General features: G+C 43.7%; 1 protein-coding gene and 2 long non-coding RNA genes across 4 annotated transcripts; 2 read left to right on the top strand and 1 right to left on the bottom strand.

Annotated features, from left to right (window-relative positions):
• Positions 1-3284: 3284 nt before the first annotated feature.
• Rab30 (RAB30, member RAS oncogene family) lies at positions 3285-77967 on the bottom strand. Of its 2 annotated transcripts, XM_075952325.1 has the most exons (6): positions 77709-77909; positions 27589-27677; positions 14286-14386; positions 12721-12804; positions 6752-6935; positions 3285-4209 (listed from the first exon to the last, which is right to left on the bottom strand). In XM_075952325.1, exons 3-6 carry the CDS (start codon positions 14376-14378, stop codon positions 3959-3961), a joined length of 612 nt encoding a protein of 203 aa, XP_075808440.1. In that variant the 5' UTR covers positions 14379-14386; positions 27589-27677; positions 77709-77909; the 3' UTR covers positions 3285-3958. The 2 variants fall into 2 exon arrangements, with proteins under 2 accessions (XP_075808440.1, XP_075808439.1); XM_075952324.1 differs by lacking the exon at positions 27589-27677 and having other exon boundaries at positions 77709-77967.
• Positions 77968-78125: 158 nt separating this feature from the next.
• On the top strand, positions 78126-79343 carry LOC142837609 (uncharacterized). The gene is made up of 2 exons (XR_012908298.1): positions 78126-78212; positions 79164-79343. It is a non-coding gene; the product is annotated as an uncharacterized LOC142837609 (long non-coding RNA).
• Positions 79344-79381: 38 nt separating this feature from the next.
• Positions 79382-89294, top strand: LOC142837611 (uncharacterized). The gene is made up of 3 exons (XR_012908299.1): positions 79382-79548; positions 85795-86643; positions 86742-89294. It is a non-coding gene; the product is annotated as an uncharacterized LOC142837611 (long non-coding RNA).
• The last annotated feature ends 39654 nt before the right edge of the window (positions 89295-128948 follow it).

Raw genomic sequence — 128948 nt, forward strand, 5'->3', positions numbered from 1 at the left:
GGCTCACATCTATACTCCCGTAAGACTGAGGCAAGAGAGTGAGTGCTAAGCCAGCCTTGAACTACATTGTGATTTCTATGCCAGCCTGATTTCTGGAGCTGTAGACTGAGATCTGGTCATAAAAAAAAAATAGACAAAAGGTAAAAAGCAGTGCCTCCCAGGAGTAATTATAGCACGAACATCCTGAGATTTAGGAAGGAGATGAAATGCCAGCTCCATTATCCAATATTAATGACTGATTGCCTTGTGTACAGTAAGGAAAGGCAACTGTTTCTTCCAAATAGAGATAGACTCATTCCACAGGAACAGAAAGTCCAGAGAAGAAAATATATCTTCGTTTACTGTTAACAATAATTGCTGTGTGGAATGCATTTGTTGGAAGGATGAGATGTGAAACGTACCTATCAAGACCATGGTTTAGGGAAGAAAGTAAAACACGGCATTTAAAACTTCTTAAAAACATGAAACATCCAAACCTACTTCTTCCAGAAGCTAACAGGAAAGTGATCCTTCTGTATGTATGGCCACATGATGCACAACACTCTGTAGGACTAAGACTTAGAAACTTTCCCCATCTTTAAGGCCACTGGTACGATACATGGTGGGGGTAGGGTTCGTGGACAATATCAACCTGACTTACAAACTGGTTTTTTTTTTTTTTTTCAGAATTAGTCTAACTGAAAGTGGATGCTGTGGATAGCTCCAAGAGTAGACTGGCAAATCCTTGATCTAACACTGGAAGTCACTAGGGTCCTGCCAAGGTCTATTTCATGAAAAGATCAAGATTCTGCTTCCTCCCTCCATCAAGTCTCACTGCTTTGAATCATACTAGTCTCAGCATCCTGTCTTGGTCAGTGGTTTCTTAATAATTTCACAACCAGAACTTGACATACTGTCATGCTAATACATTTATTTCATTTTTAGTTATTGTCTTATCACCTAGGGAAAGATGCTGACATCAAAAATGACAAGAATATGGGGGAGAAATGAAAGCCAGAAAAAAAGCCAATGATGTAAACGTAGAAGTCTACACAAAAGATAATTGGCTCTACATAATTAAATATTAATGCCATCTAACAGATCTAATAAAAGAATACAAAGAAACACAGCTTTGAGTACGGGAGAGAGAAATCACTAAGTTCTTTGAGAATACGGCATATGCAAAGCTGAGCCAGAAAACTGGATGACGCCGTAGATCTTTTCTAAGCTTGGCTCTAGATCCTGAACATATGTTTTCATTGAAAGCTACGAAATATTGCTGTGTATTTAATAATTCTATTAAAAGAAGAAAAAAGATCATATCACAAACGGAAATAAGAGACGGTCTTGTCAGGATAAGACAAACTACATTACAATAAGACAAATCTTGTTTTTTTTCCACTATTAAATAATTTTGTGTACAAGGGGCTTATCAGAGCAGATATTTCCCTGCCAATAAGAATTATTAGGCAAAATTATATTCATCTCCTGCCCTAGATTAAGATGATTTTTTTTCAGTTACCACTTTAAAGACCTTCATTTAAACAAACAAACAAAAAACATCTTGGCAATGAATCATTTATTCAACTGGTATTTATTGCACCTATAATATTTTCAAGGATTGTTCTCAAATTTGAGATACATCGCTAGACGAATATCCAAAAGGCCTGATCTGAAATTCACAGAACTGTGGAACATAAGGGCCCAGCTTTTTAGGTGTCTCCACTAACGGGCCAAGGATTGATGACTGTGATCTGCTGAAAGCCTGCTTAACCGGGAGGGTCAGAAGGGGGCGCTATAAGTCTAAGGAATAAAGGAATGAGAATACCATAACATAAGCGTGACCAGTTCCAGAAGCTGTTCCTCCGGAACTAAATTAGTCCGCTCTGACAAAGCCTTAAAGTTCACCAAGCATCGTTATTTTTAACGCTGCTGTGAACCAAGGCTGAGCCATCACATGCTGAAGAGATCAGTGGTAAAGAGAAGTAATAAGTCTAAATTTAGGGACATTCTCTCACAGTAGAAAGATAAATTCTTCTGTAATCTTGATTAGTTTATCTTTTGATGCCTTTGGTTGCTGGCTTCATAGAGAAGTCATGGTAATTAAAAATTATTTTGATTTTTCAATTAAAAGTGATTTTTCTCTCTTTCTTGAACCCAGGACAGGCAGTTAGAACTTTTTAGGAAGCCTCTCTCTTTCTTATAGAATCAGGAACACATAGTGAGCCAATCGCAATCCCAAGGACGGGTGGTAACACCCACAGTTCCAGGTGAAGGAGACTGGACATGATGGAGTCGCTAGAGGGACGCCAGAAACGTGTTAACAATATCCTCCTGCGCTGAGTCACCGCTTTATAAGTCAGCTTCTCGAGGGCGACGCCTCAGGTCCAAGACCATCAACACCAACAGCGGAACTACACGTCACATCCTCCCTCAGTGATTCATCCCTCAGCTATGCTATACTGCAAGCCACAGAAACACCTGCCGGCACCCACGGCATACAGATTTAATTACGGTCGCAATCCACATTCATGAGCATGAACAACTTGGAAGGTAAGGAACCATGGCACTGGAGATCAGGACCTCATTCAGCAGCACTTCCAACGTGAGACCTGTGAAGTTGGCTAAGTAAAGGCATTAGACCTCCATCTGAACTGGAGATCTGCAGTGACACGTGCATACCAGGATGGGAAGGAAGGAGAGGGAGAGGGAGTGAGAAAAGGAGAGCAATAAGGTGAGACCAAGGAAAGACAAGACAAAGGGAAAAGAATGAATGGCCATGAATCTGAGATCAGATACATTTATATGGTAAATGACACCTCAGCCTGCTTCCTAAGCAGGCCTTTCCTAAGCTCACTGAAGATACAAAAACGGTTTGCAAAACTTTTCATCTGTTGCTATCCTCACTTGTCATACTACAAAGGGCTATAAAATCCCAGGCCTTGGTCTCTCCAAGGATAGTTCCAGAAAGGATAAGGTGGGACTTGATATCCAGGACTGTGCTCTGTCTGGAAGCCTGCTCTGCAGTCAGTCCATATTCCACAGTATTTTGGTCATGTCTGCTCTGTTTCCTCATCTGCTCAGAATGTCTCATAACTCATCTTTTTTTTTTATTACAATGTCATCATCTATTGTGGTTTTCCCCATTTTTTTTCAGACTCTGATTACCTTCAAGGGCAGGAAAGGTGTGACAGAATAGAACAAAGTTAAGAAATTCCCAGGAGAATACGGAAATTAAAAAGAGAGTCTCATGTCCAAACCCATCCTAGCAAACATGGTAACGAGGCTTTGAGAAAGACTGCTGATTCGTGGGTTTTCCCCGTTTTCTTTTTATTTGTAGGTAATACATTTAAGGGTATCAATATAGTAAAACGTTTGGTCTGTGAAATACCATAATGATTAGCACCAAAAGGAGTCATGGAGCTTGTATATGTTATTATAAACAATAATTTTTACTGTTGGTCATGAGATGAGTTTTCGTTTTTACATCCCAAAGGTTTTGAAAGTGCTTGTGGACCGAAGAAACAACACTTTTCAAAATCTCCATGGGGTTATCAGTAAGGACCACAGAGACAGTACTTGGCCTTTCCAGTTTTGGTTTACCTGGTAGACAAGAAAATCATGGGCACCAGATTACCACTGAAGTCTAAAGAACAGCCCCACATGTACCCGCTGACACACAGGAGGGATTCCCACAGTATGTGATCCCCTGCACTGTGTTCAGGAATAAAAGCAACATGCTCTGCAGATCATGGAGCGCTTAGTGCAATTTTCTCTTTGCTCCAATGCCAGACTGCAAAAGGCTGGAACCGTTATGTGTTCTGCTGATGCTGGCCTGCAGTCGAGGCCCTTGGCCTGCATGCTTTGTAAGCTCTGGAGCCTACAGGAGTCAGAAGGTCCAAGAGCGGGAGCCACTGTCATTGCCAGACGGCCCACCAAGGCAACTACTGATTCCCTTTGATTCTCTTTGCCTCAGCCTTTAGTTGAAATTACAACAAGTCAAATAGCTGATGCTTTTTCCCTCTCCGGGTAAGGGTGAAGAAACATTGTTCACCAGTGTGTTCTGTCTTGCTTCACTGATGAGCCGGCATGCTAAGTCAAGGAAGAGTTTCTCCACGTTATCGGATTCCTTGGCTGAAGTCTCCAGGTAATACATGTCCTGAGCTTCTGAGAATTCCTCTGCCCTCTGCTGGGAGACCTCTCTCCTTTCAGCCAGGTCAATCTTGTTGCCTAGAACGATGGTAAATTAGAGAAAGAATAGTCATTGGACTGTGTAGGCGGAGAAGCATCAAGATTCAATTCCAGACCTGAAGTCAATGGGCAGATTACACAGATGGGCAGGCAAAGAAAAGCAAATGTGTCCATGATCGCAGGAATGTTCATTCTAACATACCAGTGCCATTTGTAAGGACAAAGACTGGAAACAACCCACATTACTTGTATGAAGTACAATGCATGCACACAAGTATTCAACCCAGTAAAGAAAAGAAGCCAGGGGCTGGAGAGATGGCTCAGAGGTTAAGAGCATTGCCTGCTCTTCCAAAGGTCCTGAGTTCAATTCCCAGCAACCACATGGTGGCTCACAACCATCTGTAATGGGCTCTGGTGCCCTCTTCTGGCCTGCAGACATACAGACAGAATATTGTATACATAATAAATAAATAAATAAATGAATGAATATTTTTTTTAAAAAAAAAAGAAGCCAAAGAGAAATATTCTATACAATGTCATGAATCAAAAAAGCAAAGCAGAGAAAAAGCATGATCAGCAACTGCCTAAATGGAAAATTTAAAAATTCCACTCTTATTTTTTTTAAAAAACTTATTTATTATGTATACAATATTCTGTCTGTGTGTATGTCTGCAAGCCAGAAGAGGGCACCAGACCTCATTACAGATGGTTGTGAGCCACTATGTGGTTGCCGGGAATTGAACTCAGGACCTATGGAAGGGTAGGCAATGCTCTTAACCACTGAGCCATCTCTCCAGCCCCCTCTTTTCTTATTTTTTAAGAAAATAATAAACCAAGATTGTAATTTAAAAGACAAAGGCTACAGCCCGGGTGGTGGTGGCACATGTCTTTAATACCAGCACTCCGGAGACAAACAGGAGAGGAGCTCTGTGAGTTTAAGACCAGCCTGGTCTACAAAGTGAGTTCCGAAACAGCCAGAGCTGTTACACAGAGAAACTCTGTCTTAAAAAACCAAAACAAAAAAGACAATGGTTGCCCAGAAAGACAAAAGGTAAAGAGCACAGGGGCAGAAACCAGACCTCTCTGAGCATATTCTGCCTTACAGATTTGACTTTAGAAGCTTACATTTTACATAATTAAACAATACAATTATGTAATTAGCACAAAATTAAAACTTAAAATCAATTTGTAAGTATTAAACATATTTGTCATATAGAGAGGCATGGGTATAGACAATTATTTCAAGTAAATTGAAAACATGACTTAACCCTGCGTCCTTAGGTGTTTACGGACAAAAAGGATTTGAAGAACAAAGTCTTGGGTTCATTCAGTAATCATGTAAAGGCAGAGCTGGTATTGAGATGTGGAGGCTGTTGTGTATGTATTACGGGATAAAACAAGTCATTAATTATGCTGACGTCACTTGGCACTGGTATTTTTGACAAGAGAAAGATGAAATAAGGGTATGAGATTAATGATGCTAAGTAAAAAAATTGCAGTTTTAAATTATAGATCTAAGTAGCTGTATGAATAATTCATGGTATAATTTATATTTTATCTTTTAAAAGTTTCCTACACCGTTTTCTAGGCAGGCTGACAAGAGTCAACTACGCTACCTGGTAACACTGCCTAAAAGAGCCAATTGATAAGTTCCTCTGTGCGTGGATTAAAAGCACCAGTAGAATGCCATAACATTGGAGGTTCCTGACTGTTGATTCCCCATTGAAAAAGAACTCCCATAAGTTTATGTTCTTGGAGCTGCTCCTATGGGACACAGAGGCCAGTGCATCTCTTGTACCTGTGACAGATGGACTTTGTCTCCTCATTCCTGGGTTGTCCAGGCCTGCCAAGAGGACTGTGACACCTAATGCCAACCTGCCACTGGGTCAGATGAGCTGTCCTGAATCTCCCTAAGTGAACATGATTTCATACGTGGTTTAAGATTGTCCTGTGAATCAGAACACAACTTGCTGAACCTAATAAGACAACACAATTCACCATATTCATGCATACATGTCGCTTCCAATGCCAAGAAGTTTAGAAATGGTGACCTACAAGTAAGGAGAATCCAACAGTGAGGCTGGGGCTTCTAATTATAAACTCTCTATTAGACAGACATACCACCTCTTAAAGACACGGTCACTTCTAGGTCTGGGGCATGAAATGGTATGCCTGAGAATTTGCCTTATGTCACATCAGAGAGCAGGGAAATTATCTCGGACTCCTGGAGTTACATCAAAAGGATTTGGGAGCTTATTTGAAGATGCCTCCCATGTCAATGAGGGAACAACGGGAAGCTGGGTGGTAATTTTTTACTTTTACACCAGCAGTATCCACCATCTGGTAACACTTTCACCTACACTGATAGGAAAATCAGCAATATTTTTGTTTATTTTTCTAAATTATTACCATGGGATAGAACTTACTTCATGTCCTCCTCCGTTGTACAACTGAATGATGATTATATAACTCAGGTAACCATATAGCATGTTCTTGGAAGGTACCAGCACATAAGCGTTACGTGAGCATACATTGTATGATGCACTCCAATCAATCCCCTTCCTGATTAGCCTTTACTTACCCACTAGCACAGTGATGACCTTATTGCTAGCATACTGTTCTATCTCTCGCAACCACTCAGGAAGGCAACGGAAGGATTCCTCACAGGTGATGTCATAGGTAAGGATCAAGGCATTGGCGCTTCGGTAATAACTTTGGGTAATTGAACGAAATCTCTCTTGACCTGCAGTGTCCCAGATCTGTAACTGTAGAGGCATAAGACAGGGATCAGCTTGGCAGAGCAGAAAAGAAAAGAGCTTTAAAATTGCATTGCTATAGCTCAGAAATGGGAACATCGCCCAAACAATTTCATCTTTGTGTTCCGCCCTGAAAACATTTATTCTTTTTGCAGTGAAGTGTTTCTGGTCCAGGGAAGGGGCATATTCTCTTTCCTATTTTTGTTTGTTTGTTTAATTTAATGTTGACAGAGGTTTCTGTCCCTCCCAATATTGCAGTCGTTCAGTCCCAAATAAACACACAGAGGTCTACATTAATTATAAACTGATTGGCCTATTAGCTCAGGCTTTCTTATTAATTAAGTCTTACATCTTACAGTAACCCATAATTCTTGTCTGTGTTAGCCACGTAACTTGGTACGTTTTAGCAGTGAGGCATTCTCATCTTGCTTCCTCTGTGTTGGTGTGACAACTGTAGACTGAGCCTTTCCTCTTCCCAGTATTCTCCTATTCTGGTGGCCCCGCCTCTACTTCCTGCCTGGCTACTGGCCAATCAGCATTTTATGAAACCAGTACAACTGACAAACCTTTACAGGGTACATGACCATTGTCCCACAGCACACTTGTGTTATAATAGGGCATGATAAGTCATCTACTATTTCTAAATGTAGCAAACTGGTGGTTAATAAGAAAGGAAAACATTTCCCAAATCTTTTCCCTCAACCTCCCCACACAGATCACACAACAAAGGAGACCTGTTCTCCAGACACAACCCTAGATATAGAACAGAGTGTTTAGGGAGACAAATTATCACCATCAGCTTCCCTCCTAACTATAAATCCCATGGGTCACAGGTAAATTAACCTCTTTACTATTTCCTCAGGTAAGGCCTTCTAGAACCTTCTGCCATCATCATGTCCCTTGCAATACTTCATATCATTTTTTTTTCATAGCAACTGACATATCTTCAACAAGTATTTGAAATAGTTTGTCTAATGCCTGTCTGGCCTACTTGATTTACAGCTTTATAATAGGAGGAGGCAGGACCTTTACTCATCAAATACAGTATGCCTGAGACAGAAGGCAGATGCTGACGTTCTGAACTGATGATCTCGGGTGTTCCTGATCCCTTCCCAGTGAGGTAGGCAGGCTTAGTAAAAATTGTTTCTTCCACCCAGGTACTCACAAAGCTGGGACTCGAACTCCAGGTCTTCTATTCCCAGTTGAGAACTCAGCTGAGCACACCCTGTTGCTTTTGTCATTGCACGCTCATTTAAACGTACATCCACAACCAGCAGTCCCTTGGTGTCACCCTGGCCCCATGGCAGTTTGGCTGAAGACACTGAGTAGTGACCGACAGCTCCTGCCGCAAGCGAGTGCACACATTATTCTTTGATTGGAAGCTGCGGCAGCTCTTTGATGATATAAACCAAGTCTGTGTGTGCTAAATGCAAACGTACACGTGACTGTTTGCGCTGGAACAAAAGCTATTTCTGTTCTCTGCCTCAGAGTAGGGTCATGGTCTTCTTTTACCAAGATGTGCCTTAGCATAGCAGACTATTGTTTTAAAGCCCGATTCAGCCTCTAAAACACTTTTGACCAGATTTAGATACTGTCGATCATGAGAAAACAGTGTTCATGATAGGAACATCTTGGGAACTGCTTTAAGCATCAAAATATTTACCAAAATAGAGATTACATGGCCTTGCCAAGATACATGCCACCTTCTCATAGAAGACTGCCTGCGCCTCGCCTGACAGCTGACGATTAAGGATGTTTATCTTCCATCGTCTATCGCTCAAATTAGTTTCATCACATTTCTCTATAATCCATCGTCTCCCTTCATCCTTTGCAGAGCACTAGATATAGCACGACTAAAACACAATCCCTGATCTAAGAGAAATCACGGTCCACAAAGAACCCAAACCCACCAAGGATTAGCAGCATCCTCTCAAAGAAGAACCAGAGTGTCTCCAAATGTCGGTCTACCATCTGTCAGTATGTCACCCACATGGCACTCACGGGCTTCCTCGCCACGCTCACCTACACAGCACAGGGCTGCGACACTGTTCACCTGTCCTCCCACTGTACCGCTACTGCCTGCCCATGACAGCAGCGTCCTGTCATGGGGTTGCTAGGCTGTCCTCTTAAGTAGATTATGTTCTTGGAGGATCAACGTTATCTCTTTGCCTTCACATCTTAGTTTTCTTCCTAACGTAGTACATCGTGGGCACAGTCGAATGATGGTTAACAAGATGAACACAGGATTGCAGAACCACAAAGGAGGAATTGCTTGGCTATTCTTAGACAATTAGTGGGGTTTGAAAGAGCTGAGAGCTGAGACAAAATGTTATCGGAGCAAGATACCAGTAAGTCCCAAGAGTCAGTGATGCTTCTCCTACCAGGCTGCTCCGCATAATGCATCTACTATAACACGAGATGGGCAGACAGATCACCAAAAGAATGAACATTTATACCTAAGTTCATGAATCTCCTATCTGTGTAACCTAGGTGTGGTTCAAGATAAAACAACTTCTTAGGTGGCTGTGGTGCAGTGCAGGCCTTTAGTACCTGCACTCTGTGAGTTCAAGGACAGCCTGTTCTATAGAGCTAGCCAGAGCTACACAAAGAATTCCTATGTTGGGGGGTTGGGGGAGGCTGACCTCTTCTAATCAGTCTAAGGTTAAATACGTTTTATTTATTACTCATTAGCTTGTGATAGGCTGAAAAATCAAAGCATAAGATTGAATAGCATCATTCTACAGCTTTTTCCTTCTCCACAGTTTTTTTATGTTTATCTTATTTTACGTGTTGGGTTACAAATAAATCACAGGCAGCTTGAACTGGATCGGCCAGCTCCCTTTTCCTATGAAATGCTAGAAGTCTTAAGAGATCTTAATGGTGGGGGCTGGAGAGATAGCTCAGAGGTTAAGAGCACTGACTGCTCTTCCAGAGGTCCTGAGTTCAATTCCCAGCAACCACAGGGTGGCTTACAGCCATCTATAATGAGACCTGGCGCCCCCTTCTGGCTTGCAGGCACACGTGGAAGGAATGCTATACACATAATATAATAAATAAATAAATCTCTATTTAAAAAAAGAGAGAGAGATCTTAATGGCAACAACTGAGCTGTGAATATAAAGATGAGTAAGTTGAAAATCCCTGCTCTTGGAGAACCTGTGGTTTTGTGGTGGAATCCAATGCCAAAAAAATAAATAAATATATGGAACTTTGGCCATGTAATAATAAGCACTGAAAAATAAGGTCAGGGCTAGCAAAATGGCTCAGTGGGGAAGGGCCAAGTTTGATGCCCACACTCCACACGGTAGAAAGAGAGAACTCTTATGAGGTGTACTTTGGCCTTCACAAGTAAGCTGTGCTCATGTGCACACACATATACACACAGAGAAACAAAAATAAATATTTAAATTATTGTTTCCAAAAACAGAACAAATGGAATGCCAAAGCGTGGAACGCATGGATGGAAAAGAACCTGTTCTGTAACCACAGGACCATCCCTTTCTTTCTCCTTGCTCTTGGCCCAAGCCTGGTACATGGTAGGCACTAATATTTCAGGTTTAAAAAAAAAAAAAGACTTCACAAGTACATATGCAAATGGGAACTCCTATGTAGGAGGGAAACACATGCAAAGGTGGCCATCCTTTCCTGACTCCGCAGGCTGGCAACTACCTCCTCTAGAATAAAAGAAAACTATGCCAGTGTCTCTTCAGCCTGCTCCTGTCTCCTTCCAGTCCCCACACCCTTCTCCTCCTCTTCATTTTAAATACTTCTCTGGCCTTCTGGTTGACATGAATGTAGATTTTTTTTACAACCAGTGTCCCAGATTTCTGATCCCCATTATACTTGATATAGCTGTCTCTATGGTAAGGAACCATTGTAGAGTCAATACATAAGGAGATAAAGGTTCCTGTCTCTCATCAGGAGCCTCATCTCAGCCCTTACTTGCCATGGTATTCATGACCTGATGGAAGAATGCCAGGGAGCTTCTCTGACCCTTCCCAAGGCACTCATAGGATGTGAAGGGTGCAAATAACACAAACCAAATGTGGGATGCTCAGGCCGAGACTTGGGTACCAACTCTAGTACCACTCCCCATCATGCTGCAGAAGACGGGGATCATCCCACGGGATCTGACTCTGGAGACCTGACCAAGAAGTTTCAACAACTGAACGGCCGTATTAAACATCAGACAACTTACCTCCTTGCATGCGTGTGTGTGCGTGCGTGTGTGTGTGTGTGTGTGTGTGTGTGTGTGTGTGTGTGTGTAGCCACATGTGCAGGTGAGTATAGGTGCCTGTAAGTGTAAGCTAGAAGAAAGTATCAGACAGTCACGAGCAGCCCTACATGCTGGAGACCAAACTCAACCTCTAAGCCTTCTCTGGGACCTTCACTCCATCTTTCTTCCATCACCTCCTTCTCCTGCTGCAAGGTGATGAGCCTACTGCGCCTCCATTCCTCTCTTAGCTCTCAGGAGACCCCATGGAACTAGAAGGGTGCTAGCATACGAGGTTTAGACCCTGCTTGTCTCCCATCCAGGCTACAGCCATGATTAAGTAAATTAACTAAGTAACTGGTTCACCCGCTGAGACAGTGTGCCTGAGCTAATGGGAGCTCACCAACTCCAGCTGGACTAGGACTGAACGAGCATGGGATGGTGACCCTCTGAATGTGGCTGACAATTGGGGCAGACTGAGGAGCCAATGATAATGGCACTGGGATTTGTCTCTATTGCATGTGTTGGCTTTTGGGGATCCTATTCTCTTTGGATGCATACCTTCCTAAGCCTGGAGAGAGGGGGGAGGGCCTTGGACTTCCCCACAGGGCAGGGTACCCAGCCCTCTCTTAGGACTGGAGGGGTGGGAGAAGAGTGTGGGGGGAGAGCGGGAGGGAGGTGAGAGGAGGGGAGGAAGTGGAAATTTTGATTAGCATTATTTATAAAGTAATTTTAAAAAAAGTAACCTCTGAAGCTTGTGTACTAAAGACAACATCATCCACTTCCCAGAGATCATACTAAGAACTAAGGTGACAATGGCAACATATGTAAAGGCATCTATCAGAGACACTCACTCAGGATACATACTCGAAGCACATATTGCCTCCTGTTTCTGGACAGACTATAGTTCTTCTAAGTACCAAGCCATCTAGAAGCCACCGAGTGGAAGACAGAGTAGAGGTCAAAGGTTCTCTCTTGGACCTCTAGAGACTGACAGTAAAGACAGAGTGGGAGGAAGGATGACTTTCATAAGCAAGTCACATGACTGAATCACCTACACTGCCTACAAGGAAATGAGGGCATCAGGAGGCAAACAGAAGAGAACAATATTGATCCAGCTTTGAAATCCAAAAAGAAATTCCTACTCTGTCTTCACATCACTTCTGACACGACAGGAAAAGGTGCTTTCCCCACTGTCTTCATCAGGATAAATGTGTCCTCCCTAAACTTCTTCAGGGTATTTTCTTTCTTTTCTTTTGAGTTTGGACCACAGTAACCTAGGCTGGCCCCCAACTTGCTATTGTTAAGGATGACCTTGAATTTGCAATCGCTCCACCCGACTCCTAGGTGGGCTGACTGGTCTGCCCTACCACGCCTAGACTTCCGTGGTGCTGGTGGTTCACTTCAAGGCTTCCTGCTTGCTAGGGAAGTACTCTTGCCAGCTGAGCTCCACCCCAGTGGATCCATTGCAACGTAGGGTTGAATGAAGCGGTTTAATAAATGTCATGAAAACTGCCTGTGCTTCCTCCCCTAAACTCTTAGAGAACACGTCAAAGGTTTATTAGAAATTTAGCTTCTTACCTTTACTTTTTCACCATTAATCTCCACTGTTTTAATCATAAAATCGACTCCAATTGTGGCTCCTTGACCTGGGGGGAAAAGACCCTAAGGAAGAAACAACGGCAGTGAAATTTAAGCACAGCTTCCAACTCAGTGGACTCTCCTCACCGCCCACCCCATCCTCCGACTGAGGTAATTGGTATTAGAGTACTCTGCTTGGTGTCCTGTTTGGAGGGGAAGGGAGGAGGGGATAGGAGGATGGCAGGAGTAACGCTGGCAGGAGCAAACACAGGCTTTGCCAGCTATATGTCTCAAGATCATAAGCACGTCACTGGGTCCCTCTGGATCTGCAAGAGAGGACTGAATAATTTCTAAGGGACCTTTCAGGAAAACGACACCGTCAAGCAAACTCTAAAAAAAAAAAGCCCTAAGAAACAAACCTTTCTCTGTGGAAAATCTGTGGGCGTGTCCTCCTTACAGAAGCAAGAAAGACTGCTAAAGTTAGGTGGATGTAAAACCAGCTGGAGTTTCCAGTGTCTCTGCGTGACAGCTGTCTGAACTCCAGATGCTGCTTGGCTTTTGACTTTTGATTTCATCAGACCGAGACTTACTGAATACATGGGCTCCTGTCTGAGGTCATTCCGCACAGGAAAAACCTTGACATTTCCAGCAACTGTGAGCCCTGAAGCTGTCTGGGTTGCCCAATCTGTCACTCCAGTTTTCCACAGACAGACAGACAGACGGCAGTGAAGGGGGGCTGGGAGCTCACCAGCCGGTCACATGCAATGGGAAGGTCTGGTTAGTGAAGGTAGGCGCGGGGATCAAGACTACCACCTGGCCACCGCTCTTCCTATGTTCCCAAGGCGCCTGTCACAAAATCATGTCATATACATGATGATCCAGAAAGGGGCATCCTTTGGATTTTTCAGTGGTGAAGAAAATCAACTTCAGAATGAATTTTTTTAAATTTTACTAATTTCTATATAAAAACAAACTTGTAAACCTTGACCAGTGATTCTCAAGAGGTGAACCCTGGGGGGACTTGCACTTGGGTTCTACGAGAGAGAATCAAATCAGAAAGCATATTCAGTTACGTTCAGGTTCGTCTCTGCCCTCAGCTCATCCCTACTTAAGAGACTTACTTAGACAAGCAGGTCGTTTGGTTATAAACCCAAAGGGTTCACTGTGTTGTCTGGATGAGAATGGGCACAAGCAGGAAAGTTGAGGTTTAATCGGTATTGGACTCAGTTTAATGCCCAGATTAATTTGTTTCCACCTTTAGGTGATTATCAACTACAGATCTATTTTTTTCAAACCCAGTCTATTTTTGATGCTGCACACTGAAAACAAAACCACCTGTCCCTTTCGTATGAGGAAGCAAGATGAGGTGAGGGAGAAGCCCTCGGCACCATGCTCTCTCGGCCGATTTAGAAAACCTTTAGCTACAAACTTGATGGCGCTTTCAAAGGGTGCCGTGAGAGCCTGCAGCCCAGAGGTCAGCACTGGGCCCAGTCACCCATCCAGAGATGCTCACTGGGAGACAGGTGAGACCAACAAACCCAACCCTGGATTCCAGACTCCCTTACCTGAGTGAATCGTCGGACTAGGCACGTCTTCCCCACTCCAGCGTTGCCAATTAAAACAATCTTGAAGAGGAAATCATAATCTTCCATACTCATTTACACGGCTGCAAGCAAACACAGGAAACAGTGAGCAGGGCCCAGCAGATGTCCCCGGGAACTCAGGCTGCACCAGCCCCTGCTCCGCAGAAGCAAGCGCTCTGACTCATGTGAAGAGCAGCTGAAGGCTCCCCTCTGGTGACGCTGCCAGCGAAAGAGGAACAGAGGTGTTTGGTCCCAGGTGGACTTCATTCTCCCGAGGTACCTCCAGCTGCAGGAGGCAGATGACACACATCGCCCTTCCACCTGGTAACCTTTAACCCTCCAAGCTGTCGGGTTATAGGTCTTCAAGCGATAAACTGTGTGTTTTCTTTTTGTGTGGAAAGCCAGGCTAGCCAGGAGGGCGGACAAGCCGGGAGAGAGAAGAGCCGTCCAGAGATTAAGACAGCTAGTAGGCTGTGTATGAAGAAAACGATAGCTGCCAGGAGACTATATGAAAGGGAGGAAATTATAAAAGGCCCCTCACTCTCACGCAAGTCCTAGGTTTTTGGGGCCAAAACCCTTTCCCGGCTCTCCCATTTCTGTCTCCTACCACCCACACCGGTGCTAAATGACCTCCAACGCTGCCTGTCTTCCAATTTCATCAAGCTGTGCTAAGTCCTCTCTGCCTTCTGAATTTTTCTTCAAGCTCTGAGTCCGTCAAAGACCAGCGCACGCCTCTCGTTTTCTCTGAATCTCGCTGGTCTCCCTCAAGAGGCTGGTAAAAACAAAGTGAGGACTGCTTACCATTCCTCCATGCCAGAACTTCACTTGCCATGCGGATTCATTTCGTCAAATGCCTGCCTTATTCTTGAGGGAAGGGACAATGCCTTTCAGCTCTAATTCCTAGCCCTGGAACAGAGACTCACCTAGTAAATGTCTACTCTGTAGACAGAAAGACTTATTAATGGGCATATCGCTTAGCTGTGGGCATCTGCTTCTCTGATTGTGCTAAGAATATCACCATTGTGTAACTTAGAGCATCACCAAGATTAAAACCAAACACAAAACTCAAGTCTCGCACAGACCTTGGTACCCACCAAGCCTGTTCTTATGGAGCCAATCAATCTGAACCCCACCTGTGCCCTTTTGCTAGCACCTGGAGACTTCTGCCCCAAGGCCAACAAGATAAAGTGTAAATACCAACTAGGAAGTAGAGGAACAATCTCAGACTCAGGAGGCAGAGGCTAGAGGAGGTTTGATTTGAAGCCAAACTGGGCTACGTAGGGAGACTGGATCGCAAGCAACAAACAAAAGTTAAGGAATAACTCTAGCTAACTGCTGAAGATCATTGTGTCTCAGGCAGAACAGGGCGAACTGTAGTGGCATTTCACTTGTATTTTAATAAGTAAAACTTGCATGAGGATCAGAGAGTAAAACAGCCCCACTGGGATTAAAGGCATGCACCTCCCGGTTTCTATGGCAACTAGTGTGGCTACTGGGATTAAAGGTGTGTGTTACCACTGCCTGGTCTATAAGGCTGACCAGTGGAGGGAGAAGAGAAAGACAGCGAGTCATGGAGAGAGGGGTTCTTAGCAGGCTGAGGGGAGGAAGCATCAGGCTTACTCGTACCAGGGTACCTCAATCTCAGCGACAAAGGATTGCAAGTGGAGAATCCCACGTGATGAACCTGCCAAGTAGGGGGATTTATATGTGGATTTCAGCAGTCCTTGAAAGATGTCTGACAAACAGGCAGACAGACTCCCAGGGTTCTGTCTCATATCCCTGGAACTGTGGAGGAAAACCACTTCTCTGTGCAAGAATCTGAGCCCGCGAACAGTGACTCCACCGCCTATATGCCTTGCACTATACTTAACCTTTTTTTCATGGACATTTTCAATAGTCCATGAGGCTAATGTCGATTAATGCTGTATGTAACTTGAGCAAGCTGAGGTTGACAGAAACCAAGGTTAGCTCCAATTCCTAACAGCCAGATTTCAAGCTCAAAGGGTATTAGTGATCAAAGAAATTCTAACTGTAAAAACCAAAGAGACCAAGGTTCAAATCCTGGCTGTTGAATTTTCTCAGCCTGTGCCTTTGGGCAAATGATTTGTCTTGCCCACTAACAAAAAAGAGCTCATAGCACCTATATCACCGAATTATGATGGCTAACAAGATCAGAAGTCTTGAGGACAGTATTTGGTTTTGGTAAAGCCCACTCCTTAAGATGGTTCACAAGTCTCCCACTGTCTACTTTCCGTCTCTGTGGCGAGAGTCACATCTCACCACCTCCTCACAACCCTCACAAGGTGCACTGGTTTTCCCCAGCTCCCAAACACCACAGCTCTGCTTTGCACCTCACCCCTTTCTGCAGAGAGACCTCCCCCGGCCGAGCTAGCTTTCACTTCTGTTTTAGAGCTCAGCTAAGCATCACATCCTGTAGAGCGTTTCTCTGACCTGAGAGGGGGCCTGGGCCCCCCTCATTTCCACTCCCACAATGCCTTCTTCCTCTTAGACACCATAATTTCCTTAACTCTGTGTATTGGTCTACACTCCACCACCATCCCTCGGCATCACAGTGCGGCTTAAACACAAGAACTCACAACGTGTGTATACTGTGTCTGGCTAAACCATGGCCCTGAAATCAGCACCATCATCACCATCCTCTCCATCATTTTCATCATCTCACCATATTAATTATTGAACCTCACAACAGTCCTACTGTTGACATTTTTAACTTGACAGTTAAAGGTGTGGAGGTACAAGAAAAGTTAAGTAAGAAAAATATCATGATGTATCCCTAGATTTAGTTTTCTATTCAACTGAAACTTGATAATTATATTGTCAGGGCCTTAAAATATTCCTTTGTTGGGGTAGAGAATGGGAGGGAAGGAGGGAAGGGAAACTGGTTGAGAAGTAAAATAAGTAAATAAATTTTAAAAATATTCTTTTATCTCCATATACTGTCCTGGTGAGACCTGTGCTGATATGATTTTTTAAGACAAATATAGTATTTCTTTATGAATAATTTTTTCTCTGAAAATATTTGAGAATGTCATTTTTCTTTGATGGCCCTCAGTACGGCAATTTAATGTATTCTTAGTTTGGAAATTTTTTAATAAAATAGGTTTCCAAGTCATAAAAAGAAAGCACTGAGCCCCTACAGTTTATAACTGGAGGATCTGAGAGTCTAATTCCATCTCGGCTCTGTTGTCAATAGTGACTTTCACCAGGCTGGTGCACAGGAGGGGCTCCAGGAAGATGTGACTCCATTGTCAACAGTGACTTTCACCAGGCTGGTGCACAGGAGGGGCTCCAGGAAGATGTGACTCCATTGTCAACAGTGACTTTCACCAGGCTGGTGCATGGAAGGGGCTCCAGGAAGATGTGACGGACTGAACAAAGCGGTGTGGGCCCTTTCGACGTGGGTCTTCCCTTTTCTATCCCCTCTCTCGTTTCAAATTCAAACCTTTCCTTATCACATCGTGCTACCTAAAGCAGACTCAAGGCTAAACTCTTGATAAATCCGTGGGAGATGGTATGTCGGTTCAAAACCTGCTGTGAAGACTGAAAAGAAGGAACCACATCGGTAATCCCAGAACGTGGGAGGTGAAGGCAGGAAGACTTGCAAACTCAAGGCCAACCTGCTCTACACTAGGAATCCCAGGCTAGCTAGCCAGAGCGACATACTCTGCCTCGGACACAGACTTAAAAAGTGAAAAGAAACCTCAGTTCCGAGCACAAGAACCTGTATGGAGCAGGACTTGTCCCTTTCCAGTCAGATGCTGGAATAGTGGGACGGGGCTGCATCCTTTTCCTGTGCATAGACGCCTGACACACTTTTATTCTAATTTATGACAGATGTCAAAGAAACAAAACAAGAAATTGAGGGGAAAAAATGCCCAGAGGAAGGTTATCCATGTCTAAATTATACATTTGATACGAGGGAAAGGAAGAGGACCAATTACAATCAGCCTGGGTTTGTGTGATTACCACCTGGACCAAATTACCAAACAAAAGATAAGATATTCTTTCTGTAAGAAATTAACTTTAACGTTTTGTTGAATGTTTCTGTGTATCTCTCTTTGGGTCCAGAGAGCCTCGCATGCGGACTACATGTTCTTCCACTGAGCTACGCTCCAACCCTGAACACTTTCTTAAGGGAACCTCGGGGGCTAACAAGTTTGGTCTCAGTACAGCTGCAGGCCGTGTGTGGTTAAGCCAGGCTGTGCACTCCAGGTTACATGCCGAGGGGAGGGCTCCACTTCCAAGAACACATTACATCTCTAGGGAAGTCCTTCTGTTTGGGCCATAAAGTAACCAGCCCAGAGGTTGCCAGTCACTGTGATGATGAGTATCCCAGGAGGGGGGACCCCAGAAACAGATTAGCCCCACTCCAGAGTGACGGTAACAATCGTACCTTGTCTACAGAGCAAGTGTGCTGCAGGACGTGCTACTGACCAAGCATATTATAAGAATTCCCATTCTGCTAACAACAGTAATAATAGCTGGCACTTGAGGCTTATTGTGTCCTGGGCCTTCTCCTCCACGTACTGACCCACAGGAGCTTCACAACAACGCTATGATGCAGGTACGCTTATCACCTAAGAGCCGTTGTGACTCAAAACAGAATACTGCCACCTCCAGTTTTGTGATTGACAGAGTGGCTATCTGAAGTTCAGGTCAATGGTCGCCATGCCCTTTGAACACAGTGGTCTAGAAAGCCCTTGCCGCTAAAGCATCAAACCCACACTGATGGTCTGCACGTGGACCCCAGGCCTTCCGCCGCTCTTCACCCTGCCCCCCTCTCCCCCAGCACACTCTCTCTCTGGGAGCTAGACTTAGATCCCCTCACATACCACTCCTGTAACTCATCTGCCATCCACCCACATAACTAAGTACCAGGCATGGGGGTCGGGGGGGATGATGGAGAATAAACAGGAACACTGAGGTGGACAAGTAAAGCCCCAAACGCTGTGATTAGCACAGTAGTTCTAAGCAAATGGGTACGCCTGTGAGAACCAAAAAGGAAAAGAGAATAGAAGAGGAAAAAGAGGAAGGAACTGTTTAAAGATATACAGGAAATGAAATTGAGTATGTTCTTAAAGGCTTTAAAAAAGTCATCCAGACTTGGCAACACATGCCTTTCTAAAGCATCCTTTAGAACCCTATGTTCACCGTTATATCCGTATAGTTTCCCCTTTAGGGCTCAGTACAACAGATAGGCTCAGAAGCCATGTCCCCTCCTCTCTGTTCTGAACCCCAGCTGTCCCCAGAACTATTGAGAGGACTTGTCTTTGCTCAAAAACTTTGTTCTTACGACCCCCATGGTAGATCCATGTGGTCCAGCTCTTGGGATGCTGAGGCAGGAGGTACACCAAGAGTTCCAGGCCAGCATAGGCTACACAGTGAGACTCTGTCTCCAAATAACTGGAAGAGGGGGAAGAAGGAATGGAGGGAGAGGGGGTAGGAAAAAGAGGGAAGGAGAAGAAGGGAAGAAGGCAAGAATGTGGGTCACACCTACTAGAACCTAGCACTGGGGGGGGCGGGTGTCAAGAGCCATCCTGGGCTCCATAGCTTAGGGCTACCCTGAGCTACAGAGTGAGCTTCTGTCGCGAAGAAGAGGAGGAGGAAGGGGAAAGAGGAAGAGGAAAGAAGGGAGGGAGGGAGGGAGGGAGGGAGGGAGGGAGGGAGGGAGGAAGGGAAGGAAGGAAGGAAGGAAGGAAGGAAGGAAGGAAGGAAGGAAGGAAAAAGAAAAAGGAAAGAAAACTGTGTCTCAGGCCATTTTCTCTTCCCAGGGCCTCCCCTTAGTCTGTAAATGCAGGAGGCTGGTGAATTCACACCAAATCCATTTCCAAAAAGCACACTTCATCCAGGTAATGAAGTTGAGAGCCGTATAAAGTTTCCTAACCCAGAAAATTGAGATGATACTAAATTCCCTATCGTCGAGTTGCAGAGCAGTAAATAAAATATGGCCATGTGTCCCTCTGAATATATAATAATCAAATGTGTTTCTGTCAATTCTCCTGACACTACAGACAAAAAGGGAAAGGAACTTAGCTATAATCTCTCTCTTCTGGGCACAACTCCTTTACATTTTTATACTCACTTTTCGAATCTTTCAATTTGCATAGCCTTTTGTGTATGTTTTATTGTCAAATTGTGTATTTAAAAAGCAAGGGTAGCATAGCATTACAGACGGGCTCTGGGGCTGCTGGTATTTTCTATCCGAACTCATGGTCTGCGTGGAAATGGCCACTAGACACCCTCCACACCGGCTCAGTGTCCCGGCTACTCAAGACAAGAGACAGTGTGTGCTGAGGTGGCCTCAGTGACGCCATCAAGAACTATTCAGTGGTGTCACCCAACCCAGGAGCTTTAGCTATCCTGACATAAGCAAGAAAAAAGACAATAAACAACCAACATTGTTTAACCTTAGATTTACTAAACATGACATCAGCTGGGAATCCTCACATAAACCTATAAATATCCCCTGCCACTGGGATACCATGAAGCATTAGGATGGTCAGTGCTGTTCTATAGAATTTGAAATCAGGACTTCCAGGTAGGGTTGCCAGAGAGCAGAAAAGAGAATGCAGCAGAGAGCCAGGACAGAACTTAAATTTCAATTTCAGATATTAATAAGTACATTTTATTATTTTCACACACATAATCGAATGTATGCCTCCCAACAAATACTGTGTGAGACACATAGAAAAACTTCCTTGTGTGTGTGGTGACAGGAATGGGCCCTGCACATACCAAGCAGAGCTACTTATGCATAGGAACAATGTTTTGAATATAAGTGTGGCCTGGATGTTATATGGGACATAGTTACACCAAAATGTTGTTTATCTGAAACTCAAAAGTGACTGAGTATCCTTTATTTTACTACCCAGGAAAGTGTGAATGGTCAGGTCATGCTAGAAACAAGCCTGTTTCTCCCACCCAGAAGCTGTGAAAGAGATGAACAGGGCATGACAGACAAGAAATCTCTGGCAGATCCAAAAGGATCAAATACTGAATAATGACGGCAACCAATAGAATTTCAAACTAGTATTACTAGGTTGGAGTTCTTCAGAATCAGGATGAGAGTCTAGCAGAGATCAAACTGGTTACCCAGCTCTGCAGGTAAGGCCATCTCCCCTCACCAGCCCCTGAGCAGTGAGGATGCTCCTCCAACCCCAGCCCTCCAGTGTCGGTCGGGTGAAGGCTGTGCAGGTTCTTCACCCTGCTGCCCTTAGGGACAAGGACGACAGTGCTTCAACACCTCCCTCTTCTTTGCTTAACCTGCTACTGTGCCCAATGAGTATATATTAAACCGAAAGCTTTTGATCCATCTTTCCCCCCAACAAGGGGCTGTCCCAGGGAGCTCATTATTGCTAATTACAAGGATGCAATTACTAACCATTACTATAATCAGTGCTGCAATCTCGCTTGCTTTACATCGGATGCTAATTTCGTATTATTGCAAGTTAATGACTCTCCTCAGCCATCGATGTCACACACCCACCTGGGCTGGGTTACTCCTCTTGCATCAGGATATAAAGCCCAACATTTTGTTACGTAGCCCTTTACAGGCTATAAATATCTCAACATGTGATCTAATGGGGCCCTCTGACAACTTCGTGATCTAGACTGCATCGTTCATCAGGTTAGGAAACCAGAGGTTAGATAATGGTGTGACTCACTTTGAGTCACACCAGTGAGTCACAAGGTAATGACTTCAGCCCTGGAGACTTTGTTTTGCCAAATACAATATGTTTTCTCGGGTTTCTGGGAATTTAGATCATGATCTTCACGCACTGTATCAGGAGCGGGGCTAAATTTTTCCATGCAGAATTTTATTTCATCTTTTCAGCAGCCCATTAGATAGGTATTGCTATTCCCAAAATGAAGATAGGAAACTGAAGCTTCTCGAGGTTAATCTGTTAAAAATCAAAGAGCTGGGAGATGGCCCAGTGGTTAAGATTACTTTCTGCTCTTCAAGAGAACAAAGGTAGGTTCTCAGAATCTACCTGTTGGGGTGACATGTCAGGGGGAGCCTGGACACAGAGACACCGAACACACACCTATCATTCAAGCTCCAGGGATCTAATGCCCACTTCCGGTCTCTGCAGGCACCTGCACATACCTGGCATACCTTCACACACACATGCGCGTGCACACACACACACGTTTTTAACATATATAGTATAGTTAATGAGTAAAAGGGCACCTACATTCATTCAATCCAGGTCTTAGCTGTGCGTGCTGGTGCATTCTGGTTCCAACACTCTAAGGGCTAGATAGACAGAGAGTTATAAGTCCGGGACCAGGCTGCTTACATATTATATTTGTGACGGTGCTTATATGAACAAACAAAAAGTCCATTTGCACAGAAATGGTACAGTGCACAGCAACCAGACGTTAATGAACTACACAGCTTCAGACATCTTTCTGCAAAATTTATTAAATAAAGCAAGGGGAAGAAGAGGAAGCAGTATATGAAAAGGGGGTAGGGGATAGAGTCCTACATCTGTAAATGCCATAAAACATTTCTGGAATGCTAGGAAACAAACTGGCAACAGCAGTTGGCCCTGGAGAGGCTGTGAGAGTTAGCTTTCTCTAGACAAGAACATAACCGCCAACTCTCAAATTACATCCTCTTCTCTTCCATGAAGGCTCCAGAGACACAAGGAGAGCGAGACAGCTTTTCTCATACATTGAGAGATCATCCTTTAAAGTAACTGCTTGGAGGCTGGGGCTTTAGCCCAGTTGGTGGAGTGCTTGCCTATATTCAGGAAGTCCCAGGTTCAATCCCTGTCGTGGCTAATCTTGGTTATCAGCCTGACTGCATGGAATCAACTAAAATACAAGGTGCTGGGCACTCCTTGATCAGATTATTGGAAGCACGAAGACTCACCCTAATGTCGACAGCCCCTTCTGGTGGCAGCTGAGTTAAGAGGATATGAAAGAGTCTTGCTTTGTGTCTGCTTACCTTCACTCTCCCTGGCAAGTCCACCTATCCTGCTGGCAGGACACTTCGCTGTTATCAGAACCTACTTCTTCGGACTCCGACATCACTGAAAATCAATAGCTCTCCAGGAATCTTCCAGGCCCTCAGTGCCAGACTGGTACTGCTGATACATCCAGCTAATGAATTAAGCAACTACCAGACCCTCGGGAGTCTACCAGTTCAGCCATTGTTGGACTACCTGGATCACATCCTGTCAGACAATCTAATAAGTCCCCTTTTGATACATATTGATAAGGCTAGAGAGATGTCTCCGTGGTTAAAAGCACCGGATGCTCTTCCAGAGGACCCTAGTTCAATTCCCAGCATCCACATGGTGTCTCACAACCATCCATAACTCCAGGAGAGCCAACACCCTGTTTTAGCTTCCAAGAGCACTGGGCACATGTATGTACTGCTCCTTTGCAGAACTTTGGCTAATATAGTCCCCCAAAACTGCATAAAACTTTTAATCACAACACTTAAGAGGTGAAAGCAGGAGTATCAGAAGTTCAAGATCATCCTCAGCTAGGGTAAGAGTCAGCTGAGGACACATGATTAACTTTCACCAAAAGTGGGGCAGGAATATCAAGACAACACAGCTTGTGACCACGTCGGATGACTAGAGTTTGCCCCACGTGGTAAAAGGAGAAAACAAACCTACAAGCTGTCCTCTGGTATCCACATGCATGCTGTGGCGTGCACACACATACACATTCATGCCACAGCACGCACACACATACAAACGCATGACAACAATCTGAAAAACAACCTGAGAAACAGTTCGGTAAGAATACTTCTCGTACAAACATGAGGACCCGAGTTCATACACCAACACGTGTAAAAAGACAGATCTGCCACACGTGCCTGAAACCACGGCACTGTGGCGGGAGAGACAGGAGGCTTACTGGCCACCAGACTAGCCGCCAGTACAGTGAGAGACTGTCTCAGAGGAAAGGGCTGGTGGCCCCATGTCTCTCTCTAACATCCACACAGGCAAACACGGACATGAGAATATGCACACCACAAACACCCAACTCCTTTCTTTGTCTGCCCTGCCCTCTCCCTTCCTGGGACCAGACTGTAAGGAGGAAATGGTGTCCACCTCACCTCTGGAGCTGCCCTTTCCAGCGCGTGGGGCACACCACAGCTGTCCCTGTTAAACCCTGCTGAAGGACAGCAGCGTCTCAAAGAAGGATTTGGGGTTTTTTGTTTGTTTGTTTGTTTGTTTTTAGACTGATATCTCTAGAAAGCAAGCCTCTACTCTCTGAAAGCAAAAGCCAAGAACAAACACGATTTTTGACACTAACAAAAGCAAAGCTCAGCCGGGCGGTGGTGGCGCACGCCTTTAATCCCAGCACTCGGGAGGCAGAGGCAGGCGGATCTGAGTGAGTTCGAGACCAGCCTGGTCTACAAGAGCTAGTTCCAGGACAGGCTCCAAAACCACAGAGAAACCCTGTCTCGAAAAACCAAAAAAAAAAAAAAAAAAAACAAAGCTCTCACGCATTTGTATAGTTTAGGAATCTGGCCGCACTCTGCCAAGGCATCTTCACCAAGAAGCAGGCAGGAGGAACAGCACTGGGCAGCAAGGAGTGACTCTCCTCGGGCCAGGCTACACCTAAGGGATGTTACAATGGTCCCCTGACTCTAAACCAGAGCTGCTGCCTTACCAATAAGGTCTCCAATTATAAGTCCCTACCAGGCAAGGCCAGGGCAGCTGGCTGCTGTGGATCCGTGCTTTGGATCTGAAGTGGAATGAGATCTAATGTAGACCTCAGAATACAGGGCTGGGGATGTAGCTCAGAAGACAGAGTGCTTACCTAACACACACCAAAGAAAACCTGGGTTCGATACCCAATAGCACTGATGGGGGAGTGTCATATATCAATCTGTTGATTTCATTGGTTAAGCAATAAAGAAACTGCTAGGCCCATTTGATAGGCCCACCCTTAGGTGGGTGGAGTAAACAGAACAGAATGCCGGGAGGAAGAGGAAGTGAGCTCAGACTCCACAGCTCTGCTCTCGGGAGCAGACGCCTCAGCAGAGACGCCATGCCCAGCTCCCAGGCAGACGCACGTGATGAAGCTCCGACCCAGGATGGACTTAGGCTAGAATCTTCCCGGTAAGACCGGTGCTACACAGATGATAAGAAATGGGCTAGTCCAGGTGGGAGAGTTAGCCTAGAAGAGGCTAGGTAGAAATGAGCCAAAGCAGTGTTTAAAAGAATACAGTGTCCGTGTAATTATTTCGGGGCATAAGCTAGCCGGGCAGGCGGCTTGGGGTTTTGGGGACGTAGCCCCGCCGCTGCTCCATATTACAACATAGCACATTAAACCAGGCATGGTGGCAATCACATCTGTAAACCCAGGACTTAAGGGATGAAGACAGAAGAATCAGAAATTCAAAAGCAATCTCTTATATATAGCAAGTTTGAAGCCAGCATAGCTTATATGGAGATCCTGCCTTTAAAAAAAAGAAAAAAATTAAAGCCTAATAAAAAATGAAAATAAAGCAGGCCTAAGGTCTCCACAACAAATTTTCAAAAATCCAGACAAAATATCTTCTTCACATGCTGTATTTTATACTCTTATTTCTTAGAAACAGGAAGTAGATTTGAAATCAAACAGGTTAAGAAAGGTAAAAATTACTCAAATTACTCCACAAAATTGCATTTGATCGGCATTAAAGCCAGCAAACCTCTGACTGCTTCTCAGTGTGCCTTCCCCTGCACAGTGACAGCCTGGAGGGCACCACACTGGGACTCCATTTCCACCAAGAGTTGAAGAGGGAGCGCTGGGCAGAGCCAAAGTCCTTGAGCCGTCCCCCCCCCTCCCCCCAGTGGCTAACTCAGGCAAAACTCTTTTGTTTCGTGCCATCTGGGGGCAGGTGCTTGAGAAGATTTTTCATACACCTGCAAATCCTAGCATTTTGCTTCCTGGGGAAGAGAGAGAAACAGTCCTCCTGCTCGTTAATCCTCGCTGAGGTGGGAGCTACTGTCTGCAAAACATGTTTGCTGAACAGCTCTAAAAAAGGTCCTTCCAGCCCCAACTTGCTGCTTCCGGCGTCTGTACAGGCAGGCTCCCTCCTGTCCTCCATTTTCAAGCACAACACTATTGCCAAAGTCTGGGGTTGGCCCTGCAATCCTCTAATCTTTTCCCTGCAGAAGCCTCCCTGGGCCCAGCTGGACAGGAAGGGCATCCTTATCTACCTCTTCAGTCTCCTGCCTCAACCCCCATCTCCCACTGCCACACCCTACCCCACCTTCATGCCCCCCACTGCCACACCCTCTCCTGCCACCCACATCCACCCCCACCTCTGCACAGCTAATCATACAATGCAGCTGGTCAGTCAGCCTTAGGTCAGAGCTGGTCTCCAGAATGGGTTCAAGCACTTCCCTTGGTGTTCCTACATCCCAGAGGCCAGAGACCCACCAAAGACAGATGCGTCTCTTCCCTGCTGGAAGACTGCACGTCAGGCTGACCCCTGTTCTCAGCTATTTAGATCCCCTTTCCACTGGATGCAGGAGCAGCATTAAAAAAGAAGCGCTTCCAATGCTCTCAGAGACAAATGGATGAGGACAAACACGGGGATTCCAAGTCTGTCTCCCAAGCACAACTATTCGCCCAGAGCCTAGATGCTTTATACACTGGCCCATTCCATCTGTAGAACAGTCCTCTGGGGAAGGATTTACTAAACACCGTCACTACCAATAAATTTAAGAGCTGGAGTGGATAAAGAAAATATAACGCCTGCACAATGCATAAGCTTTAGTCCAGCATGAAGAAGAATAAAAAGTATGACATTTGCAGGAAAATGAAGAGAACTGGAGGTGATCGATCATGTTAGGCAAAATAAGCCAGACTCAGAAAATACTGCATGCTTCCTCTCGTGTGCAGAACCTGCATTACACGTGTATACACATATGTACACGCATGTGACATGCAGAAGACAGCTAGTGGGAGGGACAGAAGAAAACAGCAGGAGCGAATGTGGTCCAATAAATGTCATTGTCAAGCCCACCACTTCATACGATAAACATATACATTTTTTTCTATTATTTTGTGTAAGAGAGAGAGAGACAGAATGCACAGGTGGGCGTCAGCCACAGCACGCGTATGGGCCCGAGGACAACTCTCGGGAGCCAGTTCTTGCCTTCCACCACGGAGGCAGGCTTCCCTCTTGTTTCTGCATTCTGAACTGCATACTTCCGCTCTCTAGCTGGAGAGGTTGAGGACATTCCCATCTCTCCCTCCCAGCTTTCCACAGGAGTACTGGGGTCATACATGCAATCCACACCTGACTTTTCACGCAGGGTCCAGGGAACAGAGGCAGGTCGTCGGGCTTGCCACAATAGCACTTTCACCCGCGAAGCCATCTCCCTGGTACTGCAGGGGAAAATCAAGTGTCTACATCTGTAGAGCACTTCTAGATTCCTAAGTGCTTTTCGTGTGCATTAATTTACGTGTGTCCTGGCAAATTCCTATGGAAGAGATGGGGTACAAATTCTCGCCTAACACAGAGAGAGAGAGAGAGAGAGAGAGAGAGAGAGAGAGAGAGAGAGAGAGAGAGAGAGAGAGAGAGAGAGAAGAGAGAGAGCGCTTGCCCCAAGCCATATGTCACCTGCAGATTTTCTGTCAGAAATGCATCTTTAACACCCCCTCTGCTCCACCCTTGTCCCTCCTACACCATTGTGGCTCAGGCCTTCAATAGCTCGCCTGCAGCAGTCTACAATAGACTTCTAGCCCGGCTCCCTACTGCCTGTCTACCAAGTATTTTTACTCCAAGGACCTACTAATTCTCAGCCTTACAGACAGGTTGAGTTTAAATTCCTTAGGTGAATATAAGAAGACTCTTAAAGACTCACGCACACGTCCATCTCTCCAACCCCCACAGAACTCAAGCCACCACCACACAGGTTTGCCTCGAATACCTGCTGCGCTTTAGCCCAGCCTTCCTCTTGCTGAAGGGCTCCTTCATCTTCCCAGATGAAGCTCCCAAGACCTGTGGATGCGGTCTCTTTCTCCCTCCCCTAGCCATTGTAAGACAGAGCCCTGTCATCCAGCACACTGTAAATAGCATCCATTGTCCTTAGACTCCGAATTTCCCAAACTAGAATTCAGTTCAGGAAATAAGCTTCGGAAGTACCTTTCCAGGAATTCTAGACCTTAAGACATCAAGTTAATCAAGAAGCCCAGCATAGAGCTGCAGGATACAGTCACAGGTCTGTGTGAAAGACAGTGACGGATAAAGGTCACCAAGAGATGAAATCTGAGGAAAATCCCGAGTAAAACAAATAATCAAATTCTGGGAATCTTACCCCAGGAACAAGATGTCTAGGAACCAAAGGCAAAAGTCCAAACCTCGTTTAAGATAAATAGCTAAATAATTGAGCACTGGCATTTAACCTAGAGATGACAAGGTGACATCCAAGCATCAACAAATGAGGAACAAGGAACACAGCTCCCCATACCACACTGTCGTCGATATTCATCAAAGGCCTTAGCAAGGTCCTCCCTCCTCTGACCTTGCAATTCTGCTTCTAGGAATGTTCCCAAGAAATGATTCCAAGATATGCACAAGGAAACGTTGATAAGAAAGTTCATTCCAGGATCCCTGGGCCTAGGTCCTTATGACGGAGGGGCGAATAAACTTATCTCCTACGTTACACAAGCAGGTACACTTTCAGGGAGCCCATGAAGGATGTGTGATGCTTAATGTTGACAGGGCCTAGAAGCCAAGCCTCTGGCCAGGACTGGGAGTATCTAGAGTCCTTGACTGAGGAGGGAAGACCCACCTCAACGACTTGACCCAATCAAAAGGAAAGCTGAGTACTAGCATTCAGGGCTCCCTGCTTCCGCTGCAGAGGCTACGTGACTGTGGTCTCAAGTGCCTGTCGCTGAGACTCCCCGACTGTCATGGACTGTACCCTCAAACTGTGAGCCAAAATAAATCCTCCATGAGCTTTACGTCACTTCTGTCAAGTATCACATCAGAACAACAAGATGAGTAGCAATACGTTAAGGAATTCATGCTTGGGAAAAAGCACATTTTTAAAATGTTTACCTCAGAGTGGTGGTAATAGGGAGTTAAGCAGGCATTATCAGGCTTGGAGGCCATTGAAGAGAGACTTCCCCTTCACTGTGGGCTTTGGACCCCATCTCCCACCTTCCCAGGTAACTCTAAAAAAGGAACTACCACATCTTTCCCTGTTTAAGATTTAAATTATGATACGAACAGGTAAAGGTTTCAGGGCTTTGCTAAAGTCCACTAAGGAAAAGTCCCAGTCAAAAGAACAGAACATTAAGTTCTGCCTCTGGCCTTTGATGAAAAATGGGATCCTGATTCGCTCTAGAAATGAAAACATTACATACTATTGTCTCCTCCCTTAAGAGTTAACCTAGCCAGGCTTGTCAATCACCTGCTCCAGAAAGGACTCCCTCGGAAAGCGGATTCATCTGAGGACAGAGCTCAGGAGAGGGGAGGAATAATTATCCTCCCAGTGAGGTAATGCACTTCTGCGCACAGCACCCGCCCTCTGAGCAGCCACTCGCAGTCCCTAGCAGCACCCTGTGAGCCTGTCTGCCTTCTGAGTTCTGACTTCTTTTTCTTCTGGATACTGGTCAGAGCCTTTTGTGGTTTCCCTGACACTCTGGGCTTTCCCCACTTTTTCTGAAGTTCCCTCCCCGATTCTGTCATGTAGCTGCTTACCTCGACCTCCACAGCTGAACAACTGCCATTCTCAAATCCAGACTCAAATTTCTGTCATCTTCTTCTCCATCTCCCTCCTCCCGGCAGCTGCCAAGATTTACAGCTTGCCTACCCTGTTATTTTTTCTCCTTTCAAACTGTAATAAAATTGTTCTTTATCCTTTTTTAGTCCATTTTTTTTCCAAGACAAGGTTTCTCTATGTAGACAAGGCTGGCCTCGAACTCACAGAGATCCACCTGCCTCTGCCTCCTGAATGAATGCTGAGATTAAAGGCATGCGTCACCACTGCCCACCCTGAGGTCCATTTCTTTCTTTCTTTCTTTTTTTTTTTTTTTTTTTTTTTTTTTTTTTTGGTTTTTCAAGACAGAGTTTCTCTGTGGTTTTGGAGCCTGTCCTGGAACTACCTCTGTAGACCAGGCTGGTCTCGAACTCACAGAGATCTGCCTGCCTCTGCCTCCCAAGTGCTGGGATTAAAGACGTGCGCCACCACCACCCGGCTCCCTGAGTCCATTTCTAAACTGCTTCATTACCAATAAATATTAGGAACCCAGAAGGGAACCCTGATTTCCCTGGTAACAGTAAGATTAGGAATAACTTACTCTTTTGTTTATACATTTACATATTCCCCCTGTTTTCTTCAATAGACGACTCTAATAAGCAGGACTTATTTAGAAAGGGTGGGCAGTTATCAAACTATCATGGGACTCAATGGTGGTAAAAGAGACGCAGGTGGGTTCACAAGTACAAAGCTAGCGACCATTCATTCACATCCAGATGGCTCTCTAGGACACTGGCTAACCAAAGCCATAGAAGGCAGGGGGTTCCGCGCCGGGATTTCACTTTAAGGGAAGAACTGAACAAATGGAAAATGTTAACCGCACAAAACAACGCTCATTCGAGTAAAGAACTGGCAGCAAGCAACACACATGTCCACGGAGGGGGTCGCCATGCAGAACACACGCCATGCTATGCACGGAGCCGTCAGCAATGCCAGTTATGAAAACTGTGCAGGAACATGAAACAATGTGAGCACGAGGAAACAAACGCACAGAGCTGCATTGTCAGGGCCGCAGTTATGGATGTGAGCAAGGGCATTCTGAAATAAACAGCCTCTGTATTAGAATTAGGGGATTCCAGGCATGTTGTGGTTTAAATTTCATCTTTTTATAAACACTATCACACGTGTTTCTAACGTTAAGAAACAGGAAAATAAATTGACCATCACTGCCAGCATACAGCACGTCCCTCCATCTCTTTTTCCTCTCTGATGGCACTCACCTTCAGTACCATCACTTGGGAGGCAAAGGCTGCTGAAGTGCTTGCTCTGTGAGTTCGAGGCCAGCCCACTTTACACAAAGAGTTCCATCCAGCCAGGGTTGCAGAGTGAGACTGTCTGGGAAAATGAATAAATAAATGACAGCAGGGAGCTGGAGGGAGCTCAGCAGTGACTTGCAGAGGGCCTGACTGGAACTTGACTTGGCTCCCATTACCCACACCAAGTGGCTGACAACTGCCTGTAACCTCCGGCTCCTGGAGATATGACACCCTCTCCTGGCCTCCAAGGGCACACATATAGTGTACACATCCATACATATGAATAAAAATAAACTAAATTTTTCAAAATATACATATATAAATAATCCAAAATAATGACAATCCTTAAAAGATATTACATAAAATTATTTCAATTTTTAAAAAAAAAACAGGGAACATAACACATGTCCTAAATGAAAACATTCCAGTGATTTGTTTCAAGGTCTATAAAGAGACATCAGCTAATGTCCATTTTGAAGCAAAGAACAATAAGTATGCCACCGTGACAAAACAGAGAGATGGCTGCTCAACGTGTCTAGCACTGAAGATGGGCTCCCGTCGATACTGGTAAAGTCAGAGCGAAGAAGCACCGGTACTAGTGTGGAGTATCTGGAGAGCAGAAGGCATTTATAAGACTCTGAGAGCAGACAGAGTGGCATACTATGTCCAGATCAGAAAGGGCTTGAAGGGAACAGATCCAATCTGTCGTTTGTCCAGAACATTTACCCTCCTGTACACGGCTCACGTCCTTCTTCTGTTCTTCCCCTGCTCCGACCTTCACTGGGGCCAAACTCCTCTGCAGACAGCAGCTGCAGAGGCTTCTCCTCCCCCACCTCCCCCACCTTTCCTCTGCATGTAGTCCATGCTCTGCTCTGGGTCCTAGTGAGAGGGCGCTGGGTGCAGATGCCACAGAGCGGATCTATTTCTGCAGAAGTGTGAACCTTTTTGTGCTTCCGAACAATGGGTGCCCACAACGGAAACCTTCCATTCATCAACGGTATGCCTGTCTGCCTTGACACTGCCCTCTGCTTTTATGGACTGGTTGAGATGTAGTATGTCACCAACAGAGCAGCGTCCCTTGTGGTCAAGGAGGCACGGAACTTGGCGTTTGCCTTTCGAAACCAGCCCTGTACAAGATGCAATGTGACTCCAGCACAACCTGCTAATGAACCAAGCCAATCCGTCATTGCAACCTGCAAATCTTCCTTAGGGCTCCCCGCTGCCTTCACCCAGTCATCTGGACGGGGAGATACAGAGCTCTGGTTGAGAGAGAATTCAAACTGCTTAAGTCACGAGCCCATCTCTGTCAGGAGTTAGGTGGCCTTGGGCAAATTTTCCTAACCTCTTGGTGGCTATTCTTTTATTATTCCCCCGCCTCCGTGTGTGTGTGTGTGTGTGTGTGTGTGTGTGTGTGTGTGTGTGTGTGTATGCATGTGTGCATGCATGTGTGGGTGGGTACACTCACCTATATGCATGCATATATGGAGGTCAGATGTTGAGTTCAGATGTCTTCCTCTGTCATTTTCCACCTTATTTTTTGAGACAAGGACATAAACTGATCAACATCAAAAAAAATTATTTATATGTGTTATGTGGACATGATTATGTACCTACATGTTATGTTTCTGCAAATGGGTGCAGGTCCCTGCAGAACACAGTAGACAGCATTCAACTCCCTGTAACTGAAGTTACTGGTGGCTGTGAACCACTCAATGTGGGTGCTAGGAACAGAATTCCAGTCCTCTGAAAGAGCAGCCATCTCTTGCTCAGAGAGATGCTCTGAGCCATCACTCCAAAACCCCGATTAACACTTGAAAAAGATTTCCTGGGTCCCTAGAAGAGAGGGCATTGTGATAATATGTACAAGTACAAACAATAAGAAAAAAATTAAGGAGGCTACTCTGAAGGCGTAAGTCACAAACAATGCCACACCGGTTTGGAATTATGATTAATAGGGTGGTATTTATTTAAAGGGGAAAAAACTTACAGATCACTGTCAGCCCTCTGCGTAACCAGGAAGGAAGTCAAGTCACCGGCGGAGCAGGAAGTGAAGAGAGAGAGGAGAGGGAAGTGGCCGCTTTTTTAAAGGGAGAGAGACCACGCCCCAAGGGGCTGGTATCTCAGCGGCGATAGGCTGGAGGAGTGGGAGGACCTCCCGTAACACCTCCCCCTTTTGTTTAAATAAGAGAGTTCTAAACCAACTATGAAATTATATACAATAAGTACAAATATCCTATTCTAACTAGCTTAGGTCTTGTATAATAAATAAATTGGCCAAGTCATGAGAGAAAAGTAACTACATCTATATAGTCTTCAACCCCATCGAAGATCTGAGAAGGGAAATAATGTTACCTGGTTAATTAGGAAGTTCAGTAAAACAACTTCCAAAACATGCAACAAATCACAGAGACAACTAGCTACCTAGGCAATCACCCAAAGTCACATTAGCAGTGTTGAAGCAACCAACTTTGGCTAAGGCCTAACATAACTGACACACCATTTTCAAAGGCAAGCAACTTTTCAAAACTATCTTACCCTGTCTTGGCAAGATAAGACAGCCCTGTTTTATCCATTGATGCATGCTCTGTATCTTTGTCAGTGGTTGAGGTATGGGCATTTCTTTGCCCCAAGGCCAGTTCTGCCAAAAGGAAAGGCTCCAGGTGGAGTGTCTTTGGTGCTCAACATTCTCTCGGGAATAGAGTGGTGTTGCCAGGAGCAATTGTGTCTCACTACCACAAAACTCTGAGTTAGATTAAAGGCCATTTTCTACAGCTCTTTGAAGAAGTTGAAGACTATCTATACTGAGTATAATCTCTATATATCTAAAGAACCTGATTAGTCTAATTATAAATGACAAACTTAGATGACTATTAGTCTATATAATTCTCAATATCTATCTAACTTAAAGATTAAGACAATAAACAACTGTGAAACAAATGAGGACAATGACCTCCAAATATAAACAATGTACAAATATACATTGCAGTAGGTAAATATATATCAATACACAAACATTATATAAGTATCTTAATCAGAGGTAGAAATGTACACAGCAATATGGTAAATATATACAATACAATATATGTCAATACATAAAAATGTTTTAAACAAGGTAGAAACATGCATGCATACAATAGTCAATATAATTTAACTTTGTATCAATATACAAGAATCTATACCAATATATTTGTCTAAAAACAGTAACTCACAATTACAAATCTATTATCCCATCATCCCTCTTTTTTTTTTTTTTTCAAAATGATCCCTGAGCTTATAAAATTCCTCCCCCAACCCTCAATCGTATACTAATTATAATCAACCCCTAAATGATGTCCCTAAACCCAAGGGCAAACTTTACTGGGAGAGGGGACGTCGTCCTCTAGAATTACTTCCAGCTGTCATGGGGGCGACGTTCTTTCTGGGGGATCCTGTGAAAGTAAAATGATGGTTAAATTTCAAGATCAAGTCTTTTAATATTGCCAATAGTCTCTGAGTATTTTGTGCAGGTCTGGCCAAAATGTTGTATAAGATGTGCACCATTTCAGCTAACCAAGTTGGAACTGTCTTGTGCAGCTGGTACCCAAAGCAGGTCTTGTTGTAGCGCTATCAGTATCATGACGTCATATCAACCAGGTGGAGTTGTTGTTATGGGGCCCCATCTTCTTCCTGGAAACTTCAAATGTCACTTCAGGAAAAACTCATTGTTCATTATGAAAAACTTAAGCATTAATCATATAGACATATATATATATTCAATGAAAGACATGATAGATATATTCAATGAAAAGTATGATAGATATGAAGAAAAGCAAAGATGTTTTCTAAACTCATATTTCTTTCTGTCCCACATCATGGCTCTTGACATGAGACAGAAACTCCAGAAACTCTGGGTTTTTCTCTTACTAACAGGCTTGGAATTGGAGAGGGACTGAGCCAGAGTCCAACTTCAAAACCAGCTTTATAAATTTAGAAATATGGTTTAATATTACTTACACATCCCATTCAGTTTTCTTGATATTTCCTATCGGGCAGGTATTTTTCCATCTGTCAGTATCCAAACATCCAGGGTCCCTTGAATTTCTCAAAGATGAGTGTTTTCCTGTGGAGATAAGAACAGAACCCTGCCCCCATTCTATATGTTTTTCTTACCACCTGTATGAATATAATCATTGTGGATGAGTTGTCATTTCTCCTTTCCAAGAGGTTTCTCTTCTTCAAATCGAAACTTTATTAATTTTGATGGTATCCACAATTTTTCTTCTCCTGTGGAAACAAGAGCAAAACCCCTTCCCCAACGTAGCACATCTCCTGGCTTCCACTGAGAGGTCAGCACATCTTTGAAATAAATCGGTTGATTTAGTTCAGCAGACTTTTCCATTATCCAATGTCTCTCTGCTGCTGTCGTTCCTTTCTCATTAGCGTTAAGAAAATTCAAGGTTAATAAAGCATTATGTAATCTATTTCTGGGGGTATTTTCGGTCCCTTTCTGTTTGTTCAGCATATCCTTTATAGTACGATTTGATCTTTCTATAACTGCCTGACCTGTAGGATTATTTGGTATACCTGTAATGTGTTTTATATTATAATAATCAAAAAAGCGTTTCATTTTCTTAGATACATATGCTGGACCATTATCTGTCTTTATTTGCGCAGGTATACCCATGATGGCCATAACTTCCAATAAATGTGTGATTACTGAATCAGCCTTTTCTGAGCTCAGGGCAGTAGCCCATTGAAAACCTGAATACGTGTCTATGGTGTGGTGTACATATTTTAATTTACCAAATTCTATAAAGTGGAACACATCCATCTGCCAGATTTCATTTCTCTTAGTGCCCTTTGGGTTACTCCCTGCAGGCAACGGTGTTTGATTATAGAAAGAACAAGTAGGACATCTCTTTATAATGTCCTTAGCTTGTTGCCAAGTAATGGAAAATTCTTTCTTTAGGCCTTTACTATTGACATGATGCTTCTTATGAAATTCTGAGGCCTGCAACACACTTCCAATCAATAATTGATCAATCTCAGCGTTGCCTTGGGCTAGAGGACCAGGCAGACCTGTATGGGACCGGATGTGTGTTATGTACATCGGACAAAGCCTGTTCCTGATTATGTCTTGTACCTGGATAAACAATGAAGTCAACTCTGTGTCATCTGGTATAAATTCAGCGGTTTCAATATGCAAGATAACTCTTTCTGCATATTGTGAATCTGTAACTATATTAAGAGGTTCTTTAAAATCCCTTAGCACCATAAGAATGGCATATAATTCTGCCTTCTGGACAGAATTATAAGGGCTTTGTTCCACCTTACTCAATTCATCTGACTTGTAACCTGCTTTCCCTGATTTATTTGCATCAGTATAGAACGTACGGGCTCCAGTTATTGGAGCATCACGTACAATTCTAGGAAGAATCCAAGAAGTTCTTTTTATGAGGTTAAGTCTACCACTTTTGGGATAGTTGCTATTAATTTCTCCCAAAAAATTAGCACAAGCTCTTTGCCACAGTTCATTGTCTTCCCATAACTTTTTTATTTCTTCAGTAGTAAAAGGCACTATAATTTCTGCTGGGTCTATACCTGCTAGTTGACGAAGTCTCAGCTTACCTTTTATAATTAATTCAGAGACTTTTTCCACATAAGTTTTTAATTTTTTACTTGGTTTATTAGGTATAAATATCCACTCCAAAATAATATCTTCCCTCTGCATTAGAATCCCTGTAGGAGAAATTCTGGAAGGCAATATGACTAGGATGCAGCTAAGATTTGGGTTCACCCTATCCACATGTGCCTCCTGTAATTTTTCCTCAATCATTGTCAGTTCCTTTTCTGCTTCAGCTGTCAGTTCTCTTGGACTATTCAAATCTTTATCACCATCTAAGGTTTTGTTTAAATGAACTATTAGATCAGGTGTTATCCCAACAGCTGGTCGTAGACTGGAAATGTCTCCTAACAATCTTTGGAAGTCATTAAGAGTCTTTAACCGGTCTCTCCTAATTTGTGCCTTTTGCGTTTTAATTTTCTCTAACCCTATTCTGTAACCTAGGTAATTAATAGAATTTCCTCTTTGAATCTTTTCAGGGGCAATTTGTAATCCCCACCTAGGCAAGACTTTCTTTACTTCTTCAAACATCCTTTCTAAAGTATCTTTATTTGAATCAGATAACAAGATGTCATCCATGTAATGATAAATAATGGACTTGGGGAATTGTTTACGAATTATTTCCAATGGCTTACTTACAAAATATTGGCACAGTGTAGGACTATTGAGCATACCCTGTGGGAGGACAGTCCATTGATATCTCCTATTGGGCTGAGAATTATTATAAGTAGGCACTGTGAAGGCAAATTTTTCTCTATCCTTTTCTTGTAACGGTATAGTGAAAAAACAATCTTTCAAATCAATAACTATAAGAGGCCATCCTTTTGGTAACAGAGAAGGCAAAGGAATTCCAGATTGTAGTGAGCCCATAGGTTGAATTACTTTGTTGACAGCTCTTAGATCTGTCACCATTCTCCATTTACCAGATTTCTTTTTTACAACAAACACAGGAGAATTCCAAGGGCTGGTTGATTCTTCAATGTGGTGAGCATCTAGTTGCTCCTGCACCAGCTGTTCCAATGCCTGTAGTTTATCTTCAGCTAGAGGCCACTGTTTGATCCATATTGGCTTCTCAGTTAGCCATTTTAAAGGTAGGGCTGTTGGTACCTCTAAAGGTTTGGTATTTGCTGTATGTTCTTGTACAGCCTGAATGGCTAGTGACCTTTTTCCATAATACCTCATCATATACTTCCCAGAATTATGAGTTCCTGGAACTACAGGAATGTTAATCTGGGTATTCCATTGCTGTAGCAGGTCACGGCCCCATAAATTTATGGCAATATTGGCTATATATGGCCTTAGTCTTCCTATTTGCCCTTCGGGCCCTATGCATTCAACCCATCTTGTGCTTTGTTTTACACGAGATAGGGTTCCAATTCCCAGGAACTGAACATCAACCTCTTGAAGAGGCCAATTCGGATGCCAAGATTCTGGGGTAATGATACTTACATCCGCACCTGTGTCTAATAAGCCTTCAATAAAAGTGCCATTTATACAGACTCTTAGCTTTGGTCTTTGATCATTAATAGAAGTCTGCCAAAATATACGTTTACTCTGTCCAACTGGGTTTTTTGACTCATCCTCCACATGGATTTCATCATTTAGACCAGTATTACTTTTTACAGCAGAAATTGGAGCTTTTAATTTTCTTGGTGAGGCACGTTCTCCACTGTGACTGGGAATGACTGGGCCACTGTTGGCTTGGGGGCCTGCGAGAGGCCCCTCAAGGAGTTTCCCGACGGTATCGGGTTGCCTTGTTTGTCTGTTGTTGACCTGCATTCATTGGACCAATGTCGGCCTTTACCGCATCTCCTACATATACCTGAAGGCCTAGGTCTCCTATCTTTGTCATTCCCAGAGGAGATAATATTCCTAGAAATTCTGTGCCTGCAATCCCTTTTCAGATGTCCTAATTTACCACAATTAAAACACCTGGCAGTTTGATGTCTCCTCATTGCTGTGGAAATCGCTTCTCCTACCCAAGATTCATCGTTATAGCTAAACGTCTCAACATTCATCGTATGCTGAATCCATTCATCCATAGGTGCTGATCTAGACTTTAAAGGCCCAATTATCTTTTTGCATTCTATGTTTGCATTCTCAAAAGCTAGAGATTCAAGAAGTGTTCGTCTAGCTTCTGGGTCTGTTACCCCTATGTCCAGAGCCTTAATTAATCTTTGCAAAAAGTCAATAAAGGGTTCTCTCTGTCCCTGCCTAATTCTGGTATATGATTCAACCCTTTTTGCTGGATCTTGTATCCTATTCCAAGCATTTAAAGCTGCTTGGTGACATAGACACAGTACTTCATCATCATAAAGAGCTTGGACCTGTGGATCAGCATATTCTCCTGCACCAAGAATTTGGTCTTGGGAAACCTCAATACCTTTTGCTCTTCCTTGCTGTTCCATATGTTTGGATTCTTCTCTAAAATAAATTCCAAACATCAAGGAAGGTCCATTATCTAAAACTGCAGACACTAACTGATGGAAATCATGGGGGGTAGCTCTAGCATTAGAAGCCCAAGTCCTTATCATTTCCTTTACGTATGCAGAGTGCAAGCCAAAATTAACAATAGCTTGCTTAATTTCTTTTAGATCATTCATTGCTATTGGCGTCCATCTAGCTTCTCTGACTCCCTTTGAGCCTTTAGAAGTTGACGCTTTGTCAGAATTAAGTATAGGGTATGCTGCTAAAACCTTTGGTAAGCCAGTTCTAATAGCTGGTGTTGGCATTGTATCCTGTCCTTGTGCCTTATTACTCTGTTCACCAGCTCCAATCATTTCTTCAATCATTTCAAGTCTTTTTATTATTGTCTCTTTTGAATCCTTAATCTCCTGACCTGCATGAGTTTCTAGTAAAGATTGTATGGTTCTTAGGAGTGCCATGATCTTCCTAAATGATAGAATATGCAAAAGAATACTAAAACCTAGTAACCAGTAAATTAAGTTATCCCCATAGTCATATAAACCTTGCATGATATAACCCATTGTATTGGTAACCAGAACAGTAAAATTCGCGTTGGAAACGGGAACTGCCATATTACCTATTATCCAGCAGGTGGCGCTGTTGCCAAGTCTCGACGAAAACACGGTCCTGTTTCAGAGTCCGCCTAGTATTTGTTAAAAACTGGAAAATGTAAGTTGCTCAACAAAGTAAATGTAATTAAATCAATTCCAGAGATGGAACCAGAAACCAGAATCCAGGGGTAGAGAAGAGCAACCTGGAAGCCGCTTATGCCTCCACGTGACAGAGTCACCCTGAGGGGTTGCAGCTTTCAGCAACCGCGTGCTCTGGTTCGCGCCACTTAAGAGCTGTGCTTGCAAGGGGGATTTAAAAACGACTCAGAAAAGAGCAAACCAGGCGGGCAGAGACTACGTGGGCCTGTGGAGTTTAAATCCACAGGCAGCGGCTGAGGAAGCAAGGGCTCCCGCCAAGCTGAACAAGCACCCGCCAAGCCGAACTTGCGGCCGCCAAGCCGAACTTCCGGCTGCCAAGTCGAACTCGCGGCTGCGAGCCGGGAGAGGTTCTAAAACCAAACGTTGGGCGCCAAATGAAGGCGTAAGTCACAATCAATGCCACACCGGTTTGGAATTATGATTAATAGGGTGGTATTTATTTAAAGGGGAAAAAACTTACAGATCACTGTCAGCCCTCTGCGTAACCAGGAAGGAAGTCAAGTCACCGGCGGAGCAGGAAGTGAAGAGAGAGAGGAGAGGGAAGTGGCCGCTTTTTTAAAGGGAGAGAGACCACGCCCCAAGGGGCTGGTATCTCAGCGGCGATAGGCTGGAGGAGTGGGAGGACCTCCCGTAACACTACTCATACAGCCCAACAGAAAGATAATGTGGTCTGGAGGAGTAGAGGGGCTAAGCTGGGGGTTTTGAAGACAAGATAGAATTTGCTGGAAGATTGGGTGAGGATGGAAAAGAAAGAAGAACCTTGAAAAGTAAGGCTAGATATTTTGGTTTGAGTGTGTGTGTGGAAGGAGTTAAGTGCGGCCACTTATGGAAGCCAGAAGACTGGAGAACACAAGTCTGACGTCTCAAGTTCCAGCTAGACTGTGAAGCAGAAGGTCATTAGCAAAGGGTCGTTGTTTGTTATTTAGGGTTACTGGATTAGGAGGGGATAACTGTAAAGTAAGGAAGTAGAGAAGAGAGGGGTTATTTTGGAACAAAAGGGGGTGGGGCAGGCTCAGGATGCACTCTGACAAATCCTCAGAGAGGCGGACTGACGCTCAGAAAAGTAGAGTGCCAAAAGCCACGGTGATTCTTTTCAAAAGCTGGGGAGAGCTTAGTCAGTGAAACGCTTGCCGTGGAACAGCAGGGCCTGGGTCTGAGTCTCAAGAAGCCAGACATGGCGACTACCCGTGCTTTCAGTCCTAGCACTGGAGAAGCAGAGAGAGGCAGATTCTCAGAGGCTGGTGACCAGACCATTGACTTGGTGGGCTCCCATAAGAGACTCCCTCACAAACTAAGGAGAAAGGGCTGGAGAGATGGCTCAGCAGTTAAGGGTACTTGCTGTCCTTGCGGAGAGGCCCAGCTTCGATTCCCAGCACCCACGTGTTAGGCACATGAAGTCATGTAGGCAAACACACATACAAATAAGAAGATAAAAATAAGATGTGACTGAAGAGGACACAGATGTTGACCTCAGACCTTTATAGACATGCATTCATATCGACACAAACACATGTGCACCCATCCACAAAAGGGGCGCAAAAATCAATCAATCAATCAATATGTTCTTGCATCCAAACATGCTTACATAACTAAAAGAAGTAGCCTGAGATAAGACGCGAACGCTATCGGGTAACAGAGACAAGGACGGCTCTGGAGGAAGAGTGGGAGGTGATTAGGAGGAGGACAAAGAGTGAAGCCAAACCTACGGGCAATTTAGAAATCGATATTAGAAATGAGACGTAGAACGTTAAAGCTGTGATAGGGCTAGCATGTCAACATGTTTTTAATTAAGAAAGGAATTTACTTTCGAAGAGTTTAAGAGATAAAATTAGGCCCAGTGGTGATGGTGCACGCCTTTAATCCTAGAACTCAGGAGGCAGAGGCAGGGAGATAATCAAGTTCCAGGTTAGGCAGGGGTACACAGAAAAACCCTGTTGCGAAAAACAGACAGACAGAGAGAGAGAGAGAGAGAGACAGAGAGAGAGAGAGAGAGAGAGAGAGAGAGAGAGAGAGAGAGAGAGAGAGAGAGAGAATTAGAATCAGAAAAGTGGAAAAGTTCTTAGGAACTCCCAGGAGTTGGCTTATTCCTGGCTGAGAAACACAAGAGTGTGGTTACTTAGTACTGAGAATTCTCTGCATCAAAGTAGATTTAATGAGTGGAAAGGAGGGACATGACATAGCTCTAAATTGCAAAGGCCCTTACAGTAAAACTTAAAAGTCAGTAATGTCCCTCAAGGTTAAAAATAAACGAAACTAAACCGGTCTACAGAGGAGCCAGGTTCTTTCTAACCCCCTACGGCATCTTCTTGAGGCCACACCCTCACCATCACCTCCACTACACACAGCGGGTTGGTTCTCTGGAAAGATGCCAAGCCCAGGCTCTGAAGAGAACCACAACAAAGCTGAAAGAATCTTCAGCAAAGCTGAGCAGGCCAATGAAAGCATCCGTTCCCTTCTTGCATCCCTGCAAGCAAGCTCTGTTCTTCATTATAGACTGAATTTGCTTCCAAATGTCACTGATGTTTGCAATATAATATGTCAGTGGCTCCATTAACTGTGGGACCCTCAGTGGTTGTTGCCTTTTTATGTTCAGAGTACGGTTGTTAAGACAATGGAAGCACAGAAAAATTACGTTTCAAGGTTACCAGGAAAGCCAAGAAATTAACTCTCCAGTGCTTAAGAAAGCATCAGAAAGACTTTTGAAGGCCAGTGTACCTTCCAGAAGACTAGGATGGAAATGAAAGCATGCAATAGCTGGGAATTGTTCTTTGCTAGTTTTCTTAGGTTGCAAGTGGCCACATGTCCTATGAAGTGGCTTTTCAGACATGACCAGCTTGTCCCATGGCCACACAATGCCACTCTGCCTAGCTGCATCATTCCATAGCTTACCATTGCCTGTTCCATTCTATTCCTGATTTCAGGGCAATGAAGAGTCATCCCCTACAGAGTCCTTCTGGTCTCTCCTTCTCTGAAGTTTCATGAGACCAGGTTATATGAACCACACATCTTTAGCTCTTGATCATATCAAATCTTTTTTTGTTTTGTTTTGTTTTTCCGAGACAGGGTTTTTCTGTAGCTTTGGAGCCTGTCCTGGAACTAGCTCTTGTAGACTAGGCTGGCCTCGAACTCCCAGAGATCCGCCTGCCTCTGCCTGATCATATCAAATCTTAAAACTGTTCTCTGATTCAAGCATCAAAGTGGGCAAAGAGTGTTTTAGGAAATCTAAGACACTTACTGGCCACTGTTAACAGGAGTGGGGGCCTGGTAGTTGATTCAGATGGAGTGGGGTTGGAATTGCAGCTCTGGCCCTCTTAGTAGCTGAAGAGTCCTAGCCAGTCACTCTCCAAGGCTTGGCTCCTCCATCTAGAAAGTGGAACTAGTTACCTATCTCAAGGCCTGCTGTGAAAGCTGAATGGGATGCTGGTAAAACACCCACCATGGTACCTGGTGGTGCATAGCAAGTGCTCCATAAACATTAACTCTCTTGGCCCCAATGACTTGGTAAATGCCACTTTCTCCTATAAAAAGTTCAGGAAGACGGATCATACTCTATGTGTTGTATTAGGCTGTCCATAGTCCCAAGCACACAGCTCAACACATTTGTAGGACGTTAACTAAGCATTTCTTAAGTCTGATCTCACGTAAGAATGAGGGTTGTAGATTTGCCTTATATCAAACCAGGTAACGCCGGTATCAAGTAAGACAATATAAAACAAGCCTGCTATAGTCTTTTCCAAGGACTCTGATGAAAAGTCTGCTTAACTAGCTTCCTGTAGTGGGGGAGGAGGGGTATGCAACTTTCATCCTAGCACTGTGAAGGCAGAGGCTTCCAACCTGTAAACTTTCTAACCTGTTCACAAGACCCTCTCAAGTTCTCCAGCCTTGCCTCTAACTCACACTTAACGGCCAGTGATCCAGAGGCATCATGGTGATTCTCACTCTTAAGTTTAATTTTCAGTCCCTTCAATCATTGTACCCTTGTTCCTACTTGCTCAGCCACCATTCCCTCCCTCCCTGGCGCTGCCACCTTCCATCCCCCATGGATAGATAGATGATAGATAGATAGATAGATAGATAGATAGATAGATAGATAGATAGATAGATAGATGATAGATAGATAGATGATAGATAGATAGATAGATAGATAGATAGATGATATATAGAGAGATGATAGATAGATAGATAGATAGATAGATAGATAGATAGATAGATAGATGATAGATAGAGAGATGATAGATAGATAGAAAGATAGATAGATAGATAGATAGATGATAGATAGATAGATAGATGATAGATGATAGATAGATGATAGATAGAGAGATGATAGATAGATAGATAGATAGATAGATAGATAGATAGATAGATAGATAGATAGATAGATAGACAGACAGACAAGTAGATAGGAGAGATAGAGAGACAGACAGACAGACAGACAGATAGATATAAATAGGGTTGGAGAGTCAAATAGTCTAAGTTGAGGCAAGATTGAAAAGAAAAAGTAACAGAACTGCATCTAACTTTAAATATTCCCAAAACTGTATAAAAACTCATGAAAGAATTCTCTTTCTCCCCTCCACTAACAAACCTTGCACACACAGACCCAGAGGACAGAAGAGAACAGGGTCAAAGCTGGGAAGGCTGGGAGGAGATGAACAAGGAGCGCTGAGTGGAGACATTTGAATCCCGGGACATCTGCATGGAAAGTCAAAGCTCAGCTGTTTTAATGCCAGAATCCTCTGGAAGGACAGGACACAGGCCCTTCTCCTCCTAGACAGTGGATAGGATGCCAAGGAAGGACACAAGGGACTGCTGCTCAAGGCCTTGCATCTCCAGCTTCCTCCTCACTGACCAAACTCTGGAGTCCTAGTCACTCGGTAGCATCTCTACAAAGGTCTAGCATTTGCTCCAGTGACTCTGGGGAAGAGGAGTCAAGGCTGGAGAGGCAACAAAAATGCCCATAACTGACGCTGGGAGCGCCTGAGCAAAGAGAGCACGGTGCCACCTCTCTACTGTTACTCGGCAGGATTTCCCTCAGTGGGAAGGCAGCCATGTCTCAGCCTGGAAGTACCCAGAGAGGCAGAGTAGGAAACACAACACTGTGGCTGCTGAAGATGCAAGGCATAGGCTCTCCTACTCCTCCTCTTGTGCACTACACTGCCAGGTAGAATCTCACTCTGCAAAGAGAGTGGCAGCAGCCACGGAAATCCTGAAGACACTGACATCAGGGGGACCTCACACAGAACCCACAGCAGTCTCTCTACAGCTAGACCCTGAGCTAGTAATTTGTACCCAACGTTAAGACTTCCCTGGACACATTTTTAAATAGCTTTATTGAAATAGAATTCATGTACCACACAATTGATCCTCCAAAGCATACAATTCAACATTTTAAAAGTATATTACAGTCAATTTTAGGACACTTTCCTCTCCCTCAAAGAAACTCTATCAACATTTGCAGCCACTCTGCATTCCCCATTCTCCAGTCCTAATCTATTTCCAGTCTGCATCAGTTTGTCTAGTCCACATCGTTTGTAGAAATGAAATCATATTCTATACGGTCTTTATTCTGTTCACTTACTATAATGTCAAGATCTCGACCGGCTTCCTGCCACCACCCTGACTTTCCCATTCTGTTGACAGAGGTTTCTGTCCCGCCCAGTCCCGCAGCCATTCAGTCCCAGAGAAACACACAGAGGCCAACTAACTGGTTGGCCTATTAGCTCAGGCTTCTTATTAACTTTTATATCTTACATTAACCCATAATTCTTGTCTGTGTTAGCTACATAGCTTGCTACCTTTTATCAGTGAGGCATTCTCATCTTGCATCTTCCCCATCTGAGTGACAGCTGTGGACTGAGCCTTTTTTCTTCACAGAATTCTCCTATTCTGGTTACCCTGCCTATACTTCCTCCTGGCTACTGACTAAGCAGCCTTTTATTAAACCAATACAATTGACAAATCTTTACAGGGGGATAAGACCACTGTCCCACATCACCACCCTACCACCACAAACAGCTATTAATCCTGACCAACACAGCTAAGGAATCACATTCAGAGTGACAACCTGAGAAAAGTAACCTGGAAAAAAATGTATAGTTAGATACTACATGGAAAGCAAGGAAGAATACCACTAATGTCATTATTAAAATAATTGAATAAAATGGCTTAGAGATGGCTGGAGGGATGGCTTAGGAGTTAAGAGTGCTTGCTGCTCTTGCAGAGGACCTGGGTTTAGTTCCCAGTACCCATACAGTGGCTCACAATTATGCATAACTTTAGTTCTGAGGGATCTAATGCCCTCTTGTGGCCTCTGTGGGCACCAACCACACACAGGCACACATACATACATGCAGGCAAAACACTCACACACATTAAAAGTGTAAAAACCCTGTATCCCTAAAACAAAAACAGTACAGTTTAAGAGAAAAAAAACTGAGGGCAAAGAGAGTTCATAGAAATTAACAACATAGTAGCAGAATTTTCCATAACTCAATAAAAGTAATAAAAAATAAACATGAGAAAATCCACAAAGCAAACATCAAAAGCTACAGCTGTGGAAAATAGAAGAGGGGAGTTATGAACACTCTGGCAGACTGGTATAATGGGCATACAGTTGAATAAAATAAACTCTCAAGAAAGAGAGAAGAGAAAAATGAAAGAAATATCATAACAATGTCATTCACTGAAATGGCAAAGAACTAGAGGATTCAGATTGCCATGTTGAAATGTTTCAGCTCACCAACCGCTGTGACGACTTTAGGAAATTTCAGAAAACGTCAGACAAAGCAAAGATTCCTTCTGTCAGCTGTCATCCGGGGAAAAAGCAAACAGGCTTTCTACAAAGAATGAGAAATCAGAACCCTCACGCTTCTTTCTCCACAGCAGCAAGAAGACGAAGCAGTACCTTTAAAAGGTGAAGAAAAATGATTTCCAACACGCGCTGCAATATCTAGGTGTAATGGTTCATCCTTTCAAATCACCATGGAAACACACCTCTGGGATGTCTATAAGGGTATTTCCAGAAAGATTGAACTGAAGATGGAAGATCCACCCTGAATGTGGGCACCACCATCGACTGAGCTGTGATTCCAGGCTGACTACAAAGAAAGCTGGCTGGGCACCAGCATCGTTTCCCTCGGCTGTCTGACCGCGGGCACAGTGGCCAGGCTCCTGGGGCCCCATGCCTTCCCTCTTCATGAGAAACTGTACCCTCAGATCGTAAGCCACAATAAATCCTCTCTACCTTAGGTAACCTTTGTTGGGTTTGTCCCCACGGCCACTAGAGAAGCAGCTAATGCACAAGGCAAAGCACAGGTCTAGTCTAGGAGCAGAACACAAGCACGGTCAAGCACACAGAACTGTAGACGGTCCCATTCCATTCGCTTCTTTAAAAATGCCCCCAAGGAGATCCTTCACCAAGTGACATACAGGTTTCAGCACGGGAGGGCCACAGTATGAGTACCACACACAGAAGTCAACCAGATAGGAAAACAGTCATGGTCCAGACATGTTGAAGATGCTCATGACCAGCTACTCCACTACCGCTAAACATTTTTTGTGTCATGGTTCTGTTTTATATGTATGATTATTAAATTTCAAACACAAAAGGAGGTCCCTCCTATTCCCACGATCCAGATTCAACAACCGTCAAGAACTCGGCACACTGACTACATGTATCACATTTATTTTTGCTTAAACTTTCTTTAATCCCACTGCACAGCGCTTCATCTTTATGTATCTCAAAGTCCATTTTTATATCACCTCTTCTCAAAATACTATATCACTCCTAAAGATATCAGTAACTCATATTCATCGCCTAACAATCCTTGATAAAATTTCCCCAACATCTTTTTTTTAAAAAAAAAATGCCTTTTTACATATTGTGAGTTGAACTGTGTGTCCCACCTCCCAAAACTCATATTGAAGGAGGAACCAAATCCTAAACCCTCAGAATATAACTATAACTGGGTCAGGGATTTTTGTTTGTTTGTTTTTCGAGACACAGTTTCTCTGTGTCCTGGCTGTTCTGGAACTCACTTTGTAGACCAAGCTGGCCTCAAACTCACAGAGATCCACCTGTCTCTGCCTCCTGAGTGCTGGGATTAAAGGCGTGCGCGACCACCACCTGGCTTGTGCTACCATACCCAGCGGGGTCAGGGATTTTAATAGTTAAAGTAGCCCCACTCTGATTGGTATCGGTACAGGACATAGAAATATGGGTATTTGCAGAAGAACAGGGCAATGAGAAAGTTTTCTGAGGAAGTTAGCCTACAAGTGCCCTCTCCTTGGTCATCCTACTTTCAAAACTGAGGGGAAAGCCGCCCCCAGGCTGTGGTATTTTGTGTGTCAGTCCCAGCAAATGAATACATAGTCTATCCCAAACCAGAGCAAGATTCACATCTTCCGTCAGTTACATTTTTTTCTTTTAGACAGGGCCTCACCATTCAATTCACTATTGAATTCCTCAGTTCAAGTAATCTTTCTGCCTTAGCCTCCCAAGGACCTGGAGTTACAGATGGGAACTACTGGGTCCAGCTCTAGCTATAATTCTAAGTCATCACTGTCTTTTTATTAATGATGTCATTAACTTGTTCCAGAAGCCAATAGAAAGTCCTATAACAGAATTCCTACAATAGAATGTCCTACAAGACAACCAGAAAAATGTCATATAGTCTGAACTTACGTCTTTGCTTGCTTAGTGTATCATGCAACCTTGTTTCATCTTTCCCCTTGTTTCCAGCAAACCTAAGCCCCAGTGCTTGACTGGCTTTAGGAGTCAACTGTGAGGTCAGGACAGTCCCTAGGCGCCCCTGCATAGTTTTCTTAACCTAACAAAGACTGCACAGGGAAACTTGGCCCGGTTGTTCTCTGCTCTTTACCCTACTTCCTGGGAGCTGGAGGAAGGCCAGGGAGACTAGGAAGAAACAGAACCAGCCCCTCTGTAGCCGCATGATAACCTTCTGATCCCCAACAGTGGAGAACCTTATATCCCTCTCACAGGCTCTCAGTGTCTCCCACTTTCTTCCTCCTTGGAACCTTTCATAACCCTGGGTGAGATAAAAGACAGACTGACCCAGGGTTTACATCTATTAGGTTTGTGCTTGCTTCTGTTTTTAAAAAACAAAATCGCAGGGCTGGAGAGATGGCTCAGTGGTTAAGAGCACTGGCTGTTCTTCCATAGGATCTGGGTTCAACTCCCAGCACCCACATGGCCGCTTATAACTACCTGTAACTCTACCTCCAGAGGTAGACATACATGTGGACAAAATACCAATGCACATAAAGTAAAAATAAATGAATTATTTTTAAAAACAGCGTAGATTTAAGTAATGCAAAAATGACTGTTTAAAGCACAAAGAAAAGTAAGGGAACGATGAATACAAAAGTCAGGAGAATCACCGGAGTTGTCTTTGAGAGGAACAGCTGTGGCTAGGGAATCAACAACTTCAATTTAATTAACTGAATGATGGACTTTTAATCTTACAGCTTAAAGCACTCCTTGGTTTGTGCTGTTTCAGGTTCATTTGGTTTGTCCGTGAGCAGTCAGTCCGCTGCAGCTAGGACACGGGGCTTCCAGATAGTTACAATGAGAAAGGCTAGAAATGGAGTTTACATGAAGGCGGACGAGCACCTCAAGGATGCTCTTTGGGGGATCTCATGGGGGGGATATTTATTCCCAACATCAGCTAGTATGGGTTTCTCACAATCTATCCGTCAAGAACGATTAAAGAAAAATCTTTCCTTCTGCTAAGATACCTAGTGGTGAAATATCTGACATCTTAAGCTTCTCCCTGGGAAACCCAATAATACGGCTTGATATATTTTCCCCATAAGAAGACTTCCAGCTCGCCCCAGGGAATTCGTTTGCAATGACATAAAGCTGGAAGGTAGGCAGAACAAATGCCTCAGATGACAGAACCGGGATACAGCTCGGGGAGGGGAGTGACAGGTCAAATCTAGCCCAATTACAATAACATCTACCGTTCGCTGAGAACATAGGATTTGCCAAGAGCTTTATATAATTTGTCCCTTTTAATCCTCAGAAGCACACTGCAAAGTCGAGGCCGGGACTGTAACTGGTACAAGGTCACAGAGCAAGTTAACTGCAGAATCTCAAGTCACCCGGCTTCTCGGGTGCAGGTTTTACTCTCAAGTGAGATTCCCTCAGCAACCAGAAACTAATATTTTAAAAAGACTGTCGCCTTCAAAGAATGGGCCCCACCCTGGCCCAACCCCCCCCCCCGGGCACACAAAGGTATTGGCACCTTCAAAGAGTGAGCAGGTCAAGCTGGTTCCGTTAACGAGGACCCCCATTTGCCCTCAAGAGCTGGCTGTAAGCCACCCATCCCCATGTCTGCTTTCTTGTGCATATTTGAAACTTGGCAGGTTCAAGCTTTGCAGTTTAGTGGTCCTCCTCCACAATGAACCCTGAGCAAAAGCCCTCGGCCAGGCTGTTTCCCACCTTCGATTGTCTCTCCTCCTGGGGCCACTGGTATTTGAGGGGTGTGGAGCTAAGAGAACAGCACACGCAGCTACAGTCCAGCCATAGCCAGTGGAGCAATCTGGAAAGACAGCCCAAGAATTTTAATGAAAACCAGAAAACCCCTGGCTGCCAAGCAGGACTGCAGTCCAAGCCCAAACGCCCCTCCCTCTGCAGCTAAGAATCCCTGAGCCAGCTTCCTCCCCAAGTGGAGAGAGAGAGAGAAAATCCATCCTGCATTCAGGACTGTGCTTCACAGCAGCTGCTTGCTGGGGTTATTTAGGTAAGAGAAAGGCCCACGCTGACTGCAACAGCACCCAGGACCCTGAGACGCACAGGGTGTGGCTGCAGTAGGTCTGTGTGCCAACAGATTATGAAACACTTTTTTTTTTTTCAAAAAGGCTCCTCTTTCCTTCTGCCAAAGCTGCCTGCCTGCCTGCCCACAGCTGCATACAAAGCTAGTAGAGAATCTTAACAAGCTTAAAAGGGAAGGGACCGGATTTTCATCAACTTGAAAAGCAGAGGGAAAAGAAACGAGCTTCCAGAGCGCATAGGGTTGTCAGGGGCACCGATCACCGCTTTGTGTTCCCTAGGAGGCGGGAACTGTAAATTGCCCTGTGCTGGAAAAGAAGAGGCTGGGTAACTTCTTCAAGGTACCAGATAGGGACCACTATTGAAGTTCAGTATGAATAAAACGCACCACAAATACAAACTAAAGGGCTTGCTATGCAACTTGCTTAGTAGACGGCTTGCCTCGGATGCGTTAAATCCTGGGGAGGATCCTTAACATCACATAAGCCAGGCATGGTGGCACATGCCTGTAATCCTGTCACTTGGGTAGAGGCCAGCCTACATAAGGAGAGAGAGAGAGAGAGAGAGAGAGAGAGAGAGAGAGAGAGAGAGAGAATACAAACCCTTCACACCTGTCACACCAACGTTGGAAAGCTGAGGGAGGCAGACTGCTGTGACCTTGAGACCAGCCTGAATTGCAGACCTGGCAGAGCTACAGGGTGAGCCCCTGTCTCAAAACAAAATTGTAGTGTATGTGTTGTAGAAGCCACGGGTGTGATACTTAGCAGTGAGAAGAATCGAACTCGACACCCTGAGCCGCCTCCTAATAGACAGAAGGGGTGGGGCATGTTCACGAGCTGCACACTGGCTATGCGCATGGCACTGAGCTAAGCTTTTCTTTTTTTTTTCTGAAGGTAATTTATTTATTTATTTATTAATTAAGGATTTCTGCCTCCTCCCCGCAACCGCCTCCCATTTCCCTCCCCCTCCCCCGATCAAGTCCCCCTCCCTCATCTGCTCGAAGAGCAATCAGGGTTCCCTGACCTGTGGGAAGCCCAAGGACTGCCCACCTCTATCCAGGTCTAGTAAGGTGAGCATCCAAACTGCCTAGGCTCCCCCAAAGCCAGTAAGTGCAGTAGGATCAAAAACCCACTGCGATTGTTCTTGAGTTCCCATTCTTCCTCATTGTCCGCTATGTTCAGCTAGTCCCAATTTATCCCATGCTTTTTCAGACCCAGGCCAGCTGGCCTTGGTGAGTTCCTGATAGAACATCCCCATTGTCTCAGTGTGTGGGTGCACCCCTCGCGGTCCTGAGTTCCTTGCTCGTGCTCCGTCTCCTTCTGCTCCTGATTTGGACCTTGAGATTTCTGTCCAGTGCTCCAGTGTGGGTCTCTGTCTCTGTCTCCTTTCATCGCCTGATGAAGGTTAATATTCATAAGGATGCCTATGTGTTTGTCTTTGGATTCACCTTCTTATTTAGCTTCTCTAGGAACATGAATTATAAGCTCAATGTCCTTTATTTATGGCTAGAAACCAAATATGAGTGAGTACATCCCATGTTCCTCTTTTTGGGTCTGGCTTACCTCACTCAGGATAATGTTTTCTATTTCCATCCATTTGTATGCAAAATTCAAGAAGTCCTTGTTTTTTACTGCTGAGTAATACTCTAATATGTATATATTCCATACTTTCTTCATCCATTCTTCCGTTGAAGGGCATCTAGTTTTTCTACCACGTAATCCTCGGAACGAGATAAGCTCGGAGTCCCTTCTATCCCTCATTTCACCATGGAGAGACTAAGGCTTTGACATTAACTGGCACCAGGATTTTAACCCTAGGCTATCTAGTTACCACCTTAAACACACTAGCAGCCTAGAAATAGCTCGGGCCAGCATGCCAAGCAAGCAAGTCTCACGGAGACTGCTCCTTCCCCATAGTAAATCCATATTCTAGGCTTTGCCTTTAGTACTCGCTGGTACCCTTTAGCGGAACCACAGAGCCACTGGCTCTGGAAAGGCTGATCACTAAACCCCTACCTTCTCAAGTACATGGGCTCTGCTGCCTGCGTGTGCAGAAGAGGAGGCTGGCGCCATTAGTCAAAGCCCCCCATTCATGAGAAACAGACAGCTCCCTCCTGCACACTGCTCCACTGACCCATACAACCTTACACGGCAGCCTCTACCCAACCACACACAGGCTCATTTTGTATTCTTACGAGGAGTCCATGTGCCTCTACCTAGAGCAATGTGATTTCCCAAGAGAAAGGACTGTCTAGACAGAGCATCTTAATCCATCTTGATGAGAAGGGAACTACACGTTGCCCAGTTTGCTCACACAGATCTCAGGGTCTGTGTTCCGCGCTCCAGCCAAAGCTCTGTACTTGACATTTCTGGGTGGTCATACCAAGCATCACTCAGTCCAACAGCTCATGCCCTGAACTAGGACTGTCTTCCAAGCCAGGTAAACGTCTCTTGAGGAGGGGGTATCACAGGAATACGACAAACTCCCTTACGGATGATGCACACCACCCGCAGTTCCATGAAGCAGGCTGAAACTTGAAAGAACTCCTCAATGAACAGACAATAAAGCTTCACGATGGCTCTGAGGTAGAGTAAGCACACCTATGCCAAGCAGCTGGTGTCTTAACCTTCTGAATATTCTGTGAGGCAGAAGGGATTGCTATTAGGCAGAGGCAGCAACTGAAGCCCAGAGAGGTAATATAATTTACCTGAAGTCACACAGGAAGGGTTAAAGCTCAAATCTGATTTTTATTTTTAGTTTATTTCATTGGGTTTTGTTATTGTTGGTTTTTTTGTCTCAGTTTTTTGTTTGTTTGGCTAGAATTTGGTTTGGGGTTTTTTTGTTTGGTTGGTTTTTTTTATTTGGTTTGGTTTTGCTTTACTTTGATTTAGTTTTTTTTTTTGTTGTTGTTGTTGTTGTTAGTTTTTGGACAGGATCCTGTGAAGCCTAAGCTGTCCTAGAACTTGTTATGTAACCAAGACCAGCCTTGAACTCACAATCATCCTGACTTTACCTCCCAAAAGTTGGGAATATCGGAATGCCACCCCCACACTCATTTCTCATTGTATCATTCAAGCTGGCCTTGAACTCGGGATCAAGTTTCGTGCACGCTGGAATTACTGACCTGCACTGCCACACCTAGCTTCAACCATGTTTTTAATTTGACTTCAGGACCCTTTTATTCTGGCAAGAGAGCTGAAAGATGAGGAGTCAGCCACTTAGGTGGAGGTGGAAGAGGGCGAGGAAATGCATGGACTAACTGCAGGGAGAGGCTGAGCATTGCTGGGGACAGGGAAGAGGCTGAGGACAGAGAAGGTAGATGGGACAGAGGAGGCGGAGCATGTTAACCATGACAAGTAGTTTGACTGTGTTCTAAGGGCGACAGGAAATAAAAGACAAGCTTACTGGGGGAAATGATGTGGCAGGATTCCTGCTCTAAAGAGATAATGCTGAGCTGAGGCACTCAGTCAGTAAAACACTTGCTTTGCAAGCACAAGAACCTGAATTTGATCCCCAGCATCCGGGGCGTGGGGAACACCCTGATGATCGCATCATTATAAAATCATTATTGTGGATGCTGTCTTTAAAAATAAATTGAAAGACTATCAGGGCAGGGGAACTGGCTCAGCATGTTAAAGTACTTGCCACTAAGCCTGACAACCTGAGTTCTATACCTAGAGAGCACAGAGGGAGGGAGGGAGGGAGGAAGGGAGGGAGGGAGGGAGGGAGGGAGGGAGGGAGGGAGGGAGGGAGGGAGGGAGGTTGGAGAAGAGCTGGGCATAGTACCTCACACCTGTAATCCCTGTACTTGGGAGGCTGGCAGACAGAGGAGCGTTAGGAGGACCACGCCAGCCTGAGCTACAGGCAAAGACCCTAAACGAAATCAGCAGTGGAGAGAAGACAGTTCGGGATGCTAGACCAAAGGTTGGGTCTGATACGTCCTAGTAAGAACCGTGACAGCTAACACCTGTCGTATGGACACCATGCTCATGCTAGATACGTGCTGTATGAATTGTAACTGAATTCTTTCTGTCACCAAAGAGTATCCACGACTGTTATCCCTGTTTTAAAAGTAATGAGTTGAAAGGCCACATAACTAGTGATTGTGCAAATCATGAAAAAGCAAATTTTAAAAATGTCAACCTGAAAAGACAACAAAAAGCTCTATGTAGATAATTTGTGGTGGGGGAAAGCAACCAACTACTGAATTCAATATCTCAATTCACTGGCTAAACATTTAGTTAATATTTCTTGAACACACAAGTGAATAGTTGACTGAATGATTCTCAACAAATAAATTGAATTCCTGTCAGGCTGAGCATCAAGAAACTAGCATAAAGAGAATTCGTGACCCATTGAGATGGCTTAAGGAGTAAATTCACCTGCCTCACAAGCTTGGTGACCTCAGTTTCATCCTCAAAACTCACTCCTGAAAGTTGTCAACATGTGCACCGTGACACACACGAGCCCCGTGTATACTGCACTTCAAAAGTTTTTTTAATAAGGTTTTTGAGTGCTGGGGATTATCTACCACCAAGATATTATTCAGCCTCAAGACATAAAGATTTCTCTCTCTCTCTCTCTCTCTCTCTCTCTCTCTCTCTCTCTCTCTCTCTCTCTCTCTGTGTGTGTGTGTGTGTGTGTGAGAGAGGGAGAGAGAGAGAGAGAGAGAGAGAGAGAGAAAGAGAGAGAGAGAGAATATGTCGCATGTATATGAGAGCCAGAAGAGTGTGTAAGATTCCTTGAAGCTGGAGATGATACAGATTATGAGGTATAGGTTGTTTGTGAGCTACATCAGCTGGAGATACAGATTATAAGGTATAGGTTGTTTGTGAGCTACATCAGCTGGAGATATAGATTATGAGGTGTAGGTTGTTTGTGAGCTACATCAGCTGGAGATACAGATTATGAGGTATAGGTTGTTTGTGAGCTACATCACCTGGAGATATAGATTATGAGGTATAGGTTGTTTGTGAGCTACAACAGCTGAAGATACAGATTATGAGGTATAGGTTGTTTGTGAGCTACAACAGCTGGAGATACAGATTATGAGGTATAGGTTGTTTGTGAGCTACAACAGCTGGAGATATAGATTATGAAGTATAGGTTGTTTGTGAGCTACATCAGCTGGGGATATAGATTATGAGGTGTAGGTTGTTTGTGAGCTACATCAGCTGGAGATACAGATTATGAGGTATAGGTTGTTTGTGAGCTACATCATCCGGGTGCTGGCAATCAAACTCTGACCAAGGTCCTCGAAAAGAGCAACAAGTACTCTTAACATCTCTCCTGCCACTCAACAGATGAAGTTGAGTGGGTGGGGAAGTGGGGATGGGTCTAGGAAGAGCTGGAGGATGAAGACGAACAGAAGACATTGGAAGAAATTCCCAAAGCACTAATAAAATATTGAAACTCTATGTTACCATTGTCAGGTGAGTAACGCATTCCAATTACATAAGAAGTGGGTGGAAAAAGAAAGACACTGCAGGACCCTGTGCATTAAATGAGCTGGCCGCACTTATCTGTCAGAACCAAAGAAATTATGCTGCAAGAGTATTTGTTTTAGGCATTATTTGGCATGGGAAAAAAAAATCCATGTCGGATTTTTCTTGCAGAATTCCTTAGTTCTCTGGCACACAGACCCCAGGATGCCTCAGAATAGAGTCTGCTTGAAAATGACTATGCAAAAGGTAAATCCTCTACCACACGCGGAGAGAACTTCGGCTGCCCACACAAACCTCATTGGGTTCAGAGGCACCAGCCGGGCTGTCGTGCCTTCAGGGAACTTTTGATGCTCAACAGAGTTCTAGCACGCACACTCGCTTTTCTAAGTGTTCAGAGGGCACGGTGCACAGTGGTACAGACCTGTCATCCGAGCGGGACGCCTGCAAGTTTAAAGCCAGTCTAGTCTATGGAGTGAGATCTCATCAAAATAAATAAATGTCAGACGCACAGTAAAGACAACGGCAGAGCTTTCCAGGCCCATGTCTACACGCTAACCTTTTTGGCTTCATGAAAAGACTAGACAGCGGAAGACTTGGACATGCGTCAGGCATAGCCTCTGAGTTCCTACTTCCTTGTCATCAGGAGTATCAATCATTGGAAGAAATATAAACTTGTTGGCCCACTTACCTATGTATAGCTATTAAGTAAGCTCTACATGTGAAGGGCAGTAGGTGACATGGTCTCTGCTCATGGGGGCGGGGGGTACAAAGCAACAAAGAAGCACAGGCAGAGCGCACACAAGTACTTAGTGAAATTGGAGTAAATTTTAGTTTCTAAGCCCAGGCAGCCGTTGGACCTGAGCCTGAATGCCCACTCTACCACTAACCAGGTGCGTTATCTTTGGCAATTTTGACTTAATCTCTTCCGATTTAACTTCCTCAGCTACGATCCAGGAATGGAAAACCACACCAATCACATTGAGATACTGCTGGAATTTAAATAGATAACGTGTATCTCTCTGCAAGCTACAGTGAACGCTAGATAAATCTTGACTGTGGTTATTAATTAAATGATTCTAACCCTGGAGCTCTCTACACATCATTCCTAAGCCTCTCGCTCTTCAACTGTCACATGAACGGTGGCCGCTTAGTGATCCTAAGATTCCATCCACGTCTACGATATCACAGTCTCGCTCGCGTGGCTTCAAGGTGTCTCCACGTCGCTGCTCAGATAAGCTGGGACTAAAAAGCAACTGTAAACCACTGTTCTCCAGCAACGGCCTTGATCTCTTTTTGTTTGGTTCCTTTAACCTCATCATCTATACGTGCATATATGAGATGTACCCTCAAAGAAAGAAATAAGCAGCTGCCGGAGAAGCTAAGCACCTATTGAGGAGTGACTTCTCCAACTTAAGTGTGGGAGCAAGGAGTGCTTAAATCCCCACCACTGACTCACAGCTGAGATTTTCTTGTCCTTAATTTTGCATCCTTGATCCTAAACAGAGTACCTGGATGTGGGGTAGACACACAATAAGATACCAGCTAAGAGTCACAGTCTCTCTGGCTATGTTTGCAAAGTAACTCAGGACAGGCTCCTCTACAGTAAGTCCACAATCCCACTCTGTTAGGAACTAGCTCTGTGACCTTGGGGAAGGATTGGAGGCAGGGACAGTCTTCTCACTCTTTGGTAAAATAGAGAGAGAAATCTATTTGATCAGGGCGCAAACTACAGCTTGTGGGTGGGCCGAAGTCTCAGCCTCCACACCTAGCTTGGAATGGCATTTTACATTTGCAAAAACTTATAAAGACACCATAGACATTGGACACCATATGTGTCCCCCAGAGCCCATTATATTTACTTTCTGGCCTTTTACAGAAAAAGCTTGCTAAGCCCTGGATTCAATCAACTGAGTCCCCTTAAAACCCTGACAAATCAACACGGTGAATTCTACCATGTTTCCTTACATCACAGTCTGATTCTGACCTTCCACACAGACTGTTGCTGAGTCAGAATGATACCGGAGACACAAGAGAAGTCCAGCTGCTATTTGTTTAATTCGCTAAGTGGTCCCTGAGGCAACAACCCCAAGAATTAAATCCCCCTCCAAGACAGTAAGGTGGGCCAATGTGAACTGAAAGATTCCTGATAAAGGCCTGCGGGGATGCCAAATGAGAGGGACAAACCCAGAGAGCCACTAACGTCACAGAAAACAAAGGCAACAGTGAGGACCCAGAGCTCAGACAACCAGGATCAAGACTCAACCTTGTTCCATCAAATAAGAAACATACACAGGCATCCAGGAACAGCCTGCTTCGGGCAAATAACAAAGCTTGCAGGAACACCAATTGAGTGAACAAACCATCCTAACAGGCACGGAGCAGAGGGAATAAATCTTATCTACAACAAAGCACACAAAATAATGGAGCCCACAACATTGCTTCCATCTCCCCCGCCCCCATTGTTGTTAAGAATATATAACGCCAAAGCAAAGAATTCAGCCATTTACGTCAGGGCAGCAAGCCAAGGGAAGCCTAGGATATATGATCCCATTAACACTAATGGAAGTGTGAGCAAGGTAAAAGAGGAAATAAAGCTCCCTGCACCGATTCGAACTGCATGCCGTTTTCCAGAATAAACAGCCGGCAATTATTCTTTTAATGTGCTGCTCTGCACACTGATAAATCACTGCGCAGCATAAAATTTTTTGCTGGTTTCAAAAAGCGGCTTATTCTCTTTCTCCTCCTCTGTAAACTTACAAGTTCTGAAGAAGGTGAGGGGTGCTCTTCCCCCCTCTCCCAATCAAGCTTCTCGTTCTCCAAGTACACTATGCTACCACCACTGTCAAATTGCTTTCTAGTAATCACAGAGTTGGTGATTAGAACACCCTCCTCCATTTCCGCTTTCCTCTACAGAAGCTCCTTGTGTGGCTGGAGAGGCTGCTCAGTGGTTCAAATCTCTAACTGCTCTTGCAGAGGACCAGGGGCTCGATTCTCAACGCTAACATGGTGGTTCACAACCACCCGTAACTCCCGTTCCAGGGGATCCAAGGCCTTCTTCTGGCTTCTGTAAGCATCAGGCATGCATGTAGCACACACACACACACACACACAAAATTAAAGTATTCTTTAAAAGAAACTCCTCAAGGGGCTCCTCTCCTAGAGGAGCAGAGAAGTCTCATCTCCCTCAAGGGCCCCTGTGCCCAAAGACAAGGCAGATCCACACGCCTTAACCCTGCCCTCTCTCTCCTAACCACCACGGCTGCCAAGTATCCTATTCTGGACATGCTGGCCTGAAATTTTTAAAAACAAAATCCTGGCTATCTCAGTGATCCTGTCCAGTCTCTTCCTAAGCCAGAAGAGAGATAGATGAAATTTACTTTTTGTTTCTGACTCATGGGGTAAGCATGTTCTAATAGCCAGAACACAAAGGTCGGACATTGGCCCTCTCTGGGGACCTCTTTCTGACCCTCCATCAAACATCTTTATCTCCCAAAGTTTTGTTTTTATTTTCTTTGCAGTTTTTGTCAAAGGGATCCAACCTCATCAGACATCCTTGCATAGGGAATGAGGATCCCACACTCTGAGCCCTGGAGTCTGGCTTTGTGAGGAGCTGTTGTTGATCCCTGATCTCATTCCAAATAGCATCACTCACATGTTCTCCGAAGGGCATTCCCCACGGCTGCGACACAGCACACGTGAGTTCTGCACATGGCCCTTCCTGGATGCTCACTCATGCCTTCTGCCTGCTGGAGCATGTGATGTACAGACTCATTGGGGCCAGAAAAAAGAAGCAGTTAAAAACAATCTTGTATGTGTGTGTTTATGTTCACGCATGTGTGTATATGAGTATATGTACATGTTTGTGTACATGTGTGGCCGAGGTTGCTATTGGGTGTGCCTTCTTCCATTGTTTTCCATCTCGTTGTTTGAGAAAGTTTGTGCTGGGTAGTTTTATGTCGACTTGAAACAAGTTAAAGTCATCTGAGAAGAGGAATTCCCAATAATGAAAATGCCTTCATAAGATCCTCAAGGGAAGCCTGTATAGGATTTTCTTAATTAGTGATTGATAGAGATGGGCCCATCCCATTGTGGGTAGTGCTATCCCTTAAGTGCAGGTTCTGGGTTTTGTAAGACAGCAAGTAGAGCTGGGGGCTCAAACCTTTAATCCCAGCACTTGGTAGGCAGGAGCAGGTGGATCTCTGAATTCGAGGCCAGCCTGGTCTACAGAGTGGGTTCCAGGGCAGCCAGGACTACACAGAGAAAACCCTGTCTCAAAATGAATTAATTAATTAATATAAAAAATAAAAGAAAGCAGCAGGCTGAGCAAGGCAGAAGGAGAAAGACAATAAACAGCACTCATCCAAGCTCATCAGCTCCTGACTCCAGGTTCTTGCCATGTTTGAGTTCCATCCCAACTTCCTTCATGATGGAGTAAAATGTGGAAATATAAGTCAAATCAACCTTTTCTTCCCAACCTGCTTTTTGTCATCACAGCAATCGAAGCTCTAACTAGGTGAGGGTCTCTCACTGAACTAGGATCACACCACTTAAGCTGGACTGCCAGGCCAGAAAGACCCAGGGATCCTCTTGCCTCTGTCTCCCCAGTACTCAGATTACTTTTTTGTATGTTTGTTTTTTGTTATTGTTGTTTTTTGAGACAGGGTTTTTCTGTAGCTTTGGAGCCAGTCCTGGAACTAGCTCTTGTAGACCAGTCTGGCCTCAAACTCACAGAGATCTGCCTGCCTCTGCCTCCCGAGTGCTGGGATTAAAGGCATGTGCCACCACCGCCCGGTTCATCTGCTTTCTTACGTGGGTACAGGAGATATGGATTCAGGGGCTTATGTCTGTTTGGCAAACACTCAACCTTCTTTTTCCCCCCACATTTTAATACAGCTTCATTGACATATAATTCAAAAATACCAATTTTTGATATATTCACAAGATAACACTTAACCTTCTAAGCCATCTCGCCAGACGCACAAAATCCTTTTAATGGAATTAAATATTTTCTCTATTCAAACACGGACTGCCTCCACAATAAGATAAATCTGATTCTTGGCTAAGTTTATCTCTATAAAAGAGTCCCTAACATTCGTACAAAGAAAGGAGGCACGTGCGCCTCTTGACCATGGAAGTCAACAGGAAGACTGAGGGGATTCAAACAGGCTTTGGAGAACACTGCAACCTCCTTAGCGCTACCTCTGGAAATAATTCCATAGTAACAGTCAGAGCAGACTTCCTCGTCTCATCTTCATGAGGCACGACCATGCTAACAGTAAACATCATGCAACCACCCTCCCTCTTCCAATCCTGACTGGCCTGGCCTGCTTGGAAGGCTCCGGCTCTCTGTAGACAAACAGTAGGAACTATCACCTTCTTCAGCTCATTTCTTTACGGAATGGTGCCCGCACAGGCAACCTGATTACCTCAGGACTGTCCCTGGGGGATAAGGACCCATCTTATTCCTTCTGGGGTCCTTAATGACCAACAGACAGCCTGACACATGGCTGGAGTTTCGAATAGTCAGGTGAACGTGGGGGAGAGGAGATTGGTGAATGCTCCAACTTTGAATGAATGAATGAATGAATGAATGAATGTAATTTATGCCCTGGCAATGCTGAAGCATGCATGGGCAGCCCGTTCTGTTGGTTCTGTTGGCGGTTCTGTTGAACTTGTCCACATTGGGTCTCATGGTCTAAGTTGATGAGGATGACCGACCAGGTCCCTTCCTCAAGAGGGCGCCAGATCTCATTACAGATGGTTCTGAGCCACTATGCGGTTACTGGAAATTGAACTCAGGGCCTTTGGAAGAGCACGCCATGCTCTTAACCGCTGAGCCCTCTCTCCAGCCCTATGGTTTAGATGCTGTCACTCTAAAGTCCACATATTAGATCCTTAGTCCCAGGCTAAGAGGGGACCACACAGCCAGATGCAGCTTTCTGTGAGCCCAGTCTGGTCTGCATAGTGACTTCCAAGACAGTCAGAGCTACATAATGAGACCTTGTCATGAAAAACAAAAACAAAAGAGCTTGCCCTGATGCCAGTGTCTCCTTTGCCCTCTGCTCACCATGTGCTCCCTTCTTGCTCTCTCATCTGTCATCGGGCTTGGGACCCTAGCAAGAACAAGAGCCCGGGCCCTGCTTTTGGGCTTTCGCTCTCTAGAACGCCAAGCTGCACAAAGCTTTTCCTTTATCATTCACCCAGCACAGCAAGTTTTTGTTAACCAGGAACAAACAAACAAACAAACAAGAAACTAACACTATCAAGCTAAGAAGAAGAGAAACGCCAAGACGGAAGAGATGACTCAGTGGTTAAGAAGCACTGGCTATTCTTCCAGATGACTCGGGCGTGAATTTCTAGCCCTCAGTGTGCCTCACAACTATTTGTAACTCCAGTTCCAGAGGACCTGACACCTCCTTCCAGCCTCCACAGCCTCCATCCTATATGACGCATGCACACAAATATGCAGGCCAGACACCCATACGCATAACATGTAAAGAAAAAGTTTATTTAAAAGATGAGGAAGAGTAAGAGTGGGCCTAGGCAGTTGACCGCTAACAAACTGTTACCTGGTGCACAAATGCTTTGTGCAGACAGACCAATGGGAAAACATGAAATGAGCAGCGGTACCAAGGGCTGAGACTATAGAGCTTTGTTGTAGGGTAAATGCCATCTTCTACCATCTTCTTACAATTTGACAACTTGGAAATGATACATTCCACAACTGACGGCGTCTTCACTTGGTGCCACCCTGCATTCAAACCTGCTTTCGTCTTTCTTTCTCAGGTAAATATAAAACAGGAGTGCATGTTGGACACCATGGTGTCCACAGACTCGGTGAAGTAAACGCCCTTGGCGTGGCTTTGGTAAGGGAGGTTGGAAAGGCGACTAGAACGTTGCACTTACTTTTTCACAAGAGTAGAAGAATAGGGAGAAAACGGACTTACTTATCTTTTCTCATGATGATTCTCTCTAAAAGCAAAGTGGGGCTCCCACCCAATAAACGGATGCTAAATTACCTCGTCTTTCTAGTGGCCGAGGATCGGCCAATCGATGGTCACATGATCCAAACTAGACCAATCATTATTCTTTGAGATATTCTACCAAGTCACAATCATTCTTTTCTCACAACAACAGTGAGACTTAAAGGAACTAGAAAGATAACTTAAATTGCACCCAATTTTCTCCAGGTCCAGACATAAAGAGGGGAAGTCAGTGACGGTGACTCCTGCCATACAAGAGAGAAACAAAGGCAAGGGACAGAATCTTGACAATTTGGAGAGCCCAGTGTAGCTTAGAGGCAAACCAACTAATTTTTTCCCTTCCTAGACAAAGAAAACATGTGTTTGAGCATTCTTTCCTGTTCACTGGGGCCACATACTGATTATAGTTGGAATGATAAAAACACAAGAATGATAACTCTCCCACCCCATTGCTCATTTCCACAAGGGATCGTCCCAAATCTGCATTCAAAATAGAAAACTCAAAATTTGGAGAGGACACAAGAAAGAAGGAGCCTGGCCTCCTGGAACTTCTAAGGCAGCCTAATCAGAACAACTGGGTTGACCTAGTTAACAGAAAGCACTACATTTGGGGGTCATCCAGCAGCTGACTGCTCTAATACCTCCTGGTCTCAGCTGATGTCTGACAGTTGTGTAATGCCTCAGCTTCCTTCCTAAAGGTTCCCTCTTTGCTCAAGTGAGAGTTGGGTTTCTTTTGCTTACAATTTAAGAGTTCAAACAGCCAGGATGAATATAAAGAGCAACCATCTAAAACACCAGGGAGATAAAAATATGTGACAACCCCCAGGTGTCTAGGTAACACCTAAACATTTCCTCAGAACAAAGATTTCCTCAGAATGTTCTCAAACACTTGAAAGAGCTCAAAATCACTTCTTCACTTAAGATGTAACTTTTCACAGTAAAACCAATCATGAAACAGCAGCTGATTTTTGCACACATCATAAGAAAGGCATTAAATAAGTTAAGTGTTTGGAGTGACATTTCCAACAAACTGAAGACAACATACAAAGACCCTTATTCCTACTGCCAGGGGCTACTAGATTTAAGTTCACACGCCATAGCAAACTGTTCTTTTCTTTATCCCCTTCATCCTATAAATGCGTATGAAGTTGTAACAGCCCTGACTTGGGGTTTCCCTATTGCTATGCCCTCAGGAACTATCATCTAGAATTCTAGCATGCATGGTAACGCTCACTAACCATAAGTAACTTCTGCTGCTGTTCCAGAACTTACTAGGAGAGAGAGCAAGACACAACTCCAAGAATTTGACTCATGAGGCTGGGGTAAACAATATAGTTTGGGTGAGTCTAGGAGCCCAAGCAGTGCTTGCAAAGATGCATATTCAAGAGTCACCAAAGCATTTATAAACCAGTAAATGAGGTGACAAATATACAGGACAGTGATGCTAGAAAGCCACGTTGGCCAAGGACAGTTGTCAGGACTTGGGCCAGTGATGATGAAATTAAGTATGTATGCTATGCAGTTTCTGTAAGTAAATTTGTACTGGAGCCAGTAGAGGCCAAAAGGGGGTACTGGATCCCTTGGGACTTGAGTTACAAATAGTTTTGAGCTGCCTGATGTGGGTGCTAGGAACTGAACCTGGGTCCTTGGCAAGAGCAGCAAGTGCTCTTACTGGCCGAACCAGCTCTTCAGCCCCAGTGTTATACTCTTCCTTCACATCCACGGGTTTAGTTTCTTTTCCCCACAGTCCTATAAGGTAGGTGTTGAGCCTCTCACTTTACAGATGGAGAAACTGAGGCTCACAGAGGTTATGGCTTGATCAAGGCCACAGCTAGCAAGAGACTGTGCAGCAGTTCAAGGCCGAACTATCAAAATTTGTTTGTCTTCTACTCTGTGATTCTTCAGGGTCTTATATGTCGTGTTTCTCAAGGAAGTGTGCTGACACACGAGCCCCCCCTTTTTTTTAAATTTATTTATTTATTAAAGATTTCTGTCTCTTCCCCGCCACCGCCTCCCATTCCCTCCCCCTCCCCCAATTAAGTCCCCCCCCTTCAGCCCGAAAAGCAATCAGGGTTCCCTGTCCTGTGGGAAGTCCAAGGAACCCCCACCTCCATCCAGGTCTAGCAAGGTGAGCATCCAAACTGCCTAGGCTCCCACAAAGCCAGTGCGTGCAGTAGGATCAGAAACCCATTGCCATTGTTCTTGAGTTCTCAGTAGTCCTCATTGTCCGCTATGTTCAGAGAGTCCGGTTTTATCCCATGCTTTTCCAGACCCAGGCCAGCTGGCCTTGGTGAGTTCCCAGTAGAACATCCCCATTGTCTCAGTGTGTGGGTGCACCCCTTGCGGTCCTGCGTTCCTTGCTCGTGCTCTCTCTCCTTCTGCTCCTGATTTGGACCTTGAGACGAGCTCCTTTTCATACAGAGCCTAGGATAGCAATGATAGTCACGTGGTCTCAACTGTTACACATCACCCTCCTGGTCTGTGGGGTTATTTCTTCAAAACATTCTCCTATCCAAAAATGGGTCTAAAACATATATGCATCCTCCTGAATATTAACCTTCATCAGGTGATGAAAGGAGACAGAGACCCACATTGGAACACCGGACTGAAATCTCAAGGTCCAAATCAGGAGCAGAAGGAGAGAGAGCACGAGCAAGGAACTCAGGACCGCGAGGGGTGCACCCACACACTGAGACAATGGGGATGTTCTATCGGGAACCCACTAAGGCCAGCTGGCCTGGGTCTGAAAAAGCATGGGATAAAACCGGACTTGCTGAACATAGCGGACAATGAGGACTACTGAGAACTCAAGAACAATGGCAATGGGTTTTTGATCCTACTGCACGTACTAGCTTTGGGGGAGCCTAGGCAGTTTGGATGCTCACCTTACTAGACCTGGATGGAGGTGGGTGGTCCTTGGACTTCCCACACGTCAGGGAACCCTGATTGCTCTTCGAGCAGAGGGAGGGGGGCTTGATCGGGGGAGGGGGAGGGAAATGGGAGGCGGTGGCGGGGAGGAGGCAGAAATCTTTAATAAATAAATTAATTAAAAAAAACAAAAACAAAAATGGCTCTAGTGTCCCTCCTGTGTTCCCAGGTCCTGCATATGCACCAGTGTTGGCACTCTGACCAAACTGTCGATGTGTCTCTTTTGCTAGCCTAAAACCGCCTTCCAGGAAAAGTCCCGCCAAATCTCCACTGCTAGTATCTACAGTAGCTGGTAGGAGAGTCGATATTAGTGTTTGGTTAAGGAATTAGTGGTGATGGGGCACAAACATAGCATCCTTCACCATATGACAGACATGGATCAGTGATACCAAGAAAAACTATAAACAATCTGGCCCAATACAGATCATCTGTTCATTGATGTGGGACCCGAGTCTCAAAGATGTCAATGAACTCATCCAAGGTACCCTCAAAAGTATCAAGAAGATGACAAGTGATGGCAGTGACCTACCATTGTGACTGAGTTCAAAGACAGCCATCGCTTCACACTTAGCTCAGAGAGGGGCCATGTGGTTTACCGGATCCATGGATTCCAGGTATCATTTTGTTTCTGCCATCTACCAGTCATATGATTTCCAGCAGGTTCCTTCATCTGAATCATAATTTCTGCATCGTTATCTGGGCTATTAATAACTCCCAAGTTGTTGGGGTTATTAAATCTGCCAACATACATAGAGTGCCTAGCAAAGCACAACACTATGTGCTAAATAAGCGTTTACTGAATGAATCATGAGTCCCAACACAACACAACTTCACAAGCCTGGTTCAGGCTTTGCTGTTAAGACTCTGCCAACATGGCAGGTGGCAAGGTTACCTGTAATTATAGAGTCATATTAACTGGAGACTGGGTCCTTGGTAGAATCAGATCTTAAAGCTGTTCTTTAACTTCACCTCTTGCAACCCTACTCACGGTTCCCTTCATCCGAGTTGCCCTCCCCACTGTCCTCATGTCAGACAAAAATTACCCATCCTCTATTGCCTAGCCAGACTTACCCTGTCATTGGGTATAATGGCTTGAATGAGAAATGTCCCCCAGAGGCTCAGACATTTGACCGCATGGCCCCCAGCTGGAGGTATTGTTTGGAGACATTTAGGAGGTACAGCCTTCAGGAGGAACTACATCATGGGGGTGGGCCTTGAGAGTTTAAAACCTCACACCACTCCTAATTCACTCTCTGCTTCAAGCTTGTAGTAAGGAATGTGTGCTCCCAGCTTTTTGTTCAGCTGCCCATTGATATCCTGTCCCTGCCATTAGGACTACAACCTTCTGCTACCCTAAGCCAAATGAAACTCTTCCTTCTGTAAGTTGCCTTGGTTATGGTGTTCTAGCACAGGAGCAGAAAAATAACTAATACATATGGAGTAGGAAGGCATCTCTAATGCTTGTGACTTCATCAGTCTGTCCTTGTCTCAAGGGTCACTCTCCACTACAGTAAAGAGTCCTACAGTCTGAACGTCTATGTCCCCACCAAAATTCACATTGAAACTGCAGGTTAAATACAGACAGTGTTAAGAGTCTTAATGACTGATTAGACCACGCGTCCTATGCTCTCATAAATGCATTAGTGACCTAGAAAAGTGTTTACATGGCCTGGAGAGATAGCACGGTAATTAGGAGCTCTTAATTGCTCTTGCAGAGGACCTGAATTCAGTCTCCAGCACCCATGCCAGGCAGCTCACTATCTCTCGTGACTCCAGCTTTAGGCATGTCTTCTGGCATCTTTGAAATACTGAACTGACACATAGATGCCCAACAGTCAAACACACACTCACACACACGTGCACACGCACACAACTTAAAAAATAAGTAAATTTTTTTGAGAGCACCCAAAGAGCAAGTTCACCCTCCTGGCATATGAAGACACAGAAATATGTATCATCTGGGTGACAGAAGAAGCTACCAGCAGACGGCGTCCAGCACCTTACCTTGCTCCCAACCTGAAGTGCCCTTAGAAATAAACTTGTATTTGCAGGTGTGGTGGCACACATGTGTAATCCCAGCACTTGGAGGCTGAGAGGGAAGGAATGCCACAAGTTCATAGAACAATATGAGTTACATAGTGACTTTAGGCCATCCTGAGCAAGACCCTTTCCCAAAAAAACAAATAATAATGATAACATTTTTTTTTTGGTAGACAGGGTTTTGGCATCTCCTCCTGGCTGTCCTGGAACTAGCTCTTGTAGACCAGGCTGGCCTCAACTCACAGAGATCCGCCTGCCTCTACCTCTGGGATTAAAGGTGTGTGCTACCACCATCTGGCTAGTAGCCAGTACTCTTAACTTTTGAGTCATCTCTCCATTCCCTTCATAAATATTTTAATCAGGATTACTTGAGGGTCTTTGTTTTTGTTTGGGCACATGAACTAAATCTGTTTTAAATTTATTATGTGTATTTATTAAATATAATTGACTGTGTGGTGTGTGTGTATGTGTGTGTGTGTGTATGTGTGTGTGTGTGTGTGTGCGCGCGTGCGCGTGCACACATGTCTTACATACATTTATGCCGTGGTGCACATTTAGAGATTAGAGGGCAATTTGTGGGAGTAGGTTCTCTTCTACCACAAAGATCCCGGGGATGAGTGGCTGAGCAGCAGCAAGTACACTTACCCTCTGAGCCAGCTCACCAAAATCTAATCATTCATATATTGAGACTTGAAGAAGAAAGATGAAAATGAAACAATTATTTCAGATAGACATATTTCTTTCAGGCTTTCTCGAAAGCTTTGTTCCTTACCCCACACACAATTCATCTAGGAAAGAGGAATTTCTTCTGAGCTTTACTACCTGAATTTTCTGGACTAGTGGCATCCTTCCCAAAGTTAACTCTTAGAAAGCAAAATTATTGAATCTTGACCAGAAAAGCTTATTCGGCTTTCTTTAGTCTGCCAAAACAATTAAAGTTTGGCATAGCTAATTAAAATTGCTCTCGGGGGCTGGAGAGATGGCTCAGTGGTTAAGAGCATTGCCTGCTCTTCCAAAGGTCCTGAGTTCAATTCCCAGCAACCACATGGTGGCTCACAACCATCTGTAATGAGGTCTGGTGCCCTCTTCTGGCCTGCAGACATACACACAGACAGAACATTGTATACATAATAAATAAATATTTTAAAAAAAAAAAAAATTGCTCTCTAAGGGCTGGAGAGATGGCTCAGAGGTTAAGAGCACTGGCTGCTCTTCCAGAGGTCCTGAGTTCAATTCCCAGCAACCACATGGTGGCTCACAACCATCTGTACTGAGATCTGGTGCCCTCCTCTGGCATGCGGGCATACATCGAGGAAGAATGTTGTATACATAATAAATAAATCTTTAAAAAAAATTGCTCTCTAAGACAAAATCAGAAACTTCTGTGTGTGGGGGAAAGAACAAAGGAAGTTAAGAGAAGATTCAGAAATGCTAGGGCTGGCCCCCAAAGTGGCCCAAATGGCAAAGGGGACATTACCCACAACTTTCCTGGGACAATCAGAGTGCCACATAAAACAAACACTAGTCTAAGACGACTTCGTCTTACAGTGGCCACTAATGTGATTTGGTGTGTGTGCTTTCCTGAGACTTCAAGTCTATGGATTTATAAATAAAGGCGGATTTCTGTCAGACCATGAGTCCATATTTATTTATTTATTTATTTATTTATTTATTTATTTATTTATTTATTTATTTTAAATGATTGAATGAATAAATTTTATTTGACACTGGATCTCACTATATAGCCCTAGCTAGCCTGGACCTTGATATATAGACCAGGCTGGCATCAAATTCAGAGCCCCAGGATGCCTCTCCCCTCCCCGAGTGCTAGGATTAAAGGTGTGTACCACTATTCTTGACATGAGTTCCAACTTTGGTTCAAAACAATACTGTTACCATATACCATAGGTAAACTTCTTTAAAGATTTATTTTTAATTGTGTGTTTGTGTAAGAATGTATATGTGTGTGTGTGTGTGTCTGTATATATATATATATATATATATATATCAGAGTGCATGCAGAGGTCAGAGGCATTAGAGCCTCTGGAGCCAAAGACTGTTGTTGTCTAGCACATGTCTTGGGACCAAACATGGATCCTTTTCTCTTAACTGCTGACCCATCCCTCCAGACCCAAACTCATGTTCACTTTAATTTGACTCCCAAATCAAGTCTAGGAGCTACCACTAGCCTTGTTCACTGGAGGATGCCCAAACCTACCTGGTCCCAGGTGCCATCCTGAGATTTGAGCCCGGTTTGGTCCTCGCAACCACAGTAAACTCTAAGGAGTTATGGCATATCCCTTCCCTCCAATTTTATCCTTTTATCGCAAATTCATTACAATCTTACCAAAAAACTTAAAGTCAGTTTCTAAGAATTTGCATATAGCCTTCACCCAAATTATTCAAATACTAATAATGTTTTCCTTATCATTCTCTTTGCTATAGATACCGCTTTATCTCTAGATATGCAGTATTTCATATTCCCGTGGGATAATTATCAAAATCAGGAAATTAATATTGACCCTAAATCTAATCCAGTTTCAACCCTTGATTGATTTTACTCGCTGTACAAATAGCACTCATTATGGCGATATGAATTATATCAATAGACAAAAGAGAAAATTTTCTTTGATGCAGGAACTAATCCAGGACCATGTGTGGATTTACTTTCTATTTGTCCCTCGGTATCATTTAATGTAGATGTGTCCCTGCCTTTCACACTCCACCTCATTCTGTGAGGCGGGCCTTTCGCTGAACCCGAAGCCTATTTGATAATAAAAAGTGCTGCAGCACGGATGCAGGCTGTGACCTATGAACTCTTAAAATGCCATGTTAATGGGAGTTGTTCATACAAGAGCACACATGGTATAAGTCCATGCAGATTAAATGACTGGAATAGGTACCCACCTATGCCTTTCCTCCTTCACCACAGGCTCAAACCTCACATTACTAGTGATCTGACAAACTGACCTACACGTCCCTAAGATGCAAGGGGGTGGGAATGCAGTGTGTCACCGATGGAAAATTCCAACCACAAATCCTTAGCCCAAGCTTAATAATGAAAAACATAACCAGGAGATCCCAATGCCAGCCAAGAGAATAACAAACTTAAGACTTTCAAAGATAACACCAGGACAAGAAGACATATTACGCTACACTAAAAATAAACAACCAAAGGACAGGATTATCTTGTATGAATCATACCTGATTCAATTTCCGCTCAAACATTTTTTTTTAAAGAAAAAGACTTTTATTGGGAATGGCTCTGTTGATAAAGCAGCTGCTGCGCAAGCGTGAGGACACAAGTTCAAATCCTCAGCACTCACGTGTTTAAAAGCTGGGCTTAGCCAGGTGTAGCGGTGCACGCCTTTAATCCTAGCTCTTGGTGGGCAGAGGCAGGTGGATCTACAGAGCAAATTCCAGGATAGCCAAGGCCACACAAAGAAACCCTGTCACAATAGATAGATTAGATAGATAGATGATAGATAGATAGATAGATAGATAGATAGATAGATAGATAGATAGACTAAACAAATAAATGAAAAAAAAAAGAGTGGGTCAGAGACACATGCAGGAAGGCCGGGTGATGGTGACACTCGCCTTTTATCCCAGCACTCGGGAGGCAGAGACACATGAATCTCTGGGAGTTTGAGGCCAGCCTGGTCTACAGATCCAGTTCCAGGACGGCCAAGGTAAAACCCTGTCTTAGGGAAGAAAAACTCATCATGAACACCAGTTGTATAAGGCTTAGTGCTAGATAATTAAAATATATTCTCTGGGCTAGAGAGCTGGCCCGGTGGTCAAGAGTATTGTTATTCTCACAGAAGACTCAGGTTAAGTTCCTGGAATCTACATGTGGTTCATAACCCTCTGTAACTTGTTACAGGAAATCGGATGTCTTCTGCCAGCGTCTGAGGGCACTAAACACACACACACTTATACCCATAAAATAAAATAAATCAATAAATATCAAAACCCTCTCATTTAACTCTCACAACAATCTTACTATGGAACAGGTTTAAAGACGTTAAGTCCTCTAAAGGAGAACACACACGATAAGAGAAAATGCAGAGATGTGCATATGAACTCTAGCACATGAACACACACATTAACATGTGATCTCACAGGTCCTGTCTTCCTGATGACCTCCAAGGAACCCTTGTGTTATAAATTTAGTCCCCAACACTGAAAAAATAATCCCAAGGAACTTTTTGATAGAATAATCTTGAGAAAGCCTCTAGTTTTCAAAGCTTCTAGTTTCAAAAATTTCCATGGGAAAGAACCTGAAAACAAGTCATCTGTGGGTCACATAAAAATCTCTCTTCACAACTGGGCGGTGATGGCACACACCTTTAATCCCAGCACTTGGGAGGCAGAGGCAGGCAGATATCTGTGAGTTCGAAACCAGCCTGGTCTATAAGAACTAGTTCCAGAACAGGCTCCAAAGCAACACAGAGAAATCCTATCTCAAAATCAAAATAAAACCAAAAAAAAATCCCTCTTCATTTGGCAATGTACATTTGGAGAACAGCCACAATTCCACCACAGCCAAGAAGATACAGAAATTATTTCCTAGGTAATTATAACATTGTGGTGTTTTATTTGTCTTTTCCCCTTCTGTGCAATAAAATAAGAGGGGGAAGATACATTACAGAAATTTTCATGCAGTTAAATACAGAAAAATATTGCCAATAGTTCACTCAATTGTATTTATTTTGTGCATATGTAACTTTGCTTATAAGTGAAATTCAAAAAGCCCATTGATTTGGGGACTATTATGGCCATTAGAATGATTTACGAGAAATTAACTTGAATTTGGGAAGTTGAGTCCTGAAAGAAACCAGAACTGAAATACTTCTGAATTTCCCTAAAACTTAGCCACGAAACATCTCAAAGGCTATATAGGTCTCAGAAAATGGTCTGCTAACAGCATTTACATTTGACATCTCATTATTCCTGATTGCTTCTTTCAATATGCTGACATCTTTCTTTATTTAGAAGGCATCCTCAGAGCCCTGGTTTGGTCCAGCCAGTTAATGAACGTGCATAGCCCATGCTAATGCAAGACCTGGGAACCTTCTCCCTAGAGCTGTTCCTTGCCTTCATCTGTAGAGCCAAAGGCTGTGTGGGCCACATTGTTATTTCCCCACCACCCAAGAATGATGTCTCCTGGGGGCTGTCCTAGCCCTCCAGATGACCATGTGTATTTTACTCTTCAGAGAAATTCTTTTTTTCTTAAGATTTATTTATTTATTATATATACAATATTCTGCCTGCATGTATCCCTGTGGGCCAGAAGAGGGCACCAGATCTCATTACAGATGGTTAAGAGCCACCATGTGGTTGCTGGGAACTAAACTCAGGACCTCTGGAAGAGAAGAAGCCAGTGCTCTTATCCTCTGAGCCATCTCTCCAGCCCCAGAGAAATTCTTGAAAGCAAACACTCTTTTACTTGATGATGCACTCCTAGCATGGAGCACATACATCTGAACATCAGTATCCTGTAGTGAGACAAACCCATTTTGTAAAAGAGAAAACTAAACCTTGAAAATGAATAAATATGCCATTCCCAACATCATACATTAATAAATAAGTAGTATGCCAGCCTAGCCTCATCGGAGCTCTCTTCCCTAGACGTCCGCGCCACACCCCTCCACAAGCGATAGGAGGACTAAAACAAAGATCTTAGATGTGTCCCAGGAACCTGAACTTCAACAAAACCCGCAGCCCCCACCTTCTTGAACAAACACACCCAATCAGCTGTCTCTTTCTCTGTAAAAGTCACCTGGATTGCTTAAAATGAAAAACGCAAGCCGTATTCTACTTTTTCTTCCTGTTCTCACATCTAGTCAAACAACTCATTCGTGTGATTATAATGTTCAAAACTGCATGTCTCTCTAGTCTCCACCACGAGTCAAGCATCATCATCCATCACCAAGACTTCAGAGGTACCAGCTACTCAATCTCCAGATTCAACTTGGTCAAACTTTCATCCAATTTCTTCTCTGTCTTTTAAAAATGTTCATCATTTATTATTGCTGTGTGAGTGTGTGTGCACACAGCCTTGAGCTCTCGAGCATCTTCCCATACAACAGCACACATGGACATCAGAGGACATCTTTCAGGAGTCAGTCTTCTCTTTCCTCCATGGGTTTGAGGGAATTACTCAGGTCCTCAGGCATATATGGCAAGTGCTTTTTACCCACGGAGCCATCCTCCTAACGCTACGGTGTATTAAATATAATTTCATATATGACATTCATCTAGCTAATTAAAGCACTTCCTAAATTCCCATTACCCTGAGGATGAAGACCAAAATCGCCTTGTCATTCAAAACTGCCCAGGCTCCAGCCTCTCCCATCTCTTCCAGCTCCTTCATTCTACTCCCTGTCTCTTACTCTTCTCTTTGTGTGCTGAACGTGCTGTTCCTCTGCCTGCCAAAAAACCTATTTGCTCTACTCTAAGCAACTCCCATTGCTACCCCAAATTACTTCCTGACCACTCAGGTCCCTTTTTAAATGCCACTTCCCACAGGAAACTAGCCCGGGTTGCTCCAGAAAAGCAACAGTCATATTGGGTACTCCCATTCCATCTTCAATTCAATCACCAGGAAGAATGGTACATCTCTCCTGGAACAGTTCGGGGCAGGGGTAACATCTCTTCATTGATGGACCATGGTGCTTATCACACAATACCCGCTCATTTGATCTTTGCTGTCAGATTAAGTTCCACGCTTTATCGTGGAGGGTTTTTAACAACAGGCCAAGCAAACCAAGAAGCAAGCGCTGGTTTCCCTTTGCAGATCTACATCCTGAGGCAGAAAGAAATTTCCAGCTCTTGAAAGTCATAGGACAGCAGGGATAGAGCCAAATCAAATCCTCCATTCATCTCATTTCTCGTCCCTACGTCACTAAAAACCCCAGTGAGTGGGGGGGGGGGGGGCGTGACAGGAGAAGGGAATTAGTAATGCAAGGTGGCACAAAAGAAGTCCCATCCACCTGTCACAAAGGCTGACTTCAAATGGACGTGGGACTTTGCACGCCTGAAGAAACACTACTGTTAAGTAAAGAGACACCGCTGCCACCACACCCAGCTCCTGGGGAGAGCAGCAGAAAACAACAAACTTCTTTTCTCCACAAAGAAGACAAAATGGCAGGAACTGCAACTACCTTCGGAAACCCAAAGGCAGGTTTGCTACTCACACTGTCACTAGCGATGTGCTAAGGGACAGGCTCTCTTCCCACCGTTCACTGGATCAGGGATAAGAAACAAAAAGACTACATGAATCAGAAACTACTTAAGACTACTTCCTTTGGGAATCATGTATGAATTATCTGTGTGAAGCCTTAAAAGAAATTGCTAAGCCATGGGCATTTCTTAGCAGGTGCCACAGAAAGGGAAGATACAAGAGCTCCATAGCTGCGTGTCCTTGTCCACATGCTCCTGGGCCCGGGTTATGTCCGTCAGGAAAACCCCAACCCCAGCCCGGGATCAGACTCATCGCTGTCATCCTTGCAAGCACAGACTCCAAGAAAAAGAAGCCTCAGGACCTCTTCAAAGAGGGCTCTGAATAACAAGACACAGAGCCTACATCCTCTAACCCCAGGGTTCCTTGGGGGGTGGGGTGAAGGTATGGGGAGTGGAAAGAGAGTTAGAAAAAAGAGATGTGATACTTTCCTGGCCCAGGAGAGATCCTGAAACAGAGAGGGAAAACCAGCATGCATTGCAAATAGACTAGGAAAGAAATGGGATTTGAAGAGATGTGAGCGGGGTAGGGAGAGAAAGAAAGGCGGAGAAGGGAAGGGCAGGATGTCACCACAAAGATGTTGGAAGGGGCAACAGACTGGTGATCTTTTCCCAAATCCAAAGGCTGCTCGACGCATGCCAATAAACCACTCTACGTAGAAAGCCCGTACAATGGACAGTCCTTTCCATTCAGTAACACGCAGCATTTTACAAGTCACCCAGCTGCAACTTTGGAGACCTGAGCATCTAAATTAAAAATGAATAAAAGTGGTTCAAAGAAGCTAAAGGAATGACACACACACACACACACACACACACACACACACACACACACCCCAGCCCCAAAGCCTGACTCAGCTGTGGAAAGCTTTAGCATTTTGGAGTTAAGCAAATACTCTGGCATTTCTCCTTCTTTTGACATTCCTAAAGGGGGTGTGGTTGACCCTAAGCCCATTCATTTCCAAGGTTGTACATCTCTCAGCTAAGACTGGCCCCATCTGTTTTGGAGCCAGCCAGCTGTTTATCTCAAAGGAACATATTTATTGCAGTGTTCAAGCCTGTAACTCTTAAAAGAGAAGAGGAGAGCCAGCATCATACAAGCCAGAATGTTGCCTGCCTTCTTAAATGTGTCAGTTCGCTAAAAAACAAAATTCAAACAAAAAGCACACTGGCAGGGTCCCTGGTTGCCCTGGTCAGGCTCCCTGTTCTTGGATACCTTTCAGGGATGGCCAGTAAAGGGTGACAGTACTTCTAACTTTTCCTTTCCCTAAAGTGTTAAAAAGGAAAAAAAAAAAAGTACCCAGGTTTTCCGATTCCGTCTACAAACCGTTAAGTGTGAGTGGCGACTGAGCCTCGGAAAACGGCAGCTCGCTACAGTACCATCGTCAGTGGCGAAAGCCTATCGCGATGTAATTTAAAACACTCACACAAGCACAAATCTATCAGCTCCACTTCCAAACAATCCTGAATCCCGCAGTCGAGAAAACGGGAGGAAATAAAAAAAAAAACTTAACAAAAATGCTGCTTCTAGCAGCCTAAGAAAAACCTTCCCTAGACACGTGAAATATTTCTGACTGGCACGGAGTGCACCGTTAGAGGACACTGTCACCTCAAATCAGCAGAAAAAAAAGCGAGGCAAACGACACAGACATGCAAACATAAAATAAAGCCCTATGAAACTTAAGCGACTCAAGAGAAGCGTGCTCATCTTTAAAAAAAAAACAAACCAGTGTATGCTACTCCAAGACACACAAATGTCCTAAAGAAGTATGACCACCTTAAATCACTGTCTCCATTTCTCCCACACACATCACCCTTTCCCACTCAAACCTCAGCACCGGGGCTGGGGAATGACAGGACTGCAGTCCGCCACCTTTGCCCTCCTCATGGTTTCCAAGTGCACTTCCCAACATCCCTGCCAGCCCAGCCCCCTCTCCCAGCCTCAAAAAGGTTAAAGGGAGGCGAGGAAATTGGCAGGCACCAGTCCTCTGGCGGGGGCAGGTTGCTGGAGTTGTTCTTTGCAGTGACCCAAATTGCACAGAGCGATTTAGCTCTTAGCAGCGCCAGTGAGAACCTCCCGAATCCATACCCCCATTCCCGGCCCCATCTTCCAAAAGAAAGCCTTGAGCATTAAGCGGGAGGAATAACTTGGGAGAACGATTTGAATAAATCACTTCAACTCACCTGGTTTGGGATATTTCTCCCCACCCCAGGCATAAACAGAAATGATATGCGACTGAGTCACGCACGTAAGGGAAGGTGCTGCGGTGTCCTAAGTCCAAGGACTGGAGTCAGTCCCTGCCCTGGTCCTGCTGCTACTCAGGGCTCAGCTGGAGCGAGCGGCAATAGCGAGCCCAGCAGCAGCAGCAACAGCAGCAGCAGCAGTGGGGGGGGTGGGGAGTGGATAGACCGTAGCACAATGAATGCAGTGGGGTTTTGCAATGACATCATCCCTCTGTCCGAGCGGCCCCAATAGCCATGCTCCAGAGCTGTGCATTCTGGGACCTGTAGTCCTCTGAAGTCCGTGAGGGACGCAGAGGCTACAGCCGGAACTACAATGCCCAGGATGCCTCGGTCGGAGCACCCAGACTGAGAGAGACCGGACCGGCCGCCATGTTGAAGCTCGGGAGCTGCTGCGGGCTGAGCCTTCGGGGTCTCGTGGAGCTGAGAGGCGGCGTGGTGAGAATGGTGAGGCAGAGGACGTGGGGGTTGAGAGCCTCGAGCACTGGCTGGGACTGGATGAAGACTCCGCTGGGCATGGGCAGGGCCGTCGGACCGGAGATGGCCTCGCGAGTCGGCGTGAGCTTCCACCAGCCGGGCTTGCACAGGGCCTCACGCCTTTCCCTCAGCTTTTTTACCGGGAGACCCAGGGAGCCGCTTCACTTCCGGGCGTGGAAGACCCCTTAGTCCTCGTAGCGGGACAGTCTGGGCGGAAGGGGTCTTTGTTGTGCTACGGGACGGCAGGCCTCGCGCCTCTGAGAAGAGACGCCCTCTTGCACCCGACGATTGGAGCAAAACCTAGGTTGATTTTTTTTTGTCGTCTTGCCATTTTTTCCCCCTCATTTCCCCCATGCCCTTTTCCTCAGATGTGACCCCCCACCACACACACACACACCGAATCGTCATCCCGTAATGATTTTCAAAGGGCTTTAGAGAAGTCGTTGGTAGATAACTGAGCGCGAAGGATCGTATTTTTGGTCCTAATAAGAAGAAAGGAGCTACTAAAAGAAGTTAGCGTCAAATCTTTCTTAACTCACCCGCGAAAGTGAAAGACATTAAAAGGGACTGCAAGTGAGCAATCTTACTCAGGACTAATGCTGAGTGAAATATGCTAAAATACGTAGGCTATTCGGTGTTGGTATCCATGGATACCTATCTTGCCTTTTTTTGTTAGCTTATACTAACAAAATTATGCAAAATAATGTATTTCGTTGTGACATACTCACGCAGATAACGTTAGTTAACGTATTTAACCATCCTCTCCCCTTACCGACTTGGTACCCACCGTGCATTCAGTGTCTTCTCTGGCGTATTCCAAACAGATTACTTCAAGAACTTTTGAAGCCTTTTGCTCAGCATCCCAAATTATCTGTTTTTCCAGTTGCATAACTAAAGCAGTACTGTGTGCTTGTTTTTCAGATTCTGAAGTTGACTGGAAAGATGGCAAATTTTACTTCGTATATACAGAGAGTCTCTAAACAGTTGAAAATGCAGATAAGCATAATTTGTGTTGCTTGTTCTCCCTCTCTTTTTTTTTTTTTTTTTTTTTTGGTTTTTTTGAGACAGGGTTTCTCTGTGGCTTTGGAGCCTGTCCTGGAACTAACTCTGTAGACCAGGCTGGTCTCGAACTCACAGAGATCCACCTGCCTCTGCCTCCCGAGTGCTGGGATTAAAGGCGTGCGCCACCATCGCCCGGCTCTCCCTCTCTTTTGCATTTACTTTGAAAACCGGGTTTTGTGCAGGAGATGTAACTCAGTGATGAGAACTCACCTAGCATACTCAAGGCCCTGGATTGGATCCCCAGGTTTGTTTACATCAGTGAAAGAACACACTATGCCTCTGTTAGAAGTTAATAAAATTCAACTGGTCGATAGATCTTCCTTTCAAAAGACCAAGCAGACTGGTTTTTAAATTGACAAAACACAATAGGAGTCAAAGGCATCTGCAAATGGTGGCCATTAAAAACAGTTTGCAAAGATCCAGCTTATGTTCTGTTGTGAGAAGAAGCCAGGGGAGTGGCAAAAGCCATTCTTCCATGAATTCAGCAAGGTAAAAACCTCAAATACTGCTGTTCTACCCGAAATGGTGGTAAGTACTAGAAAGGAAACAGTGTTTACCATTTTTTTCTGCCCCTAGATTCAACTGTAGGGTTTAGGCAAATGAATCTTTGTTTTAAAAGACATTTATATGAGCAATATAATCTTAGTTCGGGTTACTGTCAAAGACTGATTTATTGAAGAAAAATAACAGATTGTTTGGAAATACTGTGAAAATGGAACCAATATATAATGTAGTGGCTTCTATAATTTGTCATGTGATTGAGTGCTTTGAATTGTTTTAGCCTTATAGATAATGGATATTTAACCATAAATGTGTGGGGGAAAGAAAAACGGTGTATTTTAGAAAGACTCTACAAGTTAAGTCTTAACGGTCACAGGAAAAAACAAATTCTATATTCTTTAGAAACTTAAGGAAAACATTTTACCGGGGAGTACATCTTTCAGACCTCCTCTTTGATTAAGGTGAACATTTGCCACAGTGTACGTTTCCAGAAGTGGACACAGAAGGGCACACCATTTGGATTTAGTTATCGTGCGTTTGGATTTTTTTGTTTGTTTGGAAAAATCTTTTAGTTCATTTCAGATAAGAAAACCAATTTTTCATGATTTAGACATTCTTACTTTGCATTGACAACCGTTAGGAAATAAGTCTCAGGTTAGTAGTACCGTAGCTGTTGTGTTTATAACACTTTGGCATAGGTTTTGCTGCTGGATTTCCATATGGCTCAAGGTAAATGCAGCAAATGTCTCAGGGTCAAAATTTAAAGTCTAGCTGGGCAGTGATGGTGCACGCCTCTGATACCAACATCAGAGAGGCAGCGGCAGGTGGTGAGTTCAAAGCCACCCTGGTCTACTGATTGAGTTCCAGGACAGCCAGGGCTACACAAGGCTACCTTGTCTCTAAAAACCAAAAAAAAAGTATAATGACTTCAAGTTAATTTTAATTAACGACTGCCTATCTTATCTTATTTCTCAGATTTTAACAGGTCTAGACAATTGAAGGGGCACTATAGAACATGTGTTTGCAAGAATATATGCTGAAAAACTATGTGTTCATGAACATAGACATTTCAGGAAATTTAGGTATGCAGAATGTTGTGCTGTAATCAATTATGTAAGTAGGTATGTGTTCATAGGTCTTCATTGGAGATGCTCTCTGTGTGAACTTGCTGTAAAGAGTAATCCTCTAAATTGTATCTTTTATAAACAGCTTAATTGAAATGAAATTCACATACACAGTTTACCTATTTATTTAAAGGGTGTAGTCCAATGGGTTTTAGTTTGCTCAGAGTTCCAACCATCAACACACTTATACAAGAAAACTGCACAAAACCATGAGGAAATTGGTGTGGAAGGATTTGGGCTATACAAAGCTTACTGTTGTAAGTAAAGTTGACATACAGTACTTCTCAGTTGCAATGCTGCAAGTAAATAGCATGTTCCTGTGTGTAATAAGTGGGCTTTACTAGACTGTTATGGAGTATAGCACTGTCACTGTTGTGAGTCATTTAGAGTGATGCACTGTTTACACTGATGACTGCCTTTTCTGCCTGATTATCACACTGGGCATTACTTGAGTCCCATGAGAGTTCCATTTTCGGTGTTCATGTTTGTGTATTTGTTTTGTTTTTTGATTTTTGTTTTGTTTTTTTTGTTTGGTTTTGCTTTTGCTTTTCAAGGCATGGTCTCTGTCTAACAGCTGTGGCTTTTCTGGAACTCGCTTTGTGGACCAAGCTGGCCTCGAACTTAGACATCCACCTGCCTCTGCTTCCTGAGTGTTGGAATTAAAGGCCTGTGCCACCACCGCCCAGCATTTGTGTCTTTCTAAAGTTCTGCTTTCTTTTTATCTGTTTCTTGCTGCTTTTGAGATAAATTCTAAACATTTTTATTTTCAAGTGGCATTGTTTCCTGTGAAGGCTTACTAAATTTTGTTCTTTTTCATATAAACTGAGTTAACAATGTAGTGAAAAGTTATCAAATTTAAGGAATGAAATGTGGAACAGAGAAAAGTAGATGCCAAATAAAGATACGAGGTTTGAATCTGAAGAAAAAAATAATGGTAGGGACAGGCAGAATTAAGAGAGTTTCTTTAAGATGTTAGAAGCAACAACCTTATTTATTTTTAAAAGGTTTATACGTATGGGTGTTTTGCCTTCGTGTATGTGCTTGGTACCCTTGGAGGTCAGAAGAAGGCGTCAGATTCCCCCTTGGAACTAGAGTTATAGGTGGTTTTGAGCCACCATGTGAGTGTTGGGAACTGAAACTGATCCTCTGCAAAAGCAGCAAGTGCTTTTAACCACCGAACTTTCTCTATCTCACAACCTATTCAACCCCTGTCTTAGAAGCTAGAGTCCCCTCCTAATCGTTGCACAGTCATCACTTGCTGAAGAAATTTGAGGACATTTAACTTCCACTCTGCTGAGAGATCCAGCCAAGAAGACAAAGGAGAGGAGCTCTGAAATACTTTTGTAATAATTTTCCTTTGTAATACTCAACATTTGGCTATGGGGCCTCATGGCACTAGCCTCTAATCCCAGTGCCTTTGAGGTAGAAACAGGGAAACTGACTTGGAGCCCAGCCTGGACTGAATAGGGAATTCTGAGCCACCTTGGGTTACATGGTGAATCCCTGTCTAACCACAGAAAAGATTTTCATTGAATTATTTTTCTTTTCGTAATTGCCATTTTCAGGTCTTGACTGCTTATATAACTTGTGCATTTGGGCGGGGAGGGTTGTTTTGTTTTTCCAAGCAGGGTTTCTCCTGGAACTAGCTCTTGTATGCCTGGCTGACCTCAAACTCATAGAGCTCTGCCTGCCTCTGCCTCCCAAGTGCTGGGATTACAGGTGTGCGCCACCACCACCTGGCAATTTTTGTGCATTTTTTATGATGCTATACAAAAACAAAACAAGATGCAAGCAGTGACCATGAACCTTAGTATTGAGTAGTTCCATCCTAAAGGGTGGTGTTTGCTCTTCATGAGTGTATCGTTAATGTACACCAGCCCCAACTGGGATCCTTAGAACCACTATTGGAGAAAGCACTGCATGCATGGTGAATGGGACTGTTCTCTACCCACCTGTCAATGTTTTATCAGCAGGAGAAATCCATAATGATTGGATTCATTAGATTGCTTACGTGGGAAATGTGTGGTTGTGCAGATACGAAAAATGCAAAAGGAGAAAAGCAACTGACAGGCAGTATAGGCCTCTGTAGATTTCTTAAATCCATCTCTGACATTTATTAAATTTCACATTGCCTGAAGTCATTCCATTGCTTAGCCTTTTCCTAGAAATTTAACTGAAAGGGTAAATGAAAATGAAAAAAAATACTGTTTGATATAATGAAAAACTTTTAAAAGTATCAAGGGAGGTTATTCATTACAAAGTCCTGACATGGTAGTCCATCCAGTATGTCCAAATGTAGGTCTATTTGTCCTCACGAGATCTGTACCTTCTAGTCTGGGTATAACTTGGGCTGTTTCTCAGTAAAGACAATATGGCTGCAGGTTAAATTGTGCTTTAAATAACATGTTTTGAACTACAGAAAAGTTGCAAAGTCATCTAGGTTGACTCCCCAAATTTGAATTTTATGTTCAGACTACTATCTGTTCCTGACAGTTTTAAGACTGAATCCACCAATCTGCTAATACTTAATCTGTTGGGAGTGAAGGAGACACATTAATAAACGTTTGAATTAATAAAGGTTTGAATCTGGAAACCTATGTTCAATGAGCCACTTGGCACCCCACCACGACCTCTTTCATTTTTCACAGACCTGAATCGCTGTGTAGCTCTGGTTGTCCTGGAACTGTCTGTAAACTAGGCTGGTTCCAAACTCACAGAGATCTATCTTGGCACCATTTTTCGGCTAAGCTAATTATGGTAACTAATTCATACCTATGCACTGGTCTAGAACATATTTCAAAGAACTTAAGTAGAAATAAGTTCTTTTGACTGGGTGGTGGCACATGCCTTTAATCCCAATGCACAGGAGGCAGCACAGGTGGATATCTGTGAGTTTGAGGACAGCCTGGTCTACAGAGTTCCAGAACAGACTCCAGAGCTACAGAGAAACCTTGTCTCAAAAAAAAACTTACCCTCTCCCCCCAAAAAATAGTTTTAATGTTTTGAGACATGGTCTTTCTGTAACCCTGACTTCTGTGTAGATCAGCCTGGCCTCAAACTCAGAGATCTTATCTCTGCTTCCCTAGTGCTAGAGCTAAAGGCATGTACCACCAAGCCTTGCATAAAAATGAGTTCCTAGTGGCTGTCGTAGTTGAGGAAAGTAAATGACAGGATTGGCTTAAAGCATTTGACAGGTGGGAAACATTGGGGATAGTAAAATATGTATGCTCTTTGAGGTCAAACTACAGTTTGTCAAATCGTCAAATCATTTCTACAGCTGTACGTCGTGGTGGGTAAGTGTGCCTATGAGCACCATTTGTCAGCAGAAAGCTGGTTTTGTTATTTGGTGGAATTTCACCATAGAAAAATCTCAGTTCCATATGGTATTGGTTAGTTCATGCTGGGCTTTTATTTGTACAAAAATTATATGCCTACTTCATTGAGTTTTCTAGTGAAGAATATAGTCCAACCACATAAGCAAATGTAGCTTAGATATGAAGGGTATATACTTAGGAAATTTTAAATCATGTTTAATTCTTGTATTACTAAAATAGGTATTGAGTAAGAAGCAGCTCTGTAATATTGATACTTAAAAGTATTAGTTTTTGGTGGACAGGGTTGAAGCATTTGTAAGTTTTTGACTGTAATAATTGAGTACAAGGGTGACCTATGACCCTCTTAGTCATGAAATAGCCTGTTTCAGAGTCAGGGATCCCTTTTTATTTTTATTTTTTTTTATTTTTATTTTATTTTTTTTTTTTTTTTGGTCTTTTGAGACAGGGATCCCTTTTTAAATCTGCAGCAGTCCATAGCTCTCTTCAATACAAAAACCTTTTAAATGCATAAGGTACAGTACATTGAATTAGGAAGAAAGTAATCAATCTTCAAATGTTAATCTTTACAGAGAAATACATGTTTTATGAGCTCCATGATACTTAGCAATGCTTCAGCCAATATCCAGCAGATGTATTTCAGTCCTTAGGCAGTTATTATAAGGTATCACTTTAATTGGGATAGTCATGATTACTGCTAATATTGTAATTTGTTTACATTTTTTTATATAATAAAAAGTACAAATAAGCAAGGTATGGTGGCTCATGCCTTTAATTCCAGAAGGCAGAGGCAGGAGAATATTCTAGAGGCCAGCCTAGTCTATAAAGTAAGTTCCAGTACAGCCAGGGCTATTACACAGAGAAATCCCGTCTTGAAAAAAATAGTGCAAATAAAAAACCATGCGCTGAAATTTACCAAACTATACATGTGAACTCTATACACTTAGTATTTTTTTTTAAGAATTTAGTATGTTTTTATTTCCTCTCCTACCAGGTTGTATTCAGATATGCAATACCTAGCATATCCAAGGCTGGGATAGTAGGAGAGACATGAGTCTGAGCTATATAGGCCTTATCTGAAGTACATTATAAGATCTCATCACTGAAAGTTTGTGCCTTATCCAATATAATTCAAAATGCTCATAAAATTAAGGGGCCGGGCGGTGGTGGCGCACGCCTTTAATCCCAGCACTCGGGAGGCAGAGGCAATCGGATCTCTGTGAGTTCGAGGCCAGCCTGGTCTACAAGAGCTAGTTCCAGGACAGGCACCAAAGCTACAGAGAAATCCTGTCTCAAAAAACCAAAAAAATAAATAAATAAAATTAATTAAGGGGCTGGAGAGATGACTTAGTAAAGAACAATGGCTGCTCTTCCAGAGAACCCAGATTCAGTTCCCTGCACCCACATGGGGCTCACTGTGGCTGTATACGACATAATGTACAGATACATATGCACATAGTAAAAAAAATCTTTTTAAAAAATGCATGAATTTAGGAAATCTTTATGTTGGAATAATCCGTTCGTTTCTTACAGATTCAGTACAAGTGTCTGGAAAATGTGAACTTGGCTGTATCTAGTGCACCTGGTACATGCATATGAAGAACTTAGTAACACAAGTAAATAGAAGAGCAATATTAGAGAATGTTAAATCCAAGGAGCATCATGGAAACCATACGTAGGATTATTCTGCTCAGTAAGTAAGCACTGGAGTTGTTCCTAATGTGAGACTGTCTTAGCATCCTAAGGTTACATTCTCAACAGAAATAAAATTCTGACATCATATGTATTTAGGTATCTTTTTCATTACTTGTTACAGGAATTAACCATAGTTTTGAAGTTTAAGCTCAAATCCAGGCCATCCAGGTGACTGAGCAGGTAAACCGAACTTGAGTTTGAACCCCAAAACCCAAGGGGGAGCTCCTGAAAGCTGTTTTCTGACCTTGTGTCTGCCAGCCTGAACTTCTGCACATACACATTATACACTTAACAATTTTTTTAGAAGTCTACAGAGTTCCAGGACAGGCTCCAAAGCTACACAGAGAGAAACCCTGTCTCGGAAAACGAAACAAAAAGAACAAGTCTGCCTGGCCATAGAGAAGGTGAGACTACAGCTGGTTGGTTCAACCTAAGGTCCACTGCATGGGAATTCCTGCTCAAGAGGAGCAAAATGAAAGTTACATTCTTGAGTGTTTCAACTCTGCACATATCCCAAAGAGGTGCAGCAACCATTGTCAACAGATTTGGTGACAAGAGTTCTGTTTAAAGCACACCACCTGTGCGTGATTTCATAAATGTCAGGCCTTGGGAAATTTGAGTTCAGAGCTGATTTGTAGATCCCAAGATCGTGTCTCAGAAAGCAAATCCTTCTGGCTGGGATTAAAGGTATGTATCATTCCTTGCTTAAAACTGCATACTATGTAGAGTTTAAATGTATTTAAATACTTAAGTTGCAATAATTTTCTCTATTTTTGCCTTCACAGTGTAATCATCCTTCAACTCCAAGAAAAGTAGTTCCAAGTTTTGGAAGTTTGTACTTAATGCCTCACAATTCAATAGTTCTTCTTCCACACAAATGTTTTCACATGCTTGTCCAGAAGAAAATGCAGTTTAGGCAGAAACATTCTTTAGACAAAGAAAATAATAATAATAAAGGCAAAGAAGATTCCCCACTCCTTGATACACATAGGGAGCCCTAGACCAGTGTCAAATTGGTGTTTGAAGAAGATAGAATATCATTCACAAGAAAAATGAGCAACTGACAGTAAAACCTGACCCTGTCAGTACTTACTGTAAGTGATCCTTAGTAACAAGCACTGATTGCTATGATGCCCGGTGCCGGGGTGGGTGGGCACATTATAATACATACATGGACACTTCCTTTCTGACCTCAAAGATACTGAATGCTGCATTGTTACTGATCCTAATTACATATGATAAAAGACTTATATTTCCCTTTCAGACCATATGGTACTGAAAATACAGAAGATAAGTCACATTTTCATAATAGCTTGACTTCTGGAGCAAAAGTCTTACATTGTAGCCCAGGTTAGCCTCAAACTTGGCCATCCATCTGCATTTGCTAGTACTTTTTTAAAAAATAGTTTACTTTTTATGTGTATGGAGGATATATATATATATGTGTGTGCTGATGCTGGAGGATGCCAGAATTCTCCCCGGAATTTAAGGTACTATGAGACCCAAACTCCAGCCCACTGCTAGAACAGCATTCACTCTTACCCAGTGGACCATCTTGCCAGCTCCTTGAGATCCTATTTTTTACTTTTAGTTCATTCCATCTATATGGTACTACCTTTTTTTCCTTCTTGAACCCACTTCCACGCTGTCTTTATGACAGATCTCAATTTGCCCTGATTATTATTTAGAATCTTGTTTCAGCCTTGCAGGAGATGGAATTACAGGCTGCCATGCCATTTTAAAAATACTTAGGTGGCAGCACCTGGGAGGAAGATGCGGTGGATCTCTAAATTCAAGGCCAGCTTCATCTACACAGAGAGTCCCAAAACAGCCAGAGCTGCATAACCTTAAACAATTTTTTAAAAATCTAGGAACAAAGCCAGGCAGCGGTGGTGCACACCTTTAATCCCAGCACTTAGGAGGCAGAAGCAGGCAGATCTCTGTGAGTTCAAAACCAGCCTGGTCTACAAGAGCTAGTTCCAGGATAGGCTCCAAAGCTACAGAGAAACCCTGTCTCAACCAAAAAAAAAAAAAAAAACTTGGCCAGGAAATTGTAGTCTGCTAATTGGAAACTAATAGAGGTAGAAAGATTACTTTGAAGATGTATAAAGCCCTCTACAAAAACTGATTGCAATAGCAAAGCAGTTTTGATTTCTAGCCCCTTTTTCTTTTGCTGTAGCATGACTTGTTCACACACTAGCAAGCTGCATGTAGCAGACAGATAGTGTTGAAACATGAATAAGCCCTGCGAGGCAAGTACAGAGTTGTGTCATTGTTTAATGCTCATGTTAAATTACAGAACTGATAGGTTGCTTAATCTTTTTAATATTTGGCTTATCACATTTTACAATTTGTGAGATTTTTGTGCGAGAGCTTTTTGAGACCAGGAAATGCTATATATTTCTAACTTTTGGGCGGGATGGGAGACTCAATCCCTGATTCCCAGTGTGACAGAACTATCTTACAACAATTACAAGTAGGATTAGGAGGTTGAGATACAGGCATTAGGATTATTGAGATCAGTTAAGAGCATGTGCTCTTGCAGAGATCCCAGTGCCTATATCCAATGTCTCATAACTGCCTGTATTACAGTGCCAGAAGACCTGACACCCTCTTGCTTCCATGAGCCTCTGCATGTAATACACACGTAGTCAGGTGTAAACAAAACTAAATATGTGTTATGTTTGTCATCTACTGAGTACCATGACTCCAAAAATAATACAGTAACAAGTATATCTTATAAAGATAAGCCTGCAAAATATCTCTAGAAAGAGTAAATGGAAAGGAGTTCTGCCCTCAATTGGTATTTATGTTTTTAAAGCTGAATGCCTGCGTTCCCGGTCCCCACAGAGGTCAGAAAAGGTTGGTAGATTCCCTGGAACTGGAGTTCTGGATGGTTGTAAGCACCCAGATGAGTGCTGGGAACTGAAACCGAGGAGTAGCATGTCCTCTTAACCTCCTATCCCCCAATTTCAATTTTGTTTTCTTTGAGACGGTTTTTCTCTGTCCTAGCTGTCCTGGAACTCTTTTTGTAGACTAGTCTGTCCTTGAACTCACGGAGATCTACCTGCTTCTGCCTCCTGAGTTCTGGGATTAAGGACATGTACCACCACCGCTCGGTTAATTTTAATTTTGTTTTTATGGCAGGGGTTCTCTGTAGCTTTGGAGTCTGCCCTGGAACTAGCTCTTGTAGACCAGTCTGGCTTTGAACTCGTAGAGATCTACCTGCCTCTGCCTCCTGAATGCTGGGGTTAAAGCATGCATCACCACCGCCTAGCTCCAGCCTTAAAATTTTTTAATGAGGGCTGAGGGAATAGTGTGATGATACCATGCATATATGCAAGGCTCTGGGTTTGATCTTCAAAAGGTTACATCCATTGCATTGACTGGCCTTTAACTCAGATCTACCTGCTTTAGTTTTTTTTTTTTTTATTTATTATGTTTACAATATTATGTCTGCAGGCCAGAGGAGGGCACCAGACCTCATTACAGATGGTTGTGAGCCACCATGTGGTTGCCGGGAATTGAACTCAGGACCTTTGGAAGAGCAGGCAATGCTCTTAACCACTGAGCCATCTCTCCAGCCCCCTGCTTTAGTTTCTTGCATACTGGAATTAAAGCATATGCCACCCAGTCTAATAAGGTTTTCCATTATAGCCCAGCAATATGAAAGAATAGAAGTATCTGCATTCCTTAATTCTACCATTAACGTTCAACTAATTGTGCAAGTAGAGGGTTCTATGATCAAATTCTACATAACCTTTCCCTCTGCCCTCTTGTCTACTTACATTTGGGAACTTGGGGCTGTATCTGGTAGTTGGTAGTGTTTGCTTCATATGCACAAAGCCCTGTATTTTGTCTCTCCACTGCAATAAGTCATACCTGTAACTCTAACAGGACATAAAGACAGGCAAATCTCCTTTCTGTCTCTCTCCCTTCTCACCACTTCCTCCACCTCTGTTTCTCTCTCTCTATGCTCTTCCCCCTTCTCCCCTTTCCCCTTCCCTTCCATAACCCACTAAATACCCACTTTTTCTGCAAAAAAAAAAAGGCAAATCAGAAGTTTGAAGTCTTACTTACTTACCTACTTACTGAATTCAGAAGCCAGCCTGAAATCCTGTTTTTGTTGTTGTTGTTGCTTTAAAAAAAAAACTGCAGTGGAATGCATCTGGAAACTAAACCATTTTACATTCCCTTCAGAGCTCAATATGTTTTTTGTGCCAAGTGGTTGTGGCACACCCCTTTAATCCCAGCACTCAGGAGGCAGAGGGCGGCAGATCTCTGGGAGTTCGAAGTCAGCCAGGTCTGCAAGAGCTAGTTCCAGGACAGGCTCCAGAGCCACAGAGAATCCCTGTCTCAAAAAACCAAAAAAAAAAAAACAAAAAAAAGTTTCTTCAGGAAATATTCTTTGGGTATCCACTAGGTGTCATATAACACAAAGATACCAAGATAAGCAGGTATCCAGTAAGAGCCTTACAAAGATAAAAATAGTTATGTGAGTCAAAAGAAAGTTGTAGCCGGGCGGTGGTGGCGCACGCCTTTAATCCCAGCACTTGGGAGGCAGAGGCAGGCGGATCTCTGTGAGTTCAAGGCCAGCCTGGTCTACAAGAGCTAGTTCCAGGACAGGCTCCAAAACTACAGAGAAACCCTGTCTCGAAAAACCAAAAAAAAAAAAAGTTGTATAAGTGCTATACTGTCAGTGGTAGAACAATTAATTTTATACTGTGATCATCAATATCAAACCAAATGCATGCTGGGCTAAGTTATATAAAAAGGCTTAAAGACAAGTCAGCCTGGTGATGGTGGTGCACGCATTTAGAGGCAGGTGGATCTCTGAGTTCAAGGCCAGCCTGGTCTACAAAGTGAGTTCCAAGACAACCAGAGCTAAACAGTGAAGTGACTTGACAATACTGTGAGTAGGAAGCTGAGAATAATAAACTCAAGTGTCCATGCAGGATGCTGGGAGTAAAACCTACACTTTTTCCTTATTTGGTCCAGTTTTCCTTGCTTAGGAGCTTGAGGCTCTACCCACTCTACTATGTTAAATTTTAGTCTTAATTCTCATCTCTTTCCTGGGTCTTGCTACTAATTTGTCCCTTCCCTTGTTGATACCAACTTTAACCTTGAATAGATTTTCTGCTTCCAGGGAAGTACAAAGGAAAATTTCCAAAGACATCTCCCCAGTAAGCTCCCATCAGTAATGAAATCTCTACCTCTGCAAAGTTACACAGAGCAGTGCTGCACTGTGGCCGTCCCTGAACAAACTGAGGCGCACCGATGGACGATGGAACTCCCTGTTTTGTTTTGTTCGTTGACAAAAGATTTCACCCTCTTGTGAATAAGGTTCTGTTAATTTTCACAAAGTACAAGTTAGGAAAACACCACGACACTGAAGGTCTGGAGCAGCTTCATTCCCCCCACAAAAGTCTCATGTGTCAGCCTATAATTTTTATAGTTAAAATCACTTTTTTCAAAAAGCCATATTTAAACATTCCATGTATGTTTATCCGTTTTTATTTTCTTAACATAGTATTTCACTAAACCAGTTTCCTTCCCATCAACTATTAGATCAATGATCATATTGACTATGATCATTTCCACTGGTTTGCAGGAGGCTCTTCCACTAATATCTCCCATGGCTCCCACTGCAACAATTTTTTTTATCAGATTTAGTTCACTTCAGCCTAAAAATCACCTCTTTTGCTTGACCACCCTGAAGCATATCTTCTAATTTTTTAACATCTGGTTCTACTTGGTCTGTACCCAATTCTTTTTGCTATTCTGTGTGTTTTCCATGAGCTGCATTTTTAAGGAACTTCTTAAGAACATCAGGAATCTTTGTGTATAATATTGTTAGCCTCTTGTGTATAATATGCTACGCAGCCAATCCCACTAGGGCAGCAGTCTTCAACAAACTCACCATGACACTGTCTAGAAACCACAGAACCTCAGCCCACTGAATTGTGGTTTTGTCGTTTTGTTTTCATTTTTCTTTGAGATAGGGTCTCCCTATATAGCCAGAGGTGCCCTGGAGCTCACTATGAGACCAGCTGGTTTCAAACAGATTGGCCTGCCTCTGCCTCTTGAGTGCTAGGATTAAAGGTGTGTGCCACCATGCCCAACATTATTTCTTTTTTTTTTTTTTTTTTTGATTTTTCGAGACAGGGTTTCTCCGTAGCTTTTGGTTCCTATCCTGGAACTAGCTCTTGTAGACCAGGCTGGCCTCGAACTCACAGAGATCCGCCTGCCTCTGCCTCCCGAGTGCTGGGATTAAAAGCGTGCGCCACCACCGCCTGGCCCCAACATTATTTCTTATTTTAACAGTACATCTTTTGGAGTTAAAACAATAGCTTCTATGGGCATACAGGATACAGTATGTCCTGTGTATGTATGTATAAGCACACTGTACTATTGCTACTCATCAGCAACTTTATAATTTAAGCTTTGGGGGACTACAGGATTTAAGAGAGGCGAAGGATATATGTGTTGGGTTAGAATCTGTTAGGTACAGAATGGCAGTCAAGGGATCTGGGAAGATAATAAGGCCTGGCCATAGGACAGTGCGTGGAAATATGTTTTTGCATTGTGTTTTGAATAATATTAGATGCCCAGATCTCAGGAGGAACTAAAGGAGATGAGTCCTAAAGAAGATTAGTGTCCAAATCTGTACAGACCCATGTTCCAGTGCTGACTCTGGCAGTAACTTCTTTTTTGTGTTTGTTTGATTTTTGAAACCATTATCCTCTTGTCTCAGTTTTTAAATGTCTTTAAAAGGATCAGTTTGGCTGGGCAATAGTCGTACATGGCTTTAATCCCAGCATTTAGGAAGCAGAGGCAGCTGAGTCTCTGAGTTTGAGGTCAGTCTGGTCTTCAGAGTGAGTTCCAGGATAGCCAGGGCTACCCAGAGGAACTCTGTCTCGAAAAAAATGTTTGGTTTGTTTTGGTTTTGATACAAAGTCTTACTAATGTTGGTTTCAAATTCATGATCCTTCTTCCGTTCCCAAATGTGCTGTTATAGGCATATGCCACCAAGCCTGACTTGTTAGAGACATCTATAGATTAAATCAAGGAAATTCTATGATAATCTTCTCTTCAAATTGCATGTAGTTAGATCTTAACAATTGACCTAAGTTGAATTTAAGTAGGTGCAGTTCTCTGATCCCTCAGTCTCATTTCCAGAGTCTGTGAATTCTGCAGGACCTACAGATTGCCAGTGTTCCTCCTACAGTCTGAGTTCTATGGCACCTGCAGCCTGCCAGTGTTCCTCCTGTTTGAAGGAATTGTTCTTCTGATTTGATTTTTTCTTAATTTTTATTTTTCAGTCCTTATTTATTTAGTACTTTTTTTGTACCAGACATTGAGCTTTTAACCTACATTGTTTAAGGATTTTTATAGTTTGCCATAGATTATGAGTGTACAAACATGGAGATTGCGCCAAGCCTCCTCTCGCATCCTGGATAACATAGTCTTGACAGTAAAGACTCATTTCAATGATTATTACAAGAAGCTCTTAAAGAAGGGAAGGAGATGAAAGGATGCAGTGACATTAAATTGGTATGTGAAAATAACATTTGAGGTCTACCATGTACTAAATACTTTATACATGGTGTGTTTATATCTTATTGTTTGAGATATGCTCTATGTAACCCTGGCTGGCCTGAACTTGTTATATAGACCAGGCTGGCCTTGAGTTTAAGGGATCAGCCTGCCTTTGCTAGAAGTAAAGGCCATTATGCCTCAGGGTACATGGCATACTCTTTCTGTCATTGAGATAAACAGATTTAACAAAAGTAGCCTGTATTATATAGAAAACAACAAAATTTTAAAAACATACTATAAAATCACTTGAATGTCTTTTCCAGTATAAAATTTGAAACTAGACATTTTTGTTTTCACTTTGTATCGTCAGACAAAACCTCACTCAGTTGGCTACAGGTCACAAGTCTCCTGAGACAGACCTTGAACTTGTAGCCCTACTGCTTCAGACTCTTGAGAGGCTAAAATTACTGGCCTATGTCACCAGGTTCGGCTCAGTCACTAGAATGGTTCAATGTTTCTGTTGACCTCCCCTTTAAGGACAAAGACGGTGTGGTGCCTCTGCATGGTGTTGGAAGAGTCAGGATTTTTCTAGGGTCCTGAGATAGCAGTACTTTTTAAAGAAGTTTAAACATATGAAGTAATAGGGTTCACTACAGGGTGTGTGATTGATCTTTGTTCTAGTTTATCCCTGCCCTTCCCTGCCCCCTCCATCCTCCCTGCCCCTTCAGGCTAGTTTCCTCCCTTCTAAAATAGCTCCATCTTCTGCTTTCGTATCTTATACAGTCTATATCATGCCACGATATTGTTACTCCCCCACTTAAGATCTGTGTACCTTCCATGGTCTCTTAAGCATTTCCTTTTGTTTAAGACATGATCTCATGTAGTTCAGGCTGGCCTCAAGCTCACTATGTAGCTGAGATAGTTTTTGATCCTTCTGCCCGCCTCACAAGTATTGGGATTACAAGTGCCACGATGCCAGGCTGAACTTTTTTTCTCCCAGTATTTTAAAATGTTATGTGTAAAAGTGTTTTGCCTCTGTGTATGGATGTATATTACATACATGCCTGGTGCCCATGGAAGTCAGATGAGGACATCAGATCCTTTGGAATGAAGTTACAGATGGTTATTAGCCTCTCTCTGTTGGTGTTGTGAAACAACCAAGGTCCTCTGAAGAGAACAAGTGTTTTCAACTGCTGGGCTACCTTCCTAACTCCTCAGGCTGTAGCTCTCAATGATACGGGTGCACGGAGCTCTTAAGGATTTTACGAAAGTCTTGGATCCATCCAAGATATTACTCCTGCCCCCATACATATATAGAAAGGGAATTGGCCAAGTCCTGAACACTACATCTATGTACAAATGCTTGTAGCTCTTCTGGGATGCAGTAAGGTGCATGACTCAGGTTAAAACTCAGCCCTGGAAGTGTATGAGTATCCACATAGCCTGGAGGGAGTCCCATTCATCTGCATGATACTATTAAATGCTGCCACACCTTAGTGGTACTCTGTGAACTTGAGAAGACTTACACCAGGCATCCTGATGGTTCACTGAAAGGCATGCTGTGTTTTTCTCCTATAAATAGAAAATTTATCCATTTTGTGTTTAGATTCATGAAAGTGTGCTATAACCAAATGGTTGGTATTACTTTCTTTTAACTTTTGCAGTACACAGTGTGCAGTCTTAAAGAAATGAGGATTGCCCACATAGAAAACATATTTTGGACTTTGTAATAAGTGGTTACTCTCATTTACTACCACTCTCCCCTCTAAAATTCACTTGGAATCCTTTAGGTCAGCCCCTCTGAAATTTTCTTGGATAAACAATGATGACAAAAAACAATTGTCTTGCCTCATACTGGATAACAATGACATGTAGAACAAGTAGTCTCTTTGGAATACGGCATAGCCCACTAAGTGGCGAGGGTCAGTCTGGTTAAAGGAGAATAGTGGCACACATACGCCATGTTTTCTCATCCCTGTTTGATAATCCTCTTGTCAAGGAATCTTCAAGAAATACCTGCTGTCATTTAACCAGAGCAGCTGTCTTATCTGCTTACTGAAGCTCCAGAAGCACCTTCTACCTGAGAGCAAGCCTGCCCGTCAAGTAGGTTTAGGATGGAAGGAATGCAAAGTATTTACTGTACTCAAAGTATAGAACAGTTAATGATTCGTGTTCTACGCACTTGATAGGTGCCAAGGCCTTGTAATTATATCAGCTTTTGGAGATGAACAATAAGTCTTTCATTCACACTCGCTAGGTTGCACAGTGTAGCTAACGTCTGAATGCTTACTGTGCATAGAATCACTGTCCCAAGGGGCCTTTCCTGCATTTCCCATTTGTTTCCTCTCATCTGATTTTTCTAAACAGCCCAGAAGAGTCTTAATATTGTCACCCCAACTTGTTAATAAGAAAACTAAAATGCAAAGCTATTAGACAATTTACTAAACAATATTGCAAAGCTGGGACTTTGACCCCTGGCTGATTTTAATCCACTTCAACTTCCTCCTCAAAACCTCTGGCATTGCCGTCAACAACTTCCTCCTCAAAACCTCTGGCATTGCCGTCAATCATCATTTGTAAGTGCGGCTGGCAATTTTGGTAAACAGTTGGGGAAGCATACAGGGGAATCACTGCTGTGAGACATGGTGCCTTCCATGTCGGGAGGACTCTCGTAAGATCAGGCTGGAAGGATATGGCAGACTGAGGAAGGCGGAGGTGGTGTAGTCAGACCTGTTTAGGAGCTGATTACATCTGAGCCTCTGGCTTTTTGCCTGCCAGCTGACTCAGAGCTGGCAGATGGGCCAGTGCCTGGGCAGGTTGATTTCATAGCCTTATACTTCAAAGGATCTGATTCCTGGCACTTCTGTACACTGCTTTCCAAAGAGCACAGCCTTGTGGGGGAGGTAACGCTAGAGTCTCCTGGAACAAAAGCCCTAGGCAGTGTTTGCTCAGAGTTCAAATGTATGTGGTTTATTTGGGGTTAGTCAATAAAAACCACAGGTCCACCTCTAAGCAGGTTTAACGTTGGTCACTTGAACCTTTAATGTGGTGCGGGAAGAAATTTGTAAGTCCAAGAGTCAAAACATCCTGGGTCCCAAGTGTCTTCAGCATCCAATTATAGGTAAATTACTAGGACTTGGTTTTCTTATGTGTGACATTTACATTTTTGTTTATTTATTTGGGCAGGATCTTGCTATATATTTGGCTGACATAAATGCACTATATGGAACAAGCTGGCCTTAAATTTGGAATGACCCTCCTGTGTCCACGCTAAGATTATAGGCATGTACCACCTTGTCTGACTGAAATAGAATTTTTGTCAGTCCTTCATATGGTTGTGGTATTAGAGAAAAATGAGTGGCAAGTACTTACTACAGCACCTGACATAGTAAACAGTATTTATCAATGAGAAGTCATACTTGGCAAGAGAATCAGAGCTCTAAAAAGTAAGCATTCTTTTTCTCAACAAGCATCCAAAGAGGGATTTGGTGTTTTAGGTGAGAGAATGAAGAAAATAACCTCTATTAAACATGTAAAATGAATACGTTTTCACGGTCTGTTTATCTAATGTAGTGTTTGCACTTTGTAAGTGACATGGTAGCCGAAGAGGTTTCGTACCACAGTTAATGTCAGAGTCTGCACTATAGAACCTATGAACTAAGTAGGCTTCAGCTCCATCAGATTATGCACATCCCCTTAGCAGGCAGGCAGACACAGTCAAGTAGCTGCCTTGAGTCACAGAACAGAAAAAGGAAGCCCTAGGGGTAGAGTGACAGGCATTTAAATCAGCACAGGAATTAGTGTTCTCAGTAGGACTTTAGGTGAATCACTATACTGTTAAAAAAAATACATTTGCTTTGGGTTTTGGTGGTAGTGGTTTGGTTTTTTGTTTGTTTGTTTTTGGTTGGGGGTGTTCCATTGCACATAAGTGGTAAGAGAAGACAACTTACAGGAATCAGTTCTGTTCTTCCACTATGTGGGGCCCAGTAATCAAACTCAGGTTGTCAGGCTTGGGGAAAGAACCTTTATCTGCAGGACCTTCACGCTGGTCTACCCACAGTGGTGTGTGCAGGGAGAAGTCAGGAAGATCTTCCCAGTTTTCCCTGGCACAGTGAAAGGAAAAGATCAGAGGGAGGCCTTTCTAGGCATTCTCACAGGAACATTTAGATCCAGCATTATGATAATTGCAGCAGATTTTATAGTTCCCGACCAAGAAACTGTCTCCAAGGAGATCAGTTTATGGTAGAACTAATATATACATCATGAATCTGCATCAGAGTCATCTGTACTTCCTTGGGCTTAAAAACTAACCCTGATGTTGGTATAGCAACCGACTCTTATTTCATGGTTACTCGGTACCGAGTCCTACTGTGTTCACAGACTAGAATGCTCAGCTGGTGAATGGTAGAGTCTTTTTCTAAGTCAATAATTTCAAATTAATTTTAATATACACCCACAATGTGTGTAAGGTACACTTCAAGTTATAGACACTATTGTAGGTAATATATTATGAAATGAAGGCAAACTTTTAAATGGGTAGGATGAAACTGAAATTATTTTATTTCAGGGAAAATGTCTACTTACACTGGGCAAAGGGGGGAGCTACGCTGGGAAAGTAATTGCTATGCAGCATAAGGACCCGAGTTTCAGTCACCAGAAACTGTGTTAAAGAGTCAGACACATTTGTAGGGAGCAGAGGCAGTCCTGAGTAAATGTGTATTGTTAACATAGGCCCCACTTTGTCAAAGATCCCATAGCCTCAGACTCAGGGAAATGACAAAGCCTTCCTCTGCTCAATGTGTGCGTGTTGATAGTGTGTGCAGAGAATGTTTACTATGGCTTTCTTGTCCCCACCCCAACTCTTGGATAGTTACAACCTGAAGACCACTTCCCCACAGAGACTGACCCTACTGAGATTAGCTAAACTGGTTCCCTTAATCCAGCTGTATACCACAACACTGCCTCCTTGTTCGACTGCAGGCAGCAACTCTTCCTCTCTGCTCAACTTTATACAGTAAAGTTTCTCCATCCTAGAGCCCGGTCTACTTGATCCCAGTTTTTTGTTCATGTGTCTGTCTCTTCATTTTCTCCTCCACTCCCAGTCAGATTGAATCCCTGGGAACTGTGCATAGATGTGACACAGTACAGGGGAGACAGAGCTAGCCAGTCAGCTTTGTCTGTTGGTGAGCCCCAGCCACTGAAAGATACCCCCACAAAAAGGTGAATGGCACCCACACCTGTGCCCAAATGCATCGTAGAGAGGAGCTCACTGTGAGTTCAAGGCCAGCCTGGGGTACATAATACCAGATCATCCAAGACTATATAACTGTCTCAAAAATGATAAATAGAAAAAAAAAAGCCGGACGGTGGTGGCGCCCGCCTTTAGTCCCAGCACTCAGGAGAGGCAGGTAGATCTCTGTGAGTTCAAGGCCAGCCTGGTCTACAGAGTGAGTTGTAGGACAGCCAGGGCTACACAAAGACCCTGTTTTAAAAAAAAAGACAAATATAGATGAAATGATGTCTCAGTGGCTAAGAGCACTTGTTGCTCTTCTAAAAGACCCGCACTGTCTCCTCACTCCCACATTGAGGAATTACTGTACTTTAGCTCTAGGAAATCTGATACCTTGTTCTGGCCTCTGGGTACACATACATAGACACATGCACATTAAAATAAAAAAAAGAATAAATATTCAGTTCTGATATTTCTTTTCTTTTTCCTTTCCTTTTTTTTTGTTTTTTCGAGACAAGGTTTCTCTGTAGTTTTAATATTTATTTATTTACTTATTATGTATACATATATGTGTGTATGCCTGCAGGCCAGAAGAGGGCACCAGACCTCATTACAGATGGTTGTGAGCCACCATGTGGTTGCTGGGAATTGAACTCAGGACCTTTGGAAAAGCAGGCAATGCTTTTAACCACTGAGTCATCTCTCCAGCCCCTTCTCCGTAGTTTTAGATCCTGGCCTGGAACTAGCTCTTGTAGACCACGCTGGCCTCAACTCACAGAGATCCACCTGCTTCTGCCTCGCAAGTGCTAGGATTAAGGCGTGCTCCACCTCCACCTGGCCAGTTCTGATATTTCTGGTTCTACATATTATCTTCAATTTATACAGTTTTTTTTGAGGAAAGCACTCGTTTAAAAATGGTTGTTAATTTTATGAGATTTAATTTTTTTTAAGTCTAAATCTCTTACAAAATTGAGATATATTACCAGATGCTAAAGATGGAAAAAAAACTCCATTTATAATTTTTTACATCTCTTTATGTGTCTCTTTCTCTCTCTCTCTCTTACAGTGTGTATGTGTGTAGATCAGAGGACAACTTTCATGAGTTGATTCTTTCCACCATGCGGGTTGCTCAGATCTAAACCTCCATTTGTGTTGACGTCAAATAGAAGGATCGAGGGAGCATTCCAGTGAGATGGTCAAGCATGTCTGTAATCCCAACTCTTTGAGAAATTGAGGTAGGAGGCTAGAAAATTCCAGGCCAGTCTGAGTGACTTTGCAAGACCATCTTAAAAAAAGAAAATTTTTAAGCACACTCGTAATGTAGCTGGGTGGCAGAGTGCTTGCTTGGCATGCATGAGATTCTAGGTTCACCTGCCCAGAACTGCAAAAGAACAGACTAGCAAAGCTGCTACAGAGGATGCCAACCTCAATCCAAGTGAACAGAAGCTCATTCCTTGTTGCTTAAATAACAGACATAAGTGAAAGTTGCATTTTTTTTTGACACATGAGTAGCTTTGGAGCCTGTCCTAGAACTGAGTCTTGTAGATCAGGCTGGCCTTGAACTCACAGAAATCTGCCTGCCTCTGCCTCCCAAGTGCTGGGATTAAAGGCATGCGCCACCACTGTCCGGCTCTACAATTCTTTTTTTTTAAATATTTATTTATTTATTATGTATACAATATTCTGTCTGTGTGTATGCTTGCAGGCCAGAAGAGGGCATCAGACCTCATTATAGATGGTTGTGAGCCACCATGTGGTTGCTGGGAATTGAACTCAGGACCTTTGGAAAAACAGGCAATGCTCTTAACCGCTGAGCCATCTCTCCAGCCCCCGGCTCTACAATTCTTACCACAACTCACTGGCTTGTCTTGTGCACTCCTCATAGAGAACAGTGGTTTAAGCCTCAGGACCTGCGGCTGATGCCTTTCACAATAACGGGTCCAGATTCTTTTACTGATGGCAAATGATAAGGGTATAGTATGATTTATTAGGAAATCAAAAAATGTCACTCTCCTTATAAAAGCAAAATCTGTACTTAAATAATATACCCTTAGATTTATGGCCATTCTGCTATTTACTAGTCATGCAAATTTGGGGAAATAACCTCCTGGAACGTGATTTTTGTGTCTGAAATGAAAATAATTGGTATTATAACTAACTCACTGAGGGGTGTAACATGATAAAAAATTGAACACTTGTTCCAAGTGCAAGGATGTTGAGTTAAACTCTTAAAAGCATCCTTTTAATCTCCAATATACTGCAGGTGCACATCACCCCCCCATCCCAGGTGTTGCTTCTATCTCCTGCCTACTCTTTCTCATAAGGAGTAGCTGGTCCCTGAAGTCTATCTTTTATAGATTAACTCTACACTAAAGTTAGCTAGGAATACATAAGCCCTCCCTTCCTGAGCATGCCCTAGTCTCAAGTTATAGGAGGAGGTCACACCTGGAAGGGCACTCACTAGAAGCCCTGACCACAACACAAAGTCACTTTAATAAACAGAAACTTTGATCATTTACTTATGCCGTCTTTAGATACAGTGGAGAGGACCCTCTCTCCACCTTCTGTGAAGTAGATAAGAAGTCCAGAGCCCAGGAGCAGCTTCTTTTTAAAACACCGGAGAACTAAGGCACCCACCAGTCTGGAACACATGTATCTCCCCTTGGAAAGTCATCAAAGATTCTCCCTGGAGGCAAGGATGGTTGTTGGAAGGCAAGCGCCTGCCCTCTCTGCCTTGCAGCCTTGTTGCTAATAAAGCCCTTTCTCTGCACTCCGCCTCTCCTCGTCCTGAGACTGGGTGGCAGCCAGCAAAACCTTCTGTGGTTATAATGCTAGTGTGTAGAGGCTGAGTGGTTAGTCAAAGCATTTTCCCTTCCTCTGACCACACAGAAGGGCTGCTCACCTGGGTTCTCCTGCAGGTAGGCCAGCTGCATTGCTGATTCTATTAGCGTGGAAGCAGACATGATCAACAGAACTGGCCCATGCACGAACCATTCTCTGTTCTCCATGCTCACACTTCCTTCTGACATGCAGAGCCCTTGGGTGTATGCCCTCTCCTCCGCTAACCTCCATCCCAGTCTGGACTGTGGTGTGACTTTTTTTCTCAGACAGTTGCATTTTCACATCTTAAGAAAATAAGGCAAGGCAAAAAAAGATAGAAAATGAATTTTACAGGATTTGCTTCACAAATTGGCAGTTCTTTGAGACAAACAAAAGCTCTCCTCACTTACCTGTGAAACTGAAATAATGCGCTTTTCTCCCATCTTGGAAGACTAAATGAACAAAACATAGAAAGCCTTCAGCACAGCACCTAGTATTTGCTAGGCATCGCTATTGAGAGGTTACTTCACCAAAAATAATCCTGCAGGCAATACAAGCAAAGTGTCCCCAGGGGTGGGCAGGGAAGCATAAAACCAGACTTGTCACAGTCCCCTTTCTGGGACTTTCATGGTATTCTTTCAGTGATATCCTATCCCTGCCGAACTTTTGAGGGCAGAAAGACACTCCCACCCCCGCAAGAACTGAGGCAATTTGGTTCAAAGCATGTGACTCACAGAGCCCCATTGTATACGGGTATCTCCTTTCTTATACGATCATTGAGTGTTTTCATGGCATTTCATGTGTGTGGTTGGTTTGCCTGCATGTATGCATGTGTACCATGTGTGCCTGATGTCTGAGGAGGTCAGAAGAGGGTGATAGATCCCTAGGGCTTGAGTTACAGTGTTAAGCTACCACATGGATGCTGGGAATCAAAACCAGGTTAGAAGAGCAGCCAATATTGATCATGACATATTTCATATCATATTTCTTATGCACAGATATTCTGAGATTCACTAGGGTCCTTTAAGTACACCATCTGGCCTGTACTGGTTTTCCTCCCAGGAAAGTGTCGTGGACTTCCAACTCTATAACTTCATTCAGAGTTACATAATTCTAGTTTAGGGCTTTCTCCCCCACTCCTTTAAATATTCCAAGATAGGGTTACAAGGCAATCACTTTACCAAATGAGCTATCTGTTCCACACTATCCATCCAATAGACATTTATTATGCAACCAGTATGTGCTAGATCCTAAGTGTTTAGAAGCAAGAAAGACACAATAAACCTTCCCTCATGAAGCTTACATTTTATGATAGTAGACAGATAAATACACATAGCAAAAACAAAGTTCTTGAGAAATAGCAGAAATAAAGAAGAAAATATATAAAAGTGTAATTGAGCTGGGTATGGTGGCATGCCTGTATAATTCTAGTACTCGGGAGGCTGAGGAGCAGGAGCATAAGTTCAAAACCTGCCTGGGCTACAGAATGAGATCCTATCTCAAAAAAGAAAGAAAGAAAGAAAGAAGCCTAAAGCAAAAAGGGTAAATAACTAAAGCGAGCCAGAGTAGACCTTTCCTCGGAAACATTTAGACTGAACCCCAAGGATAAGAATGAGTCATTAATAATAATAATAATAATAATTTATATAGTTGTAATATATTTATTATTTTTGTTTTGTTTTTCAAGACAGGGTTTCTCTGTAGCTTTGGGGCTTGTCCTGGAACTAACTCTTGTAGACTAGGCTGGCCTCGAACTTTGTGGTAGTGGTTTTTCAGACAAGGCTTCTTCATGTAGTCTTGGCTGTAGATCAGGCCGACCTCAAACTCAGAGATCCTTTGCCTCCTGAGTGCTGAGATTAAAGTTGTGCACCACCAGGCCTGGACAAGAATGAGTCATTTATAGGAAGAGTCCTAAAAATACTTACTTAATAGAGCAAAAAGCATCTACAAACCCAAGCCAGAACCCCTACACCGAAGCCCTCACCAAAGTTTCTAAGCCTGGGAGTTGGAGAAGAGTTTGCTATGAGCAGAGAATTAAAAGGAGTATGAGATGAGAGCAGAGAGGCTAGAGGCATGGACTGCTGATTTCACTCTGTAAGTCATTAGTCACGCAGCAAACGTAATCCATGTGTGCAGGTGCTATTCTAAACACTTGCCGTGCAGCAACGACATACAAATACCTTCCTTTTGAAAGTTATATTCTAGGGAAGGAAAAGGCAAGCAGATCTCTGGATTTTCTAGATTAGCTTGGTCTACATAGCACGTTTCAAGCCAGCCAGAGCTATGTAGAGAAACCCTGTCATAAAATAAATAAAATGTTATATTTTAGAGAGAGTAATGGGCAACAAGCCAAAATGTAAATAGAGAATATTTTAAATTAATGTTTGTATTAGTCAGGGTCTCTAGAGGAACAGAACTGATAGGATACACACACACACACACACACACACACACACACACAGAGGGTTTATTAGAGTGGTTTCTAGCTCTGTGGTCTAGCTAGTCCAATGATGGCTGTCAATCAACAACAAGACCAATATCCAGTAGTTGTTCAGTCCTCAAGGCTGAATGTCTCAACTGGTCAGCTTGTCTTTCTGAAGAAGTAGGCTCTAATAAAAGTGAAGAAATTAACTTGCCATCAGAAGCAAGCAGGCAAAAAGCAAAAAATTCCTTCTTCCATGTCCTTTATATAAGCTGACACCAGAAGGTATGGCCCAGATTTAAGGTGGATCTTCTTACTCAAAAGATCTGAATTTAGTATGGTCTCTCTACGTCCAATGACTCAATGAAGAAAAATTCCTCACAGGTATGTCCAGCTGCTCGGTTTTTAGTTAATTCTAGATGTAGACAAGTTGATGACCAAGAAGAACCATCACAATGGTAAAGACAATGAAAACTAATTAAGAAGCTTAGGGTAGTGTAAGAGTGGTCAGGGGCTAAACCGATGGCTCAGCAGTTAATAGTACATGCTGTTCTTACAGAGACCCACGTATAGTTCCCAGCACTCATGCCGTGTGGCTCCCAGGTGCTTTTAACTCCAGCTCTAGTAGATCTGATGTTGCTGGCCTTCCGGCATCCATAGAAACATGAACATACCCCCCCCAACAATTTAAAATTTAGGGGAAAAAGGGTAGTCAGATAAACCTTACTGAAAAAAAAAATACTTTTTTTTTTCGAGACAGGGTTTCTCTGTGTAGCACTGGCTGTCCTAAATGGAACTCACTCTGTAGAGCAGGATGGTCTTGAACTCACAAAGATCTGCTTGCCTCTGCCTCCCAAGTGCTGGAATTAAAAGAGTGTGTCAATGTGTTTTTGATCCTACTGCGCCTACTGGCTTTGTGGGAGCCTAGGCAGTTTGGATGCTCACCTTACTAGACCTGGATGGAGGTGGGTGGTCCTTGGACTTCCCACAGGGCAGGGAACCCTGATTGCTCTTTGGGATGACGAGGGAGGGGGACTTGACGGGGGAGGGGGAGGGAAATGGGAGGCAGTGGCGGGGAGGAGGCAGAAATCTTTAATAAATAATTTTTTAAAAAAAGAGTGAGCAAGTGAAATTAAGAAAAAAGAGAGACTAAAAACTTTGTTTCAAGCGTCTTTTTTGGAATATGTATTGTATGATGTACATGTGTGTTCACATGTGTATAGTTGCACACAAATGTGTGCGTGTGAAGGCCTGAGGCTGATATCCAGCTCTCCACCTTATCTATTGAGGCATGACCTCTTATTGGACCTGGTACTCACTGTTTGGGCTAGTCTAACTAGCCAGCTTGCTTCAGGGATCCCACCTCCACCACACCCACCCAGCTTTCTACTGGGTTCTGGGATCGGAACTGTGGTCCTCAGGCTTGGCAGCAAGCACTTCACCTGTGGAGCCATCTTCCTAGTCTCTTATGTCACTGACTTCTGTTTGATGACTCATGTTTTATCAGTTGATTTCTACAAACAAGTAATATTAAACTTGCCTGAATGAAGAAAAAAAATAAAATAAATAAAAGAGTGTGCCACCACTGCCCGACTGAAAAAAAAATACATTTATGTAAAAATTTGAGTTGCTCAGGGACAGAACCTCAAGCCACCACTCCAAACATGGAGGGGTCAAGAAGAGCCAGCGAAAAGCATTTGTCTGGTGAGAGGACAGAGCACATGCCCTAAGGCAGTGACGGAAATCAAACTTGTGCCTGTTGGGTGAGCTCTCCCTCCACTGCTGAGCCACGAATTCCCAGACCCTAAGCACATGACCTACAAGCTTAAAAAAAGGGTCAGGGAAGAGAGGTGAGCAGAACTAGCTGTCACTAGCCGGGGGCTGGGATTTGAGTCACTCATGTGATGTCACTGGAGACCCACAATGTGCACAGCAGTGTCAACGGGTTAGCCCGGAGGAACAGGATTTTAAAGGGGAAGTAGCTTCAAGACAAGTCAGCTCAACAGTTCATTTGGAGGCAGAGGCAGACAGACTTCCTTAAGTTCAAGGCCAGCCGGGTCTACAACACAAGTTCTAGGGTAGGCATCTCTACATAGTAAGACCTTGTCTATAATTTGTTAATTAAAAAAATAAACAAATGTTCAGACTTACAGGAAGGTTGACAAGTGTGACAGTGCCAACATGGCCTGCATTGGTACCAGTGTTGACCCTGACCTCCTTTGTCTTCTCTAGACAGGGGATACTCTGTATGCCTGAAGGCCAGAAGAGGGCGCCAGACCTCTTTACACATGGTTGTGAGCCACCATGTGGTTGCTGGGAATTGAACTCAGGACCTTTGGAAGAGCAGGCAATGCTCTTAACCACTGAGCCATCTCTCCAGCCCTTCAGTACCCTTCTTTTCCTTCCTCCCTTCCGTCTTTTCTTTTCTATTCCTCTTTCCCTCCCACCCTCCCTCCCTCCCCTTCTCTCTCCCTTCTTTCTTTTCTTCCCTCTTTCCGTCTTTCCTTTCTTTCTTCCTTACTTTCACAGTGTTTCCCTGTAGCCCAGGTTAGCCATTAACTCTATGTAACTCTGAGTTGCCTCAAACTTATATTCTCCTGCCTCAGTCATCATCATTGTGTCTTCCATGCCCCACTTTAACCTTTCATCAGATTGAAAAGTAGAATACATGCTCAGAAAAGTCCCAAACCCAGTAAAAGTGCCCATCGCTACCACCTCATCACCCTGACGCCTTCGCCTCTCGGGGTGGGAGAGTGGCTCATGGCTAGCTTATAGAACTCCCCGGCTTCTACCCCAGAACCACATGGAAAACAAAAATGGTGGGCTGGGGAGATGCTTGAGAGGTATAAGAGTGTTCTTAAGTACTGTTCTCCCAGGACCCAAGCTTAGTTTTCTGTGAGTTGATTTTGGATCACAACTACCAAGTCAATTCTCTTTTTGTCTGTAATATATTTTGTGTTATTTCCTGGATTGTTCCCCAGAAAGGCAATGATATCATCTGTAAACAAAATATAATTTGTATCTTCTTTCCTGCGTGTGTGTGTGTGTGTGTGTGTGTGTATAAATATGTACAGATGTGGGTGTATGTGAATGTTGCAGGTTATCAATAGTTTTGCTGTTGTTTGGTTTTTTGAGACAGGGTTTCTTTGTCTAACAGCCCTAGTTGTCCTGAAACTCACTCTGTAGACCAGGCTGGTCTCAAGCTCACACAGATCCGCCTGCCTCTGCCTTCCAGTGCTGTGATTAAAGGTGTGTTCCACCACCGCCTGGCATCAGTGGGGTTCATGATAACTCTTCACCTTATATTTTTAAGTATATTTTTTTCTTGAACCCAGAGCTCACCAATTTGGTCTAGCTAGCAAACTTGCCCTAGGGGTCCCCTGTTTCTGTGCTGGAGTGCTAGGATTCTAGGCAGGGTGCCACTTCTGCCTAAGATTTGCGTGGGTGTTGGGGATCTGAACTCCAGGGCTCACAATTGCCCAGTAAGTGCTTTATCCATTGAGTGAGTTCCCTAGCCCTCCTTTCCTGTCTTTTTGTTCCTGTTATTTCTTTCCACTAAGACGATTTAAGCAGGAGGGATAACTGAGCTGATTACACTATTAAACCACTACATTGGCTGCAAAGTAGAATGAAGACACCTTTTAGAAGATCAGTCATAATCCAGTTCACTTTAAGATCCAGTCCACTTGGGCTAAGAGAATAGCAGCAGATGGGAGGAAAAGGGCAGACTGGACCTATGTTTTGGGGGGATGTGGTAAGACATGATCAGATATTATGCTGAATATTCGCAGATGTCTCAGGTGGGTCTCCTCCAACTGTGTCTGTTCTCGGGTTTGCTCCAACCCTAACCACTTCCAGTAGCAGAGAATGCCTGCCTCCCAGGAGAGCCTATTTCATTTATCCAGCCCATTGCCAAAACCTTGTTCTTTGTCAGTAGCTGTGAGAGACCTTAAGAAAGAAATGTGGCTGACCAAGATGCACTCCCTTCTCTGGAGAAGCTGAGAGAAGGGACAGCTATAGAGTCTCTTCCTGGAGACTCTATCCTCTAGTCTTTGTCTGAGTTCTCTTATAGAGCGAGGCTGCTCTCCTCAGGAATTTGCAGATGTGAGCAGTCTTGGGGCATCCCCTCTTCTGCTTTGCTCTTTGGATCTAGCAGCGAATTCTTTCTCTCTCTTAGCTAATCTGGCATAAAATTCTCTCTCGTTGTCTCCCTCTCTCTCTCCTGTTCTCGCCCCACCTCTCTTTTTAAACTCAAGGGCTCCTCATAGTTCAAGCTCCCCTCAAACTCATGTTCCTCCTGGCTCTGCCTCCAGAATGCCAGCATCACTACACTGGATTCACTTTCCTTCTTTATTAGAGTCCATATTTGACAAACGTGAAATGTGTGTGTATTTGTTGACCGCGTCTCCTTGTAGCCCAGGCTGGCTTCAGACTTGTTATGTAGCAAAGGCTGGCTTTCAACTCCTGATCCAAATATTCCATTTATGGTTGTGAGCTACTACACCCAGTTTATTTTTCTAGAATTATTATGTCATTTCCACACTTTTACTTTGAAAGCCAACACCTGGGGAATACATGCTTGTTTATTTATAGTTAGCTATTCTTGCTAATATTTACATTGGGCCCTAGTGATTTTTTTTTTAAAACTGTCTTCTTTAGGGATTTTGGTATATCAAGTGTCTAATTAGCTTTGGGAACAAAATACTAAGCAGCCATGCAACCAATTACCTTGCTGGGATCAGCAAACACTAACTGGTTACAACGCAGGTATTTATTTAGTCACAGAAAATGCTAAGGATAAAAAAATAACAACACATATGGAAAGAAACTGTCTAGTTGATGACTGTTAAGAGTAAAATATAAACAAACAGGATTTCCTAGAGACGGATAACGAGACAGAGTCACACATGCAACTGTAACATCAGTCGCGAATAATCAGGCTGTTTTCTTTCAGAGTTATTTAATTATGTGTCCACAGTCCCCATCCTATTTAACAGTCAATATATTTAAGGAAGATGCTAGATTCTCAGAGAGGCATTTTGGAGTAGCATTTGAATATGTCAATTTTTACAGTGTCCGAAGTCTTAATGCAATTTGGCATATTTCCCCAAATGAGTTGCAGGCAACAACAGGAGAAAAGAGAAGAGCATAGGGATTGCTTTGTGTTCGGAAAGAGAGTGACTCCAGCCAGTCCCGGATGGGGACAGCTGTGAGTTATACTGGTCCTCCTGAGTGATCAGACTCACACTAACTGACGACACGGAGGGGTCCCTGGTGCCCTGCAAGTGCTGTGGGCCATTTGCTTCCCTGTGTGATGCAAGACAGTTTTCTTTCCTCCTTAAACGTCTTAAGCTCAGGTAGCTTAAACCAGGGCAAAGAACATTCATTTTGCTCTTGCATACGTCAGACTTTGAATTCTGATATGAAGGAGTCTGAGAAATCCAACGCTTTTCTTATTTTGTCATCTTCTTAATAGGTTTTTCCACATTAAAATGGATTATAATGGTTTTCTAGTAAGACTGCTGTGAAATTAAGTACATTGCGCATACATTTATATATGTTCATTAGTTCAATGTTCATATGTATATAGATGTAAATGTATATATAACTAACATAAAACCCTTCCTAGTAGATGCTTAGTAATGTCAGAGACCAAATTCCCTGCCTTTCTCTTCTTCAGTCTGACATTTACTGGGTCATTATCAAGTTAGTTCAGACTAGTCTTGAACCGGCCTCACACGTACTATTTTTCAAAGTAACAAAACAATGATGAGGCAGAATCTAACAGATCTCCTCGATGGCATCTCAGTCTGGCATCTGAAAACAGTCCTACAGGACGGCAGACTCCTGCAGTACAGCAAACTCTCTTACAGAAGCAGAATGATGATGGCCAAGAATTTTATATCACTTCTTTAGAAGCCATAGGGACTTGAGCCCAGGCAGCTTGCCTTGAAAGTAACTTGGTAGTAAAGATGAGATGTGGCTCGGCAATAGAGCACTTGTCCAGCCTGCATGCTGTGAAACATACTTTGTGATCACTGTATAATTGTGTTGGTAACGTCTTTTTCTGCGATTGTTAAGACAGGATTGGTGGCACATGCCTTTAATGCCCAGCACTCAGGAGGTGGAGGCAGGCAGACCTCTGTGAGTTCGATGCCAGTCTGGTCTAATAAGTGAGTTCCAGGACACCCAGGGCTACACAGAGAAACCCTGTCTTGAAAAACAAAGCAAAACAAAAAGACAGGATCTCACTGCTATCCCTGGATGGAACTTGCTATCTAGACCAGGATAGCCTGGAAATCATAGAAGTCTGCCGGCCTCTGCCTCCTGAGCATTAAAGGGTACAAAACCATGCCCAGCTTTCTTGCTTGCTTAAATAGCTCTTTAAATTTTTTTATTTTATTTTACATACGTGTTTTGCTTTCACATGTATGTGTACCATGTTGTTCCTGGTGTGTGGTGAAGTCAAAAGAAGGCACAGGGTTCCCTGGTTGTGAGTCGCTGTGTAGGTGCTAGGAACTGAACCTGAGGCCTCTGCGAGAACTCCAAGTGTCCTTAACTGCTTGTCCATCTCTCCAGCCCCTTGGAACACTTCTGTAGAACACTTCTTGAAGGTGGCCACTCTTCACCCTTCTGTCAGCCATGATGACCGGCACGTGGTAAATCCATGGCGAAAGTTTATTTTCCCAAAAGAAAAGAACGTAGTGTGTTTTATAGCTGTTGAGTCATCTAAGTAAGCACATTAGCAAACTTTCCCTGGCTTTCATGAGACAGCTTCGCTGGTAAAGGGCCCTGCTGCCAAGCCTAAGTCTCTGAGTTTGATCCCCAGTGGATGGTGGAAGGAGAGAACTGAGTCCAAGTTGTCTTTTGACCTCCACTTATAGGCCATGGCACACCTGTGCTGTCTCCTTCCCCAGATATGTAAATCAGCATAATTAATTAAAAAACTACTCTACACGATGAAATCCGATGGCCTTTCCTTCTTCCTTTCGTATGGAAGGAGGATTTGGATATGAAGACACGTGACAGAGCACTAAGGTTGTAGAAGCTGGTCAAGGAACTCACACTTTATTTATGCTAGCCAGGAAGAGAAGGAACTCACCCTTTACTTATGCTAGCCAGGAAGAGAAGGAACTCACCCTTTATTTAGGCTAGCCAGGAAGAGAAGTTTGTTGAGTATCCCACAAAAGGGGAAGAGACTGGGTAGGAACAAGAAGACTGCCTTGGAACTTAACCTTATTTTCTTTAAGAAATCATATATTTGAAATGCAAATGCTACAACTGCCATCTTTTCTAAGGCATAGACCATCTGATTTCATGAAGCCAAGTAATTGTTTAATTTAATTTTTAATTAGCATGAAATAACAGGTTTCTTATAGCATTTTTATACATTCTCAGTTCTGTTGATTCTCCCACAACCTGTTCCTCTCCTGTTTCCCTGTACACCCACCCCCCAGTCCATGTCTCTCCTTATACCCCTCTTCCCTAGCTTTCTCTCTTATCCTATGCATTCCATTGCTCTCCCCACCTCTCTACCCTTAAGGCATCTTTCCCTCCTCTCCAGGTTTTCTTTCCACATCCATGACCTCTGCTCACAGTTCACTCCCCCATAAAGAGCACATGAAAGTTGGGAGCTAGGATCTGCATATGAAAGAGAACACGCCAAGCAACCTAAGAAGCAAAAATCAGGGCAGTGGTGATTTCCACAGAATTTAGTTCAGTTTCTGGTGTCGTCTGGTTTTACAGTGCACAAGAGAACAATTCCAAGCATTTTACAAACACCTGCCCCTGATACAGCTAGCACGGGCGAGTGTGGGACTGCCATACAGCCCACCCTGTGAAACTCTTCCTTCTTATTCCATTCGAACTGCTCAGGGTGGAAGTTGCTCAGCCTCCAACCTCTCAGCCGTGTTGCTTCTGGAAAACTCCCACAATGCATCAGAAAAGCGCCTGTCCCCAGGTTCCCGTGAGAGGTGCAAACACTGCACTCACAAAGCCTCCTGCATTTGGGAAAACTGGAATTTAGCACTCTCTAGAACAACCAGCATCTCCTAAGAGGCATTTGTTTGGTTAGTTTTTGTTCTTGTTATTTTTTTTTTTTTTTGAGAAAGAAGGCTCCTTATGTAATTGAGGGTGACTTTGAATTCCTGGTTTTCTTGCCTCCACGTCCCGCCACATTTAGCCTTAAAAGCCATTTTAAAAATTATGTATTATTGGGTAATTTCATATATGAATACAATGTATTTAGAGCATATTCTCCCTGACTCTACCCTCCTCTGCTCCTGGACCATATCCATCTTTCTTCCCACTTCGTGTCATTTTACTTGTTTTTTTTTTTAAAAAAAAAAACCTCACTGAGTGCAATTAATATTGCCTGTATGTTCATTGGTGTGGGCCATCCACCAATGAGCCACTCCTATGGGCCATATGCTGAACAAAATGGACTCTTTCCCTCGGCAGGCACCTGTAATATCGCCTTGGTTAAATGTGCGGTCTCACGAGGCCCTCTCCCACACGAGTTGGAAGTGTTGGCTGGCTTGACTGTTGGCAGGTCCTGGGAAGGCAGCTCCAGCCGCTTTAGTTCACGAGTGCACTGCCAGTGCTGTATCCAGATAAGGCTTCTTTTGACGTGGTCCTCTTTGACTTTGAATCTTACAATCTGTCTGTTCCCTTCTGCAATATCCCCTGAGCCCTGGTGGGGTGTGTTGATAAAGGTATCACCTAGTCTCTGAATTTAAAAGGTATTTTTTGAAGCTAATAAGAGGTTTTCAAAAAAGCCCTTAAAACAATATTTAAGTCTCAATCTTTTGTACAGGTTGGCCTGGAATTCGCTATAAGGTCCATGATAGTCTCAAACTCTAAGTGTTAGGATTAGAGTTGTGCACCATGGCAGGTGGCTATTTTCTTGAATCTATAAAAAAGAAAATATCCACTGCTAGGCACACTTTCAATCCTAGCGTTTGGGAGGCAGCCACAAGTAGATCCCTTTGAGGCTAGCCAGGACTACATAGCAAGTTCCAGGAAGCTAGAGCTACTCAAGGAGACCTCGTCTCCAAAAGAAAAGGAAAGACACCCAAGGGTTGAAACAGCTCACTTGGTAAAGTTCTCGTCTAACATACACAAAGCACAAGCTAGCTTCCCTGCCTGGCATGGCATTACAAATCAGGCATAGTGGGACAAGCTGTTGTCGTCACAGCATTCTGGAGGTGGAGGCAAGAGGATCAGAAATTCAAGGTCATTCTCAGTCCATAGTGGGTGTGCTGATAGCCTATTATACAAGAAACAGTGTCTCTAAAAGAAAAGTGGAAGGGAGGAAAGGAGGAAAGGAAGATGGGAGAGAGGAATCTATGAGAGTTTCCATAATTTCTCCAAACACAAGAACAAGGGAAACGTGAGGTCTGACAACTGGGATGTAAACCCTGGACTCAGCTACTAACTTAGCATCATCCCTTTCTCAGCATCACTGGGCCGAGTGGAAAGGCATTACCTGGAAGCCGCAGATTGGAAAGCAGACAAACTGGAGCTTGAGGCCAGGCTATGCCAACAATACTGGTCATGTGACCTGGAGGAAATTACTTAACTTCTTTAAGGCTCTGTGCCCTCATTTTGCAACACTGTGGTGAAAATCTAATAAGCAGCAGCTGTAGCAGCCACTCTCTGGGAGGCCTGCAGGGGCAAACAGTGCTGTCCAGGCTGCCTGTTCCACAGAGGGAGTTAAGGAATATTCGCTCCTTTCCTCCCTCCTCCCTCCTCACTTTCAGATCCAGCCAAAGGCTGCCCCCCCCCCCCCCCCCCCCCGTGTTGTTCCCTAAGTTGACCAAGGTCTATTTTTAGCCATAAAAATAAAAACAAAAATGAGTGAAAAGCCAAGAGGGAATATGCAGTGAAAAATGGATTGAAATTTTAATTTCCTTCAAGGGAAAGTTTAATTGTTCTGTTAGATCAAATGTCCCATGTTGCTCAGTGAACAAAATTTCACGCTTTAACGTTGGAAAGGGTTTACTTAAGAATATTGTGAAATGGTTTTAAGACAAAATAGTAAAGGCCCAGAGAAATGGTGCAGTGGGTAAGGTTGCTTTTCACCAAACCTGACAGCCTGAGTTTGGTCCTGGGAGTTCATATGGTGGAAAAGAATCAATTTCTGCAGGTTATCTTTTGATCTTCATGTGTGTGTGGAGAATGAATACATACAAATTTGCTTTTTTGGTTTTTGTTGTTGTTGTTGTTGCTGTTTTGTGATTTTGTTTTGTTTTGTTTCTTCTTTTGGTTCAATGTAGTCCTGGCTGTCCTGGAACTTACTCTATAGACCAGAACGGCCTCAAACTCAGAAATCCTCCTGCCTCTTTTTCTCAAGTGCTGGGATTAAAGGCTTGCTCCACCCTGCCTGGCTACATAAATGTTTTTAAAATTTAAAAAGAAAATCAGCTATTATCAAACTGCTTCTCTAAATATTTTTTATATATTCTTTATGAAGACACTACAGATTAATAGTTGAGCACACAGATATAACCCGGACCAACTAAGGTTAAAGTCCAAACTGTCACTTCTTTTCCCTGTGGGCTTGGGCAATTTGCTAATCAGTCTAAACTGTAGCATACTCCTCCGTATCATGTTTTATAATCTCATGAGGCTGCTATTATTGCTATCATTTCACAGACAAGGAAAGAAGTCATAGATGACAAAGGTAGGACCATCTAACACATTGCCAGGCACATATTAAAAGATGAAAATACTGAGCTTAGGGAAATTTGTAGCCCCCTGTTTGCAGAGCAAGAGTACTGACCGTCTGGCAGGCATTGTGTGTGGAAAGATGAAGTCAGAATGACTTATTGTTTGTCTACTTCTGTGTATCTGAAGAGCACAGCCAGAGTGCCCACACAGCAGCGTTGTCGCTGTAGGTGCTCAGTAGATATTTGTCAATCAAATGAGTAGAGGCTATGAAGAACACCAGGAATCCTGTCTTGAATCTTCCCAGTCAGAAGCAGAGATAGTTCCCATGCCTACCCGGTCTCTCTAAATTCCTTGGTACTTCCTTCTTCATCTGACAGCTTCAGGAAAGTTATTGCAGGGCCCGCCTTACTGAGAGGTGAGAAAAAACAAAAACCTCTTCGCATCCCTTGAACTGCTATTCCTGTAAATTTCAAAGTTCAAAAAGCCAGGACATTCGCATCTAGTTGAGATGGTGGTAGACTGTTCGTGAAAAGTGTCAGCCACTACACTGCTTGGGATGAACAGTCTCACCGCAGCGTTAGAAGAGAACATGAAGTCAGAATGAATAACTAAACTTGGGAAAATACCGTATTTTTTTTTTTTTTTGATTCTTCGAGACAGGGTTTCTCCGTAGCTTTTGGTTCCTGTCCTGGAACTAGCTCTTGTAGACCAGGCTGGCCTCGAACTCACAGAGATCCGCCTGCCTCTGCCTCCCGAGTGCTGGGATTAAAGGCATGCGCCACCACTGCCCGGCAAAATACCGTATTTTTAACAGTCATGTCTTTTTTTTTCAATAAATGTGTGTAAGGATAAGCTGAATCAATGCAGCGCCCTTCACATTTTTTCTTTATTTTTTGTTTTTTTTTTAGTTGTTGAAAAAAAATTTCCACCTCCTCCCCATTTCCCATTTCCCTCCCCCTCCTCCCACACATTGCCCCCTCCCCCCAAATAGTCATGTCTTGATCTTAAGCAGAAATAGAAACTTGTGTTTAAAAGTTAATTTTCAGGGTCTGGAGAGATGGCTCAGCAGTTAAGAGGTTGTTCTTTCAGAGGACTTGGGTTTGATTCTCAGCATCCACATGGTGGCTTGTAATCATCTGTAGCTCTAGTTCTAGGGGTTCTAACACCCTCTTCTGACCTCTGAGAGAACCAGACATAAAAAATGGTACACAATCATACATACAAGCAAAACATTCATACACAGAATAATAAAACATAGTGGATCTTTATCGTAAAGGTTAATTTAGAGTATTCATGGTCAAGAAGTAAAACCAATCCCAACGTCAGAGTTGATTAGAGAGTTATAATGAGGCTACTCCCATCTAAAACATTTCAAATAATCAATGGGAGAAAGGAGGAAAAAACAGCAAAAACAAATTTTACTTATAATATGCTATGATGGGCCAAGTGGTGATGGCACACCCTTTCAGTGCCAGCACTCAGGAGGCAGAGGCAGGAGGATCTACAGAGTGAGTTCCAGGACCGCCAGGCTACACAGAGAAAATTTATATCAATAAAACAAACAAGAAGCTGGGCAGCAGTGGTGCATACCTTTAATCCCAGCACTTGGAAGGCAGAGCAGGAGATTCTCTGTGCGTTTGAGGCTAGCCTGGTCTACAGAGCAAGTTCCAGGACAGGTTCCAAAGCTACAGAGACACCCTGTCTCGAAAAACCAAAAGAAAAGAAAAGAAACAAAAAAAGAAAGAAAGGAACAAAGGAAAGAAGGGGAAGGGAGAGAGGGGGAAGAAAAGAAGAAAGAAAGAAAGAAAAAAAGAAAGAAAGAAAGAAAGAAAGAAAGAGAGGAAGGGAGGAAGAAAGGAAGGAAGGAAGAAAAGCTATAATGTAATTTAACACTTGTATGCCAGTAATGAATAAATTTGTTTTAGGTGAAAGTATACTTTGCATTCACTGTGACTCCTGCAACAAGAGCAAATCATCTGAAGGTTTTTTTTTTTTTTTGATTTTTTGAGACAGGGTTTGTTTCTCCGTAGTTTTTGGTTCCTGGAACTAGCTCTTGTAGACCAGGCTGGCCTCGAACTCACAGAGATCCGCTTGCCTCTGCCTCCCGAGTGCTGGGATTAAAGGCGTGCGCCACCACCGCCCGGCCCATCTGAAGATTTAGGATTTGGTTTAGAGAAAGACAATTCAAGGCTAGAATGCTAACATTCTTTTAAGACTTATGTATAGTTTATGTGTGTGTGTGTTTTACCTGCATATCTGTCTGTTCACCATGTGCATCTTGGTGTGTGCATGGAGGGGCCATGTGGGTGCTGGGAATCCAACCTAGGTCTTCTGCAAGAACAGCCAGTGGTAAGCAATGAGCTAACTCTTCAGCCTTGAGAATGCCAACACTCTAATCTATTCCATTACTGGTATATGAGACTGAGCAGGTGACACACAAAACTATGTATTGACACGCACTCACATACCTATGGTTCTAGGGCTGATTAGATGGTTGCTATAAATTACAATGATGCATGTGTTCAGTAAATAATTATTTTTATTTTTTTTAATTTTTGTGTGTGTGTGGCTGGAGAGACAGCCATGGGTGCTGGGAACGGAACTCTTATATTTTTGGTTGTGAGACCAGCCTTTAACGGCTGAGGAGTAAATAACTTTTATGACCAGAAAAAGGTGGCAGAACTTAGAGGCCACACCTCTTGACAATAGTTTCTTGAATCCAAGAGTTCCCAGATAATCCAATAAAATCAGAATGTTATTGGTATGTTTTATTGTAGGTTTACAACAAATGTTTTAAAAGACAAATAGTATTGAATTGGAGAACGAATAATTTAGGATTAGGAAAACATAAGCCCCAAGTCCTGCTCTGAACACTTTTAGGTATGTGAACTTGAACTAATAGTGATTTATTGTTTTTGCGACTTGGGCTTCCTGTCTGAAAATAACTACTGAGATTTTTTTAAACAGTGGTTATAAATTATTGGCATGCTCTTAAAAACAATAGTGGGTCCTTTAGTCTCTGGCCTTATAACAATCTTGTACTGGTAAAAGAGCTCTAAGCTGAGGGACCCGGCTTCCCATCAGGTAGGCTGCAGAGGTCCCAACACCTCCCCAGCACACACACCGGATGTCCGCTGCTGTGCTCTGGGAGGTTCTCTCCAGGGCCCACCAGCAGAACCTTTTACCATCTTCCATCCTGATCCCCCATCTCACTTGTGCTCTCTTGACTGACAGAAGATTTCCCTCGAATACGGAGTTTAGGAACTTGAAGAGTGGACTAAAGAAAACACAATCCTGCTCAGCATTTTGTTGTTGGAAGATACTGCACTGGCCTCAAGCAGATAATCGACTTGTTTCAGGACAGCCGCTCACAGCAGCTCTGAGGTATCCGGAGAGAACGTTGGAGTTATTCAAGGATTGGCCCAGCCCCCTGGCATTATATTAATGTGTGGTCTTCCATTGATTGCTACTTCTCTTGAACTATGGATGCTACTTGAAGTTGACCAAAGTCATTAATACAGAAATGCCTTTTCTTTTACTTCTTTCCTTTCTTTTCCTCCCCCAAGCCTGAGTCCTCAATTTATTTCATTTTGTAATCTCAAAAGAAAGATGAATTAATATTGTGAGGGTGGGGGAAACGGTGTTTGGTGAAAAGTGAAATTGTGAAAACCTATAAAGATGGAAACGTAAGTCCACAAGGAATGGGCAGTTCACATACCAATTCACAAAGCAACATGGGCTTTGCTCAAGTTGGCTTCCACCCTTGTTGGGCAGGCTGTATTTGGCATCACGTATGCTGTTGGCAGAAGCTCCATAATTACCCATAAGACATCAATGTAAGAAGGCCATTTTACTTCTCCCCTAGAAAGCTCTATATGGAAGAGAAATGACCTTCAATATACTTTCAAGAATCTGCCAAGACCAGTCAGTAATGCTGCAATGCCCTGAGGTGCCCCACAGTGCTAAGCCGTCTGTGGATTCGAGAGCCCTGGGTACCCTGTGATGACTTGCCTTTCTTTGAAACTCAGGCATGCAAACAGCCATGGGTTAGCTGAGGCCGGGTCTCTATCCTGCCATTGTGCTCCTAACTTGGAATAATGACATCATTCTACGGGGTTTCCTTATTCTTCCTATAGTTGTGATTTTTCTCTTGTACTTGAGTTTCCCATGGTCCAGTAAGTGGCCAAAGAGCTGTAAGGAGACGTACAGGGTGTCCGTGCTGTTGCTAATGCTGGGAAGACCAGCTTATGGTGACAGCAGTGGTAGGTACCTCTCCACACCCAGTAGGCATGCTCTGTCAGGGCCTTCGTGAGTGACATTCTGAATGTTCCAGAGGTTCACCTTGGACTTATCTCTGTAGCTGAGTGATGCCTGAAATACTGCTGGCTGGCTTTGAAGTCAAGGTTGCACACAACTGCCTGTGGGCAGTCTCTCTGGGCTGTGTCTGGCAGACTGTGCCATCTTGGACCACACTATAAACATGGTACAACAAACAGCTGCAGTGGCTGTGTGGTGTTGGTTCCGTTTTCAGGAGACTCTGGCTACTGGGCTCTAATTCCTCGGGTACATGCCACACTTCCACATACCCTAGGTCTAAATAGTCTAAAGTATTGAAGTAATATTTGTCAATACAACATTGGCCAATCCCAACCAAGAAATGAATGGTATCTGTGTCTGCACTTTTCAGTGTCAGAGAGCCTGGAATTCCAGCCCCTGGTTCAACTGTGCATCATCTTCCCCGCTGTGAAAGGTGACCTGCCTCGTCATGTGACTTTTCCTGGAGAGACTGAAAAGAGACCACAGGCTATTTCACCCATCTTGCTTGGTGAACCCGTGAGTTTATGGGCTTCTTTACAGGGCCATGGCTGACTCACAGACAGCTACATCCCTGAAAAGCGTCTTCCAGGGATGGGTGATGAACGCTCCAGCTTTGGAGTCTCCTCCCTAACTGGCAGACAGCTCAGCTGACCTGAGAGTCTGCACTGCCCAGCGATTGTTTACCACTAATATATAACCTCAGGGGAGGGGCCTTGTGAGACCTGTAACTCTCTGAGCTTCCTGAGTCTTCGAAGTTTTGGGAGTCCTATGGGCCTCCTTTGTCCCTCCAGGAAGGAAGCTTTCAATTTGAAGGAAATCACTGCAGAGTGGCGCTAACATGTGCTCATGTGAGAGGTGACGCATCCATTTGGAGCCTCTTTTCAGTGCCTGCTTACCTCTCCAGCTGTGGACAACATCTGCAGACGCTCCATCTGAGCTTCAGAACCCCACTTGCAGCTCCCGATTGGGTTCCATGGCCTGAGTCATGCTGTTCCCCCACCCCAACACACACACTCCTCCAGACGTTATCTCCTCCTCCTCTTCTTGTGATTTCCAACACCGCCTTCATCGGGGCACCTAGTGCCAAGACCTGAGTCCAGCACACAGTGGCTCCCACACCACACTTAACAGCTGGCTTAGAGGAATTACGTTCAGACTCATTATTAAGTTCCCGGCAGGACATCCCCAAAGTATCTAGTTGGGGCCAGGTGTTGTAACATTCACCATTGATCCTAGCGCCCCTGCAGATCTATGAGCTTGAGGCCAGCCAGCCTGGTCTACATATTGAGTCCCAGGCCAACCAGGGCTACATGGTGAGACCCTGTCTGGAAAATCAAAACAAACAACCAAGTTGATTAATCCATTTATACCATGTTTCTCGTCTCTTCTTGCTTTATTGGTAACTTCTCTTCTTTGGGAAGTTGACATTTCCTGCTGGTTTTCCCTTCCCAACTATTGGCAATCCTATACAGGAAGAATATCACTTTTATGTAGAGCTGTTTTTAATAATAATTTAAAGTATCAACAGAGGCCTAATCATCCCTCTGACACTTTTCCCAGTTGAAAACCTATAATTTTCTAGGACTCTCAGAAGAAACCCCATTTACAGTAAAAAAAAAATTTTCACCCCCTTGCGAAGCCTTTGTGACACGATTTTTACCTCATCTGACTGAAATCCTTTCAGAGGCACTGCCACAGCCATCCCATAATCCATTGCTCAACAGACATTCCATAATCCATTGCTTTTGAAGATGAGGAAAAAGCCTGGCAGTGGTGGCGCATGCTTTTAATCCCAGCACTCGGGAGGCAGAGGCAGGTGGATCTCTGTGAGTTCGAGGCCAGCCTGGTCTACAAAGAGAGTTCCAGAACAGACAAAGCCGTTACACAGAGAAATCCTGCCTCAAAAACAAAACAAAACAAAAAGATGGGGGAAAGAGGAGAAATGTTTTTTATCTCTTTCATATATAATTTGAAAGCCACTAAAATTTTATACATGGATAATGCTAAGATACTCAAACATGGCTGTCTTTGAGAAGCCCACATCCTCTCTCTTTCTAATAATCTCCACACTTAAATAGGCATTTAAAAATCTCTTCTCAGTAAACTTTAACTGTACTCCACACTGGCTTACCCTGAAACCCTTCTCATGGCAAAGAAGATCCCTGGTCTGGAGCTTGAGAGATGGCTCAGTGAGTAAGGTCTGGTACTGCCCTGGCAGGGAACCCAAGTTTGACACCCAGCACCTACATTGGGCAGCTCATGGTTGCTCCAGGGATCTGATGCTTCTGATCTCCTTGGGCACGCAGACAGGGGAACAGGCACATGTGCACATGCGTGCACACACGTGCACACACACAACTACTACTACTACTAATAATAGTAATAAATCTGAGAGAGGAGAGAGAACAAGCGAGCACGTGAACACGAGTCCTGGTTTTCAGTAACTAGAGGTCACTGAATAGCATTCCTTGGGCCACTACCAGCCGTTGCCCAGGGCAGCCGTTCCGCTCGCTGCTGCTGACCGCACCAAAGCTTTTTCATTGTTTATATGAAATTCAAATGCAGCTGAGCGTCTGTGTTTGTTTTGGCAACTCCAGTCACAGGGTCTCACCCTAAGTACTAAGTTGGACGCCGAGCTGGGAGGTCATCATTTACCAGAATTCTGCCTTTTAAGGCTCTGTGCTCATTAATTGATTCATCCCCAAGCATTCCTAAGGAGAAAGAAAGAAGCATTTTCTCCCATCCGACACAAGCTTTGGCTCAGAGTCCTGTACTAGGGAAGAAGCACCACGGCCCCAGGGTTCCGGCTTGATGTTGAGTGTTCTTCATCTGTCCAGGTCCAGGGTGTCGTTCTCTCCTCTTAACTCAGGGACAGATTGCGGACATGCCCTTGAAAACAGAGCATCGGACGCTATCCTTAGGTTTCCTCATTCCTGTCATGTCCTTCTTAATATCAGTCTGTCCTTGGAAGGCCCCTCCAGCTGCCACGGAAACAGAAGCCTTACATACTCTGCAAACAACCTCTTTCTTTGGTCTGCCCCTTAGCGCAGAAGGTTGTAAAGCCTAGATATGTTCTTGCGGCAGATCTTCCGTATTTTCCTTATAGGAACATCTCTTGGACCTGCCTCCTCCTGTCCATTTCTCCAGCCAGCTGTGCCAATTAAATCTGTCATCATCTGGGGCCTGGATTGCAGCATCCTGGTCCTTTCAGGTCCTTGCATTTGTGCAATGCCTAGCAAACCTATGGTTATGCAGCATTCTTTTCCCAACTGGGATTTTTCTGTGAACCGGTTGCAATGAAGCTGCATTTCCATTTCCTGTTGGACAAACCAATGCCAGCTTCGCGGCCCCACTCTCAAGGCCCCAGAGCCCATCTTCTTTCTCCTGCCTGACTGCCTATCACAAACCCATGTTCTCAAATTTCCGTGGGAGTCTCCGCACCTCCTTGCTGCTTCTATCTGCATAGGCCTGTCATCACATCTGCCTTGAATACACCAATCCCTTCCCTCTTCTGGGAACCCCCAGCCTTCCTCTTCAACATCCAGTCAGTAGATGAGATAATCGCCAATCTTGGGATGGAGCGGCTTTGTCCAAGGGAAGATCTCAAAAGAAAAACAAAAGAAAATTCCAGGAGCTTGGCTTAGTAAGAGTGGAAAAACTTCCTATCAAACTACAATATAAACAAAACAAATGGATGAATTAAAGTACAGCATGCAATAGGTAAAGTTAATATTTGTTTTAAAATGTATTACATTTGCTTTGTGTGTGTGTGAGTATGTATGCATGTGTGAGAGAGAAAGAAAAGAGAGAGACACTGTGTGTGTGTGTGTGTGTGTGTGTGTGTGTGTGTGTGTGTGTGTCTGTGTAGGTTAGAAGACAGCTGTCAGGGGTGGCTGTCTCCTTTCACTGTGTACGTTCCAGGGATTGAACTCAAGTTCCCAAGCATGGTCACAAGCTTCCTTACCTGCTCAGCCATCTCTCTGGCACCAAAATTTAAATTCTAATAATTTGTAAATTAATAAAAAAAGGATATCTCAAAAGAAAATGATGATCAGAGACACTTCTTAGAGGAGACCACACCCATACTCTGGGCTGTGTCTTTCTTTATCTTATTCCGTATATGTGAAATGTATGTTAAAGTAGCTGGATGATGGCTAGAGAGAAGGCTCTGTGGCTAAGAACAATTAGTGCTTGTGCAGGGCATCTGGGTTTGGTGCCCAGCACCCACACCAGACAGCTCAGAGCCTCCGGTAACTCCAGTTCTAGAGTATCTGACACCCTCTGGTCTCTGTAGGCACCTGTACAAACATGATGTGCATAAACTCATGCAGGAACGCACACATACATAAAAATAATAAGAAAAATAAAGTAAGAATAAAATAAATAAGAAACCTTTTAAAAAGTCTTAAGCATGTATCTTTACTAAAACTCCAGTTCTGTCTCATACTGACTAGTCCTGAAATTATCTGAAAGAAGGAGGGGGAGGTTGGTAGACATCACCCTGTGATACAAAGTAGAAAGGGCCGAGATCATAGCAAACACTAAAACCTTCATAGCAGAGCAAACGTAAATTTAAACTTTTACCTTTCCTTTGAGTGAACGGGGATTCTCTAGAAGGAAGATGGGAGTACAAGCACGGGAATTTTTAGGCGTGGGTTTTAGCTTGTACTTCTTTAACTGTGGACTCGGAGATGGCTCAGTAGACAAAGCGCCTGCTCAGAACATGAAAAGTCAGGTGGGCATCTGTAATCCCAGCAGAGATGGGATCCCAGGGCAAGCTGGCTGCGGGACTAGCTGAGCTGAGAGTTTCTGGTTCAGTGAGAGAGCCGGGCTCAGTAAATAGAGTGGAGGGAAGTCAAGGAGGACACCGCAATGTCAGCTTCAGGCTTCTCAAAGCATGTGCACATATGAGCACCTGCATGCACACATGAGTCGACATGCATGGGAACATGAAGGCACATATATACACAAAGAAATTAAAAATAACAAAATAACATATGCTTACAAGTCTTACTACTTTCCTATAAGTTACCAATTTTTCTTTTTTCTTTTTTTTTTTTTGGTTTTTCGAGACAGGGTTTCTCTGTGGTTTTGGAGCCTGTCCTGGAACTAGCTCTTGTAGACCAGGCTGGCCTCAAACTCACAGAGATCCGCCTGCCTCTGCCTCCCAAGTGCTGGGATTAAAGGCGTGCGCCACCACCGCCCGGCAGTTACCAATTTTTCTACAATAAATATGTACTCTTTCTGGAATGGCAAGCATATGCAAATACATTTAAAAACCATACAACAATGAACAGAAATGTGGAGGGAATAAAAATGCGCTGTATTTATTTACCTAATTATTTGGGGGTTTTGAGACAGGGCCTCACTATGTAGCTCAGGCTGGCCTGGAACTCACTATACACACTAGGCCTTAGCCGCCTGAGTACTGGGACTGTATGTGCCACTGGGCCCAGCTGCAAAGTGAGTTTTATTATTCCAGTAGATCAGGCTTAGGGATCTCTAGCCGCCCCTAACTAAGCCGTGATTAACTTTTCAAGCGTGGAATCCTCCCCTCAGGAAGTTAAGATTAAAAAAGGAAAAAAAGCATTCAGTGTGCTGCTACAGCACTCGACACTTTGTAAGCACTCAAAAGATTGCTTGTTGTTATTCTGCTTTCTCGGACGACATATGGTTTTGTTTTTCTGTCCTAGTAGGTAGAATGTCTGATAGATAGTTTGACTTTTATAAAATCTACACATCAAGTGTTCTTCACTCCTTCCTCCCCGTTCCCTCTGTTTCCCATCTGCCCGACCTACCTGTTTGCTCCTGAGTTTACCCTGTTTCTTATGGACCAGCCATTCCTACAAACTTCAGATAGAAGGTTTTTCCAAAAGCCATCTTAGCAGCCTCCCTAAGGGTTACCAGCAAATAGTGCCTCCTGTCTTCTCACGCTTGCACCCTGCTGGTTCAGCATCAGGAATCGGCCTATCCTTGGGTCTAGCCTGGGCTCCACTGCTCAGCTAACTTGCTCTCTCCTCCAGGCAGAGGCTGATTCTGTTTCAGATCACTTCCTGCATGCGTGTGCTCATCAGCATTAGACTAAGTTTATGGTATTTTCTAGTCAGCAAATATCTTCACTTCCTTTTCCCCACACTCCCTTCTGTTTTTCCATCCCTTTATCTCCCCCTGAAAAAGAATTCTTTTTTTTCTCTGATATAACTTGTGTTTGCTTGGAAAAATAGACTCAGAGGCTCTTGTATACATGATCCAAAGGCACAATACTGAATATAGGTCCTTTATCATCATGGAAACATACACTGAACACGTTTTGATAGCTAAGAGGATAATAAAACAACAGCATGATGTAACTGTGAAACTAGTAGTCCTTCCCTCCCAGATCCCCGTGATTACTAAGATACAACTATGGGGTTTAGTGTTAGATCAGGTTTGAATTCTGTCTCTAACACTATACAGCATAAGTAATGTCCTTATCTGGGCCTTAGCACCAACGTCTGCATTAGGATGATCACATCTGGATCCCATGGTGGCAATAAAAAGCCTGTAGAGTCTATAAGTGTAGAATGGGTACATGGATGTTATCTCCCATAAAAGGAAGCATTATTTTCCCATCTTCCTTTTCCAAGGTATGTATGTTCTTAGACGGCTTATAATCTACTGTGTAAACCTCCATTATACTTACAAAACAGTAAAGAATAAACATTTATATGGCATGTTCTGTGCTAATAGAACTTATTAGAGATCATCTTATTTCACTTTTATGAGACACCATTGTGACCTCAACAATGTAGACTCTCCCAGTTATCTAGACCCCAGGCTGTCTAGCACCAGCCTCTACGCTCACACCTCTGTACTGTGCTGTTCTCGTTCATTACTTTCATATAGTGGGAACTCAACTTCCAGTCACACCTTAGACTACTGAGTAACATCGCACATTCCCGCCAAACTCCCTGTTCTGCTCTTCTGTAGGAGGGGGCTGAGTGTGGATTCCCTGTTGCTCAGCCCGGAAATAAAATTACACAGAAACTGTATTAATTAAATCACTGCTTGGCCCATTAGCTCTAGTTTCTTTCTTTCTTTCTTTTTTGGTGGTTTTTATTTTTTTTGTTTGTTTGTTTTTCGAGACAGGGTTTCTCTGTACCTTTCGAGCCTGTCCTGGACCTAGCTCTTGTAGACTAGGCTGGCCTTGAACTCACAGAGATCCGCTGCCTCTGCCTCCCGAGTGTTGGAATTAAAGGCATGTGCCACCACCACGCAGCCAGCTCTAGTTTTTTATTGGCTAACTCTTACATATGAATTTAACCCATTTCTATTAATCTGTGTATCGCCACGTGACGGTGGCTCTCCAGCTAAAGTTCCGGCATGTCTGACTCTGGCGGAGACTCCGTGGCGTCTCTCTCTCCACCTTCCTTCTCCATTCAGTCCAGTTTCCCCTGCATACCTAGGTTGTGCCCTATCAACAGGCCAAGGCAGTTTCTTTATTCATTCATGGTGATCACAGCACAAAGAGGGGAGGGGACTCCCACATCACTCTTCCATCAGAACAGCTGGGTGCTTTCCACAGCCTGAACCTGGGTCATCTAGTGTGAAAAGGGATAGTAGAGAATTGAGGTACTTCTTAGGGACCAAGATTTGGTGTCCCTAAGACCGGTGACTACAGTAACAAACACCTCAGGGTGTGATGAGAAAGACTTTCGTAAGAAGCCTGTTTTACACTGTGCAGCTTACTTGTAGAGAATGTGTCAAGCCCATTTCAACATTTGTTTTGTCATTGAATTTTTATTATTTATAGGCCTTATGAATATTATTCATAGGCCTAATTTATGATAGAGCTACTGGGGCTCCTGAGTGCTCGATTTCCCAAGATTACACCGGAAGTGACTTAGGATTTGAGCTCCAGATGTTCAGTGTTGACAGCATTTCTATTGTCCTAGCCTAGCAGCGGCAGTTTCTGTGGGGCTGTGGTGGAAGCCTTCCCTTCACCGCTGACTACAAGCTCCTCACCTGAACTCATGGCTGCTGTGTGGACCAGGTGCCGTAAGGAATTCTGAACTATCTTTAGAAGCATGCAGGAGCTCCGTGTTCCTACTAATGAGGAACAGCAAGTCGGGCAACCAGTTTTTCCTAGCACACTTCGAGGATGTCTTCAGAACACCAGGTGAGGAGCTCGGACTCAAAGTCAAGCAAGCTAAGAGGCAGAGAACACTTGGTTCTAGCCGGTCTTTGGCTCTAGCCGTCAAAATTTGTGATGTCCAAGGTATTTCAAAAGCATGCCCAGGGCTTTAGTAACTTTCAGTTCCAGTTATTAAGATAAAGGGAGCGTAGACAGAGAGCGGAGGCAGGCGGGAAGGGAAGTCAGGATATTTATATTCTCTCGCCTCTCCCCGCGGGGCTGCATCTTCATGGTGTATGCAGTTCCTCAACCAAAGTCATAGTCAAAGTCATAGGTCTCGCAGCCAATCCCTCTCACCTTGTTTCTGAACCCCTTAATCCCCGTGTTCCTCTAGACCTTAGCTTTTTGGCAACATCATAGCCACTAGCCTTAGATTATTGCCCTGCACCCGTGGAATTCCAACTGCGTGAGACTAGCTCATTTGAGCCAGGTGGTGGTGGCCCATGCCTTTACTCCCAGCCAGCACTTGAGGGGCAGAGGCAGGTGGATCTCAGAGTTTGAGGCCAGCCTGTTCTACAGAGTAAACTCCAAAACAGCCAGGACTACACAGAGAAACCCCGTCTTGACCACCCTCCCCCCAGAGCTCCTGTGTAGACCCTTTCCTTTGTTTCCCATGGGACTTTCACTGTTACAATTTCTACTAATCACTCTCCTTCTCTGAGGACAGTGTGCTAATTATTCTCTGGGCTCCTTGCCGCCCACTTTGAAAAGAAACCAAACAATCCTCCCCACACCTGACAAAACCCTTATTTCCACATGGCCTGATATGGAGGCACGGCCCAGATAACTAAAGCTAGTACTTGCTTTTTTTTCTATCTGCTTAGTTTCGTTTAATTTAATTCTCTGGAGAGCAGGTTTCACGGGGCAGGCACACTGGTTTTAAACCTGCAGCCCCCTGCTTCAGTCTCCGAGCGCTGGGATTGCCAGCATGCTGCCGTCACACCTGTACCACCGTCTAACGGGCCTGCATCTCAGTCCAGTGATGTAGATGACAATGTGACCCCCAGGGGCGTGAGAACGAAGGCCTCTGCCTGACAAGGGGGATGGAGGGGAAAGTTAGAAGGAGCTTGGGTATAAACTTGCCACAGTTGCCTCCTCAAGACTTCTCAAGACTTTGTTTTGATTTTTTGAGATAGGGTTTCTTTGTGTAACAGCCCTGGCTGTCCTAGAACTCTCTTTGGAGACCAGGCTGGCCCCAAACTCAGAGATCCACCTGCCTCCGCCTCCTGAGTTCTGGAATTAAAGTCGTGTGCAACCAAGTCCGACTAAGACTTCTTTTACATGGAAAATAAACTCTATGCTATAAATTTCTCTTTTACAGTAGATTGTTCTCTTACTGATCCCAAAGTATTTCCAGAATTGATTTTTTTATGTGGCACTAGATATCGACTTACACAATTCTTATCACCCTAGCCTACTGTTTATGGCCTATTTCCTTCTGCTAGGCTCCTTCTGGGGAGGGATTTGCTAGTTTTATTGTATCTCCATCCCCTGGAACAGAGGTCACTCATATAATACGCTCACTAATTCCTTGATAAATGAAGGGTTTCTGATCTACAAACTGTGCAAGTGGAATTTTATTACTGAAGGAGCTACACCAGGAAGTATAATTCTCATAGTCATCGTTTGTGTGCACTGAACACACTGAAGCCGTCTTGAGCGTTCCACTTCATGCCTCCGCATGAGCTCTCCATTCAGCAGAGAGCAGTTTTTCTTAGGCTAGGGAGAAGGTGCGGTTGTTCCAGTCCTTGCTGGGGAAGCAGAGGACCTGAGCTCAGACTTCCCGAACCCACATTTCAGAAGTTGGGCAGTGGTGCGCT

Source organism: Microtus pennsylvanicus, chromosome 18 (assembly GCF_037038515.1).
Source record: "Microtus pennsylvanicus isolate mMicPen1 chromosome 18, mMicPen1.hap1, whole genome shotgun sequence".
Taxonomy (NCBI): Eukaryota; Metazoa; Chordata; class Mammalia; order Rodentia; family Cricetidae; genus Microtus; species Microtus pennsylvanicus.

Coding starts and splice junctions, on each gene's coding strand:
- Rab30 (XM_075952324.1), bottom strand. CDS start 14,378: ATGAGTATGGAAGATTATGATTTCCTCTTCAAGATTGTTTTAATTGGC. Junction 6,936..12,720: donor TTAATGGTGAAAAAGTAAAG/GTAAGAAGCTAA, acceptor ATGCCTCTACAG/TTACAGATCTGGGACACTGC. Junction 4,210..6,751: donor GGTCATCACTGTGCTAGTGG/GTAAGTAAAGGC, acceptor CCATCGTTCTAG/GCAACAAGATTGACCTGGCT.